Below are 141,784 nucleotides of genomic sequence, written 5' to 3'. Positions count from 1 at the left end.
TAGAGGTAGGAGCGTCCCTTTATGTCTTTATAGGTTCTCTGAAGACAGTTATATGGGACAACATGGGAAGTCTTATAGTAGCTCTGGTGTCTTGGGACTTGAGGAGTGTTGTGAATTTATAGATCCACAGAATGGTCACCAGTCTGATTGGTCCACCACAGAAACACTGGAAATCGAGATCTAGGCTTTAGAGGTATTTGACTATATGTGTGTGTTGGCTTTCCACCCCCTATACAGAAATATGAATTTGAGTATTTGAGTGTATTTCTGTACTTTGAAACATTTGTCACTCTATGTGTAAAATACAGCTAGTGGTGTCTGCATGTGTGTGTGAGATAGTTACTGCGCTTGGTGTTTCTCCTCCATTTGTCCTCCCAGAGGCAGATCAGGCGAAGGGGAAATAAATTGGAGAAAGAGAATAAATCAATGCTAAACTGAGCACCAGTGAGACCTCCCAACCCTGACACCACCTCTTACACACATAAACACACACGTACACAAATGCACAATGTGAAACGTGTCCATGGAAATTGGTGTATATGTCCATATATCAGTACTTACAAGCTAGGAAAAGAGAAATTTGCTGTTTATATGCATGCAAACCATCAGCACTGTGCAAAAATCTTGAGCTACCCCCTCATTTCTTTGTATTTTGCTAGAAAAATCGAAAATTGGCGCAGTGATTTGTTTACCTCTTAGGCAAGCTTTCTCATCATTTCATTAAGAAGTCTTCAGGAATAGTTTTCCAGGCTTCCTAAAGGATATTTAAAGCTCTTCACTGGATTTTGGCTGCCTTTTTTATTCCATCTTGCTCCAGTAATTTTGAGGTCCAAGCTCTGGGGAAGATATTGTTTGTTTTTTGATCCAGGTGTGTGTGTGTACTGCAGTGTGTTTGGGGTCATTGTCATGCTGAAAAATTAATCTGGTGCCAATCAGACAGTTTCCAGACACTCACTCTTGTACCTCTCTCTTGACCTCCATATATACTGGCAACGGCTTGTACCAAAAATTTCTAATTTGTATTCATCAACAGGTCCAAGAAACCTTTTGTCACTGATTTTCAGTCCAGTTCTTGTGTAATTTGGCATAACTCAGCCTTTTCTCCCTGTTTTCCTTCCTTAGAAGCCCGCCTTGCGTTGAGACCATTTCTGATGAGGTTTCACTGAAGATTCAATGGATCGACTGATGAGTCAGTTGCATGTCTCAGGTCTTGTGTCAGGCCTTTAATGGATTTCTTCATATTTCTTAAAGACTTGTCTTTCAGATACTGCTCATCTGCTGCAGCTAGCTTTTCATCAGCTGGGAAAAAACCGAGACCTCCTCCAAAGACAGGAAATTCTTGAGAAAGGTCCTATATGTTTGTATATGTAGCATGGAAGGACCAAACTCTAAGTTATTATAGTCTTCTTGTATGAGCTGTTGGTATGACTGTTTGCACAGCAAGCCACGCCCTAATTCACCCTCAACCAGTCATGGCAGCCTGGTCCTGCCAGAGGTTTCCTCCTTATAAAATTGAGTTTTTCCTTCCCTGTGTTGCCAAGTGCTTGCTCAGAGAGAGTCGTTTGATTGTTGGGGTTTTTTCTACATTATTGTACAATCTTTACCTTACAATATAAAGCCCCTCGAGGTGACTGTTGTTATGATTTGGCTCTATATAAAAAACTGAACTGAATTAAATGTTATTTCCTAGATGACTGCAGCAAAATGACCCAAATTAAACCAACCCTGCAAATACGGTTGAGAGGTCCGGTTCAGCAGAAGGTACCTAATCGGCATTAATCTGCAACTGAGAACTGCAATGCCTGTAATAATAAAGCAGAAGTTTAAGCTTTCATAAAATGTAAATGAGCAGGTTATCTTTACAGATTGGTACTAGGCTGTAAACATGGATAATGCTGGTATTTAGTTGAAGATTTTACAATTGATATTTAAGGCGACCAACTCACTGATATTTTGGCACTTCTGCATTGGCTTCATTTTTCAACCCTCCAGGTGACCACTTGCTACACATCAACTGACTCTACAACTATTTACGATGCACTTAAACTATCTGCGGTAGTGGTTTCAATTGCTTTCATCCTTCACACTTCATCTGGCATTTTCAGTGCCCACATGCACACCAGCAGATTAACTGTCTACAGTCCTTAACTTGACATTAAAGTTTAATAAACAGCTTTCAGCCCCTGCATGTTAACTCACTACACAACTATACTCCAACTGACATTTCTATCATTTAGTCCAAACTATCTTTGGCACTTCAACTTCAGATTAAATTTCATCTGCAGTCATCGTTTACAGATTAGCTGACATTTTAACGGCTTTCATCTGTAAATTTTTTGAACCACAAACCAACAGCCGTCGTCCTTCACAATTCAACTCGCACACCAACTGCTTTAAATGCCATGCTAAAAATGTAAATTTTTTAATTCTTGGAGCAAATGATCGTTGACTGATTTCAGCTGCTTTTGGTTCTTGCATTTAAAACTCTTTCAGAGCTTCAGCCTAAATTCCAACTTCCATTCAAAATCTCTGATGCAAGCAATAAACTCTTTCAGACATTTTTAAAGTCATTTATTGCTTTGGTACCTGCACTTTCTAGTATAAGCCATCACAGCAACGCATTTTCTTCTGCGTCTTTGCTCTCTCTATTTCAAACGCTAGCATTCACTGCAGTGCTCATCATACTGGAGGAAATCCATGTCAATCAGCTGGATGTATTCTCTGACTGCAACCCCCGAAAAACAACCGAAAATACTAAAACATCACCTCCTGACATGTAGTTTTAACAGACCGCACCGAACTGAGCCCAGGCCACATACTTCAGGCTGCAGATGGAGTCGAGCACTGGTGGTTGGGGGCGCGAGGGAGTGTGTAGATTGGGATTTTGGGGGTGCACTGAGGAATGGCTCTTCTCTGTGTTTTCTATTCAACCTAAGTCCTCTAAGACCTCCTCATCTCTTCTGAGAGGAGCAAGCTGAGATCTGATCTAATGCTGAGTGCCACATCTGAGTGAGTGTGTGTGTGAGAGTGAGTGAGAGACACGAAACTACGATAAGAGCCTGCTGGGGACAAGAGTGTGTATGGGTAATGAACGAGGCTTGAGTGTGTGTGTATGCACGCATGAGTGTTTGTGTGCTTACATTTAGGGGTAATGAATTAGTCCAGGGTTTATATATTTCTGTGTCTGTGCCCCGTGTCTGTGCACTCTCCCTCATCTCTGAAGGGTTGTTTGGGGTATTCTGTTCAGGTTTCGCTCAGGGGGGAGGTGGGTTCTCCGAGTCTTGCATTCAGATGTAATTAGCCCAGACAATGGGCTGGTTAAAGCTGGAATCCTCCGAGCCCCCTCTTCCTTTGATTGTGTGGGCCAGCTGTGGAGGAATGGCCATTATCTCCCTGTGTCCGGCAGCATAAAGGAGCCCCCCTTGCCCCAGTTACCCCTGTGTTAGAGTTCCCACAGGGGGAGGGACATGGGCTGGTCACATACTGGTCTAGAGAAAGTGAAAGCAGCCAGAGTACTGGTGTGCTTGCAAACATTCGCTCACATTAATGGCTTCACCTCACACTTGAACTGTTCGTTCTCAAAGCAGTGTGGGAGAGCGGGTGGTACTGTTTACACAGGAGCCAATAAAAAAAAGCTTTTCACATCTGGATTAAAAAAGTGCTGGCCTTTAATGTAGTACTCCTGCTGCACTGCTACACCCCAAAAAAGAAATAAACAGAGAAAGTAAAAACTATTTCAAATACTGCAAAAATGTAGGAAATGTAACAAAGGAACAGATGCCTTTCTTCTGTGGGTTTTTCCATGCGAGTGTTTGTTTTCGTTCCATCTCAATCATAATCATTCAATCATAAATATCTCATAAGGAGTTGTGCCTGCGCACAGGGACACTTTGGCCCATTAGACTTGGGAAGAAATTGAATCTTTACAGCACTGGGGCCATAATTACTGTTAATTTAACGCTCAGAATCTCCATCATTAACTTTCACTCGTGAATACAGACAGGGAAACGAAGACTGCATGTGTGTGCAAAAGCGCTGCCTGTGTTGACAGCATAGCCGGCCCTTTGACTGAATTAACAACGACCTCTTCGTCTTGTAAGAACAGGACCCGCATCGTTTATGCGTTATTAAGTCCTGTAATTGGGCAGCCAGTAGTTTGCATATTAGTCTATTAGGGTAATATGTTTTGCCTCTCTCAACACACGGCTTGCCAGAGCCCCTGGCGACACATTTGGTAATTCTCCGAATTACACCCTAATCATAAGCCAGTGTTCTTTCGATCCCTATAAATCTGAGCGCGTCAGTTTATGTCTACGCATCCTCCGCTCGATCAGTCAAAGGATTTATTGGTTAACCTATCAGTTCTTATACGAAATTTTATTGTAGGTCACCGTGGTCTTCAATAACCTCATAAATGCTATTTTCCTTGCATGCCTTAGAGTCCCTGTGGCTTTAAATTTATTTTATATATATAAAAAAAATTACACAGATGTTCCTTAATGCCCATGATGCTGCACAGCATCCCTGTTTGAAGGTGAAACATTGATGTTTTTTGGTCCTTTGAGGCTCCTTTAACCTCCTAATAGCTGTGATGTCTTACAGTCAGTGCCCCACTTTGAGCCAATAAAATCACATCTCCTAAATACCAGTAGTTGCCAAAGTAGGTCCAGGGACCCCCGAGGGGTCTAAGAGGGTTTCAGGGGGACTCAGCAGAATGAAGAATAGTTTAATTTCAATATTATTGCATTAATTTAAAGATAGGACCAGCAGATACTGCAAAAAAATTAGTGCTTTGATGAATTTTCACTAACTTAACTGATATTGTCTTCCCAACACCTTAATGATCCTGTGCTACAATGATAAACGAGGTACTGAAAGCCTTTAGTGAAAGCTTAGTTTCCATTAAAAACACTTTCATGGAGAATTTAAAGTCTGCAAAATGACCAAAATGTACACAAAGTAGTGTTTATAATATAATATACATTAAAATCGTCATTACAGCAGAGCTTTAATCAAACATCAGTGCATCAGATTATGTTTAAAAGCTCAATCTTCATAGTTACAGGTAACATTAGCTGTCAAATAAGTGTGCAAATTTCTGGATTAGTCTAAAGTTGCATTAATTATTCAGCTAAGAGATTTTAAAGTGCAATAAAGTGGATATTTTAAGTGGTATTTATGGGACTTTTGGGTATACCAAACTAACTCATGTTGGAGAGCACTAAATTCCTGAAGGAGGAAATATTTTCTACATTTTGTTCCTCGTCCGCACATTAAAGGTCGAGGCCTGCTGTCTGAAAAGCCAAGCCTCGCGTGCCACATCTCAAAGTTTACCCAACAGGCAGGTGAAGATGGGGGTGGGTGGTGGAGGGTGGAGTGGGCTCAGAGCAGGCTGAGGGATCCATTCTTGTAGCCTCCTCTTTTTTCGGCCCCGATTTGCCCTCTCCTCTGCCCCCCGCCCCCTCCTCCCTATTATTTGTCCCGTCGGCCGAGAGCGCGGCCCCAATGAGCCCTTTGGAACGGAACGAAAAGAAGGAGCGAATTGCAGCTGTGACGTGGGCGTTGTTGTTCCATTCACTGCGTTCGCCATGGTAACGGGGCAGAACCTGGAAGCACGCAGCCCCACTCTCTGGACAGCGTCCTGGGGGCAGAGAGGCAGCTGGAAGTTTCTCGTCACGATCGCTGCTTTGTCTTCGTGGCGCAAAATAACCTCGAGATATCCAACTTCACGCGCATGGAATCAGACGTGGTCGGAATGTTTGGGCATTTGAATATTTTGCTCCCTGAAAGTTGCATTTAAAAAAAAAAGATTGAAACGGGAGTGATTACTATCCTACAATAATTAATATGTAAAGTCTTCATCTCGTGTGTAACTTTTACGCAGCGTTTTGACGCACAAATCCAACACTTGTGACCCAGTGACCCAGATCAAGGTTATAAAAGTACTTTAAAACAAAGACAGAAACGTCAGACCCTCCCTCCCCCCCTTTTTTTCTTTTAGTACAACCCAGGTTCTTCTGCCTATTCTGTGTTTACACTGCCTGATTTCTCCCTCCACTTTGTAGTACTCTAGCATCCTGCAGGACTGCCTGTATTGTTGGGCAGAGTGATTGGGGTTTCTGTACAATCTCCCGTGACCAATGAGCGGGGTGCTGTCAGGGGTAACCACATCTGTCAACCGTTCTTGGCCAATAAAGAGCGGAGCGAGGCGGACCACAGGTGCGCGCCTCTGCGTCCCCTTGGCACAGCGCCCGGGAGATGCTGGAGAGAGACGCCTAGCTGCCCCGTGGCGCAAAAGAGTTACTGTCAAAGGCAGCCTCCTTTTAACTCCAGCTATCACTCTGGCTCCGATAGTTATGGCGACCGCAACGTCCAACCACTACAGCGTCCTCAGTACCCCCAGCAGCGCGCCGCCGCCGCACTCGGAGTCCGGGAGCATGCAGCAGGCGGCAGCGTACAGGGACGCGCACACCCTGCTCCAGAACGACTATAGCACGTTACCGGGCGGTGGGCATCCGCTCAGCCACGCGCACCAGTGGATAACGGCGCTGTCTCACGGTGACAGCGGGGCACCCTGGCCGTCTAGTCCCCTCGGAGAACAGGACGTGAAACCCGTATTGCATGACAGTGACCGAGAGGAGCTGCAGAACTCCAGCAGTCTGCAGCAGCAGCAGCAGCAACAGCAGCAGCAACAGCGACACCCTCACCTAGCGCACCAGCAGGCGCATCACGACGCCAGAGCATGGCGAACCAGCACAGCCACAACGCACATCTCCGGTATGGCGACATCTGAGGGCCAGAGCCTGGTGTACTCTCAGTCCGGCTTCGGTCTGATGCCGGGGGGAGAGCAAGGGGGGATGCACCACCACCCTCTGCGCGAAGAGGACCACCACAGCCACAGTCCGCACCTCAGTGAACACGGAGGCGGCCCCGGGGCCCACCAGCAGTCTCTCACACACCATCACCAGCACGGGGGCCATCAGGATCAGTCTGACGAGGACACGCCGACCTCTGACGAGTTGGAGCAGTTTGCCAAGCAGTTCAAACAGCGGCGAATCAAGCTTGGCTTCACCCAGGCGGACGTGGGACTGGCTCTCGGGACGCTGTACGGGAACGTTTTTTCTCAGACGACCATTTGCAGGTTCGAGGCGCTTCAGCTCAGCTTCAAAAACATGTGCAAACTAAAACCGTTGTTGAACAAGTGGCTGGAGGAGGCGGACTCCACCTCGGGGAGCCCCACCAGCCTGGATAAAATCGCGGCACAGGGACGGAAAAGGAAAAAGAGAACCTCCATTGAGGTGGGCGTCAAAGGGGCTCTGGAGAGCCATTTTCTCAAATGTCCAAAACCGGGAGCAGCGGAGATCAACTCCCTAGCGGACAGCCTGCAGCTGGAGAAGGAGGTGGTGAGGGTTTGGTTTTGTAACCGGCGGCAAAAGGAGAAGAGGATGACGCCCGCTGGGGGACAGATACCTGGAGGAGAGGACATGTACGGGGACACCCCTCCTCGCCACGGAGGACAAACTCCCGTGCAGTGACCTCAGTTCTCAATCCCGAGTAAAAACACGGACCCCTTAAAGGAGGTATAACGCCTCCTTATTTCTTTTATTCTCTGTGCTGGACCGCTCGGAACTGGACCTCAGCCAGTTTAGATGTTGGACCCACGGACAGACACAGTGGGGACACGCAGTGGCACGCGAGCGCTAAAAATACTCATAGCAGAGCCGTATGGAGAGGTTTCATGCCGCAGAACTGCCAAACGTATCGGGGGTGGTGTGTGCTAACCAGAAAAAAAAAGAATAAGAAAAAAACAGCGACATTTTCTTTATGCCAGACCCAGGCGCCAGTGTGCCATCATCAAATATGTTATTTAAAAAAAAGAAGAAGAAGAGATAAAAAAAAAAAAAAAAAAAGGCAGAGTGTGACACGGACGAGACGTGTCCGCGGGGAGAAAAAACATAAAAACTCGCTTCGGGCATGATGATTTAGTCGCAGTGAGTGTGGGTAAATAAACGCCATCTTTCCATCATAACAAAAGCAACAGGGGTTCTTCGCGGCTTGTGGCAAGAGAGGGCTGAAATGGCAGACACCTGCTGTACAATGTTTAAAAATTAAAGCCAATACCAGCCAGATAGATTTGTCATTATTATTATTATTATTATTATTATTATTGTAAAATTGTAGGTATTCGTCTAAATTTATTGTGACGACCTGAACTTATTCACAATAAAATTACAGTATTGGTTTAATATAATAAAATGTGAACGTATTTACATTTTTACATTCCTAATTTAGCAGCAAATAATAATAATAAAATAAACAAATAATAATAATAATAATAATAATAATAATACAATTGAGACTGAGTATTGGTGGACTTCAAGGCTTTTCCTTTTGTGCAGACATTTCTGTGCGCCTGTTTACAGTGTGTTTTTGCTGTTTGTTATTTCTGTACTTTTCCAAAATGCTGTGACGAGAAAGACCGAGACTGTCCGGCTGGAACACTGAACAATCCAGCTCATTTTGCCTTCTTTTCCTGAGAAGAAAAAAAACCCTGAATATATCCTGGTACCAGCTCTGGCCACAGTGGCTATACTTCTACTACTACTACTGTATGACTCATTCATTCACGGAGAAGGCGATCTGTGGGATGTATCTTAATTCGTTTTTGTATTGCTTCGTTTGTTCGTTTGGTTGTTTGTATGTTCAGTTTCTTTTCTGTCAGTCTGTGCCAAAGCACAAACACAGACACGTGTTCTTGTGCCACTGAAATCCTGTGATTGATAACCTGATCTGATAGCAGGAGTGTATGTGGGAGGAAAAACCCACTAAAAGGTTCTTTTACCAAATTATGAAGAATAATTATATATATATTTAACAGAAAAAAAAGAAAGAAAGAAAGCGGAAACTCAAATAAAGCTGAGGAATACTGATGACTGGAGAGGAATATTTTTAATAGACCAAAGCCTGTTAATGTAAGACAGTGTACAAAAAAAACCCTGAATGTATAAGTCTTACCTAACAACATCAAAGTAGGTCTATAACCTCTCTTTTCATCGCCAATCATAAAAAAATAACCATAGCAATATTTTTATGTAACGTTCTGCAATACGCACATGGCATTTTTTATTTATGGGTAGGTATTACATAATAATTCGCCCTCGATTAAAATAAGGCCCCATATTTCTGAATTAAAAAAAAAAAATACTGTAATCACACACCGTTTAATCTTCAGCTGAATTTGAGTTTCTGATGTGTGGAGGGGAAAAAAGAGGCAAACCAAAACAAAATAGCAGTGACCTGAAATCTGTGATCAAACGAAGAGGAAAAAGAAATCAACGATTGCACAATTTCTAAATGCTTTTTGTCATTAAAGCGTATTTGTTTTCTAAAACTCTGCAGTCCTGCACGTTCATTGCGCTTCAGGGTGGAAGAAAGAAGAGGGGAAAAAGTCGCATTTAACTGTATTTTTTATTGTGTGGGGACTCGCATTAAAATTGGGGATTTTATCAGTTCGTCTCGGTTGTTTAAAATGCTTCACCTGCTTCGTTGAAGTGTTTGCTACTGCTGATGTGCTCTGATACTGCTGTGTGATGGATGTCACAGAAGATGCTCAGCAAGTGACTTCAAATTATTATTATCAGGATAAATGCGAAAAGTGATCGACAAGCACGGCGAGATAAATTTCAGACCGTCGAAGCAAAATTTAAAAAAATGTTATTAGGCAATAAATAAATAAATAAAAATCAGGCCTGTCTGTAAAGGATGTGAAATGCAGGTATATAGGCCTCACTGCAGGTGAGGGACAGAAGCTGATGTAACAATAGTGTTATTATGTATAATTGGGCCTGCTGCCATCAGCATGCACACTAAAAATAACCATAAACCTGTCCTATTTATCATTTCCATGTACGATGAATGCGCAAATAGTTTAAATGGGAAAGGTGTGCAAATAAATTAACACTGAAATGTTGTGCAAAAAAAAGAAAAAGAAAATATCGACAGGGTTTTTCAAATAGAGATGAAAAGGTTGTGACTTCAGTCTAAATTACAAAAAAAAATTGAAGCTTAAACTGTTGTTTCAGGACCTGTGCGAGGCTTCACCAGCTGGAAATGCATTTAACAGTACATCTCTGCACTGGGTTTGTTCACCTCGTGTCTGTACTGTATGTTTTATTACACCCTGGCCTGATCCGTGGCCAAATCGGTGTCCTGACGCCACCTAGTGGTTTAAAGGAAGCCTCAAGAGCCTTAAGTTGAATGTAAGGTGGTCGATTTTTGAACGGTGAATGTTGATGTTCAAAATTATTATTTTTACTGGCCAGTGTGTCCATTATTCCACAGTCATCGATTCTCTTGAATAATCATTAGGCAATTAATTATGTGATGAGGTTACAGAACAAGAGAAGACAACAGACACACAAGCTTAAAAATGGCCTTACATTTAAAAAAGTACGTATAAAGTGAAGAACACATACAGAATTTGAGTTTCACTCATTTATGAGCGAAATTATTATCATTATTATTATTGTTATTATAATTCCTTCTATTCTATAAAGATCCACAAATTTCCTCTAATTTTTAGATCCAGTTATTATGCTATTTTAGCAGATTCCTGTATTTCTCCACCACAATCTTGATCAAATGTATTTTTTTAAAGGTTTATTGTAGTATTAATTAAATGGGAGATGGAGGCAAAGTTTTAATTACATGTGCTGAATTTCTAGGTGAATGGTGGTTAAAAAAAAACAACAACATTCGGACACTTTGCTGAATGTGGAACTATGATCTCTATATTTAAACAAACTCACAATGATTTTTGTAATTTCAGATATTCAATAATAGGTCAAGTTAAAGTAAATGAAAAAATATGTAGATATATAATTTGCTATCAACCATAAAATAACAAGGAATCTGTCTAACTGTGCGACTGTATTTTATTTTACAATTATTTGATATACTGAGGCTTTTATTTTGACACCACTTGAAACTGGTGTGTGCAGTTGAGGGGCAACAAAAGAGAGTGCCTGAAAGAGAAAGAAAGAGATAAGCGTGAATATTTGTGGCGTGTGTGTGTGTGTGTGTGTGTGTGTGTGTGTGTGTTTGTGTGTAAACCTGGTTTGAACCCAGCTCTCTGGAGGACCCCGTTGCCTGGATTCCGTCCTATCTGCAAGCGACCATCTGCCCTCCTCCCAGCCCTCACGCTCCTACAGGCATCCTCTGCATTTTTCATATTTTTACACACACACACACACACACACACATACACACACACACACACACACACACACACACACAGACACGCTTAGTTCTCACTGCACACATTGTCTCACCTCACATATCATGCATTCAGCCACGTGTTAGACACACACACACAGCTGCTCCCTCTGACACTGTGTGCCATCTTTGACTCACCAGAGATGATTTATACTCTGGTGTCATTGTCAGCCCTGAATTGTCTCCCCTATCTTGTGTGGAAGCGATCTCCCAGGGATTTTGCACAATGGTCTCAGAAACGCAACCAGCCAAAGCTATCAAATATCATTCATCTGTTCACGAGCTGTTTGTCTCTTCCCCTTTTCAAGCCCGCTTCGCACCCAAACCCACGCTCCGTCTCTACATTGGTGCTCCCGCAACTTGCCTTTTCTCTTTCTATACCCTGCTTTTTCCTCTCTGTTTCCCTTAGAGCTCAAAGAAAAGGGCAGAGAGCTAATCCTTCAGCATTGTTGGGTGGGCTTAGTATTGTCGTATGGCAGCAAGCACAGAGGGAGAGGGATTATGAGATAGATATGCCAGAGTATACCCAGTTCAACATGTTGATACTGAACAGTTCATGCAGAAATATTCTCATTTTTCATGCATGCAGCAATCCACACAATGACGGAAACAAAACCAGAGGAAAATTTGACAGTTATATTTAATGAAATATTAGAAGTAATCCATTGTCATACAGCATTTTATCTCTGATTATGATACATTCATAAGAATCTCTTTTTTTAAAACTCTTGCAGAGCATGTTCTTTTAGGTCATATTCATCTCTCTCGCTTTCTCTGTCTTTCTATATATATATATATGTATTTATAAATTATATATTTAGTTTGGCTTTTTTCTGGCTCACTTATTTACAGTCCAACAAGATATCACAAGTGTTTTTCCACACGCACAACATCAAGATAACAGCGCAATGTGGCTTCTACAAGTCTACAAGCAGGAATCGGGGTAGAATGGGAACAATGACGCACAGGGCGGGGCTTAAACCCCGACTTCTGACCTCGAAATGCAGAGGAACACTGAGACAGACAGAGTTGGCAACAGACTCTTATCAGGAGGACTTTTGCAATTTGTACTGCCAGAGGTGAAGTCGCACGAGAGAGAGGAGACACTGATGATCTGCCGATCAGCAGGATGACTCACCTCACCCTGCTTACAGAAGATCGAGTGTCAGTTTGGTATCTCGGCTTCAAGTGAACATAAATCACTGCAGGGTGAAGCTAAGTTATTGTGTTTTGTAAAGGCAAAGTTTGCAGCAAATGTCAGACATGCAGCAAACCGCATGTATGAACGGGAACATTTTCCAGGTTGTGGATATACACGCAACCACTGCTGTGACTTGCATGGACGTGTAGCTTTTATACGAGTTATATGTCAGCAGAAGCCTGAAGGAAATCTAAAGTAGCGCACTAATACACCAATGCATACATTAGTCTGACAGTGATTTTCAGACATAGAAACAAAACACGTGTAAACATAACTAAAGTGCAAAATGTTCAAAATTAGAATTGCTTATCAAATTCAAGCACATCAGCCATCTTAATAAATTAATAGAAACAGCATAAATTACATATAATATATAAATAAATGTAACATACAAAAACAGAAGTCATACACTGGCACTGGTATGAAGTAAACTGTTTAGCTTCAGCTCCCATAAGGCTGAATCTGACTACTGACGTTAAAAGGCAATAGCATGCAGGCGAGGGATTTTAAGACACCAAACCAAACTTTTCAGTTCATTAGCTTCTTAGTTTCAGTCTGTTACTCCACTGAAATTCAGCTGCTGAACACACACACTTACACACACACCCATAAAGGCTTCAGTGTCTGCTGTGTCCCCACAAAAGGCTTACATCAGACTCAGAGTTTGGACCAACAACTAATGGTATTGTTTTATCGAGCAGAATTGAACAGAGAGGCATCATCACATTCAAACTCATGGTTTTAAAATGACATCAGAATCGTAATAGTGCCTTAAGGATCAAAAAATAAATAAAAAGCCCTCTCATCCTTTGGACTCTTTCCCCATCAGTTCCCTTCGTTATGTAGGATTGTTGCTTCTTCTTTCGAATTAGAGGTAAGTTAATGCTACATCTGTTTTAAATTTTAGTCTTACCTACATGCAGCATCCCCACAAACGGAGCCACGCTTGCACATTTTGGAGGCAAATCTCAGAATTTTAAAGACTCAAACATACAAAAGCAGTTTATTATACCATAAAAGACATTTTTAATGTTATCCTATAGATGTGGTTATTAGAACTGAGAGCAGCAGGAGTTGTGAGCATATTTGAAAAAATTGCTTCCAGTGCTCTCTGGTGGACAAATGACTAACTGGAGATGCAGTTTTTAAAATTACGCCAAATATATTTTAGTGTAACTTGCTGGCTGACATCATGTATACGCCTATTAAAGGCCTCACATCAGGGTTTAAATTACAGTTTTTCGAACTGTAATTACTAACCACATCCACAGTTTGTTTACTGTGAGATCTGTAATTTCCCCTAAAGTTCCCTAACAGAACTTTTAGTTTCAGCAAGTCTGTAACTCCGTTATGGACAGAATGTAGGGTAGGACAGGTCGAATAAAATGTCTGGGACTGACTGTGATTGCTGAGTTCACCTAACTAGCTCAGGTACAGTCTTGTGAAAAAGAAAGAACACCCACACTAAGTTTTACAGTTTTGTGCATCAGGACATCTGGTCCTTACCAGATCATTAAATGAGGTAACTACAACCTGATATGAAAAATAACACATGCATTATTACACCACGTCATTATTTACTTAACTAAAACTAAGCCAAAAATACAGATGCAGTGTGTGTACACCCTCACTGCTTTCACAGAAGTAGCAACCGGATGCTGTTAATCAAATGCAATTCATTAACTGATCATTAGGAAGTGTGAGCACTTCTCTGAAAGGAAAAGGTTTTACAGCTTGCTGGTCTGCAGCGTTCAGGTGTGTGTTAACACACTGCCAAGGAGCAAAGACTTCTGCAAATTCATAGAGAAGGGTTATAATGCTATTTCCAAACAATTTGAAGTCTGTCATTCAACAGTGAGAAAGATTCATCTCAAGGGGAAAACATTTGTCAGTCTTCCCAGAGTGGACATCCTGGCAAATTCACCCCAAAGTCTGGCTGTGCCGTGTTTACAGAAACTAAAAAAAACAAAGAGCTAAATCTGAGACTCTACAGGCCTCAGTTAGCATGTCAAACATTACACTTCTTGGCAGGACAGTTAGAAAAAGACTGAACTTTCTCCTGGTAACTCATTTGCCCTTTCCTTTTAAAATATGACATGAACCTGACAGTATGGCTAACGTTTGCAAAGTTGCATATAAACATATCACAAGACATCTGGAACAATGCCGTTTGGACAGATTGGCCATAACGCACAGCACCACGTTTGGAGAAAACCAAACAAAGCAAATTAACACAAATATGTCACACCAACTGTCCAGTACAGGAGTGGAGGTGTGATGATGTTGGTCTGTGTTGCAGCCACATGAAAAGAATTTCCACAACAATGTGAGAGACTGATTTAGTCACGGAGAAAACAATTACTTCAGTTTCTGATGCTTAAAGATGGCTACTGAACCATGGGGTATACTTGGTTATTCACATCCTGCTTCTGCACTTCATCTTATTTTTTTAATAACGACACAGTGTAATACATCATGTGTTGGTATTCACCTGAGGCTGTATATACATTATTTTAGAACCTGGTAAGACCACGTGACTTTTTAATATGTCCTGATGTGTATTCTGACCTCAGAGTTGAAAGAGGGTGCGCTTTCTTTATACCAGGACTGTAAGTACAGTCAACAAACTTCTAGAGCTAAATATTTTTTAAATGATGTGAAACTAACATACACAGGAACATAAACAGTATTTCGCCCTTGCTTCCACGCATACAAAATGTTGTCGGTACGTGCGCTTGATGAACGACAAGCGCACATAGAGCCTGCACCTTACCATCATACCCCTCATATATCACAGCGTGGCATAAAGTGAACCTGTGTCTGTGTGTCTTATTGCTTTACGTAACATTTTCTGGTAGAAATGCTGAAAGAAAACAAGTGCTTTTTTTTCCATAATCCATTGGATACATGCTCGCACGGCTGATTTGGCCAGAGGCACCGACAAACAAGCTACATCATTCCATCACACTAGGCTTACTAAGAAATGTAGCTAAAGATTATCAATGTGGGGTGCTAAGAGAGACTTATGGGCCTGAATCAGCCATGCACTTTGATTCAGACTGTCTACTATCTATCGCTCTATATCTACACAATTGTTTGGCGTGCGCTCAATGCTTGAATGCATGTAAAATGTCCTAAATACAGCAGCGTACATTAAGATTTGGGGGATTTTTTTGGAGGCAAAATAATTGCCTCAGTTAGACAAAATGTTCATGGAAGATGGGAGTTTACTACCTATTATGTTTTATGATTTTTCTTTTCTCAACTGTTTAAATACTGTAATATCCCTGTAATCGGATACATACAGTACAAGAATTCACAGGGTTCCTCTAGCTGATCCTAGACCAGCAGGGCAGGAATTCATAGGAGAAACACCTAGAATATTTACACCATATGACAGACAACATAATACTATAGTTCCAGCCTATCTATATTATTTATACTCATATATAATACAGTTTTTATCTATTAAATCTGAGAATGAAGTCAGATTCGTTTATATATTTACACTGAAATGTTTTCTTTCTCATGGATTCTGTACAGTTTCTTTCATGTATTAAAGGTTCATTTGGTACACGCACACACACACATGCACTCACAAACACTCACACACACAGACACACACACAGACGCAAAACGCTGCTGGGTGGTGCGAGCTGCTACGAGGGACAACGGTGGGCACGCAACAGACAACAGGTAGAAGGTTGTGGTTGCAGTTGATGTGGAGGAGTTTCTCGGCAACTGCGTCATTTACTCCTGATTTGAATGCCTTCTATTCTCACTTTTAAACCTAAATTTCTTTTTTTTCTCTTCACTTCTTTTCCAGTTTAATCTCTGTTGTATCTTTTTTTCCTTGTTCTGCAATCTTTCCTCCACTACAGTTGGCACTTTACCCTTCTACACCCTCAACGTCCCGGCTGGCGAACGCTGAATACACCCCCCTCTTGTTTTCTGTTCTAAGAGGTAGAACATAGGTGGGATGCAGCTCCCTCCTGTGGCGTGCCTATATGTAGTGTGTACTATAAGTGTGTGTGTGTGTTTCGTCAGCACTTGGGCTGGTCTATTTCAGAGCACTCTGTGTCCATGTCAGAGTCGTACAGCGAGTGGCCCGTGGGGTCACTCTGAGACGATGGCGGGGCTTGTGGCGTGTGAGTGTGTAAAGTGTGTGTGCGCGTATCATCCTGGAAAGTGTCCGTGCAGGAGTAGAGGCCGAGGTCGGGGAGTTTCGAGGGCGAGTCGCTGCCCTCTGTGGTGTCGTTGTAGCGGAAGTCCTCCAGGTCGACGAACCACTCGGGCCAGAATCGCCGGCGGATGCGCTCGCAGTACATGGCGAGGTTGATCAGCTCACCTGGGTGGAACAAACATCTCAGTAGGTACAACACTCAGAAGGTATCTCACTGAGACACCAGCGATATAAGTGAGTATAGGATTAGATCTCACAGTCCATAAAACAGCAAATAGCAACGCCAGCTGATGGCTCAGGAAACACTTTACTGGGGATTTCTGTCCAACTGCTTTAGCCTGCCTACAAGCTGCTTTGCAACCCACCTAAACACCAGTTGTTCATTTTAATCCCACCTTGGGCTGTTGTGTATACATCATAAAAAGCACTGCCAAATGGAAACAATACCTTCTTTTGACAAAAGTGGTCCTAACAGAAATATTATTTTCCAGTAATGATTACCTACGTTTAAAAAAAAAAGTAGAAAACACATTTTTATGTATAAATAGTGATAAAATGATAATTCATCTCTTTTCCATTGGTCATTTTAGGCACTGATGAGCTTTAAAGGTTAGCAGAAAAGGTAAAAAACAGTGTCTTAGTCAAAGATCAGAGAATTTCTTCTTATTAATTTTATTCTTATTCTCTTAGATTAAAAAAAAATAACTTGATTTACAGTTTAGTGAATTTCATTTTCATTTTGATGTTGCTCATCTTGCATCAGTTGATTATGATTTTCCCTAAAGGACACTGGATTGTTTTCCTCTCATACAACAGAGTGTTCAAATGTATGAATTCTGTGTTAAATGTGTGATTACAACATTCAAAAGTTCACATTTCTGTAACTCAGAGCCATTACAGATTCAGAGGGAAAAAAATGTTTTAATTCTTAATATAGGATGTATATTAATACAATCAATATATACACTTACAATGCCAATTCCAAAAAAGATGGGACACTGTTTAAAACAGAATACAAAGCTCTTTAGATCTCATAAACCCATATTTTATTCACAATCCAACATATGGAGACAATTTATAATATTTGATTATTTTGAATTTGATGGAATCAACACATCTAAAAAAAAAAAGGAAAGTGAAGGGAACAAAATGCAGGAAAAGTGAATGGTACTAAAAATAAACAGCTGGAGGAGCATTTTGCATCTAATTTGGTTAACTAGCATCAGGTTAGTAACTCAGACGTTTCTCAGCAGAGCTTCAAAAACTGTGTCTACAAGTTGTAGAAAAATTTCAGAATAAGGTTCCTCAATGTAAAATTTAGAACACTTTGAATATCATGTCAACTTCTGTTGTTAAATAAAGAGAGGATGCTACACTGTGGTAAAAAAAAATTACCTTAGTTTTTCTTAAAATTTAACATTTTCTCTGTTAAAACATTAGATATGTTTCCTGTGTTCTATTATGAATCAAATCTGGATTTGAGAGATTTGCAAATCATTGCATTCTGCTTTGCTTTACACTTTATACACCACCCTGACTTTTTTTGAATTGGATTTGTGAATACTATACATACATCACTGAAGTGCAAGTTTGTTTGAAATTAGGTAGACCGCCTTTCTGGTGAATTCACCTTTGATTAGCTGCTCTGGCCGCGATCCCGGTAGCGTCCACATAGCAGGGGCCAGGTGACCAAACACTGCGGCGTCTACTGTTGAAAGCTTAGAGCCCATAATGTACTTCTTATCACCTTAGACAGCAGACAGAAAAAAACAAGTCAAACAGTGAAGCTTTAAATTCAATTTTCTTCTGTTTTATAATAAATAAACACATACTGGTAACAGATTAACTGACACCTTTAGTGAAAAAAATTTAACCTGAGAAGCCACCTGTCATGGCCAAACAACTGCAAATCGTCTACCATGAACTGCCAGGTTTAACAGTGATTGCAATGCTAAGTTTCTACCACAGGAGGTCAGTGTTGAGCAATCCCTTCAGTTTTTTTCCATCCACTGCTGCTAACAAACATGATGTCTCTGGTTATAGGTCTCAAGGCGCATATTGAAAAGCCACTGATCTGCCCCTGGGGTAAACTATGCAAGCAAAATGGTGACACACACTGAGATCGAGCTTCACAATACAAAGAGATTTGTAGATTTACAAAACAAAGCCAAAAAAAAGAAAAAAAAGGGGGAAAAAGTGTTTTCCCACTGAAGACTCTAATGTGACCACATCTAAATCTGGTCGATTTGCTGGATTACAAGTTTTGATTCCATTTGTCTTCTGGAAAAACATACTTCCAAACTTAATGCATACTTAAATAGATTCAGTTGCCCATAGGCTGACTCATACTGTTTTATATTGAAAAAAAACTCACCAAGCAGGGCGGCCAGGGTGCGCATGTCCTTCTCCATTAAGGCGTACACCTCCGCGGTAGAGAACCGTCCAATCCCGTGACCGTACATCTCCCTCTTAACAATCCCACCTGTCAGGTGACTCAGGATCCACTTGAGTAGGTCACTAAGTGGACCGCTCACCGACAGCATCTTCTGGGTCTCCTCCAGGTTGTCCACCCACTGACAGTAAGCTATGGTCCTGTGAGATGCATTTATTTATATATACAGAGACACAGATGCACTCCTTTAATACAAAAACAATCAGCTTGAATCTCAGCGGTCCCTCACCAGTAGAAGTGCTCCTCCACCATTTTGGTGATGGCGCGTGATAAGGCCTTCTCCTGGGGTGTCAGGCTCTTGTTGAGGCTCACGCCCAGCTTCTCCTCCAAGAAGTCGATGATGAATTCTGTGCCACACACTTGCTCCTGGTTGTACTCGATCCACGGCATCTTTCCCTGCGGCGAAAGCTTCCCATCAAAGTAGTTCTAGAGGAGGGTTGAGGAAAGGGGGTTGGGAGGATGATGAGGAAATTCTCAAAGTGGTTGGTAAATGCTGCAAAAGAAACTGAGTGACCTTTGCAGGAGAGATTTTTTTAATAAATTCATTTTATTATATAAACAGACAAAATATTGTTTTTCTTTTTTCTTTTGCAGCCACATAAACACAGTCATACCTGGTAGGGCAGGTCAACCATACGGAGGTAGGTCTCCAGCTTAAGGCAGAAAGGCGACAGGGATGGGGCGCCAGTTTTGGGCCTGGAGAACTGGTGGAGTATGATGGCATCTTTAGAGTCCAGCTCTTCCTCCTTTCTGTACGAGGCAAAAAGGGAAAGAGCTGCATGTCACACACACTCCAAGGGTTGTGAAAAAACAACAACTAAACACTAAAATGTAGAGTGTGAGGGTTGGGTGTGAGTCAACTGCATACATGGACATAGAACTCGTCTTCTATATTTCTACATAAACAGTTAGTCCTTTTCAGTTTTCAGCATTTTTCGTATGGATTGTGTTCTTCATCAGAAGTCTAGCCTTTTCTCTTGATGCTACATTTTAAATATGATGGATTAAGACCAATCTATGAGCCTCGACTACATCCCTGCTTTTCTCTTTGATGAGAAGACTGATACCATCCTCATATCCGGCTGTTAGTAGTCTACTTCATATTATAGCTGAAAACAGGGAAGCAATTAGCCTGTTCCCCCCTTTTAGGGAACAAAAAGGAAGTCGGCATGACACAAATCTTTAGATCTGAGTACATACACTTGATATAACATTAGACCATGCTTAAATTTAAGTTAGGATGAGGGTTAGCCAAGTATTTTGTATCAACTATATACAGAGTGTAGTTTTTTTCTACTATTGGATGTTATTAGCCCCTCTGATGTCAGTGAGAGAGGGCATCTAAATAGTCAGTTTTGGCACAGGCACAGGGGTTTACAAGAGGCAGCCAATGAGAAGAAATCTGGCTTGGAGGGCGGCCTTAAGATAAGATAACTTTATTAGTCCCATACAGTGGATGAACTAAGTCTGACCCAAAGCCCATTACAAGACAAAGAAGAATTATACTGCAACTGATAGCCATCATAGTTGCTCATAAAGTACTTATTTTGGTGGTTATTGTTAGAGTAATAGGGTTGGTATATGTATTTAGCCAGTTTCGGGGATCATACAAAGATAGCTTTAAAGTAGTTTAGCAGATTTGATGGTTAAAGTAAGTCTCTGAAGCAGTATTAGTTTGGACAGCACATTTTTATTTAGTTTTAGTCATATATTTTCTAATCTTTCAGTTTCAGTCTAGTTTTAGTTGACCAAATATCTAAAGATTATAGCAGACTAAATCTGAAGCTGTAAAAAATTGTTGTGTTTTTACTGTTGAGAGTTTTTCCACACAGTTGACAAAGCATCCTGTTTTCCTTGACTCTCTCCAGAATATTCTGATCTGGTTTTTATTATTTGAGGAAACTGTCTGTACATTTCCTCACAATTTTTGTCCTTCTGCTTTAGTTTTTATTAAGTTACTCTCTTGCTTTCATCAGCAAAAAAAAAAAAGGTCGTAAGCACGTGCATCACGTGGGCTGTCTGCAAGAAAACTGCAACATTATAATAACGAATCACCGACCGGGTAATGTCAAAACTGCCACAACCACAGCCAGACGAAAAGCAGCACATTCACGCGGAGAGGATGCAGAATTAGAACAAGGAGCTGTCCGCCGTGTAAAGTGCTGAAACGACAAACAAGCAGGAGGCTGAGTGCAGAGGAGCTGTCTATTTTCGGTGCGGTGCTTAAATAGCCGCTGACTCCAGAATAGAAAAGGATAACCTACAGCACGCATGACTGCTGACAGGACGGTGTAGAGAAAGGGAGGCAGGGGGGGAAACTGCAACATATCCGCTCACACAGATACAAAAAACAAACAAAAAAACCGCAGAGGAAGCTTCCGTTTCCTCTTAAAAGCACATCGTCCGGTGCCATTTGCAGTAACACTAAGTGCCCTTTAAACTGTGACATAGCACAGACCCTGGCCTGGACTGCGGGTAAATTGAAGAAATAAACTCGCTCAGTCAAAGCTTTCACCCTGAAAATGAATAATCAAGCACACAGCGCTTCCTTCTACTTTAAAGGTGCCATGTGCCCTCCCGCAACCTTCGTGATTCAAGGTGTTTACATCAGAGGTTATAAAAGACTTCCACACATCACTGCAGCGTTTAGACTGGACCCAAACACCAGCGGGAGTGTTAACCTCCATCACCTCCATCGTCCTTCTAGCAGAGACTAATGAAAGCGACCTACTGCCTCTAATGTCCTTTCATTTGGCAGCAGAGCTATGTGAAGGCCGTGGTAGCACACGGACATACAATAACACTAAACTATTATCATGTCATTAATCCGCAGAAATAAGCCAGTGAAGACGGAAATCTCCCCTAATATGTGTGTGTTTATAAGGAGGAAGCTCAAGGGGTGGAGGTTCCGTTACATCACAACACCCCCACCCCCACTCACGACTCCTTCTCCTCCGTCTCCACTCTCACCCAACCCAATCAGACGAGATTAAGTAATATCAGACCTCAGTGGAAAATACATCTTTGGAGTGAAAATATGAGCAGATCAAATCCACACGGATTGTGCTCTGGCCCGGGAGGCCTGCGTGCAGGGATCCTGAGGTCTGCCTCTCTCTGGCAGCCCCTGTGTTGTTGATGTTGTTGTTGTTGTTGTTGTTGTTGGTACCTGATGGCCAGCAGTTCGTGCAGCAGATAAGCAGCGGCAGCGAGCAGAGCCCCTCCGGTCAAATAGAGTGTTTTCCGCCACCACGAGTCCGAGCCCAAAGCTGACATGATCCCGCCGCAGTCCTGCAGTGGGTACGCGATGATGTACCCGTAAAACGAGAGCTGCTCATCGGACCCCAGCAGACCGGAGGAGAGGCTCTGGTTCGGACCGAGATCAACCACACACGACCGAGTCCAGGCGAACCCGACACGCCAGTACATGCTCTCTGTCTCCGGCCACTTTCCGCCTCACTCTGGCAGCCAAGAGCTTCATCAGCGGGGGCTTCATGGGTGCGCGCAGATGCAGGTGAGAGGCGACGGCACGAGGACCAGCCGACCGGACACAAGCATCCCGCCCGGAGCCCGTCCCCGTAGCGGGGTTGACTTTCTCTGAAGCCCGCTCGGAGATCCCAGGTTATGTCCCCCTTTTTATAATTACCGTCAAGAGTGAGTAAAACACAAAAGGGTTTCCGGTTATACCTTTCAATATAAAAGTGGATTTGCGGGTCATCTTTTTGCAAAATACTTCGAGTAATGTAAAGAGAAGTGCCGAACAAAAATAGATAAATCCAAAGCTAAATACAAACCATTATTAAACTACTACAAAAGAATTAGGCTACTTTACAGGTGGACAGCCAAATGAATGAGTGGCAACAGGACAGAATTCCCTCCCTTTTGACAATATTTTGTATCTAGCCTGATTTGGGGCCCATCCGGGTCCCATCATTAATCCATCTGGGCAAACACATTTGGGGCCACCATGGAAACTGAGGACAAAATTAGCTGGGTCCCAGGTGGGTAACCCAAGTGGGCCCCAAATATAAGACCTGCTTCTAACCATCTAGGCCCCACATATTTTTTTTGACTGGGCCTGATTTGGGGCTTATCTGGGGCTCAGCATAAACCCATCTGGGGAAACACATTTGGGGCCACCATGGAAACTGAGGACAAAATTAGCTGGACCCCAGTTGGGTTTCCCAAGTGGGCCCCAAATATTAGTCCTGCTACTCCCCGTTTAGGCCCCACATATGTGTGTTGACTGGGCTATTAAAACAGATAAAACAGATCAAATTCTTATAAATGAAGCAACAGTGCTAATAAAAATATGAGAAACAGCACAATATTTGTGGCAATAAAAGGTCAAAAATAAACTGGTGTGCCACGTAAGGGAAAGAGCAAATATGAAGATTTGTTTCAAGTTTACTGTTTAAAGCGTAGTAGCTTTAAAAGTTGAACTTCAAACAGGCCTCTGTATCTTTTGACCATGCTTAATTCTTTGGGATTACACTTATTTTAAACTTAATTCCCTGTCGGTGCGGTTGCCAACAGATGTGTCACAGACTTTACCTTATGGTTAAATACTCCTGAAGAAGCAATTAAAAATAGCTTTGCTTCCACAGTTTGTCAGTTCATATGTGATCATTTTAACTCCAATATGAACTTGACTTTAGACCTTTATTTTGAAGGAGACATCACATAGCTTGCAATACTACCTCCGCTGCCCTCAGAAACTCTTATGCAGCTACAGTGACGTCACGGGAACTGACTGTACCCTGAAGGTGTCAACCACCAGAGTTTACTGCACCTCTGTGCTTCATTTTTGTAATCATAACGCACAATTTATCCTTACTTTTAATGTCGCCACTTGGAACCCTAGGCTGTGTACATTCCGAATTTTCTACCAGTACATGTCAGATGTCACTCTTTGTAATCACCACTAGGGGTCCCACCACAGCCCCTGCTGTTGGTAAAAAGGACTTCCTATGACTTTTGTAACAAGCTGGAAGATGCCTCAGTGTGCATTACACAAAGGCCCACTTTATTAAGTAGACAATACACAATACACTTTATTACCATAACTGAGCTTCGAAATGAGCTTTAAAAATTTTTTTTTTTTTTTTTTGTTCTTTAACTAGAACTAGATATATCCATGTAGGATCACACCCTGTGGACACCAACAATAGATGAGTTGAATGGGAGGAAAAAGGCCAGAGGGCACCATGCCACATCTTTGTTTTTTGTTTTTTTAAAGAAAGAAAGGCCTGAAAGACATAATAATAATAATAATAATAATAATAATAATAATAATAATAATAATAAGCAGCAACAATAGCAGCATACTGTGCAGTTCACCTGAATGGGACAATGTGCTTTCATGAGGGGTTCTGTCTTTAACCAGCAGCTTTTATTTTGTAAGGCTTTCAAGCACCTTGTTTTAAGTACAGCCACACACACAGCTCCCGCTGTATTACATCACAAAAATATAGAGACATTTACACACACATATTGCCACAACTCAGTGATTAAATACAGGGAAGAGAGTAAATTAAAATAAGGTACAACCAAAACTTTGCAGATAAACATTTAAAAAAAAAAAAAAAAAGATGTTCCTTGACAAATTAAAAGCAAAGGTTTTACAAAACCAAAAAAGTGTTAGATAATGCACTATACAACTAAAGTAGGGTAAATGGAAAAAATAATTACTATAAAAACAAACAAACAGGGGCACTTTTATCTGAAGCACAAACCAGCTCATGATTTCCATCAAACTTTTCTTATATAAGCAAAAGCATGAAAGATAAAAGAAAAGTATCATAAGGCTATTTACAAGGAGGTGGGGGTTGCGAGGGGGGTGGTGGGGTTGTCATGATTCAAAACAGTAAATTCTTGTATTCAAAGAGCTCATTTGTGCCCTCATGAGGAGCTTCTCTTGGCATTTCTCCTGCCACAGTTTACCAATCAGCCAGCAGAGACACTTAACAGGGCAGGTGCATCCCATCACATCTGAACAGGGTGATAACCAATAAGATCCACCCTCTAAGCTCAAAATCAATTAACAGAAAAAAAAAAGTCTACTGCAATCCCTGAGGAATTAAAACCCACCCAGAGTGGCCGCTCACATGTAGTACACACAGACACACACATGCACGCACAGTGCTCGTGATCAAGTTTTGTTTTTTTTCAAATCCCACGGAGCTCGACGTGTAAACACTCGCTCCTCTGGACTGTTCAAGGATGTCAGGATCATCACAATGACGAGTGTCTACTGAACCATTACAGCTGTTCCCCCTACATTCCCTCCCACCCCCAAAATGTTCCTTAGCTTTTAAGTTCATTTCAAGTTGGAGCCTAATCGAGACAACGTCATCGCTTGTTGTCATCGATTGGCTGTTCACTGCAGGCATTTCCGTGTTTCTCGCTCAGTCCACAAACCCATAATGATCAGACAAGGAGGAAAAGGTAAAGAGACTCAGTTTGTTGGGGAGTGGGGGTTGATTGAGGATCAAATTTCTGATTATTGTGACTGCTTCCAAGTGACACTGTAATGGTTGTACTGTGACATTTATAGAAGATCCTCCACGTCGACATTATGGATTCCCACAGAAATACAGACGGCATGCTAAGACTGACTGTAGGAGTTGCTCTGGTTCCCATTGGAGCTCTGATCACTCTCACTGCAGACAGAGAGAAAAATGAAGTGCAAACAGGTCACTGAGATAGACTGTAAGGAGTCCAAGTGTACAAGAACATACTGTACTAATGAAACCAGACCCACAGCAATTAAAAACTATTAACTTGTGAAACAATTTCTAGAGAAAAACTCAAACCTCATCTTCACATGTAGAATAATTTTCTAACTACACTTTGCACAACCCTCCCCATAACCTTTACATATATCTTAATTTCTATTCCAATATCTGTCGGTAGTTAGTATATATACATTTCTGTTGTGAGGATTAATAATAATATTTAGAGATACTGTAAATACCATATATTCCATTTCTGTACCACAGTTTGGATTTGCTTTGTACCATGACACCACGACAAATCCTCGTTTGCGTACAAACTTGGCAATAAACATAATTCTGATGAGACAACCATCTAGAATAATTTTCACTTGAGACTATTTTTTTAATCATCTCCATCTTCTCAGCCACCTCTAACAGGGAAATCCCCATGTCAGTGTTACGTCAGTATGACACTAACTACAGGTGGCACTGTGTTGTTTCCATCATTTTAAAATCCTTTTTGCATAAAAAAGGAAAAACACTGTAAAACGTACGCATGAACTGAGATAAAAGTCATTTCAAAATCACTTAAACACTGAAAATATGTAGCGGCAACAAACCAAATGTTGAAACTAACAAACTGTTTTGATCAAACCACTTCATCAAAATCGCTGTTTTTGCACCAAATCCTTGCATTTTTGTTTTTATTTCACAAAGTTCAAACCTCCCGACTTCTTTTACAAATCGGTTTGTCAGAATCAGAATACTTTAATAATCCCTAAGCAAATTATGTGGGTTACAGTTGCTCCAAAACAATAACAGTAACAGACTAAACTAATTAAATAATACAATATATTACAAAGTTTACAAAATATAATAGCTAAAATATATACACAAATAGCTCAATTTATATATCGAGAATTTTACAGAGGTGAAATATATATGATTGACATTTAACTCTACTTAATCTGTCCTTAGTGTTTTAAAATATATGATTTTTTTTAAGAAAAGAGAAAGAAACGAGTACACTACATACCTGTTTGGAGGTGGTTTGGGTTTTGGCATCTTATTTAGGACAGCAGCTATCTCCTTTCTATCATCAAAATTTTTCCACTGGTCATACAGCTTCAGAATGACACGAATAATCTCCAGGATCTTTACAAAAAATAGACACAAAAACACAAGACAACTTGAGGCAACGCAAAATCAGTAATGAAAACTCACAAATGCTAAATCAAAGTAAAATGGGTCATTTTCCTGTAAGTAAAATGTACAGTAGTCATTGAACAAAATGAGCATTTTCTTATGTAAAAACATTTATATGAAGTGAATGACATGATCCGTCTGTCAGTATGTTACATGCTTAAATACACAGCAAAAATATCACTTTATGTGGTTAATATTTGAGCACAAAATATTCCTCGCACAAACACATACAGTACATAAAAGGATTGCATGGATTTTAATAACTAGGTCAATCCCATGACCTCATGCTACTTAAAGGCAGACAACTCATCAGCAGTTTGTGTTAAAATGAGAACAAAGATGTAAAACTCGATTTAAACAGGCAACATTGTGCCGTATCACAATGTGTGGAACCTCAAGTTGCTATATGTTATGAGGCTAAGGACGAATGGTTAAAATTCTACAACACTGAAACTGATATCAAACTGACTTTGTCCATGTCGACTGAGAGCTCTGCAAACCACTGTCTGGCATCTTTCTGCTGCACCACACAGGCAACATGCAGACAAGCTGTGGGAGGAAAAGAAGAACTGATCAGGTTAAAGCTTATTTAAAATCAGTAACTATATTAGAGAACAATCTGAAATGCAAGGGGACAAGTCTTACCTAGGGCGATCATGAAGGGAGGGTAGAGCAGACACAAATCTGTCCTGTACGTGTCATTCACTATTCGCCTGGTAAAGAGACATTGGCAGGGCAGGCACAGAGTGAGGACACACAAAAACAACTAAATCGAATAAACAAAAGCAACGAATGTCAAGCAGATGGTATCATACCAGGCCAGAGGCAGCAGCATGTCCTCCTGTCCCATATCCTGCACATACTGCAACAGTGGTCTGTAGGGGTGGTACACAATCAGGCAACAGTCCTGAAAAAATAGAAAAATATTACATCAATAAATCAGTAACACAACACTCAGTTAAGCCAGCAGCAAAGATACAAATCTTTCTGTACTTACCATCAGCTCCAAAAGGTAAAACTCACATTCTAATATCTGTAAAGACACAAAGCAGGACTGGGTTTAGGACACAACATGTCAGGCACCATAAGGTAGTTCAGAGAAGACTGGAAAGAAAACACATGGCAGCTTCTTACAGAGAACTTATTCACAAAACTGTAACAATTAAAAACCAAGACATCTGAGAGAAGACGATCTGGACAGTATAATATATTATACATCTTTACAGGGCTCGCAAAATTTCAAAATCCCTGGTAGCCCTTCGGGCAGGCACTCTTCAATTTTTGGTAGCCCAAAATAAATTTAAGTAGCCCGATTTAAAAAAAAAAAAAAAAAAAAAAAAAGACAATTTTTTGATTGTAATTTTTATACAGTTTTTGTAATTGTTTTAACTGTATTATACTTTAATGTATAATACTGTAAAGGAAACAAAACACCAATCAAAAATAGTTAAAACAAATTACAAAAACTGTATAAAAATTACAATCAACTCAAATATTTGGTTCTAATTGAACAGAAATTTCTATGAACTTGTAAGAACTGTGTAAAACATGAATCAGTGTGTGTCAGATCCTGAATTTGAAATTTCCACTGAAATCATGGGTAAGAGGTAAGTGGAACCAAGATCTAGGACATTTGCTTTTTGAAGTTTGCAAAGACTGCTAAATTTTGCCAATGGTAGTTCACTCTTTGCAACATAGTACGCTGTTCTAAACAGCTTTTTCAGGACTTCTTGTTGTGCTTGGTTTATTTTTGGTATGTTTTTTGCAATCTGTGTTAGTTCTGGGAAAAATACTGCAGACTGAGCAATAATGCACTTCCTGCCTTTCTCATGGGTTCTGATGGCGTCTTTCTTAAAATTACTGGTCCCAGTAACAAAGGCGCTTGTCGACTCAGAAATCAAGGGAAACTCACGACACACCCGGCAGAACATTATGTTATTTAGCTTACCATATTCCAACCACAGAAATTCTTTTGTCCATGAAACCAAACAAGCTGCACTTTCTTTTTGCCTCATAGTCTGATTTGTCATAACTTTTCCGTTTTGTGGTAGGCTTTTCTTTGGCTGTCCCTTCTTCACCCTGACCTATCTTATTTGGCTCTGCAAAACTAAAATACCTGCGTAAATCCATCTGCTTTTACACACGTACTTACATAACAGTCAGCGATTCTCTGCGCAATTAACCTCTATGACATGTTTAAGCTTGCTGCAGGAGATTTCACTTTTCATGTTTGAATAGTAAGCTAATGAGTGATAAGACGATGCCAGAGGAATTGGTGCGCAATTAATCTGTCACTCACCAATCAGTACTGCAGCTCTCTATACACAGTTCGCGCGATTGCAAAGTGAAAGTGAAAGCAAAAACAAGCAAATTCAAACGCGATTTCAAATGTCACATATTGACAGTGGCTCATCGATGCCAATGACATAATTACCCAGCTACATTTGCGAAAGAATGCAAAAGCATTGACATATATTTTTCCTTCCTATGATAGCCCGACGAGCAGGGCTAAGATGGATTTTTGTAGACTGGAAAAATAGCTAGCCCCGGGACGTCGGACTAGCGATTTTGCGAGCCCTGCTTTAAAATCCTGCAAAGCTTTTAAATACCAGTCAACATACGTGACGCAGCATGCAAAAACGCAGCTAGAGTCCAAAATAATAATTAATAAAGAAATTCCAAAACTTCTCAATTAACATGCAAAATAACAATTTTATTTATCCATCTTTGTTTATTTTCTCTGACTTTAACTTGAGGATGTGAAGCTATCCGTTATTTGAATTTTTATGGTTTAGTAAACATTCAAATAGATAAGCAGTCACTTGTAGCACATTTAGAAATGATTAACCTTCTGATAAAAACTCCACCAGTATTACAGGAAATATTAGTCTGCTCACAATCTACACCGCTTTTTGTTTAAAACTGTCTGTGTGCTACTCCATCACTCTCTTTTTCTATGTCTGCAAAAGCAGACACAAAAATTTATGTTTATGAGTAGCATCACCTTGCAAATTCCCTCCCTGCTGTGTGAACCACTCCCTCCTTTTATCACTCTGCAGTGGCCCTCTATAAATAATAATTTACACACTTTTCTGGTCAGAAGGCATGTCAGAGCAGTGCTGGTGATATCCTGGAGACCCTGCAGTGATGCTAGATAAATAATATTGTGGCAGCTCACTGCATTTGCCACCACAATGTGAGATGCTGTGCATGACAACTGTGCGTATTGTAGCACACAGCACAACGCCATCTCTCACAGTAACTGAGTTTTCATCACAAGGGTGTGAACATTAGCTGGGGAATCTCACATATTAAAGACATTAATGCTGTGACACTGTGATATAGTGTAAAAGGTTCTTGTTATGCTGTAAAGCGGCATGGTGGTTAATAAATAACTTTCCAGATAAATTGAATTTTGTCCATTTTTTTCTCGATCTCTGCTTTACTAAAATATCATTTACATAAGACAACAACTTAAATATTTTCCATGTCTAATTCCTCAACTGTAAACCACACTTTAAGTTTCTCGGCTTTGCAATTTACCATCAAAACTTGAAACAGGTACTTCTGACTGTCATAAAAAGATCACTTTACCTCTCTTTATTATGATGCTGTGCCTGTTATATTAACTGCTACAAGGATATTTTACTTACATGATTCATTCTGTAGGGAAACTCCTTTGGAAAGGCAAAGGAAAATCTTGTTTTCACTGTTTGAGAAAAATAAAACAGCATTATACGATGCCAATGAACTGCAGGAGAAAAAAAAACAAATGTTTAAATTTCGAGAATATGTTGCTGAACACAGTCACTTACACACAGATGTTGCTGCAGAGATCAGCCTAGTGTTGGATACAACTCCAAATTCCTAAAAGGACAAAAACGATTAAGATCAGATCAGTTAATAAGTGGGAAACTTAAAGACGGTAAGGAACTTCGAGACTTACTGGCAGCACAGAAACACTCATACCTCAACTTTAGAAGCCAGGAAAACACAGGTAGGAGCCATGAGAACTGGATCTATACTTTTCAGAGAATACCTAAATAGAAGAAGACATAGAAAATTATTGTTTGAGTAGTAGGTATTAAAGTAAAAACATAAATAATAATAATAAAAACAACTATTAAAAAAAAACAAACAGTAACAATAAACTAAAACATTTTATATTGGAAGAGATGGTTTTGAGCAACTACACAACATAGAAGAAAAAAAAAAAAAAAAGTATGGGGACACACTTCACTCCCACGGGAGTATAAAAATCAAGCACCCAACCATGTAGTCCACCTTCACAAACATTTGCAAGAGAAATGGTCAATCTAAGGAGCTGTAACAGGAAGTCACTGTTTCAATAAGCCAGTCTGTGAAATTTCTTCCTCGCTAGATACTCCAATATCACCTGCAAGTGGTATTATTGCAGAGTGCAAGTGTTTAGAAACCAGAGCAACTAAAACAACAAGTGTCAGAACCTTCTTGTGTACAGTTTTGGTGCACAAAATCTGTGTACCATGAACTTCATGGCACAGGTTTCCATGGCGAAGGAATTAAGATATTTATTTTAAATATAGTATAACATATAAACATAAATGTTGCAGTACCTTTATCAGTCATCATTGCTTAACTTCTGACAAAAAAATATATACAATTTAAACCTAAAGTTACCTTAGATTTTCACTTCATTAAGAATAAAAAGAAACCCTTTAAGTCTGACAAAAATGTTTTCAAAAATAATATCAATAAACTGATATGAAAAAAAATATAGTGATATGATTTTATTTTTCCATATCACCTAGACCTAATAGATAGTGTATTTGGGTGGGATCCGTTTACCTGGCATAGAAGCGTTTAAAGTAAACAGTCGCAGTAGCAATGACCTGCTGACGCAGCTTCAGGTGTTCACCTAAAGCCTGGATCACTGAAAGACACAGAATTAAATACTGAAAAGAGGTATAGCCCATTTTATTATCTTTATTGTTATACCAATATAGATTGGTTATGAACAACTGTTAAGCCTGGAGAGGCTTTTTTCTGAAGCAAACACAGCTTACACGAACAACATCAACATAACTTGGTAGGCTATCAATTACTATTAAGCAAATATAACAAATACCATTGGCAAAGAAAATCTGTAGCTTCCAGTACTCCTCTTCGGTGAGAAACTTCAGGTCCTTCTGGCGCTCTTTCATCAGGTCCTGCTTATCCAGGACCCACTGCAGACTGACAAATACATGAAACAATATTGTTTCAAACCGCTCAGACGTCAAAACGTGAGCAATGAAGCTAGCGGGCAAGACAACAATAACAACATAAAGCTAAGTTTTAGCCGCCTGCTCTGATGTCGCTGACAACATAACAGAAAGCTTGCATCATTACGTTTTATGGCATATACAATCTTACTGAGTTTTCTTTCGGTCTTCATTTATATTGACTATTTTAGACCCTAGCAACAGTTTAGGAGAAACTGTTAGCGTCGTCATACGATGCGTCCGCAAACACAGCTAGGCCTCACAACAAAGAAGGCGAATTCATAAACAAAACCGTAACATGTCGAAGTTTTTATTAAAACTTACTAATGAGAACTCTGCCAAAAATTTCCTGCCATTTCGTAGCAGCTGAGGTAGAGAAGTAAGCTTTAAACTGATATTACTCGCTTGCAAAGGAGTGAATACCAGACGGAAAGTAGTTAGGCTAAGCAGAAGCTAGAGTAACATCAAAAACCTTCCCGGAAAACGAAAGGGGATGGTTCCGGGTTGTATTTAAAATCCTTTAAAATGTCAAAAGTGGGATTTTTTTTTTTTTTTTTTTTCTCCCCCTTCAGACAATGTTGATTTGAGTTTTAAATAAATGATAATTAATTTGAATAAAGTAACATTATTCAAACGACTAAAGAAGTCTTTCCAATCAATATCATTGAGTTAATGATACAGTTACATTTTACAGTAACATAGTAACATGATGCAGTAACATTTTGATATTTTATATTTAAGCTAGCCTGATTCTGATTGCACTGTACAAGTAAAACAAAAATCACCAGACACAAGAAAACACTAAGAAACAGTGAGTAAGTAAGAAACACGTGTCAGTCGTTATAAGTCTGTGCAAGTTTTTATCCACCAAAATATTGCTGAAAATAATATGGGCTCTAAATTCAGATTTCAGTGCACTCGATACACATGTCGCTTTAAAGGAGGCTGAACTAATTTTAAAGGAGGCTTTAAAATTAGTTCAGCAGAAAACTGTCATTGTCAGGAATATTCTTTCAGCAGTCTATAGGTCTAATAAATTATTTGGCGTAAGCTTGACAGATGTTTGTAGGGACATGCACCCTTTGGTTGGGGAGGTTCTACATTCCTCTTTAGGTGCTGAGGGAAGGGCTGAGGAGAATATAAGACTCCAGCACAGACTGTGAGACAAAGCAAGCGACCAGTTTTTAGTCTTCAGCTGCATCAGTCAAGTTTGCCAGGATGAGCCGCAGTCCAGAGAGGATGTCTTCATACCGCCGTCATTTCGAGGGCACTTTGGCAGCCAGTTCTGCCTGCCAGCTGCGGGTTTCCAGTCCATCTCCCACCCGGAGGGAGACCCGCCAACGGTCAGCAAGCTTCAGCCGGAGTGGTGAGACAAGGGGGCGCATGGCCCTCAGTAACAAGGCTCGACTGACCAGGTGGGTAACGTGTAAAAATGTATTTATTGGTTATTTATGTTAGTTGTGTTCAGATTAGTCTTTTTAAAGAAGTGTGAAACAAAAAATAAACCAACATCAATCAGAAAAAAAAAAAAAAAAAAAAAAAAAAAAGCTACAGTGGATTATGTTCCGAGTGAACTACAGATCAGTAAATTATTCTAAAGTTTTCTCTTCCTCTCCTGCAGCAGTATGAGTATGGGAGCTCTGTGCTTTGGTGTGTCCAAGGATAGTGAGCTGGAACTGGACCTGGATGTGGCTGCAGAGGAGAACCGGGCCTTTATGCTGACTCGTACCCAAGAAAAACAGGAGATGGTCGTCCTCAATGACCGTCTGACACTGTATATCGAAAAGGTAATCTGCAGTCCAACCATATAAACACAGAAGCAGAATAATAAAACCTGAAACACATATACACAGGTCTGTTCTGTTGTCTGCTTCTCTTGTTCAGAAATGAACAAGAACATAAAAGGTAACATTACACATAGTGCTTCATAACCTTTTAAGATGAAATGGTGGCACATTGTACATTGTGGGGTTTTTTTTTTTTTTAAACTTTCAACCCGTTTCTCGTGCTCCTTGCTTTAGGTGAGAACACTGGAGTCAAAAAACAAGCAGCTGGAGGCTGAGATCGAAGCCCTGAGAAGCAGCTATGAGAGATCATCTGGGCTTAGGAAGCTCTACGAGTCTCAGCTGAAGGAACTGAACAGGGATGCAGAGCAAATGAGAGAGCAGAGGGTGAGAGAGACACACACACACACACACACACACACACGAGACTTTTTAAGTGGCAAACAGAGAGCTGGTGTGGGTCCTTATTGTAGTCACCACTGCATTATTTCACTACCTTATTTGCTCAGTTCTTACCCCTAAGCTGTAAAATATTGATTGGGTGTTGTTATCGTCCTGGGGGACGGGGCTATGGCTCCCCACACCCTCTAGCAGATTGTTACATGGAGAAACCTTTTGAATACAAGCATCCGCACAGGTGTACGTGCAGGTGTACACACGGGTGTTCACTGCTCACAGATACAAACTACACCTTTGTCCTTTGAGGTAGCAGTCAACATTGTGCACGGTCGGTGCTGCATGCTGCACTACAACATTCAATAGTATTTACTGTTATAGCTAGATTATTGCGATGGTGTTGTGTTTATGTTGTTGCTCTCTTTTTTGCTTGTTTTCTCTTTCTCCCCCCCCTCCTCTCTCAACAGGTGATCCAGGAGATTTTTTCTTCAAGTGCCCTTTCTTACTGTCCCTCTTCCCCTCCGTTTTTCTTTCCCTCCCTCTCTCTCTTCCTTTCCTATCCCCTAGCCATGTCTATCCCGTTTGTAACAACTGAAAATAAAAATAAAAACAACAACAACAACAACAGAGGTCGATCAAATGGACAAATATGGCAAGGCCTTCAGACAACAATTCTGATGGCTAAAGAACCAAATGAGACAGGCAAAAAAAAAAAAAAAAAAAAAAAAAAAAAAAACCCACCAACAACAAACCCTACCAGCCTCTATCAATCTTGTACTTATGGCAGCACAAGAACAAGCTCTGATTCCACAGTCTCTTTCTTTTTTTTTTTTTTTTTCCTTTTTTTCAGTTTGCAGAAACTCCAGTGTGGAAAATAGGTACCCTGTTGGGATAATAAGCTGGCCAAAGTGTTCAAATTTTATATGTGTGTTTGTAATATTTTGTTGCACATAAATGATGCGGTTCTTTTTAATGTTCTTGTTTTTTGTGTATTGTCGAATGGTTTGCAACTGTGTCCTGTTTTTCTCCTTTTCGTACATTGGATAGCACTAGCGCTGAAGGGGTAGCACTATTTTTTGATTCTACAGGAGTCTGACAGTTTTATCTGTGGCCTGTACAGGATCTGTCTTTGGCAGCCAAGGAAGCAATGTTGGGCCAGTTGGACACGCTGAAGGCAAGATATAATGAAGCCCTGGAGACCAGGAAGAAGTCAGAGTATGAGATTGAGGCTCTACGTCCGGTATGACACAATGAAAAGTCAATTTGTAACTTTGAATAAAGCCACTTAGTAGCTGCTTGTGAAAATAAATTACTTTTATATCCCTGTTGTTTCTGTTCTTCTCAGAATGTGGACGAAGCAACCTCAGCCCGGATTGCGCTGGAGAAGCAGCTGGAAAATCTGGAGGTTCAACTCTCCTTCCTGCAGAGAGTTCACAAGGAGGTAACACATAGACGCCTCGAGGTTGGCATGCCATTCATTTTCCCAGTGGTTTAACGGGCTGTAAAGTTGCTGGTTATTGTCAAATCCAGCTCGCGTTGATGGACAGAGTAAGACCATAAATATTGTAGTTATCTATATGGTGTGAAAACTTCAGAGGAAGTCAAACAGACAAGTTCTGATTACCATTCTGCCCTAGAGATTAGAGTCAACTTGCTTTAATAGCACTGAAAATGTTCCTAGCTCATTTAACAGTTCCCCCCGTGTTTGTTTTTGGTCTACTGAAAGGAAATCGAGGAGCTGATGCTGCAGATCTCTTCAGCATCCTCTGAATCTGACTTCACGCTTGGCCTCCCAGATCTTTCCTCCACCCTAAAACAGATTCAGTCTCAGTACGACAGCATTGCTGCCAAAAACCTGGAGGTAAGTGGCATCGATGAAGCTGAAGTATGCCTCTGGAGAATTTGTCTCTAGATTTCTTTGCATCTCATTCTGTGTTGTCCAGGAAATGGAGGCCTGGTATAGAACCAAGTTCCAGGACCTTAACACCTCCAGTGAACACAATCAAAGAGTCCGAAGTATGAGAGAGGAAATAGCTGCCTATAGGAAGAATGTGAGTGTTACTTTCTGTTGTTCTTTTGGTTTGTCTGCAACTTTTCTGGATACTCAGTGTACATGTGCGCAATTAGATCCTAGACAAAGAACATGAACTGGAGGTACTGAAGACAAGGAATGAGTATTTGGAGGCCCAGATCCATGACAGATTGGAGAAATATAAGAATGAAGAGAAGGACTTGAGGTAACTAACTGACTGACTTAGAGAGATATTTTTTTTGTCATCCTCTGGCCTGATCGCAACAAAAAACATACACCTCTGATGTAATTTCAACAGGAGCACATTGAGGGAATTAAAGCGCATCTGAAGGTGAGCAAGGAAAAGACTGCTCTGCTGCTGCGAGAATATCAGAACCTCCTGAATGTCAAGATGGCTCTGGAGATTGAGATCGCCACCTACAGGTGAACAAGCATTACAATAGATTTTAAGCACTCAGAACACTTAAACCTGTTAATGTGCACACACAGATGTGGGTGTATGGCTTTTACGTCAAGTAGGAAATAAATAGTACTATGCAAAAGTCTTGAGACACTCTTTTTTTCTTTACAGTTTGCTTCCAAAGAAACAGATTTCCCTTCTAATTTTCCTCAAGGCTTTCTGAAGGTTCAGTGTTTTTCTTTGGACATTGCCACCTTTTCTCACTAATTTTCAGTCCAGTTCTTGTACCTGTCCTTATTTGTTAAGCCACTTAACACCGACCTATTAATCATTCATGTACTACCGATAAATGAAGCCTCATTTAACAACAACAAAAAAAAAAAAAAAAAAAAAGGCCTTAGTGGAAGGGTGGCTGTCAAGAAGGAAAACAGGAAGAAAAGGTGGAGGTATGCAAAATTACTCAAGATGTGGAAAGAAAAATCAGGCAACAGGTCAGATGGATGTAAATCAGTAAAACTTTGGTTCAAATTGTCATCAGTTTTCCTTTCCATCTGTTTGTGTGTTAGAAAACTGATTGAGGGGGAAGACAGCCGCTTGGGCACCATGGTCCAAAACCTTTCCTTGACTGGAGGCTTGCAACTTCCTTCCAATGATAGCAAATGCACTCTCTCAGCACCTTCAAAGGCGGGTAGATCTTTGAGTGATACAAGCGGTAACAGCACTGAGAGAGCTGCAGGTGCTGGCCGAATAGCAGCAGCCTCAGACACCCAGGCTGATGGTAACTTAGAGAAGCAGGCAACAGTGATGTCTGAGAGGAAGACAGTCCTCATCAGGTAGAGGGCGACTTTGGCACGGAATGCATGACACATAAAACCTGTAACATTTTCAGTCAGATCTCTAGTGACTACACATTACAGTAATCATATTATTCTGCCTGATGTCCCCTTTTCCCAGAACAATTAAGACAGATGAGGACTTTTATGAGAGTGACACACAGGAGCGCACCATCATCATTTCCGGAGCAGCCGATGATACAGATGAAGAATAAACCCTCAGCTCTGTCATTCTTTTTGAGTACATCTGGTGTGCTGTCATCACTCCCCTGTACCTGGTCCTAACTCGCTTTCATCCTCTGCTTATTTAACCCTCCTGTGTGGCATGAGCATGTCATTGGAAGAAAAACAGCAAGCAAGAATAGTTGTGGTTGTCATTTCAATCATAAAAATTCTCAGTGTTACTTTACTGTAATAAAAAAAAAAAAAAAAAAAGGCGCAAGGGGGAAAAAACTGAGAAAAGAAAAGGAGAAATTATCCTTGGAGACAGAGCTGGCAGCAGCAAATGCAAAGCTTCGTGTCTTGGAAATAAGCTTGGTTTGTGGCTCTGGGGGTTCTGATGGAATGAACTCTTATTTTGAAAGAGGGCACATAAGCGTCTAGCTTAAACCCTTGTGCTGACACATTTGTTCCAATAGAAAGCGATTACTCTGTCTAGGTATGATGACTTGTGATTCAGATGCAGTATTTATACCAAAGTCAAAACCAACATCAGGTGGATGAGATGATGGTAAAAGTTGATGCTTCAGCTCAACTTGTACGAATAAGAGTTTTTGCATAATATTAACAAAATGACATCACTACTTTGCTTGTAAAACTAAACTTCTAATCTAATCTTCTGTCCTCCCAGCCAGAAACATCCCTGTGTTTAATGGAGACCCTTCACAGTACAGATCATTTATGAATGCCTTTGAAAATGGAGTGGAAGCCAAAACTGATAACTGGAGCAACTGTTTGCACATTTTAGAGCAGTTCACTAGGGGGCAGCCTAAATACTTTGTGCATAGTTGTCAACATTTACCTCCTGAGCAGGGCTATTCCAGAGCCAAATTTCCTCTTGAAGAACATTTTGGGAATGAAAATAAAATTGCCTCTGCATATATGGAGAGGATTGTGAGATGGGCACCTAATAAAAGCAAAGACGTGAAAGGTCTTCAGTCATTCTCTTTTCCTTCAAGGATGTTCAAATCTAACACAGCAAATTGTTTATATGAAGGAGTTGGATTTGCCATCAAACATGAGAATGATCGTTATGAAACTTCCATACAAATTGAAGTGGGGAAGAAAAAAAAAAAAAAAAAAAAAAAGAATTGTTGCATATGAGTTGCAAGAACAAAATGGTCACAGAGCAGTGTTCACTTATCTGGTTACCTTTATAATAAAACAAGTGAAAGTAACATCAGATCCAGTGTTTGGCAACATCCGAGACTCAATCTGGGAGCAGCTTTAAAGTTTCAAGTTCCACCAAGCAAAGGAAAAAGGGAAGTAGTTTCGCCACTAACGTTAGGACAGTTCCAGGTGTTAAAACTCAAACTAGAAACAGAACCAGCTCCACTGTTCTGCATAGTCATTTGTTTTGTTCATAGAGCAATCATTTACTAGTGAATTGTATGCACATCAAAGCTAAAATGCATCGGGATAAGTTTTTATCAAGCAAAGGGGAATTTGTTTTGGTTGTTTAAAAGTTGGTCACAAGCAAAGACTGTAAGGGTCATTTGGATTGCAACGTGTGTCACCAAAAGCACCCAGGGGTTCTTCATATAGAGCGAAAAGATCCAGGTTGCATCTGCAGAACAAACTCAGATGACAAGCTCTGATGTCAGCTTTTCAACTGCAACCACTCAGACATGTGGGCATATTGGGGTCGGTCATGAAGATGATGCAGTCTCCCCCCCTTGTTCCAGTTCAAGTTAAGAGCCAAAAGAGCAATAAAATTGTGCAAACCTATGCATTTCTGGGTCCTGGAAGTTCCTGGCAAAAAGACTTAATCTAAAGGGTCAAAAGACCAATATCCTTCTGAGAACAAGGAGTCAAAATGGGATTGTTAGTGCACTAGTTCTGTCTGGTCTGGAAGCAAATGATTTCATGGCGTTGCCAGATGTTTTGACTCAAAAGACCATGCCAGTTTCTATGGTGAATATTTTCCAGCAAGGGGATATTGATCATTGGCCTCATCTTAAACCTATTAAACTTCACAACATTGATGCAGGTGTCTAGCTACTGATAGGCACTGATGCTTCCAACGTTTTAGAGCCATGGAAGGTGATAAACAGTGTGGAAGGTGGACCTTATGCTGTAAAAACCAAAGTTGGCTGGGTCATAAATGGTCCCCTGCACACTGGAAGTAACAGCGGAAATAAAAATTGCACTGCTGTAACAGCCAATAGGATTTCTGTTGAGAGTCTAGAAGAAATGCTGATTAAACAGTACAACCATGACTTAGTGAAAGATCAGAGAAGCAGACTGAAATATCAAGAGGGGGATCTGTGTTTCATGGATATTGTTAGTAGCTCAATAAAACTTATTGGAAATTATTATCACATTGATTTGCCTTTCAGAAGAGAAAGTCCCAGCTTACCAAATAACCTCTGTGTGGCGAAGTAGCATCCCCAGAGTCTCAGACTGAGATTTGAAAAGGATGCTTGCTGTAAGGATGAATATACTGCATGTGTAAACAAAATGCTTAAACAAGGATATGCTGAATTTGTGCCTGCAGATGAGTTGCAGAAAAGTGATGAAAAGGTGTGGTACATTCCTCATCATGGAGTGCATCATCCCAAAGGGCAAGGAGAGTTTTATTTGACTGGAACAACTTATAAAAAGGAGCATCACTGAACAGTCAGCTTCTACAGGGACCTGATCTCAGAAACTCACTGGTTGGAGTTCTGATCAGATTTAGACCAGAGTCTGTTGCTCCGTTTCCTGTGGTGGCAATATGGTGACACTACAAGGCCTGCACAGGAATACAGGATGAAAGTACATTTGTTTGGAACAGCATCTTCACCAAGCTGTGCAAATTATGCTCTACAGAGAACTGCAGATGAGAATGCACAGCAATTTCCAGCTGAAGTGGTTGATCCAGTCAAAAGAAACTTTTATGTGGATGACTGTTTGAAATCTGTTGCTTCTGAAGAGGAGGCAGTGCACATGGTGAAGCAACCCCGAAAAACACACACACACACACACACACACACACACACACACACACACACACACACGATTTTGACTGTTTCTTATAGACTTTTACTCACTGAAACCGGAAAAAATATTTTTAAAAATTCCATCGTGTCAGGTTGTCTTGCAAAAGTCATGTTTAGTGCAATTAACTGTACAATTTCCCCTTTTAAGCTGAAATCTGGCATCCTACTTGAGTCAAAGTAGGATGATTTCTTACATGAATTTAATATTTCTAAACGCAAGACTGAAGAGAAATACAAATAGAAAATGCTCAGACGATCATGTCCGGTTTCATGTCCAGGTTTATTTTGTTCATAATGAAAGGCAAGGAATCTTAGGAAAATTATGCCTAGGTAATTGTAATAAAATATTTCTTTCATCGCTGTTGTGCTTTTTGTAAACTCCTCGTGCAAAAAAAAAAAACAAAAACACAAAAACAAATAAACTGTACATGATGGATTGAGCACCCTAAAAAAAAAAAAAAAAAAAAAACAACCACACAACACACACAGACTTTACCAAACATTATTTTGCAGGCCTGTGTAATTTGTGTGCCTTTGATGTAGAGCACCTGATTATGCTGTAAACAGTTTTAAATGGTGATGAAAAACAGCTGAGACATTGGCTGCATTTTTAGGTAAATCGTTGCATTTCAGTTTGTAGGTTTTTAAAGTTTAAATTAAAATAAACTAAAGTTATGAAAAGGAGTCGTTAAACCCGCTTGTGGTTTTTGACTGTTAAAAAATAAATAAATAAATAAATAAAAACTCAGATTAATTGTGTTAATGCATTATGTCAAAATGAAAAATAATCACTTTAAATTCAGACATGTGAGGTTGTGCCAAAAAGAATGATACCAGACAAGGCCAGATAAACGCAACACACACACGGAGGTAAAATCAAAAGTAATCCAAAACCGGCCAATTATACACTGGACCCCAGAGGGTCCAATGGTTTATCGTTTGGCAGGAAACAACGAAACATAGGGGGAGTTTCACTGTGCAGGATTTTCTGAAATGGAGCCTAAGGCGGGGACTGTGTGATATGATAGCGGAGTTTGCCTTACTTGATTCGCAGCAACGGAGAGGAGGGAGTCGGCCGTTTGCAGGCAACAGAGGAATATTCCAGAGCTGAGTAATCAATGGCAGAGAACTGGAGAGCAGGCAAGTGAGTTCCGGTTCTCTCTTTTGCAGGAGTAGAGAGAATGAAGTATGAACGTGGAGGTAGCAGTGTATGGAACACATAACCTAATGGAGACAAATCAGGTGAGTACGGAGACAGAGGAATGAACCAAGGTGCTGTTACTAGGGAGATGATAACAGAGTTACACAGGGAAATCACAGGAGAAAACAAGGTAACAAATGTGATTTACCGCCATAGATGAGCAGATGATCTGGTGAAAAATGACCATCCCCAATGCGCCTAAAAGCTGCTGCACTTTAAATATCTTTATAAACCTATTGTTATATGCGTTGTAATTTCTGCTATCGTCTTGGCCAGACTACTCTTAAAAAGACTTAAATGCCAATTACACTATTTATCTAGTTTACAAAGGATTTATAAAAGTGCCAAAAACTTTGCAGCTTCTTCCTTGCGATAGGAATGTTGTTTGTGGCTCAAGATTACTTGATATCTTGTATCGTTTTTGTTAGGACTGATGGTCACAGGCTTGCTACGGTTTGTCATTTCCCTTCATCAAGACCAGGTATTTAAGGAGCACCTGTGGCAGAAGTTCTCTGCCTGAACATTTTTCCTCTACAGCGGTAACTCAGCCAACCTTCGTGTAATTTAATCCAGCAAAAGTAACCACAGTTTCCCTGGCAGTCCTCCTTGTGTTTCCTGAAGTTCAGTCTTCGAGTTGACCCTTCCTCTGGAAAACATGGAGAACCAGCAATGGTCGGACTCACACTTCACCTAGATATCTGCTTACCTTGTAATGCTGAGGATTGGATCCGTTCGCCCTCCACGACACTAAGCCTAAGGCTGCTCATCTTTAGTCAGCCACCTCCTTTGCCCCCACTCACACAAGTCAGCTTCTACTACAGTGGGTGGGGTAACTGCAGAGTTACTGTAGTTTAGCATTCTCTTCTTTTTTAAATTTAACTTACTTTCTAATGTGACCGTTTATTTCAGCTTAGTTTTTGTTTGAATTGCTTTCATTTAGTTTCTATTAGTGTCACTGTTAGTTTACTTCAATATATGCATACTTGCATGAACAGTTCAGCAAAGCCCCAAACACCGCACAGGCTCATCTGGGATTTGAACCCAGTACCTCTCACACCCAACGTGAGAATCATGGCCCTAAACCAACAAGCCACAAAAAAAAAAAAAGAAAAAAAAAAAAGATTTTTAACAAAATTCATATTTCCCAACTGCTAGGAGAAGAAGGCATGAAAGATTGTCTTAAATGCTCAGAAATAATATCAAGTCCATTTGATAGTAGTCTATTTTTCTTCATCCCAAATTAACTGCTTTGTGTTTTGTTCTTAGACTCTAGAGTAGCTTTGAAGGACTCTTTTGGAGAGACAAAAGGCTGCCCTCAACAAAGAGACACTCATTTAAACCACTTTAAGATCAGAATTATTACAGAAAAGTTAAAGAAAATACAGATGCAAAAAAGTACAATGATGCACATAACAAATAGAAAAATAAAATGACTGAAAATAAAATTTGCAGTTGCTCTCTTTCTTAACACCGTTTTCATGAAACTAAACAGAAATGAACTCATAAGCTTCATTTTCTCAGCTCTGAGTGCACAGTGAGTGACTTCTCTCTGCTGAATTTGCAACAAATATAACTGTTAGTGTGTTTGAACCATTCAGGCATTACTATATGTGCTCTTAAAACCACTAATTCGCGCTGAATGTGGGTTTCACCGAAGTAAACAGTCTGAATCTTTGTATACATAGAGCATTGTTAGTAGATCACATCATAATAATTTGTCTCACTTAGTGAAAATGTCTCATAACACATCTTATTTTCTTAGTGCGATATAATTTCACATAAAATTGTCACAGAACTAAGAATAACAAAATAACCTGAGCATGGTGAGCAGAGGGAAGGAACAGGAAACCAGGAGGCAGGAGAAACGCGAAGGCAACATGAAGGAATGACACACAAAAACAGACCGACAAGGAACAGAAGGAAACACACACCATAAATACACACAAGTAAAGAGGGAAATACGCAACAGGAGGGAGACACAGCTGAACCTAATAAGACATGACGAGGCAGGGAGGAAGCAAAACACAGTACATTGACACTGGATACAGACTTTCAAAGTAAAACAGGAAACACACAAAGGCAGAGACAAGGATGACAAGGAAGACACAGAGAACACAGGCTGTGTCCCAATTTAGGGGCTGCATCCTTCGGAGGACCGGACCTTCGCGGTCCACGTGGGCCGGGTCCTCCGAAGACCAAGAAGGCCGGAAGTGCAAGGCTTGTGAAATGGGACGCTGCTCAGGTTGCCTAGCAACCATGATACAACCATGATAAAAACGCTTCATGCAGCATTGTTTGACAGAAATGAGGGAGACTTTTTTTTGTTCATCTCTTTGTTTTTATATGAGCTTTGTTTGATTTGATAAGTATCTGAGGCTGAGACAACGGGACTGTAAAAACATGATTGTTGGGCTTCATTTCTGTACGGAACAGTAATTTTAAGATTAGCTATTAAATAACAATTAGCTAATGTTGTTCATCAGACTAAAGTCATCTCACTTTGGTAATGTTACTATAATATGGCCAATATTAAATTTATTATTATATTAATCATTATTAGTTATTACAGCAGTGAGTTTAAACTCTGTTTCAAATACTGAGCTTCAGTAAAGATTCAATTTGTAGTTATTTATATTTATAGTATATATAATAGTATATATATATAAATATTTATATGTATATGTACAAGTATTATATATAAGAGACAAATATTGTTCTTTTAATATGTTGGCATTACTAAATTTGTCTGAATGTTTACATATATGTGTGAAAAGAAAATGTACGAGCTGTGAGAACTGTTTCTGATAAAATGAAGAGTACACTGATATATTAAATGTGCCTTCATAGGATGAGAAAATCATACCATGTCATAACTGCTTTAAGTGATACAGAATAGATATCAGAGCCTTAAACAGGCCGACTTCTGGTAAATGGGTCAAACTGGGCAGAAAGTATACAAACACATAGCATCCTCATAGAATATGATGTAACACTATAGATCAACTTACCTCAAAATATATAAAGTATATAAACAATTACAGCAATATGATGCAACTAACACAGCAGTAATACTAATCCAAAATACTCAAAGCTTCATAGAACTGAAAAAAACTGACATTTATTTTTAGGTACATTCTGCTACTGATACATACTTTAGGTTTCTGAATAGTAAACTTGTTAGTGCCTTTCATAGTGTTTAACTTGAAGGTCCTGAGTACTTACTCCCACTTTGAAAACACTTGAATGATAAAATTATTTTAACATTACCTAATAAGACTGATTCAGGACAGATAATTAGTTATTTTAAACTTTTCTGTTAGTCCTTCACACAGAGGGAACAGTCTGTCAGCTGGTGCCGACTCTTCTTCAGACACTGCTGAGTTTGTCCTGGTGGATCATCAGGGGTGCAGTCTCACAGATCATCTGCAGCAGTGGGTCCCTCAGTCTGTCCTGACTCTGGACACTTACAGTTGTCACACATGGAAATCAAATGTGTGATAACCTGCATGTATTTATAAGTTACAAGTGTAACTTATAAATACATGTTTTATTATCCAGAATGTTGCAAACATAGTTGTGGTTTTCATTTCAATCATAGAATTCTATCAGTGTTACTTCACTGTAATTAAAAAAACCCCCACTCTCCTCTTTATCCATTATTTAATTCAAATAATAGCAGCAAAGCCGATTCAACAGTCGTTATGTAAACTTACATGATTTAATGAAAATGAAGGGAATTATTTAAAATAACTGCTCACAAATATCTGGGACCAAGTGAAATGACAACCCTCTTTAAAACCAGTTGTTTGACTGTTTGAATTTTATGTATACACACACACAACTCCCCCAACCTTTATTAATTCCCCTAATGTGTACCCCATCATCAGAGTGACAGTAATACAAGGAAAATAAAGACAATATAAAATCATTTGGTATCACCTGACTTCAACAAAATAAAAATAAAAATAAAATAATGATCAGCAATTCTGTAATTCTGATTGATCAATATGGTGTGTTTGTGTGATTGTGCTTCTAATGCAATGGTTTGGGTTCATCCCCAACTCCTCCAGCAAGGCGATACACAGCAAGGCTGACTTCGTGTGCCAGGGCGTCAGCACTCTCCTGAAACAACACAGAGAGCCAGAGTATTATTCACAAAACAATTCCCTTCCAGATATTTTTTAACCTCAGTAACACTGCCATGAGAATCAATAACAGAGAAAGCTTGGAAAATAGATTTCTCACCTGCGTGTCTGCCTCTGCGTATACTCTCACCACATCCTCGGTGCCGGAGGGCCTCACGAAGGAGCGAGCCTGTCTGTACTTCTTTACTAAATTGTCGATGGCCTCCTGCAGGCCTGCTGGGGTCACCGCCCGCCTCTCTGCATCTGTTGTGTCTATCACCCTGCGGTCCGCCACCTACAGAAAAAAAGAAAAAGAAAAAAGATCACCCTCAGGAGCCACTATCTCTAACTGGCTTGAAGTAGACACAGACACTCTACTATGTGCAGGGTTACAGTACACAAATGTTTATCTAACAAAATAAAAGCCTCCTTAGTTTGGGTCGGCACTGCTGTAAATTAAATGTAAAGTGCTGTATTTCTTTCTATCACTCACACTTTATATCCTGGATATAATACATAACTATACAATATGAGCACCTTGACTTTAAGTTGCCTGTTTGGCAGGTCGGTATAGATGGTGTCCCACTGCTGGATAGTCATCCCTTTGATGGCTAGTATGGCTTCAATCAGCAGCATGTCAGAAATGGCATCTCCTACAGTCTTTAAAAGAAAATATCGACGTTAACAACAGAGCTCCGGTGTCTGCATGAGCTCAGTTCAACACGGATGTCAGTGTGAGCGTGCCTGGTTGATGACGTTGATCGTGTTTCGCAGCAGGAGAGCTGCTTTCTTCCTCTTGTCGTTGACGTTTGTGTCCTCGGCCAGCTGCTGGATTTTCTCTTCAGCTGCCTTGCTGAACAACACCTGATCCAAACACAAACAAACACAGGACGACACATTACTTCTGATTTTTGGAAAAATCGAGACAGGTAAGCCTTACAGGTGATTTTCAGTGCATTTAAAGATGTGTGCATATGTGTGTACTCACTGTTCCGTGGCCATTGGCCTCAAAGTACACACCGACATCAAACTCCTGGGCTACATGGTGAAGATGCTTCACTCCAGTCTTTGTACACCTCACTAAGACCTAAGTGGCAAATAAATCTGTGAGAACTGTCCTCTCCATATAAATACAAAATAAAACACCTGAACTCTCTGTGGAATTTTTTGTCACCTTCATTGTGTTCTCCAGATAGTGTGTTGAACTTCCATTAGCGTACGCAGTTTGCACCACTGCTATCTTCAAGTCTAGTCCAGCCTGTGCATTCCAAGGGAGAAAAAATACAAAGAACAACCATTCTTGGTAAGTGGGTGCCTGTATGTCATTTTCATGTTCGTTTGTTTGGTTTTTTTAGAGTATACCTGTGTGAGCAGCTCTTTCAGGAAAGTGCTGATGAGGGTAGCCATCTTGTCTCCATCCAGCAGGTGAAATGTTCCTTCAGAGTCCGTGTAGTAATAAACTATTCGGTCGGCATCGCCATCAAAGGAACAGCATCGCTCTCCTGGGTTAATCTTAATGCCTTCATGTGAGAATGCAAGACAGGTCTCGCATATTAAAAATATTACAGTACATTCAAGTAAATTAAATGGCCCTATGCGCACCTGTTGGGGGTTTTTGCTGCACCTTCACATAGTCGGCTCCACACTGGTGGTTCAGCCTTCCTTTGCTGCCATCATTATTAAGAGAAATCTGTAGCTCTTTCTTCAGGTGACTCTCCATCTCACGTACCTTCAGAGCCCCGATGCCATTAGCGCCATCCAGGCAGAGGTGCTTCTGGTCATCCGTACGGTTGGACGTCTAATGGTAAGAAAAACATGGAGGAGAGAAAGAAAGGAGTAGTTCTTGGATGAATGAATGTATCGTAAAACACATCGACACAAACAAACATAAAGCGACTGAATGCAAGAGCAAAACAACACACTTCTGCTTCTTACATTCTTGGTGAGCTGAATGAAAGCTTGGCAGAATTTAGTGTAGTATCCTTCCACTGTGGCCTCTCCATATTTACCCTGTGTGTTTTGACAGCAGACCATGTAGTGAAGCTGAGGGGTGGTCACCAAACCATAGTCTAAAAGGATGGATGGAAAGGATAAAAAGGCAGATAAGGAGCCAGAAGAAGTACCAACAATAAAAGAACAAAAACAAAAAAGCCAAGCAAAGCAGGGACCTAGTACATTGCAAAGCATATACTTTTAATGCAACCCAGCTGAGGGGCAGCCAATCACAGGAATATCTTTTAGGTATCCACTTCTCTTACCTTTGCTGTGACCACCAAGAGCAGAAACTCCATCCAGTACAGCTTGTGAAAGGCTGGCACTGCTGCTCCTACAGGCAGAGGACATGACTGTAAAGAAGCTATTCTACTCATACACACAGGTTTATATTTGATCAGTTTTTGATTTATTTGTTTGTAGTAAGACTTTATACCTAGTATCTTTTCCCACAAACACATTAGCCTCCTGGCTCATGTTAATAGCCTCCTTTTCTATAATGTTCTTCAGAGCAGTGAGCAAGTCTTCTTGATCTGCATTGGCCAGCTGGGTGGCATGCTCCTCCCAGTCCTGTGTCACCATTTCGCCCATCGGGTCAATGAGCTTCACCCCGTTGTCTTCCTACACAAGTGCAGACATGATGAGACAAACAGGAATGGGCTGAAGTTGTAATTTATGATGAAAATGAACCATAGCCTTTTATGCTTATGAATCCCTCCAACCTCAGGGTTGTGCGATGCAGTAACCATGACACCGATGGTTGCTTTGGTCTTTTTGGAGCGGAGTGTGGCCAGCAGACCCATCCTGAACATGATGTGGTCCAGCTGTTTGGCATTGGTCCTGAAGCCAGAAGTACCATACTGCAAAACAAGCCCTGCAGGCTTCGGGTGCAAAGCGGACTGCTTTAATACTTCCTGAAATTGGGCCATTGCTGAAACACATCAGAGAAGCATCAGTTGCAAAGAAAGTGTTAAAAGCCCTGCCATGTTAACCTTACTTGAATTATAACATACATATATAATGTACAGTTATTATTATGCAATAAAAGTGGGGGGGATTCAAGCTACCAATGCATACCATAACACTATAAATGTTTAACAGAAAATGATTATCTGTTTATCAGAGTTTGAAGTAACTAATGTACTAAGTATTATGTTAAAATGGTTGGAGCACTTGTAAAAAAAAAAAAAATAACATTATGGTTTAGTATCCTAGCATATCTTCTACAAAAAGCTGGAGGAATAACATTTTTGTTGATGTGATTTAAAGTTAGTTAAGTTTCAAGTTAGCAGATTATCACACTGTTAATTAAGTTACATGGAGAGTGTTCAATAATGGTTGTCTTAGGGGAAAAAAAGCATTTCCGGTGTTACGATATGACATGATTAAGTTTCGTGTTTCTGTAAAGAACCAGAGTGGAATTTCTGTGTGTAAACCTTTTCGTTATTGGAAAGTTTTATATTTATAAGTGTGATTTTTGTTTATTCCAAGTTTTTCTGCATTTAAAAATTATGCAATTTATGTTCAGTGTATAAAAAGATTGTAAAAGTGAAATACTTTAAAACAGAAACACTTGGAATGAGTCCCAGTAAAATGAATTAAGTTAATTTAAGGTACTTCATTTATTTGTTTATATTCTGTTTTTCTTTGCTGGTTGGAATATTTGATGAACATGTCCATGAAATAATGACAGTAATGCCTGTTTATTTACTTGAAGGCAGTTTAATAAAAGGCTAAATAAATAAATAAAATAAAATTTTGGCGCTAGCAAAGGTAATACCACCTGTATCTGTTTTTTTTAAATATATATATGTCCCATCTTTACGGTTTGAACACATTTGCAAAACAAGCCTAGCAAACCATGAAGGCCATTACTATAAATAATGGTTCGCTAATCGTAATTGGGGAAAAATGTTTAATTAGTCGTGATTTTGATTTGAGGTCACATGCCCAAGCCCTTGTCTGAAAATGCTTACTTTATTAAAATGCTGTTTATCATATTTAACCTTTTTTAATCGCCTAAAAACACGACGACTGGACTGAACACTGACAGCACTTAATGAGGGCAAAGTATAAAGCTCAATAAAATGAAGCACAACAAATGAATGGCAAACAATGTTACTTGCTTCTCCCCAGTAAAATAAGTTACATAAAATCGTCTCAAGGCCCATAAACCAAGAGACTACAATAAACGCGTTGCGTTTAAACCAAAGCTTGCGCTGTGCGGTGGATTAACTTGTTAGGTTTTAATTTACTTACTGTTGTGTTTTCTGAAGTATCTCCACTATAGTGTAGTCAGTGAAAAGCTTCCTGGATCTAGGTTCCTCCTTCTCACGGGCGACGTGGCTTCATTTCCGCGTACGTCACGTGTTGCGAGTGGACCGCGCATGCTCTGTCGAGCGTTTATTTATTTTCTTTTTTGTACTTTACTGTCGGCACATTTTGTTTTCCTACTTATTGTATTTCATTTTAACTCATTTTCACAATGAGAAAGAAAACAAAAACAAAAGCTATAATAGGAGTAAAACAAAATTAAAATACACAAGTGATACGACTGGGGGTTTTATTTACAGCTCTGCAGAGCATGGGATCGTGACGTCGACAGCGTCATGCATTATAGTGCCCTGACTGGGCACTTCCCGTACACTTCATGTCAGACATCTCTTTCATGGGTACAGGCTGCAGGGCAGCTGCAACAAGTGAAATCTTTATTCCTTTGTTTCTGGAAAACCAGCTTTTGAAATGTGACAATGAAATCTGGGTACGATTTTACACCTCAGACACACAGAAGTCACTGTGACTCCCTGTGACTGGCATCACCACAAGCCATTCCACTTGCTGCTGCACCAAAACATGAAGTGAAACACTCTACAATAATAAAATACATGAAAAACTATTTCACGTATGAATTACTTTCATTCTGAAAGATTCACTGTACAGTTTAGTGTAACTATAGAGCAGAAACGTAAGGGCATTATGACACTGCAATATTAAAATTCCAAGTAAAACCTTTTGCCTAATAAAAGTGTATGCGGTGCTATAAGATGTAAAATTATAAACTGGAAAAGAAAATAAATATGTAAACCTGCAGCATTAAATACTAAGTAAAAAGAAACTGTGCAAAGTGTCTTTGTGTTCTGCATGTATCACAGAGCCAAGACTCATTGGTTGCCTGACTCAGTCCCACAGGCACAAATGTTTTGTTGAGAAAATGTTGCATTCTGTGTTGCATTTATAGTAAAGAATGCAAATAACAAAGCTGCTGCATCTAAATCAGTGTTGTGGGAGGGTAAGCACTGTACATCTGTGTGGTTTTAAAAGCGTTTTATGAATGTTTGTGCACTTGAAATATTTTGGTCTGTAAGAAAGGGGAAAGAGTTGCTGTACTAATAAAGTTTAGCCTGTTTTAAAGCAGGAAGAAAAAATGAACTGTGTGAGTTAAAAGTTTCAAGAGTCTAGACTTTATTGTCATCATGCAAGCATAACAAAATGAAGGCAATACTTCTTCACACAGTGCAAAAAAACTTAGATAAAATAAATATACTGACATAAATATGAATATAAAATACAATATATATAAAAACACAATTTATGACATGCATTAAAATGCATAGTTTGAAGAAGTGTGTATATGTCTACTCATACCTATATAAAACCATTTCAGTGGACGACCCCATGAAGCTCATCAAGAGAATGCCAAGAGTGTGCAAAGAAGTAATCAAAGGGTGGCTACTTTGAATATCTAAAACATGTTTTGAGTTATTTCACATTTTTTTGTTTCTGCATAATTCCGTATGTATTCAGTCATAGTATTGATGCTCTAAGTGAAAATCTACATTGTAATAGTCATGAAAATAAAGAAAAAACATTAAATAATTAGGTGTGTCCAAACTTTTTACTGGTATTATATTTATATATATGTATGTGTGTAGTTTCATACCTACTGATCACTAATTTGGCAGCTTAAGTAACCGTGGCAATTTAGCCTGGCAAGAAGTGAACCCAGGGTCAACCTTGAATTTACCTGGATAAGACCAAATCTGGCTACAGGCCTCTGCTGGTGTCCATCTTTTTAATTATTATCTTGTTAATAATGAAATTAAAACACCTAGCCTAAATAACAAGAACACAAACAAGATTCGCAATATCAGATAAGCCAAGGGCTCATAATAGCAGCATAAATAATTACACATTGTCTATCTTTACTTTGGTTTTGTGTGAACAACATGGCCGGGTCTACCCAGAATGCATCGTGATTATCGAGCTCTCTGGCAGAGTTGAGCTACAAGCAAATACGATAACTCACCATATGGAATACATTCCCGATATCATCTGCTCTGAATACAAAATATGTGATGTTCCCAAATACAAAACAAAAAAATATTGTGATCAGTAGTTTTTTGTGGTTTAACATATGATTAAAAATACCTCTGCCGATCATATATTTAAAAGGAGCCTGTTTAGAGCAGGAATTGTTTCACCTTCATCATCTGTCGCTCCGCGTGATCTACGAGCAGCCCCGGTGTGATACAGCCCACATGCAGCTGCTAGTGTGCCACCATGACGCTGGTGTATTAACCCTTTGGCGCAAATTGATAGCGATTTCTGTACTGTGACCCCCCATGCCCACACCCCTTTAAGAGACGTGGTGATGCGACGTGTGTCACCCAACCCTGTCCGAGAAGCTGCCGAGAAGAGGAGAGTCTGGATGGACTTGTAGACAGGTCAAATAAATAAACAAACCACAGGGGGAAGGGGAAAAGGAAATTCCCTCCTCGCTTTTCCTGTTCCCGAGCCTCTTGCGCTGCGCAGTGTTGGCGAGGGGAAGCGGTGCGCAATTTTCTATCGCTCTGAGGAAAGGACCACAGCCTGAAACGGCATTTCCGAGCCGAGACTGACGGATCAAAGAGGGAAGAAACGCTGCAATCTGACGACCTGCTTTGCACTGCGGGTTCTTCATTTATTCAAAAGCTTTTTTTTTTTAATGCAACGACGAAGGAGGGAAAGGGAGCCAAAACCGATGTTCTCCTCCAACAGGGATATTTGACCGACCTATGCAGCGCTGATTTATATACCTTATTTTTCAGAAACACTGTTCTACGATTAGACGAGTCTATTCCTGTGCTGGCCGATTAAAAAAATAAAAATTTCACCGGGTTGAGAAAATAGCTTTCGTCGCCAGCTTGTTACATAACCGAGTGGCTTTAGCTCTCCAAGGTGCTGAACTGAACGCTCGGAGCCTATAACAGGACGAGCCGCCGGGAATTCACAACCTTGCGTAAGTCTACTCATGCCACGGCGAATATTAACAACGTGACCGCACGATTTACTGCGAAAATAACATTTATCCAGCTCATTTTCTCTGCTTTTTTCCCCACCCCCCTCCCACACATAAGGTCACAGGCCTATCATCCAGGAGAGGGACGCACTGGATCTCATCTCACTGAACCGCAGGGAAGAAGCTGGGTTGTATTCTTATTTTTCCCCCCTCCCCCCTCACCGTCCGTGGTGAAATAAATTCCTGAGGAGGTCGAAACAACTGGGAGAAAATGTCGGGGCAAACGCTCACGGATCGTATTGCCGCTGCGCAGTACCAGCTAACGGGATCGGACATGGCCCGGGCTGTCTGCAAAGCCACCACTCACGAAGTGATGGCGCCCAAGAAAAAGCACCTGGAATGTAAGTGTGGCCCTCATCCTCACTGCACTGACTGTAGCTTTATAGGTCCCAGGCCTCACTTATTACACAGCCACACACGCAGACCGCATGCCACCATTATGGGCTTGTTCGTTTACTTAAATGGGTGTGCTGCAGGATATAGTAGCCATGGTGATGACCCCCTCTGTTGACCTTTTGTGTCCAGCGAAGATGGTGGACACCCAGTGAGAAAGAAGGAGAGATTGGGGAGGAGAAACATGTAATAATTTAAGGTAGATTGACAGACCCATTTAAGTTCCCCTCCCTGTGCTGTTTCAACGCCACTTTCTTTTACTCCATGCTGAAACCGACTGTAACAGAGGTGGTGGCAGGCTACAGGAACCTGTGCACTAACTGGGTTAGAGTGGAGCCATTTAAGACCAATAAAGTCACAGCTGAATTAAATTACAAACCTCACAGCTTTATTGACACATCTACAGATGACAGCGGGAGCCACCTCCACAAATCATCATTACCACAAACACTGAGTCAGCCCAAAGCAGTGGCACTGCTCTGGATAGTTTGATTGCCTCTTTTTCTTGTATGTCTGCCTGTGTGTTTTCCAAGGGTGTGTGTGTGTGTGTGTGTGTGGTCAGGTCTAGTCTGGTCCTGTGTCTTCTGCTAGGACTTTATATCTTGTGATCCACTCCCCTGCTGAATAATTTAAAAATCAGCCAATGGCTGTCTTGCATAATTTACAAAGCCAAAGGTGACAATGCTAAAGCTAGACTACGCCAGAGAGCACTGTTTCCTCATTCTCTGCTGCTCCATGTGCTTAGTTTCAGTGTTTCTAGCTTTCAGTGGTGCAGACTTGGACATGTGCATGTGTAGACATGTTGGGAAAACATTTACCGGCACTGCTTGTAGCCTTTTTGTCCAAGGACAATAAAACTGCTGCAGATATGTAGAGATTTCTATATATATGTATTTTCATTTAGTAAGCTATAACATAAACATGTGTCTTTTATTTCCATAATCAAATAGGTTATACTGGGTCTATTTCTAGGGCAATTCAGCAGGGCAGTTCAACAGACTTTGGGTATGTAGGCCACTGTGCCTCTGCTGCAGTCTTGGGTGGAGGAAATTCCTTGTTTCAAAACAATAAAAGACATTTTCACTATGAAGATCTATAAAGAATCACACATAACAAAAAAACTCTAATAAACAACTAAAGGCACACTGGGGTCATTTTTAATGATCAAAACATATCTAATTAGCTAGCTTTCAGTGTTTTTGATTAATAATATTAGATATATTATGCAACTACAGGTTTTAGTTATTGCTTGGTGATTATTAGGGTTATTCGACCCTTGGGCTTGACATGCATGTGTAGTGGTGGTTGTGCAGTGCAGTTGCCGTGGGAACAGATTAATAGTGTCAGGGGGCAGTGTAATGACAGAAGGGGACTCTGAGAAGAAAGAGTGGAAATGACAGGCCTGTCATCACTAGACTGCAGAGGAAATCACAATGGATGTGTAGCTATTAAACTGAGACATTTGTTATGGTCTTTCAGTACAGTTAACTGTCTGACCTTTTATAGTGACACGGTCCACTTTTATGAGAACAAATGACTGATTTGATTGTCTTTAGCACCATAATAAGCAGCCTTAGAAGAAGCTAGTGTGTAAATATGGATTAGTAAGAACATACAGGTGCGTTTCCACCCATTAATAAACTACAAACTAAAAGCTCAAAAAGTTACACTTTTTATGTGCTTTTCCTTTGGAGCAAAAATTGCCTTGTCTTTTGACTTAGATGTCTGTGTTTGATTTTATTATGAAACGGGCTGGGGTTAAATGACACACTGCATTGAATTTTGTATTTCTGGCTTGTCTAGTCATGCATGGTTATGGCAAACATAGTGTAAGAGACAATGGAGGGCATATACAGAGTTAACGTATCCACCCAAGGTCAATGAAAGAGTAGAGTTTACTCATCACCACAGGCACTGATTGTCACTTTTTAAAAGGTCAAATTGGCATTTAAGTTGCTGTTATGAAGAGTGGTCCCAGTGTTCTTGCCTGATCTAGAACTATGTCACACAAGCTTTAGATTATTCATTCAGTAGTTTAGTACCTGAGTCATAGGTAGCCTGGCTCTGTCCAGATGTAGAACATGTGCCCACTGGCATCTATAAACTTCACAAACTAACATTTTACATCTCCTCGATTTAAAGATGCAATTCGTAAGTGGAAGGGGTAAAGAGCCAATACAGACTTTAATGGAATGTAAATCAGTCTAGAAGAAACCAACAGATACTGATACAAGCCTCCGAAATGAACATCTACTGGATAAATGATATGACCTCACTTCATTTATGCTGTGTGGGCCAGTCCTTGGTATTGTCTATTGTCAGTTACTCTGGGAGGGGGCATCTAAAGCATGTGTGAGGAAGTATAAATGCAGGAAGAAACCAAACTGCCAAGACGTCAGACATCAAGTTTATGTTTTTTTCATTGACTGTCTGTCATTTAGCATGGTTAAAAAGAGTAAAGAATCACAGACTGTGTAAAAAAAACCAAAAAAAAACTTTCCAGGCAACACTGCTACACCGTTACCTGGTGCTAGCTGATTAGCATGCTAACTTACGCAGACAGTACAATGCACTAACTTACATATTTTTGTACTAATTTACATATTTGACATCTTCAACGTACTGTAATGTCAAATTTTTTAACTCTTCACAGTCTGTTTAATTGGATTAATTTTCTAAACAGTGTTTTAAAGAAACACTGTACATATTGAACATGGAACATTGCTATTTTCAGATTGCAGAGTGACATGGAAGAGGCTTTATGGTGTAGTGGATTAGACATTTGCCTAACAAGTGGAAGAGCCCTGGTTTGATGCAGTCCTGAAAGGAAGAGACACAGCTTCCTTTTGGGTCTGCATCTGGCATAAAAAATCAGCCAACTCAAACATATGGAGCTACTTGCTGTAGTGACCTTTTGTGAATAAGGAAGCAGCCAAAAGTAGCTAAAGTATCATGGGAGCACTAACTTCCTAATTTCCTGATGTCAGCATGAGATAAATTTTTTAGCTTTACAGATTCTGGTTGGCTAATTTTGATGTATTTAGATAAAGCAAGGCTAGAAAGTTTTCAGCCTGTTTTAAGAACTTATGCTAACCTGTGCTAACCATCAAATAGCTTTATCCATGCACTGTATTTCACATATAAACACTAGAGTACTGGTACCTTCGGTCAGCAAGTTAGATGTTTCCCAAAATGTTAGCTGATTAAAACATTCTGCTAAGTGGTGCAGTGAGGTCCCATATGAGATACTGGTCACATTAAAAGCTCCCTATTTTACTTTTATTTACCATAGAGAGGGTAATGTTTAGCTAGCTGTATATGCTAGGTCTGAAATGAACAACCGCCTATAGTATTATTGATAGCATTATAAATCTACACATGTAGCACAGCAAGCAGATGTGTTCTGCTTACCATTATCTAGAATATTCAGGCTGGTGCACGATTTGTTGTGTAACTGTAAAACTCATTCCTCAGCCTCAGACTAAGATGTAGGGTAGAAAGCGCACACTGTGGTGCAGAGACATACACAGTGTGAGGCCTCACAGTTCATTCTTAGAACTCGTGGATTACCGTAAGAGTCTTTATTTAGCTCAGCCAATCCTCATTATGCACACACAGGCACACCACTTGTATGTCAGTGTGTGTTTGTTTCGGGCTATGATACCACAACACGGCAGCGTGGATTACAACCCGTGATATGGCTAATATGGCAACATAGCTAACATCCATAAACGGATGAGATTATGTATGTAAATTGATATTTATTATGAGCTGGACATCTGAGAAAATGGCTCTTGGTTAGCGCTGTGTTCATGCTGCTAATAGAAATCTAAACTTGTAGCTGTGCCAGTGACATGATAATGTTATATAATCAAATCTCAGCCATTGTGGATCCTGACTCTGTTTGTGTGTGTTTGAAAAAGCTTCAGGACAATCTTTAACAAAACATAGAGTATATTCAAAGACAGGAGGGGGATGATGGGTTGAAATGATAAAAAATGAGAGAAGATTTGCTTTAAAATAGACTAAATGACACTAAAGAGGGAAAATGGAGACTAAATCATATCTAAACATGTACAGTGGAAGAAGGACTGACGTCACCCCAGCCTTCATTAAAAACATCAGACATCTTTGGAGCAGCTGAAGTGTCGCTGTTACCATCTGGTGAAGCTGTACAGATGGACTGGGGTGTAATTAGTTCAACAAAGATCAAAGGAAGAGCTGTGATCATCACTGTGAACCAGCTAAAACACATTCATGGAGCACATCCACCTGCTGTTTATTTTCATTTTGTCCGGTTCGTTTTGTGCTAAGATCATCAGCTCCATCAGATCATCAGTGAGACATCCTACAACGCCATAGACAAAAAGCTGATAATGAAGACGTGTCAGGTGATAAGCAGTCTGTAGAACAAGGTGTGTGAGGTGTAGCAACCAACCACAACAGAAAAGAACAGGATCAGTGATTAGTAATAATCTGTTTACAGCACCCCAAGCATTAAAACCCCCAACCCCCCAACCAGCCTGTTGTCTGGACCCTGAGCAGCTTCATTGCTCAAACTCGTATATCGCTTCACTTATTGCACACTCATCTGACTCCCTGTTGTTCTCTTCCTTCCTGTCATCCCTTTGCTCATCACCTTGCAGACTTGTGGTCTGGTTTAATTTATAGTTTGCTCTCTACCTATTTGAAACAAGCTCAAGGTCTATTGAATACAGTGGCCTCCCACTCCCTCCATTATCAGAGATGCCTGCCAATATTTGCTGCATTTCTTTCTGTATGGATGCACTCAGTTCTGTCCTTGTTGTTCAGATGCCAATGTCAGCAGGACACAAAACAATATACACGTACACTATGCTATGTTTTAGCGAGCAAGAACATATAAAACGAAATGTTCATCTGTTCTACTGCTACAGTGAGCACAACATATACAAAATCTACCAATGGATACATTTCTGTCATGTATTTCAAATGTATTTATGGCCTATTTGCAAACATCCTGCAAAACACTTTGTAAATGCCCGTCAGTGCCCTCTCAAAGTGTGAGTTCTTCTGTTTTAACTACACTTTTTGTGCCTACTTTTCAGCCGTATGCCATATCCTTTTTTTGGTGGAAAGAAAACAAACTGATGCCAAACTCAATCAAAGCATGAACAAAGGAAAAAAGAATAAACAAAGTGTTCATTATTCATTTCAGAAAGTCATGGCTGATGCAGAACTGTTCACAGTTCATGTCATCATTATTTTAAGCTTGTGAGCAATGCTGACGTACAGTATATGGACAAAAGTATTGGCCCACACCTCTTAATCTTTGAATTTAGGGCTTTCATTCAAGTATATAAAATCAAGTACTAAGGTATATAAAATCTTATATACTTTATATACTTAGGTATATAAAATCAAAATTGCCACACATATATAAAATCAAGTACTTAGCCATGCAGTCTACCTTTCTATAAACATTTCTGAAAAAAGTCAGTTTGTGAAATTTCTTCCCACCTAGACATTTCACAATCAACTGTAAGTGGCATTAATGCAAAGTGGAAGCACAGTAACTTGGCCATGAAGTTGAGGACACATAAAGTCACACAGTGGGGTGTTTGAGTGCTGAGGTGCATAGTGTGAAAATGTCACCAGTGCCCACAGGCATTAACATCAGCACAAAAAGTGTTCACTGGGAGCTTCAGATCATGAGTGTCCATGGCTGAGCAGCAGCGTCTGTAGGTGTAATGCATGATTAATGATTATAGCTTTATTAGTTTCCAGCCATGGACCATTCATGTGTCTTTAGTGTCTTTGTCTTTATTTCTGCTTATTAGATTTTTAAATTATTTTTTTTTACATTTTCAATACAAAAACGCGGTTTTCTTTTGCCATCAGCCGTGGCATGTTAGATATAGAGAATGAAAATCTTGAGTGTTCACAAGAAGAACACGAGTCTAAAATAGATTGAGAAATCCCATGAGTCAAACCTTTTCAAAACCCGAATCTTGTGGTTTTTCTCAAAACAGAAAAACTGTGAATCAGTATCTGGGTGATGCCTGGGTTCATCTTATCTGTATCATTACTGTCAAAGTACTTTGTACCTTCTATTATATTTTTTACTGATGCAATAGTCAGGACTCTTTATTTCTGGAGACTTCTCTGTCTGTCTGAGAGTCTGAACTGGCAGCCAGGGAGAGATGACATAGCATAATTCTCTCTTTCTCTCTCTGCATTGTCAGCATGTGTGTCCCCCCCTTATGTGAGTCTGTGTTTGTGTTTATGCGTGTGTGTCTATGTGTGTGTGTGTGTGGGTGGGTGGCTGGGTTCTTGCACCAACATTTGGTATGTGCATCAGGTCTTTCTCCTGCCTCAATATTCTCATGACTGTCTGGTGCAGCTCTGCAGTGAGCACTTTGCCTCCTCACTTAATCAAAATTTAATCAGAGCAGTTAAATCAGGGCAGAAAATCTTGCAGACAAGTGTCTAAGAATAAGTTCACTTCCCTTTTAATAGCATATAATAAGCTATTTAATGAAGGGTGTAGGAAAGTTAGTGAATCAGGAAGTGCAGAGGATTAGTAAAGAGGAAGTGGGGGCAGCTATGAAGAGGATAAAGATCGGAAAGGTGTTTGGTCTTCGAGACATTGCTGCAGAAGTATGCACATGTCTAGGAGCAATGGCAGTGGACTGTTTGACCAGAATGTTTAATACAATCCTGGAGAGTGAGATGAAGCCTGAGGAAAGGAGATGAAGTCTACAGGAACCAATTTTCAAGAACGCGGGTGATGTGCAGAGCTGTAGTAACTACAGAGTAATAAAACTAATGAGCCATAACATGAGGATATGGGAAAGAGTTGTTAAAGCTAGATCAAGAAGAGAGGTGATGACCAGTGGGCAGCAGCATGGCTTCATCCTGAGAAAGAGCACTACAGACGTGATATTTGGTTTGAATGGAGAAGATCATAAGGAGTTGCAGTGTGTTTTTGTAGATCTAGAGAAAGCACATGATGGGGTGCTGTATGAGGAAGTCAGGCATGACAGAGAAGCATGTGAGGGTGGTGCAGGACATGTATGAGGACAGTGAGACAGTAGTGAGGTGTATGGTAGAAGTGACAGTGATTGATTCAAGGTGGGGTTGGTTTGCATCAAAGATCTGCTCTGAGCTCCTTGTTTGTGCTGGTGATGAACAGGCTGACAGATGAGGTCAGGCAAGCGTCTCCATGGAATATGATGTTCACAACTGACATTGTGGTCTCTAGAGAGAGTAGGAAGCAGAGAGCCTAGAGAGGTGGAGGCATGCTGTTGAATATGGAGCTGTCAGGCGGGAGGAAAAGAAGACTCATAGATGTAGTAAAGGAGAGCGTACAGATTCTTGGTGTGACAGAAGCGGATGTAAGTGATAGGGTGAGATGGAGACAAGCAATCCACTGTGGTTAAAAGAAGAAGAAGACAATAAGCTGTTTAAAGTTATCAAATGTTAAAAGCACTCTGTGAAAAAACCTTTGACAGATGAGTAGAACTCTTTGTTGCTGTGTTGCAGACCTGGTGTCAGCCACCAATACCACCAACGTGAACATCCCTCAGATGGCTGACACACTGTTTGAGCGATCCACCAATGCCAGCTGGGTGGTCGTCTTCAAGGCCCTCGTCACCACTCACCACATGTGTGTCTATGGCAATGAGGTTAGTGAACAGTAAACAGACCATTCAACATGTGAAGGAGTTTGGTTTAAGCTTGAATCTCTTCTAATCAGGATAAAAGAGAAATAGAAATGCTGAATAGTATATATTATAGTATACTTTAATATAATAACGTTTTTTCTAATTGCTGACAAAAACAGTCACCCTTTTGACATAAATAATAAATGTATGGTATGGTGTGAAGTTACCACTTTAGAGAGCTGAAATTGGTCTTTCAAGGCTTTTGCAGGAAGCTGATGTTTCACAAATAAATAGAGGCTCTGACCACAAGTTAGTGAAATGGGTCCACTGTGCATTACTTCTGTAAAAGCTATTAAATGATGGAATAAAAGCTTGAAAAGCACAACAAGGAAAGCCCTTACTAGAGATGTCAGTGCTGTGTTGTTGGCTGTAGTTTTCAGCTTTGACTTCTACAGGATGGTTCACTGGGTTTTCTTTCTCTTTCTCAGAGGTTCATTCAGTACTTGGCATCCAGGACATCCTTGTTCAACCTCAGCAACTTTATTGACAAAACTGGATCTCATGGTAAGACGACAGTCTGATCAACTGTAATATTCTCCCTTTGTATCGTTGTGTATGTGTTGTATATTTTATATTTTATATATCTTATTTTATTGTTTACTCTATTTCATTTGTAAAACATGTATATACACACTCACACACACACACACACGTAGAAAAACATATTTAGTACACACATTCAGTAATGTATATACCTTTATATATGGTACATATATTTATTACTTTTTAGATTAACCATTTTTATATTTTGCTTGTTGCACGTTATTGTATTTTGCACAACTCTGTTGCTTGTGAAGCTTGCACACAAGAATTTCACTCGCATGTACTGTACCAGTGTACCTGCACATGTGACGTGACAATAAAGGTGATTTGATTTGATTGATTTGTATCGTTGTTTGTAAATCGATAATCTGATAATAACCGCACATTACTGAACTTTCTCATCCTTTGCTCCTTAGGTTACAGATTTTAAAGAACCTATATTAAGTTAGGAAAAATAGGAACTAACAGGAAAATAACAGATATCACATGTCAGCTACAGTAGCGGCTGACCCATCAGCAGCTACTCTTCCGTATATACACATGGTACATCCCATCTGAGGCGTTGTTTAATTTGTTGCACGCTTTTCAAACCACCTCCTTTCCTGCTCCACCTTTCATACTCTTTTGGACTTAATCAGTGTCAACTAAAAAGATCCATAATTTGTTGGACAAGGACAGAATTTTTGTAGTTTCATCTCTGTTCACAACCAAACAATCTAAGTGAAGTGCAGACTTTCGGCTGTTGAAGAATTACAGCCCTTTTAATACACAGCTCCCCCATTTTCAGAGGTTTAAAATTAATTGGACAAACTAATATAATTTTAAATATAAGGACTGTTTTTAATACCTGGATGGAAATCCTTCCCAGTTTAGGCCTGCCTGAAGTTTAGAACACATGAACATCACCGAATGCTGTATTTGTTCCATTGCTTTATTGCAGGGTATTTCAAGGTACGGTTTTATTCAATAACTGAAAAGTCAGGTGACTGACTTGGCCTTTGAAGAATATCTAATTTCTTTGCCTTGAAAAACTGTTGTATTGCTTTTGTAATGTGTTTTGGGTCATTATCCAGTCCAAAAAATCCAATTCTGGCCTTTCTGTTTTTGAGTGTAATCAGTGATTTGCACCTTGTTATAAACCATCTTCCATTCATGAAGGCATGTCTTGATAATGATATGTCTACTTCCTTAAGGGTGTCCTTTTTCTTAACTATGGAAAAAATGATGTCATCATGCATTTTGTTGTCTTCTGGTGTCTTTCAGGCCTTTTAGAGTTGCTGAACTGGCCAATGCATTTTTTCCTTTTAAGAATGTACCAGATCACTGATTTGGCCCCTCCTAAAGGTGTATTTTTAGCCAAATGATGACCTCACTCACTTGCACTGACATCCCTTTGGGCCCCTAAAATTACAGTGAAAAGCTATGAACACTTATTATGTCAGATATTGTGTCTTGTGACTTCATTTGTCATGAAATAATAAGATGACAGGTCTCACCTGAATTGCCAGATTCAATTTAGCCTTTGCAAATGGGGGCTACATAAAAATGGCTAAAATTCCTGAATGCAAACCCTTTGAATGAACCCTCTCAGCTTTATAATCATTTGCATTATATTGTTTGTTTGATGTGGTACATTACCACTGTGGTAATGTACAGAGGCTACCAAAATTGTGTATTTGTTCAGCAAATTATGGACCAAACTGTATCTCAGCTACACATGGAGAAATTGTGATTTCTATTATATTGACTGCTTTACTGCAGGTTCTAAAAAATATTTTCCCACTAGGACAAAGAGCGATCAATGTATGAAGTCAGCTGTTGAGAAACAAATGACAAATAATACAAATAATCAAGAAACAAATAAGAGCAGACAGCAAGAAGCCTATTAGCTTTTTGTTTAACAATCATTTAATTTTGATTTCATTTTGTGTAGGCTATGACATGTCAACATTCATCAGGCGGTATGGACGATACCTGAATGAGAAAGCCTTTGCTTACCGCCAGATGGCATTTGACTTCACCAGAGTCAAGAAAGGGTACGGTAAACACGGTGTGCATGCAGTCGTTCATAGCAACACTTGTTTGGCCAATAGCATTTTCTTTTACATGCTGTCACTTAGCGTGTGGTTAAAACCTGTAGCTCTTCTTTTATGTAAAATACTCTCTCTGTTGTGTTACCTCAGCGCGGACGGCGTGATGAGAACCATGACTACTGAGAAGCTGCTGAAAGGCATGCCTGTTCTGCAGACACAGATTGACACACTCCTGGAGTTTGATGTGCGTCTTTTCTTTGATTTGCACACTTTTCCTTCTTCTTCTTATTTATTTATTTGGATGAACAGAACCTCAGACAGCCCTACTTGCCTCTGTCCTGTCTCCTCTCAGGTTCATCCCAAGGAGCTGAACAATGGGATCATCAATGCTGCATTCATGCTTCTCTTCAAGGACTTGGTGAAACTGTTTGCATCCTACAATGATGGGATCATCAACCTATTAGGTTAGTAGTCCACTTAAAGTGAATAGATTGCAGGGTTTTTTTTCACTTCACCGATGATAATCAAAAAAGATGGACAAGGTGTTTGTCAGTCAGCAAGCCTCTTGTTTTTGTGTGTAGAGAAATTCTTCAAAATGAAGAAGAGTGAATGCAAGGAGGCCTTGGAGATCTACAAGCGTTTCCTGACCAGGGTGACAAAGATTGGAGAATTCATGAAGCTGGCTGAGGTAGGCCTCAGTGGTCCTTTTTCTTTTGACTCACATAGTGACTGTAAAAACTGAGTCTGTGCAGTGTGATAATATTGTTTTTTAAATATATATATATATTTGTTTTCCTTAACAGACAGTTGGAGTTGACAAAAATGACATTCCTGACATCAACTATGTAAGTTACATATCACAGCTCTCAGGGTTTATTTTTAATCCCGCTTTGCAAGCAATGGGATGAAGAATATATAATGCATATGAATACCATCCATCTCGTCTCACACACACATGCATACACAGAGGCCCATGTCTCACCCACCACCATCTCCCCACCCAGTGTCTCCACCCAGGGGTAGTGGTGGATCTAGCAGACTCGGATGACGAGGACTGCCCCTTTAAACCTCTCGAGGAACCGGTAACCACAGAAACAAAGGGGTTATTTTGGCTGAGTGCCTGTTTACAGGATGAAGTGTTGGCACGTTGACCTTTCTTTAATTTGACAAACAAGTCGCACAAGACACACAAATCACTTTTGTGTTTGTGTGTGCATAGACACATGCATGCGACTATTGCAGTGGGATTTTCCAAAGCTCTCACTCTTGTTTCTGGTGATTAAACCTCGGCTGGAATGTATCTGAGGGGATGATTTAAGATTTGTGTGGAGTTGCGATTCCAGTTTGAATTTTCTTTGTCCTGCTCAGGCTCCCAGCAGTATCCTAGAATCTCTGGAAACTCACATGAATGGCCTGGAGGATACAAAAGGTGGAAAGAAGGGGTAAGACGTAACATTTCTTTGCAACTTCATAGCAAAAACATTAGGATAACTCTTTCTATTTCCCACTTTTGTTTTCACGAGCAGCCAATAGAAATATTGGTAGAAACAGGTTTTGTATTTCTACAGTTTCCTTTAACCCCTCCTCTCTTTTACTCTCCTTTACGTTGATTTGGAAACACCAGTGAAGGGTGAGCATATGTGTTATGTTTCATTTGCAGTTTACTAACTATTTAGATGTATTTACTGTCCCACCTCTCGCCCCACCCTCCCCCAGGTAATAAATGTGCACATTATTCACATGTGAATTATGAAGTGGATCAGTCGAATAGTTCACATGTGGAAATGTGTGTGTCGGTGTGATTACATGCGTGACCTCTGGGAGACACATGTTTTGGTAAACAGCAGGTCACCACATGTGTACTGTCATACGCTAATATGCAATGTGAATCGCTATATGAAGGGTTTCATTCCCAAGTGAAACTGAAAATAAAATAAAAGCTGGCAAAATCAGACTGATTTAACAAATCTCATGCGCTGGATTTTATTGTTGTTTTCATACTTGATGACATATTATGGTACTTTGGAAATTAACTCTTCATATGATCACATATGATGCGGTCTATCTTACATGTTTGAATCCCCGATATTGAGTTTGAAATGATCTGTAAAATTTAGCTTGTGTCAAGCAGTTTGTTTTAAGCACATCACTTATACCTCCTCTTGTTCTTCCACTTTCAGGTCTCCAACAAAGGTAAGATGCACATTTAAAGTAGTCTGTTTTTTTCTTTAGCCTTTTATATAGTGAATCAGCACTAAAAGGGGGCATGTCTGTCTGCTTTCCAGGGATCTCCTACAAACAATGTGTCTCCAACATCAACTCCAGCCAAATCTTCAAATGCTGTTCCCACACTGCAGCCTCCTCCTGGGGACAGTGCTGCCAGCGCTGCTGCTTCAGCTGCTCCTGAACCAGCCGAAGAGTAGGTTCTTATTTCTAGTAAATTTCCCGCCACTACAACCTTTCAAAAAACATTAGATTTTGTTAACATCTATAAAATACAATATAGTTACAGTGTATCTGTATTGTCAGCATTGCAAAAAATAATCACTACCCATCAAAATCAATCAATCCAATTCCAGCACGGTACCATGATACAATGCCGCCTGTGCAACATGTCCAGTGTGAAATTTCCTCTCTACGAAATATTCCACAGTCAGCTGTTAGTGGTATTATAACAAAGTGGAAGTGATTGGGAATGACAGAATTTTAACAGAAAGACAGAAATCACGAATTGTGATTCTTTGGTGTCTGCTTGCCCAGTTTAGTTTCTCTTTTCGTTCAGTTCACATGTATAATTTGGATGATGGGTAAATGATCTCAAAAGAAAGACACTTTCTTTAGTGCTAGTTAACAAAATGTCAGTCTAACAGTGCTATTTTAACCTCACCCAGCTGATTAAGTGCAAGTAAGCTATTGATCATGTGCAGCAGAAAAAATTTTCACTCAGAAAAGTGTGGTTAAAAATTTATCATCTTCCAGTTCATTGCTAGATCTGGATCCACTGGCTTCTACTGGCCCTTCAGCACCATCAGCTGCCCCCACATCTTGGGGAGGTAAGTGGCCCTCCTTCCTTTAGAACAGCTGCTGGCTCGTCTGATGTCATGTACAGGGTTTTCGTCACACATACTCATTATTAGAGAAAATGACAGGCAATCTAGTCATTTTAGTGTAACACATAACAGTCTATTTTCATTGGAGTTGACCAGAGAATCAAATCAAATCTCCAGAATAAGACATATCTTCTCCCTGTTTCTTTGTTTTCTGCCTCCGTAGATCTTCTTGGATCAGGTGAGTGCCACTCCCCCTCTTTTCTTCACCTGTAGGATCTGGTCCAGACTAGTCCATTCTTAAAACCTCCTCCAGGTTACCTTGATTTTACTGGTTTTCTTGCTGTAATATGAATTTGAGGCAACCTGGAGGCAATATGTTGTTTCTCTATTTAAAAAATGTAAAAATAGACAAGATTGCAGCAGTGTCACATGGTTACTTCCCTGTTTGTCTCCTCAAGCTGTTCTCTTTAGTCTGAGTACTCTCTTTGTTTCTCTCTGCCTTCTCCCTCCCCTCCCTCCACATACTCCATTGTCTGTTTTTGGTTTATAATGGGGGCTATTTTGGTTGGTTGTTTTTTAATATTTATTTCTTGGTTATGACTGGACAATGCTGAATCATTTGGCGACTTTTATTTTCTTTAAAAATACGGGTTTTTCTTCTTTTTTTGGCCAATTCTAAATGATCTTTATTGGGCTTTATTTGGATTGACCTTTCTTTTGGCTTTTTTTTTTCTTCACTCTCACAACGGTGACTCCACTGGCTATTTTGGTTACTCTTTTGTGGTTTATTTTGCCTCCTTTCTATGGGGATTTCAAACACCCCTGCTGGTACTCGAAGAAATGGGCGATTCCTTGCTATCTGAACCCACCCTCGCAGCTGAGCCCACCCCCTCCCTTGCAGCGGCATCGCCCACTCCTGCAGCAGCAGAACCCGGAGTCTCTCTAGCTCCTCCCACTAGCACAGCAGCCGCCACCTCCCCTGGCGCCGCCAATGTGGATCTGTTGGGAGGTCAGTGGGCTTCCAGAAAATTCTCTACGAAGGAATCACTCTGGGAAGCTCAACTGTAAAACCCATCACACGATATGATAACACAGACGACTGCATGCTCAAACACGTACAGTATGTAGACAGAACTTTGCTGAATTATGGCAGTTGTTGTCTGTCCACTGCAAGCAAAGTTGTATCATCAAAAACTCTCACTGCGTACTGGATTGATGCACATCCCTATCAACTGCCTTAAAATTATAATTTAGTTATATTTAAACAGACTAAATAAATTTGATCATGGATTAACCGTGTCAAAATATATACACTTAATAGCTTAAAATGCTACTCAATGTTTAGAAAAACTTATCACTTGATTTTTCACTTTTCGTTTCCTAATGCCACATTTCATGACACCGAAGTAGCTCCTGGCTCTGTTAGCACTTTTTTTGACTTTGATGCCCTAAAAACAGCAATTTTATTTAACAAGGTGCTGATCGTAATTTTGACTGGCATTGATATTACTCAGCGTTAAAGTGAAATGCTTTCGTCATCCAGAGAATTGGATTACGATATTATACATCATATTTTTGGATGAAAATAGTTGAGTGAAAAGAAAGAAATGCTTCTGTGCAGGTTGTGTAGAAAAGATGGTTTGTGAACTAGGGTTTGCCATTTTGGAGGCTACTATGTTCATTTTCATGTGACGTTGTTCATTTTCGTGTGAGGGTAGAGTTGGGGGAACTATCAGTTACCCTGCAGCAATGCTGACTCTGTAACTTATCACTGTCTATACTTCAGCAGGGTTATTAAAAGTGTGCTTAGTGAGGAGACTCAATCGGTGTGCCTCTTGCTTTGGACCCACAGAGCGTGCACGTTAGTGACAGAAACACATGCTGGGTGAAAATGAAGGGTCTAAGTACAAGGTGAAGATTGCAAAGCGATTTCTTCACCTCAGAATCCATCAATTTAACAAAACACATACACTGGAACTGATTGATAGCGAGTGGCAAGCAGAGACCATAGAAAGTGTATGATATTTGGCAATTTTAAGAAACTACCGGTGAAGTAACTACTGGCAATGCAAAGTAGGCGTGACCTGTGATAAACTTTCAGGCGAGTGACTAAAGAGGCTACCAATCAGAATGCAGAATACTGTTGATTGACCGGGAATGCTGGGAAAGCCTAGAGTGACAAATGGCAGCTTGAACGCGGTGTGCAATGAGCATATGGCTTCCAGTGTGTACACAGCTTAGGAATTAAATAAAATAGATTAATCACACAATTCCTCCCCTTCCCATCTCCCATTTTTTTTTTTACAAAACATGATATGAAATAATTTTTGTTCCGGATTCTTTTGAAGCAGATGACATGATGATAAAGTAATATTAGTAAATGCAAACTCCACACAGAAAGACCCGAGCCTGATGGTGGAATTGAACTCAGGGCCTTCTTGCTGTGAGGCAACAGTACTAACCACCATGGCACCATGCTACCCCCAAACAGACAGCGTTACCACCACAGGCCAAAGACAAAAAAGCTGGCTGACTGGTTAGGTTCCACTCCCAGGCATGCGTGGCTGTTCTGAGTGGGAGTTTTCCCATCATAGTTTAAAGGTTTGCTAGATAAAGATTTGGGGGTAAAATAGGGCATTGCTAATTTGCAGGTGATGCATCAACACCTGTTCAATAAACTATCATTCTGGCATAGTTTTGAGAGATGTTGCATGCTAGTTGTTCTTGATCACTTCATTGCTTGGCTGAATTTGTGCACAGCCAGGATTCTAGTTCTGGACCTTTGGCTTGCTTTTCCTGTGCTCTGTGACATAATAATAATCTAATGTATTACAGAGAGTGGTATAGTGGCTAACGTGTGGTATAAAAGATTTCCTGTGTCTGATCTTGTAGCAACAAACAAAAAATCAGTCTATTACTAAAAGTACTGTGCACTAAGGGGTGCACAGGGTGGTCCGAACTATCCATGAGCTGTTATTCCCACAGCACACCGCAGCTAAGTACAGTACTGCAATCGCAACTTTTGCTGCAAAATGTTACGAGTGGAATTTATCAGATTTCAAGAGGTGCATGAAATCTTGTCACCATTCAGGGTTGCTCCTTCTTGGAAGATATTTACTTGAGTAAAGTAAGTAACTATGCGGGCAGTAACTATGCTTTAGTGTCATGAAAAGTGTCATTATTTAAATTATTAAAAGTGAAATTTTGATGTGAAAAATATCTCAATATTGAATTAAAATGAATGAACAAGCTAATACAATAATAAGAATGACTAACAAGCAGTTTAGTGATGAGTTGTGTTTTAATCGTTTATCGGTGGTACGCAGTTTTATGTGATGTGCTTTTTTGGGAAAGCAATCACATTTAATCACATTATTTTAATCCATACAAAATGTACAATCACATTTAGACTTAATATTTCTACAGATATTCTCCACATACTCACCACATGTTTACTTTTGGCTTGTATATACACTGCTGCACTCATGCGTCCTGTTTGATAGGCCGTAATGCTTTTCTTTGATCTCTGAAAAGCAATTCTATCAAACCCTGTCACATGTCTACAGCTACAGATGGCAGCTGTAACACTTGTAGAGTCCTGGCTTATTCGGTTCTTTGTGCACTAGATTAATCCTTGCTGTAATGCCTCCTGTCTGTATTCCCATTTGCTCATTCACCTGTCAGTCATTGATGTCACATAACAGTTCTGTACGCTGCTGTTTCTAAAAGCTGAAAACAGCTTAAAAATGCTTCTGCAACTTAAATGCTTTAATCTTATGTTCTTTTTTCTTAAAAGTCTCATCTTCCGCTGGCTTTTTGACTCTCTCTTTTTTATCCATATATCTTCATCTGTCTCTCTCCACGTTTCCGTCCTCTCCTGGGGTTTTGCAGAAGCCTTTGCAACTCCTGCTCCTGCCGCTGAGGCCTCCGCAGGAGCAGCTGAAGGTGGGGCTGCTGCTACATCCACCCCAGCTACTAACGCTGGAACTGGTGGGTGACCAACATCTGTCTCTGTGTGAGAGAGAGTGTGTATGTGTGTCAGCCAGTGGCATACATGAGAAAGCAACAACAACAAAAGACACGCGGTTAAGCAATTCTTTCTTTCCATGTTTTCTACATGAAAACAAACAATACAGCAAAGCAAATACAGCAAAGCAAGTTAGCTAAAAACTCAAAAACCTCAACAGGAACGAAGCTGTGAGCTAATTTGTGATGCTAATATTAGTTTAATTAGCTTTAAAGATTTGCTGGTTTCAGCAGCTACCGCTATCTAAAATAAAAACCAATTGTTTCAAAGTTGTTGTTTTTTTTTTATTACACAGAGTAATAAAAAACCTACTCACAGTAGAAAAGGTACAGATGTAACTATTAAAATAATGCTAGCTTTTGTTTGTGTACTTCGAGTCACGCTATCGTGGCTTTATAGTTTCTCCTGTAACTATTCAAAATGCGCATATTTATTTAATTATGTGAGTCAGAGTTTCTCATCAATAATTACTATATTTTACTCACATGCTTTATTTTCCTAGTTAGGAAGGTATTGTTTCGACTTCTGTGCATTTCCGTAGTTTGAACTCAGAACATGGAGATAACATGGGTACAACAAAGAGTTGTTAAAATGCAGGACTTTAATGGAATATATTGTTTTGTTATGTTGTGTTTTTGTATTTCTTTTATTATGACTGTGAAAGAAAATTTTTTATAACTTTACAGAGAAAGATGTAGGTGCCTGTGGTTGCAGATGTGTAAAGGTTAATGAGGGTTTAAACTCACGTCTTTGTGCAGGTAGTATGGATTCATTCATCATTACTGCTTGGGTATGGAAGGGAAATCTTGTTATTGGCGTTCAAGAGCAAGAATATTCATGCTTGTCTTTTGTCATCACAAGAAAACTTTAGACTTTCTGTTATGGAGAAGACTGCCTGGTTTTATTTGAAGTTCCTAACCTTATGGACTGTGAAAGGATTTAATATCCGCTCCAGCTGTTTGTCATTTTCTCTCCCATCACAGATGCTATTTATAGCTGTAACTGTTACGACTGACAGCAGGAGTATGTTGGAGCTCTGCACATTTTCTCCTTCTATCATTCCCATCTGATGTTTTCCATTTCTCTGACCTCCTTCTTGTGGTTATTGCAGTACTCCTGTAACCGTTACATAAAACATACAGTATTGTGCAAAAATGTTGAAAAATAATGCAGTGAGTAGCTTCATAAGTTCACCCTCAAATCAGTAATTGTTGTGCTTGCACTTCTTCTTTGATTCAGCACCAGTTCTCAAAGGAACATTTTTCAAAGCATCCTGAAGCACTTGCTGCAGTTCTTCTGTGTCAGCCTGTCTCTCACTTTTCTCTGTCTTTTTGTGTAAAGACAGACTGACGCATTGATATTGGGATCAGGCCTCTGCGGGGGGACCAGATATCTAATGTCTAAAATTGACCTAAACTTTTGCTCAGTGCTGTATGCTTGCTCTCTTTTGTATCTAAGTCAATGTCTAATATTCCCCTTCTCTCAATGTTTTACATTTCTTTCCTACCCCCAACACCCCCCATTTCTTCCCAAAAGACCCCTTTGCTCCCTCAGATGGTAGCACCAACGCAGCGTCTTCAGGTCTAGACCTTTTCGGCATGATGTCAGTGGAGAGCAATAACCTGGCTAGTTCCCTGGATGCCTGTTTTAGCTCCGGTGTGCCCCAGCCCTCCCCTTCCCATTCCCCTTCACCGCTTTTCACCTCCTCATCCAACACCATCACCACCACTGCAACCATTTCAGCTCCCATTGCCGCCAGCACCACCAGCCCTGGGACTGACCTTTTCAGTGGTAAACATTGGAGATGTGTGTGGTCTGGCATTAGTAACTATCGCATCACACTGAGGCAGGCTGGTGTCTTCTTGATTCTGTGGTTTGAGGCTGCTTGCCATTTTGTTTTTGTTATTATTTTTATGAGGGAAAATGTGCACATGTTTGCAGCTTTGCCTCTCCAGTTGAAAGAGTTTGAGCTTTTTAATATTCCTGTCTTGGGTGCGCATGTATTTGTAGATATCTTTGACTCCATGCCAGACACGAGCTTCTCCAAAACAGACCCCGCTCCCAGTGCTGACTTGTTTTCAGCAGGTACCCTTTTGCACTCAATCTGCCATCTTGCGCGTGCTCTTACTCTCATATCCTGTCTTGCTGTGTGTGTGTTTTTCAGCTTTGTCCTTGGCTTTGATCAGGGGAGAAAAGAAGGAAATGAGATTGCTCTGTTATGGGTCAGCTGAAAGCCACTGAGCTGTCTGAAGCATTTAGTGAATGACACTTACCTCTTTTCTTATTCCGGCATGTACTGCGTGCACTGAAACTGAACTTGATAAAAGCGCACTGTGCATTATAATGAATAGTTCCTGTGTGTGTGTGTTTAGTGTGTATTTGTGCGTGTTTGGGGTCTAAAAACATAATCTCCACCTTGCCTCCTCCAGCAGATGTGTTCAGCTCCTCTGCCCCCATCCTCTCCTCAGCACCCCCATCCAAAATTGACACAGGAGCCATCATGAATCTGTTTGGTGGTGGGTAACTCACATGACCGCCTCCCCTCACTCTGCCTCTCTTGTTCACGCTGAGGAAGCGAAGGACATAAAATGAAACAAGTGATTTTGAAACCATCAGGTTTTCTCCTTTATGATCATAGCTATTGCGGCTGTATATTTTGTTCTTGTTATTCATGTGGGTGGATACATTATTGGAGATTCGCACACAGATAGCTGAGATGAGTCAAAGTATTTATCAACTGCTAATAATGACTCTGGCTCAAGATTTTCTTTCTTTTAAACCAAAAGCGGCTACACTACTTCAGCACAATTATACTTGCTCTCATGTATGCACTAGAAAAACAGGATTATGAGCACAAATCTAACAACTAAAATTCCTTGCTGTGTATATCTGAGTGTTACATGTAAAAAGGCCATTTTTATAAGCAGTATGTGTGTGTGGTGTTTTCATTTTCATTTTCTGAAATCGAAAATCCTGTGCTCCTGCTTTCAAGCCCTCTTTTCTAATTCTAAGCATTTTGTCTGACATTAATAGTGTGAAGCTGAAGGCTGATTGTTTCCCTTCTTTGCCTTAATGCTGCGATGGAAATGGCTCGACCCACTGCGACCCTGTCATGGAATGAATGGTGGACTTTGTTTATGTTTTTTGATTGACCTGCCAGAGCCCACAGGAGGAGATGCCCCAGCTGCTGCTGCTGCCCCTGCTCCTGTTGCCCCCGGTGCTGAACTGATGTCAGGTAAATCCTCAGATGTGGAAGTGCCAACCTGAACGTGATCAGTGAAGGTTATATCGTCATGTTTGTATGAAATGGTTCCCTCTCACTGCATGTACTGTGGTCATGGATGGATTTCATAACAGATATTATGAGCACAGGTCTGGAGGCTCTTGAGCTAAAGCCTCTGTATTAAGATTTATTTTTGTTGAGTTAAAAGTGTTTTGTAAAGTCTGTAAGCGCGGAATAAAAAAGAGAACATTAACCAGAGGTCCTCACAGACTCACTGGACAGGGTCATCGTACCAAACAAGCACGCTCATTTATAGAATTTCCCACTCAATAATTATTTCCACGATGGACTCATGCTCTCCAAATATGAGTCCATATTATTAACATATACTACTCACTCATCAGAACTTCACCTTTCAGGCCATGCTCTCAGCAAAGTCAGCACTGCTCAAGCTCCTTAAGTCCTCCCCTCTACTCTCCTTCCTCTTTTGAGAACCACTTTTTTTTGCTTTAGCTTGCTAAACATAATTTATAATGCTGCTGCACAGAGGAGCTACTCCGTTCTTTTCTGACACTTGCCAAAAAACAAAAACAATTGCATACTTGACATCAACAGTTTCACATGCATGTTCTGCAAATGAGAGAGCACAAAATGATTTGATTCATAATATTAATAATAATATATTGTTTGAATACAGTTAGGCTTTGGTTGATGGATTAACATGGCTTAAACACATTGTGGAACTTTTATGTGTTAATAGTTCTGTCGACCTTGCTTCTCCTGCCTTCTGGGCCCTGGATGCCCTGTCCGAAACAGAATAGGTTGGGGTTTCTACTTAGCTCAGAGGCCCTAACCTGATAATTCATCCATGGCTACAGCAGTTCATCTTGTAATAACACGCATGATGCCTTGTTGTTGTCCTGCTAATATCATAATATCACTTTACAATATTTTACTAACACTTTCTTTGATAATCTTAAAATCGGTTTGCTTGCCAGACTAGCTGTTTCGTGTCAGTGGATTTATCACTTACTGTTTCTATTAACTTTGGTAATGGTTAATGAAATAGTTTGCTGTCAGTGGCTTCTCTTTGGATTGTATTTATTAACTTTTAACAGCAACATACATCAACATTGTTTGTGCCACAAAAAATGGTGCATGTTGCTGCTGGCTTGGTTTTTGCTTTAGTTTCATGATAACAGCATCACATTTTGCTTATGACGACTTATATTCTTGGGAAAATCCTCCAATCTTTCTCACCTTTCAATACTTGACCCCTGCTCATGTGGTTCCTGGTCCTCTCCTCTTGTGCTGCTGGTCTCATATTATATAACTAATGGTCTGCAATACTTCTGCTTTAAGGCTTAATTCTTTCTCTTTTCCTTCCTTTCTATCAACCATACAGTAACCTCCTTAGAAAAAAAACACTCTATTGAAACCTCATTGCATTTTCCCCCTCTCTCTCTCTCTTTGGCATCTGTGCTTTTTTTTTTTTTACTTTCCTCTCTTTCTCTCTCCCTCGCTCTCTTTCTCCATCTGGCTCTTGGGCTGGCTCATTTCTTGCTTCCTGCCATTTGATTGGGTGAGTCCCCTTGCTCTTTAACACGCTAATTTCCCACAGTGCACTGCATTGCGGTGGTGCAAGGCAAGCTCAGCTGCACTGTCTCCTGAAACACCAGATGCTTGACGGTTATGAGGACTGTGTGAAGTAGCAGTTATTATTCAGTGCTTCTTTAGCATTTAACCCAGCTTCATTCTAGCTTCAGTGCTTCTGCCCTCATGCCAGTTTCTGCAGAAGTCACAAACTCATGGGAAAACTACATTAACGGTCACATTCTTGACACCATGTTTGATGCTATGCAGAAGCAAGTTCAGGTTTATATCTGTCCCACATATATGCATACTTTTAAAGTTCTTTTTTCTTACTGTAAATGATCATAACAGATGTCTCCTGAGTCATATATTCGATGGTTTTACGTTATATTCTATTTCACATGATTCAAATTCACTAAGATTTAGGATTTTCTATAAAGAAACCATATGTGGTATTTTAAATTAACCAACTCTTCCTCAGTAGGTTACATTTCAATGCTCTCTTTTCTCTGTTGTCATGGAGACATCTGTTGGTTGTTATGGTAATAGCCCAAGTAATAAGAAGGCCTGCTCCTGAGTTGTAGTAGAGTGTGAGAATTGCTTGTAGTGAAGGATACTAATATCTCCCTCCCTGTCCATCCTCTCCCTTCCTTGCTGCACCTCCACCCTGCTGTAGTATTTGATGGCCTAGGGGATGTAATGAAGCCCACGGTGACTCCCCAGGCTGGGGATGTTGACACCTCTATGGCTAACATGGCAAGTAGTAAGTAGAGTTTTAGATTTCTAGATTTCTGGACTATGTAATGCAGTAAATTAACATTTTGAGAAATATGCTTGCTTGTTCTCCAGCAGAGATTCTTAAATTGCAAGGTTTGCTTTATTTATTTATCATAAATAAATTGTAAAAGACTTGAGAGTCACTTCTTTACATATTAAACAAAAGAGAAAACCAGTTTTGGGAACTTTAGATGTGCTGGCAGGCACATTTTCTTTTATATTTAACAGAGCCAAACCTGTTTATGCCCTCAATATATATATATATATATATATATATATATATATATATATATATATATATATATATTATATATAAATACTAAGTAATTTGAATACTTATAATTTTGTTGCAGAAGTACAATGTAAAACATTAGGGAATTTGGTCAAGTGAAATTTTTTTGAGTGGCATACATTCATTACATTTATTCTATATTCAGATCAAATTAATTATATTTCTATAGCACCAAATCACATCAACAGTCACCTCAAGTTGCTTTATTTTATTTTATGGTAAAGACTCTATAATATTACAGAGAAAGCACCAATAATCAGATGACCACCTATGAACGAGTGGTTGGCGACAGTGGGAAGGAAAAACTCCCTTTTAACAGGAAGAAACCTCTGATAGCACCAAACTCACAGAGTGGCAGCCATCTGCCATAACTGGTGGGAGTAAAAGGATGGATACATTAATTTTATATTCAAGCATACTTTTCTTAATGATTAATTATTTGAATAAATAAACCTTTTGATTTTATACATTTCAGCTGCATTTTATTCAAAATTGTTGTAAAGTTTATGAGGGCAAAGAGTCATTTTTTGAGTGTGTGACTCCATCTAACATTTAGTTCACAAAAAAAAGTCAAGTAAAAATAGCAGCAGTAGCTCTAACTCCCCTATAAACCACAAATATGTTTTCTTACACTTAAATTATTTATGAAAGTAAATCATTCTTGTGAACTTTAAGAGTGCTTGTTTTAAAGATAAGCCAACTTATTAATCTTCCCACCTCTGTTAAAAGAAAGCAAAGAAACTCATCTACCAAAATGGCAAACATCTGCTTTAACTGGCTGTCTGTCTTGTAACTTAAAAATCACTGCAGTAAATTACAAGTTACAAATGATGCGACAGATTTTTTTTGCAGTACCTTTTTTCTCTCTTTCTTTCCTTCCAAGATCTCACAATGGGAACTCCAGCGGCCCCTCAGGTAGCTCCCCCAAGTTGGGGTGCTCCCATGGTAAATGTTGTCTGTGTCTTAAAGCATGGAGTGGAGCCGCATGCCAGCGACAGATAGGGCAAACCTGTAGCAGCCGTCACAAGTGTCACCTTCATCTCCCATATGGAAAAGAAACAGGAAAAAAACAAACAATTAATAACAAATGCTTATGTTTTGGAGATTTATCCTCTTTCTTTTCAATATGGCCCAGCTCTCCAGGTTCCAGGTGTACCATAAAGCCAGGAAACAGGGCATAAATTTAATTCAGCCTAATGTGTGTTTCTGGAATATTTACTGGAGAGTGATGAAGGGGGAAGTGATAGTACTGCATTAAGAAGCTGTTGCTTGGAAACAGCTATTAATTTTTGAGTTTTCTTTGAAACCTGATTGAGTTGAGGCAAACCTGGACATTGCAGTTTGTTTGACGCTTCCATCTGAAGGCTACATGAAACAAGCTTCACTGCTCTCTGAACCCTTGTTCATATGCAAATAGAGAACAAAAACTGAAGATGAAGTTGGGCTTTCTGTTGTGGCGTGTCCTCGTTTCTTGTGTGCCAGCTTGTTTTGTCCAGCATTCGGTGTGTCTGTCCTTTTTTTTTTTTTACCTTAAATTTTTGTTTTCTGTGTTCATTTTGCCATATTTTCATCTGAAATGTAGTACAGTAACATCCCACCTCCTCCTCTCCATCCCCTCTCCTCCACACCTTTAGACCATACCCATGGGTGTCAGTCCTTTTATGGGGATTCACCCTAGCTTCACCATGGTAAGACCTCCAGTCCAGTCCAGTAATGTCCAGGCAGGACATTACTGGATAACTAATGGACAATCACCCCCTTTGGGTGGCCCTCACACACCCATAAAATAACAGACATCTAGTTTTATTGACTCTTTTCCATTCCATCAGGCCGGAGCACCAGTTGCTGGAGCTCCCATGATGCCAATGGCGAGACCAGGCTTCCCAGCCGCTGGGGTGACCCCAGGAGCACCGGTAACACACTTTTTTTTTTACAATGGAAAATATTAATTTTTGCACTGGTTACAATGACAAAAGAAAGAATATGAGTGCTAAAATAAGGTGTTTTACAGATGTCTCCTGGAATGGCCCAGAGCCCCAGGAAGCCTCCACCACCCAGGAATGCTCTGGATGACCTCAATATTAAGGACTTCATGTAGACTGACTGATCCAGAAACCCCCAAGGTACACATCTTTACTGATAGTATGCTGAAACTGCCGATTGCTCTTATTACGGATAATATTCTGACAGTTTTTCTCTGTAGAACAGGCTGGGGTTTCAGCATAACAGTAATCTACAGCACTACTACCATCAGTTATTCTGCTTCAGATGTAGACATGCTTGTTGCTTGTTGTAAACCTGTTGTGCAATTCCTAAACTAAAATATCTCATTTGTCATGGAATAGCAAAACATAAGGAGCAGAATCTGAGCATTAAACAATAACCACATGCGAGTTCAATTTGATGCTAGAAAAGTGGTTCCCAGACCTGAAGGTAAAATTAAGGGTGGTTTCTCTGAGGGTTTTTTTTTTTTTGTAAACAGACAGAAGTCACTGGCAAATATCAAGATCTTTTCTGAAAGTAGACTTCACAGATTTTAAGTGATCAGCATTTACAAAACAAAATGTGCCTAAAAGCTGCTTTGGGTTGGGATCCACAACAGTACTGATAAGGTAAAGAAACCAAATGTGTGACGTTATCAGCAGGAAGAAGAGAAAACAGTAGGACTCCAGATAGCAGATACATAATCTGGGATGCTGCTCAGTTACAACACTGGCAAATGCTATGTGAGTAAGATGTAGCCCCTGAAATATGGCTGATATAAAGTTGCAACAACAAGATTCACCTTGAGTTGGCACCGTCAAGTGAAGTCCAAATGTGGCCAATGAAAAACTGCAGCTGTGGGCCACAGCTGGGCCAAATATTGATTCAAATATTGTTATATAATGTAAGCTAAACCACTGTGACCATGTGGGACTTGTGTTAATAGTATTATGCTGTGTCCGCTAACACATTCCTCTGACAGAAAGCTAAAACAAGACCATGTTCCTTTTTCTCTCTGTAGGTTTGTCATCGTGTCTGGAGCTCTGTGGATGTGGATGTCTGCACCCCCCCCCCCTTTTTCTCTGCCCCTTCAGCCAGCCAGCCATCAACTCTTCGATCTTTGCCCCCCCCCCCTACCAGCCGCGACCCCTGAAAGCAACCTGCCCTCTTTATCTAATGTTGTAGCACAACTGTGAATGTGAACCCTAGATACAGAAAAGAGAATTCCGTTTATGTGTGTGTGGGTGTGTGTGTTATTCAGTGTTAACATTTACTTAATATACTACAGAAAAATTAACAAAAAAATCAGTAAATGTGTATTTAGATTCATTCTGGATTTTGGCGTATCAGCTGACTTGGAATGGTGGATATATGTTGGTTTCTTTGCGCATCTCCCAGACGAAGACTGTGTTGTTCAATGTGGACTGTGTTCGGTGTAACTTCACTGGCCAACTCCCACTCCTCTATCCCTGTTGTTCAGACTAATACTGTTTATTGTCATTAAAGACTTGGTTGTACCCATATATATATCTGATGGCCATCCATCCTACCTGTCTACTTCAAGTTTTTTGGACAAAAGCTCCTTATCAAAATGTACTTAAACACCACTTGCAATGCAAATCTGGGCTTATCACTAAGGACATTAAACAGTGTTTCGTTTCATTTTCACATTATCTTTTTTTAGGGATTGTATGAAACATGCAAAAATTGACATATGCATTTTAGACTATTTTAAATGACAGATTATACATATTTTCTTTATTTTAAGTGAAAAAGTGTATCATATATTTTTAGTTACATTAAATTATATGGTTGGATAAAAATGCAAGTAGACTTAAAAGTTTCCCACTTTGTACATACCTCTGAAGCTGTAACAAAGGCAGTATTGAGTGGAAATGTTGCTCAGAGTGTGTGCTGTGTCGCCCTTTGCTGGTGTGGAGTGGTACTGCATCATGATGTGCAACACAGGTGAATCTGGGAGGCACTCTGAAAGAGCTCCATTCCTTGTTTTGTCTCTACGTACGATGAGTCCAAGTTAAGGTGGAAACAAAGACACGAGGAAGTGTTTGTGATTGGCCTCAGTTGTTTTTGGGCGATTTGTGATAGAGCAGCAGTCGGTACATTTGTTCATGTGCTGCTTAAGGATAATGGGCTCACTGTAAAGCACTCGAGTATAAGCTGGATGTTCTGTGTATTATTTCAAAAAGTGACTGTATCTTAATCCATTGTGGCATTAACAAAGTGTTGAAGGAAAAATAAAAATGGCACCCAAAAACAAGAAGAATGTGGATGAATATCAAAAATGAAGGATTCCTTTTGTTTTTTGTTACATGGATGGCATCATCCTCCCTCCCTCAACCCCACCTGCATGTGAGTCCAAATGAGATGCAATAAAAGACACATCCGTTGATCTCAGTGACCTCAGCTCATCACTTATGCCTGCTTTGGTTTCTATCAGCACTATTTATATTTAACAATAAAAAAAGTGTTTGTGACATGAGCACCACCCAAAATAATGAAAAAGGAAACTAAAAAAAATAAAAGGTGGCTATTCACAATTAACAATTGAAGCACATATTGTTAGAAAGAGGGGATTCATGAGTTTCACATGGTTGCTGGTAGGTAGCAGTAGCCTTGAAAATCTAAATGCGATATTGCACAACAACAACAACAACAGAGGCTGTAGTGACTGTAGTCATGCTTGCAAAAGCAAATATAAGTTGTGCTATCATATTATTAGATTCATATAATGAATCTAATATGATTGTTAGCTATCTGTCGCAGGGGGACATATTGAGCACTTGTGAACATTGTATGTTTTGCATATGTATACATTCCCCCCCCAAAAAATCCCTTCTTACCCATCTGGGGTACTGCCTGGTGTGATAGACCCCAGCCTCTATGGATCTTGTACTTAGAGCTTGTTCCTGTGCTGCCATGATTAGAGCCTCTTTGCTGTCTTTCACTTGATCTTTGTCCAGCCACTAGTAGGATTTCTGGATGTGAGCCACTTCCTCTATATGCTGGTACATACTGTGCAGGGGCCTGTCCTTCCATAATGGCTCCTCCTCTTCCTTCTTGGGTTTCTGCTGCATGAGGTATTCACTGAGGATGCGGTACATTGGATGTTTGTTGTGTCATCCTGGACCATGGAGATATAGAAACAGACAGAGAAGATGCCCATCAATTGTGCAAATCATTCAACATTTTAGGAGCTGCAAAAGTTAAGGCACACTCACCTCTAAGCTTACACTTAGTTTTAGGTACGCTCAGGAGCAGCTGACCTGAGAGAACAGGAGGGTGTGTAGCATTAGGTTGTGGCAGCTCAGAGAGGTAGGGTCTCAAAAGCAAATAAAAAAAGTTTTAAAATTAATCTTACAATTTACGGGCACTCAGTAGTGCATGCTCATATTTATGCGTGCCAGTTAAAATGCAACAATAGTTAATTCATTACACAAGATCCTCATTATCCACACATCATTTTAATGGCAAATGGGCATTGCACATTTGCCATTAAAATGTATTAAAATGTATTTAGCACATGTTCTGGTGTGAACATCAGTTGTAAAATAATCTCACCTTAAAGTTCATTTAGTTTCTGCCCCAATCTTTTATGATCTGAGTGCTGAGCTTTTACAGATGTAAGAGTTATGCTTCCAGGTGTTCTTGCATTGTGTTCTCACTGTGGAGGTTTCCTGTTTATTTCCCATATATTTCTATAAATAGAATATTTCCAAGAATTTTCATGGTTCATTCTGTAAACACCATACATTTTTGCATAGAAATGAATGCAAAATATTTACAGGACGAGCAATGGAAAAATCCTGAAACCATACGGGCAAATGTTTGCATCAGCATGACAGTTTCATAACTTATTCACCCAACTGCACATTAGTTGCTCTGTGTACAACATTGCCAGCAAACTTGCAGCATGGCAGAATTTAGTTCCACCATGGCTAACTGTAACATCTCTTCATCTTCTACACCTGGGACCTCTTTGGACCCCAGCGGTGTGGTTCCTGTAGCAATGCTGTCCATCTGCTTCCTGCTGGGATTTGCTGGAAATATCGCTGTCATCATTCTCAAGCCAAACTGGGAGAACATGTCTAGTCTGAGCCAGAGTTTGATGCTGAATCTGGCTGTGTCAGACCTGCTCTGCATGCTTACCATTCCACTGCTTATTACCTTTGGACTCTCTCCCTGGACTTTAGGTCTGGTTTCCTGCAAGCTGGTAACATATCTTATTTACTGCACTGCTAGAGGCAGCTGTTTCACGGTGACTGCAATGAGCATCCAGCGTTACCTTCAGGTGGTGCACTTTGAGAGGAGGTTACATGAAGTTGAAGCATGGCAGCTGTTGGTTCCACTGTGGCTGGTTTCAATGATCCTGTCCATCCCTGCTTTAGTGGTTCAAAATGTGGACGACGATAAGCACTGGATACACTGCAAACCTCACTACTCCTCTGAGGTCCAGAGGATTGCTGTGGTGTTCACAGGATTCCTGGTAGGATTTGTGGCATTTTTTGTCATAGCTTTTTCATACATCGGTCTCTACAGAAAAGTGAATCGGGCAGCCTTTTTCAACAATCCACAGACCACCAGACTGATTATCAGCATTGTTGTGACTGTTTGTGTTCTACGTATGCCATATTATGCCATGAATATTGTAGAGATAGCAGCTGTTTCCCTAAATAACAAGCCCCTGCTGAGGTTTTGTGAGGACAACTTTGGCACTTTTGCCTCTATACCATTTGTAAACAGTGCCGTGAATCCACTCCTGTATGCCTTTACTTTTAATCGTTTTTTCACTCTTTGCCAAAAAATGCTAAATGTGTAATGGAAAAGATCTGAATTCCCCCAAATTGGCAGGGGTCAGCAACCTGGGAGCTGCAAATACTTTTTGACATCTAAAATGAAGATAACACTTTTTTTAAAAAACCTTTATGCTTTGTATAAACAAAAAAAAAAAACAGAAAAAAAAGAAACACACTGAGTTGAAGGTCTTATTTACATGATTAAAAAGCTGAACTTAAATTATCCATTGTCACAGGCTGGGTCTCTGACCCAGCATTTTGTGTTTTATTTTGTAATTTTTGAAGTTTTCATGTTAGTTTGGTTATAAGTTTGTGTGTTGTTCTTATTTAGGGGTTAGTGAGGTTTAGGTTAGGGATTATTTATCATCTGTCTCGTTGGTTTCTGTGCTTGGTTCCTTGTCTAGTGTAGCTGCCGTCATAGGCAACTCTCGCATTTAAGTTCATTTTATTGGATTTGATGTTGAAACAATTAGTAGTTGAAATATTAAGAAATAATAAATAAATAGTAATTCACGTTTGTTGATTAGATTTATATGTTTAAATGTGTTATTTGTGCTAACTGTGCAATTAGATAGGAACCTTTTTTATAGTTCCGTCTGTTGTTGCTAAGAAGGTATTTTTTGGCTGTCACACTCAGCAAGCTAATTAAGAGACGAGCCACGAGGTTTGCACGTCTACAGTAAGATAAATAAAAGAGTGCCTTTTTTGGACTACCCCACGACGTAAGGATTAAAGTTTTTATTCCCTTTGAGTGAGGCCAATGAGGTAAATGTTTTCTTTTGTTTATTATCATTGTATGTAAATACGCTAGTATTGCATGATATTTCACTGCAATTACCGCCGTGTGAAGTGTAATGTGTATTTTATTGATCGTTTTGTTGGAATGTTTTGGTTTATATAATGCTTAAGGACTTTATTAAGATTATTCATTTAAGTTTGTATTTCCTTTTAGTTCTGACGGCATTGTATCGGCTGTGGTTGGACATCATTACATGTTAAGGCATGTCGAAGAATCCTCCTGTCCGAAATAAATGTCAGTTTAAAAGCAAAGAACAAGTTGAGCTTTATTAAGACTCGAGGGGAGTAACATCTAGTTTGTCATGTGTGTTAAGCTTGTGTTGTCATGTCTAAGTCTGCATGTTTCCTGTTTTATTTTGAAAAGGGTCTTCTGTTCTGTGTTCATGTGGTTAGTTTTACTCTTTCCTGTGCATCATTATGTTTATCCTAGTCAGCTGTTTCCTCATGTGTCTCCACTTCCCCTGATCACCTCATGTGTGTATTTAAGTCCTCTGTTTTCTGAATGTCATTGTCAGGGCCCTGTTTCAGAAAGCCGGTTTAGAAAACCCAGAGTTAAAAATGATACTCAGGGTTGAGTAACCCCGAACTGTCCAACTCGGAATATTCGGTTTCAGAAAGGCTGATAACAATTAGTTCAATCAACCCGGAGTTGCTTTAACCCCAAGTTAAGCGCGCGCATAAAGCCCTGATTAGTGGAGCACAGATTAAGCGAGTCACCATGGAGATGGAGGGAAAGAAGGTGCGGTCAATGTAATTTACAGCGCTTGAGGCTGAAATTCTGATGGCAGCATATGCCGATAACATGCAGATTTTGCGGAAAAAAAGTAACACAGCCTCAGCTGCAAAAGAAAGGGAGCATGCATGGCAAAACATAGCCGACAGAGTCAATGCGTGAGTGTTAATTTAAACATTGATCTAGGGATTTCCACCCATTTAACACGTTATTTTATTATATTTCATTTTATTTTTTAGTTTATACATTTTATTTTGTGATATGATGTGAGCGCAGGTGCAACCCAACAGGCCCCAAACGTTCCTGGCAGCAAGTAAAAATGAAATATAAAAATATAGTCCAAACAGGTAAGGTGTAATTGTATTATGAGCCATAGTGCTTGGTCTGTTTGTCCTATGTAAATCAATTGCAGTTAGAGGCTACATTAATTTTCTTTCTGTAAGCACTTATTGAAATTATCTGAGCACATTACAAGTACATATTTGCTTACTCTGTATGCTGAAATGTGACCCGTTATAGCCAACAGAAAAAAAGCGGAGGCCCGAAAAACAGGTGGGGGTCCTCCACCACCACCACTCACAGAGGCTGAGCAGTTGGCCCTCAGCCAAAACAGTGGGCGCCCTGTGGCTGAAGGCATCTCTGCGGGGAAATCCTCTGAGTCAATAACCCCGCAAGACACAAGTGCCTACATAAGAGGTAAATTACTATACTCCATTACTATAATGAAATAATTTGTTAGTTTGAAATGCTACAGGGAACTATGTACCTGTACATTAATGCTGTGGAAAGACTTCCTGTTCACATAGTCTCCTTCATTTACTGAAGGAGCAATGATTGGAATGTGAGTGCCATCTATACAGCCAATCACGCCTGGGAACCCTGAAAATAAATGTAAAATCTAAGTAGTAGTTCAAGTATCACCACATCATGAATTAAGTTTTGTTCATCCTGATACCTGCAATTTTGTGGAATCCCTCTTTGATAAATCGTGTGGGTCTGTGACCGGGGAACACCACAAACGAGTACAGGAGACGTTTCAGTGCAACTGTAACATTCCTGACTGCCCGACAGACGGTAGCCTTGGAAACGTGCTCAGCGTCACCAATATTATACAGAAAGCTCCCGTTTGCAAAGAAACGAAGTGCAATACAAATAATATGTACAGAACTGAGAGAATGTCCGCGATGTGTCACATGAGCAATATAAGGCCTAAGGATGTTATTCAAATAAATTATAGATTGTGCTGAAAAACAGTAACGTTCACACAGAAAATCATCAGGAAATGATAAAATGTCCAAACGCGCTCTAATCACTCTCTCCCGGCGGAGAGCTCTGCGGAGGATTTGGGCTTCAACATCTACTGGCTCTTCAAGGAAGGGGCACGCCATGTCTGACACTTCCTACAGTCAGGTTTCCGACAAAGAGGCGGAGAAGGTCAGGTTTAGTTGAAGTAAACCTGCTAGGGGGCAGGTTAGCTTCACGGAGTGTGTCGTCATAGTAACTCACTCAGAATTAATCTAAACTCGCTTTGTGAAACCGAAAACCCAGAGTTTTCGTTAACTCAGGGTATACTTACTCAGAGTTTGCACTAAACCGGCTTCCTGAAACAGGGCCCAGGTCGTCTGTTATCCCCACCATTGTCGTAGTCATTGCCATTGTTATAGTCTTAGTCATAGAGCTTCATAGTGTTTGTTTCTTGGTGTTTTTTTTTAGTTTGCTTAGGGTTCCATGTTTAACTCCTGCCATCATCCAAATAAAGGATCGCTTTTGTTTAAACCTGCAACTCCTTGTCCACATCTGCTTTTGGGTCCTGTCTTAAAAAACACACCGGCGCACCCCGTCGTGACATCAATGGAGCCAATGAGAACCCAGTGAGAATCGATAAGTAATCATCTCAATAAGTGACATTGATAATGGTATCGCTAAATTCCTATAAATTCCCATCTCACTGATGCAGTAATTTGCAACAGGTGCTATAGTGTGGGACAGACTCCATTCTACATCTGTAATGAGGAAAAGCCTGATTTTTCAAGGACATATGAGATGTATGAGTGCACATGTGTCTAATAAACTGGCACCTCTTTCTGTTTTCCGGCAATAACAATTTCTGTGTTTTATTCTTCTTCTTCTGTGAAATGAGCTTATTAGCCCAGTACTACAAACAATGCTCCAGCACAGAAATTAACTCCCTGAGAACTTCATTTATGTTAAAGCAATTCTTCAAACCTTCCACTCATGTCCATCTCACCCTCCTCGTCTTTTCCCCAATGCTCTGTCCAGCTTTCACATTCGGAACTGACTACAGCAATGATGTGTTTGGTTAACCAGGACATTCAGGGGGTCTTCCTGCATGTGAATGCAAAAATCCATCATTTGTGTGGATATTTTGGCACTCCACAGGTAGTGTGCTGATGTTAGCTTATCCTTTGGAGTTATGGGCTCCAAAGCAGCCTGTAGAGAGAGGCACCGCAGTTGAGAATGGATCGTTTTTGATAAAGCAGGAGTCTGAGATAAGATATTGTGGTGAACTCCTGCAGAGTGTCTCACTGATTCCTTGAAAACCTGCTTATCTTCCCGACTTGTTCCATCATTTGAGCTCAAGGGGGGGGGGATGCAAGGGCAGGCTGTATGCAGGTACTCATCTACATCCCAATCTGGCATATAACAACTTTAAGTATGGGGTTATCTGCTGCTTTTGCAGTTAAACTGTGAACTTCAAATTCATGTTAATTGGCCTTTTTAGGTGTGTCCAGTCATGAGCATGTTATTATTACCACACACACAAGGCCAGAGCAGATCTAACCTGTTTTGTTTTTGGTTTTTTAACTCTTGTTGCTTTATTTCACAGCCAGCCTTACTGCTACATGCAACAAGGGTTCATTCATTACACAAGCTCGTCATGATCCACACCTAATTTAAATGGCAAATGTTTGCACCAGCATCACGGTTTCTCTGTTATTAGTTCCTCTTTGATTTATCAAAGGAGAATAGCTTGCTCACCACATTTATCATCGTCACTTGTTCAGTGACAGTCAGTAAGATTGCAACATACCACAACTCGGCTCCACCATGGTTACTTATAACGACAGCTCCACTGCTGGAAATTCATCTCGAACCTCTTTGGACTCCAGAAGTCTGATTCCTGCGGTGGTGCTGTCCGTGTGCTTCCTGCTGGGATTCCTTGGAAACATCGCTGTCATCATTCTCAAGCCAAACTGGGAGAACATGTCCAGTCTGAGCCAGAGTTTGATGCTGAACCTGGCTGTGTCAGACCTGCTCTGCATGCTTACCATTCCACTGTGGACATACTCTTTTCTCGATAGTTGGACCTTCGGCGTTGAGGCTTGCAAGCTGGTAACATACCTTGGCTACTGCAGTGTTTATGGTAGCCTGCTGACTGTGACTGCAATGAGCATCCAGCGTTACTTTCAGGTGGTGCACTTTGAGAGGAGGTTACATGAAGTTGAAGCAAGGCAACTGTTGATTCCACTGTGGCTGGTTTCAATGATCCTGTCCGTCCCTGCTTTAGTGGTCCGAAAGCTGCACAAAGATCAGCACTGGATACGCTGCAAACCTCACTACTCCTCTGAGGGCCAGAGGATTGCTGTGGTGTTGACAGGGTTCCTGGTAGGATTTGTGGCATTTTTTGTCATAGCTTTTTGATACATCAGTCTCTACAGAAAGGTGAATCAGGCAGCCTTTTTCAACAATCCACAGACCACCAGACTGATTACCAGCATCGTTGTGACTGTTTTTGTCCTGTGGGTGCCATATCGTGCCATGAATATTGTGGAGATAGCAGCTGTTTCCCTACATAACAATCTCGTGATGAAGTTTTGTGAGGACACCTGGAATGCTTTCGCCTCTGTAACATTTGTAAACAGTGCTGTGAATCCACTCCTGTATGCCTTTACTTCTAATCATTTGTTCACTCTTTGCCAAAAAAGTGCTAAATATTTAATGGAGAAGTTCAGAATTCCCCAAAAATCTGCCTGAGTTATCAGATATCACTGCAGAAACTGCTCAGTGATGAAGGTGCTGTGGTACTCTGTGTTTGACACAGCAAACTGTAGGTAATAGAAGGTTTCATGATGACATCTTTTCTCACATCAGCTGTGTGCTGATTACAGCTGGTCCTCACCCAGAGCTGCAAAACAACATGTTTGTATAGAATGCAATGTTTGTTGACATGGAATCAGGTGAACATTCAAAACAAAGTACCTAGTATTAAGTGACATACGTATAATTTTACCATAAGTTATAGTATAATCTCCATAGTTTTTAATCTTGCTTAAATCATCATTATAATCATCTTTAACTGTTATCATCCCCTATTGCATCCCATACTTCAGACATCTAACGCATACAAGTAGATCTTAAATTTCCAAAACCAAATCAATTAGCTTTGCAGAATAAACCTAGCCAACCACTGACCCTGCCAATGCTGACAGCAGCCTGTCCAAAAATCACGAGTTAACTAAGAAGGAATAAGTAGTTTATTTTCATAATACTAATACTAATACTAATACTAATGATGATAATATAGTTTGTAGTTATAATTCACAAAGAAAATGTAAGTTAAAAGATGTTTAGTTATCTTTTCTTTCTTCACTTCTTTTTTACATTTACATATTATTACGTTTATTAGTCTTTACAAATGCGCCAGTTGTTACACAATTGCCCAGAAAAAGATCCTGTGAGTGCTCTGAGGTTACTTCCCCCATCCTTTCCTTCCTGAGTTCCCCGTGTGTTTCTGGAATTTTTTAACTAATCAGCATTAAATGATCGCGTTGAGTTTACTCCAGCCTCCTGTGTTTTTTCATCTGGGTCAACAATAAGCAGCTTCCAAGCAAAATCAAAGCCAACAACAACACAAAAATCATTCCAACTTATTTAATTTTCTTCTTCCTGTATAAAAGATAAAATCTTTTATTAAATAAAGATGTATTGTGTTGTTTAGAGAGAGACTTGACATGGGTTTATCTTGTGCTTTTGCAGTTCAAAATGTCGGCTGACAGCAATATCAATGTATCATTTGTGAACATATTTAGAGGAATATTTTGGTTTTTAGTTATTTAGAATTGAATGCTGCTTCCTATAAGTAAATGAATAATACACACACACACACACACACACACACACACACACACACACACACACACACTTGTTTTTATTTCTTAGTGAGCACATCTAGCAATCAAAAATGAATGCCTAACCCTAACCCTTAGGCTAAACCTAACCACAACCTAATTGTAACCCTGATACTAAAACCACATTGGGGACGGGCATTTTATCGCTCTAAGTGACTGTTGGTTCAGATCAGTATATGTAAAGCTGCTCAAAAGATAACATTTTTTCTTTCATGTTTTTTTTTGTTTGGTTTGGATGTTTATATTTAGTCATGGTAATGGTTTAGGTAAAAGTATACCCCTTAAACATAAAAGCACATTTTTTCTATGTGCCAAGCTTGTGATTACATGGTGTAATGACTGAAACACCTTACATGTGATCCAATTCTGGGAGGAGATACAAACCCAGCTTCAGGATGGTCACAAATGTACTCCTAGTGCCTGTCTCAAGCCTGGATTAATGGGAGGGTGGCGTCCGGAAGGACATCTGGTGAAAAATTGTTACTGAATCAAAAAACATGTACGAAACTACTTATCTTTTCTCTCATCACTTGTTAAATCTGTCACTGCCTTCCCTGTTCCAGCAAACCTTTGAACCAATTTGACCTACGGGCACATAGGGGATGCATGTGTGTGTTGTCTTAGTCTCCAGTTATTCTTTTGTTTTGTCATTTTTTGGAGCTTTGTGACATAACCCTGACATTGTGTATTTCCTGGTGATTTCCTGTTTTTTTTTGTGGGGGTTTTGTGGATTCTCTTCCGGAATTCTCTGTGTTTCTGGAGCTTTAAATTAATTAGCAATAAATACTCACTTAATGAGTGTACTCCTCCCTACAGTGATTTGCATTTGGGTCCACAATAAACAGCTCACACAGGTGACATACAAAAAATAGCCATGCAAATACCCGTGATCAGGAAAAATGCAAAAACCAAAGAGCTCTTGGCTGCAAAGAAAACCAACACATTCAAAACTCTCCCTGTTACACAGAACAATAAAGCTTTTCTGTGAAAATAAGAGTTCAAAGAGAGGAACATGGGTATGGGTTTACCTTGCACTTTTACAGTTAAATATCAGGTAAGATTATGAAGTGTCAGCAGTTTGGGAAAAAAAAGTCTCACCTCAATGTTCATTTAGTTCTGCTCCAGAGATTTTGATCTTTTTTGATGATTGAACCATCGTTGTGTTAGCCTGAGTCAACCTTTCTTCCGTCATAGGGTAACATGATGGTAAACTGATCAAATTACTAAAGGAAAGGGTTAACCCCCCCCCCCCCACACACACACACACACACACACACACACACACACACACACACACACACACACACACACACACACACACAAAACCCCTTTCAGCTATCTCAGTGAGGACCTTCATTGACATAATGGTTTCCCTAGCCCCTTACCCTAACCATTAAAAATGAATGCCTAACCCTAACCCTAAATCTAACCATAACCCAATTGTAACCCTGACACTAAAACCACATTTTGAGCCTCAAAAATGGCTTTAAATGCCTTCAAATTTGTGAGGATCAGGTTGTGTGTCCTCACAAGTGACTGTTGGTTCTCACAAGTATAGTAGAATGCAGAAAGATAGCTAACAAAGATAGCTAGACAGGAACACACACACACACAAAAAGGTCAATATCCAATTCTATGACATAAACTTTAATGTGTGAAAAATAGTGTTCAACATTTTAGGTGTAATAAAAGTGTGTTCTATTTTTCTCACTAGTTGGAGGTTCAACATGCAACCTGCATTTTGGTGACATACCTTGGTTACTGCATTGTTTATGGCAAGCTACTCACTGTGACTGCAATGAGGATCCACCATTACGTTCACGTGGGATACCTCTTAATTTACTTTAACAAACATAATTCTAAAAGTTCTGAAATCCAATCTAAGTAACAACTATACTTGTTGCAAAGTAACTGTGTGTGCTTCATGGGAGGACATTTAGACCATAGGCATCCCACATAGAAACTAACTGAGAACTTAATTTCTATTTTCTTTTTTGCTTTGTTTCTTTTACAGTCTCTATGGTTATATTCCCTGGAAATTCTCAATAAAGCTCTGCATTGTTCTTAAACTGACTGGAAATTACTTCAGCACTGGTGTGTTTGATAAACCAGGACACTGACACATTTTTTTGTCCCATCCTCTTGTGTCAATTCCCCTTTGTTAATTTCATAATGGTACATAATGTGCAAGCTGTTGAGCTGTGCATTACTAAAACCACCCAATGAAGTGCTGCATTGTTATGGAAATGTATACATGCTGTATTTTAATCTGTTGCAGAGTCTCTTACGCTACAAGAACTGAAGCTGCTGACAAACTAAAGTGATTTCCATGTCTTCTTCATTAGGCTCGGGGACTGAAATACTTAATGTTTAAATGGATCCAGGTTAAAGTTTCAGAGCTCTAATGTGAAGCTATCATCTCAGAAATAAGCAGCAAGTTGTTTTTAGCAGTATATACATCTCTATCAGCCTAAAAACATTATCATCCTCTTCACCCCAAGCCTCATCTCCTATAATGAAGTCAATTAAGCTAATTTACTGTGGCAGTAAAGTGTTAAAGGAAAAATTAAATAATGATTGTATGGCATGCAGATAAGCTGGCACTGCAGAGACTAAGAGGCTGGGTTATAATTCAGGCAAGAGCCTGAATATTTTGTGCAGTGGAGAGTTTTGTACCATACCAATATTGGCCGTTTTTAATCGAAATGGCCACTAACAATGATAAGATATAAACTTAGGTTGAAATATTAATTGAGATGGAAGGAAAGAATGAAATGGTTCCAATTAAAACCCTGTTGAATCAACAAAGAGAATTCTTGGGCTCAGCAAGAAAAATCAAAACCACCTTTGGCTAGCAACTGTCTATAACACTGTCTATAACACAAGAATTGGTATCGTCAACCTTCTGGTCTTTGAAAAAACAATGTAAATTAGCCACGGCGTGCGATGAAAGGAGCTCTCTGGTTAGAAGGACTTATACTGGCTGCCTAGCTTTGTTAATGTGCTGATAGCGTTGCACTGCTAAGAAGTGTGCGTGCTTATACAAAGGTCATTCAGCCTCAGTATTTACACTCTGTCCAACACGGATATATGAAGAATGGTAAGGAACTCTGCGGTGATGGACAGTATGGTGATGGTTCCTGCACGGATGATGGTCCCCTGTTTTCGGCAAACACCACCATATACAAATGTTCTCAGGTACATCTGTGATCACTTTCATGTTGTATGGTTGTAGAAATGTGAAATTATCTTCCAAAATCACAATATCATTGTGGGTCAACAATGTATTTTTACATGTTTGGATTTTTTTTTTTATATCAGCTGACTTTTGGGATAAAAACAGCTAATATGATGACATGATTTACGAGTTATGATTTTAGCACTAATTTACAAAAACACAGCATCAAAAAGAAAAACAAAGTGATTACAGATATGTTATTCCCAACAAAGGAAAATTAACCCAGAAAAGTCTTTTAAACAACCTAATCCCATACTTAATCCCAAAGTACATCCCTTTGCTAATATAATAGCTAATTCGTGAACTAACGTCATTTGAAAATGACGAGTGAAGTTGCCATTTTAAATGTCAGAAATAAATATTTTAAATTTATAATCCGTCTACTCCCCCCCCCCCCCTTTTTAAAATTGCATTTTAAAAAGATCTTAAAAATCTGTTTCGTTTCGCTGTTGTTCAACAGCACAAAAACTTTAGGCTTTAGGGTAATATGTTAGAATTGCAATAAAGACTGAAGATCTGACGATATTCCAGAGTTACAAAGCTAAAAAAGGACAAGAAACTGTGTCCTTTTCCGATAGTCCAAGACAGAAGATATATGTCTGCTTTTATTTTCCACTCCATCTCAAACTAAAAGAAATTTTCCATTTCACCAAAGACATACAAATGTCCTACTAAATGCAAAAACCAAAAAGGAAAATCCAAAAGATTCCTACTAGCAAAATAAATGAATAAAGAGATTCAAAACTCCCATTAATCCGTGTCCATATTTCCTTTTGTGAAAAGAGTTATGCAAAATTCTGAAAACATGGTGGCAGGTGTCTTTGGGATTTTGCATAGCTCACAGTTTCCTTGTTATCAGTTCCTCTTTGACTACATCAAAAAACAACAGCTTGTTTACCTGACTGCACATTTATCTTCATCATCACTTGCTCAGTACACAACCGAGCAAGCAAGCCGGCAGCATGGCACAACTCAACTCCACCAATGTTACCTATAACATCTCCTCCTGTCCTGGATATTCACCTAGTTTCTTCTTGGAACCCAGGAGTCTACTTCCTGTGGTGGTGATGTCCATCTGCTTCCTGCTGGGATTCGCTGGAAACATCGCTGTCATCATTCTCAAGCCAAACTGGGAGAACATGTCCAGTCTGACCCAGAGTTTGATGCTGAACCTGGCTTTGTCAGACCTACTGTGCTTGGCTACCCTCCCAATATGGATTTACTATTTTGTCTGTAGCTGGACCTTAAGCCTGGCAGGCTGCAAGCTCATATCATACCTCATGTACTGCAGCGTTTATGGCAGCCTGCTGACTGTGACTGTGATGAGTATCCAGCGTTACCTTCAGGTCGTTCACCTGCAGAGGAGTTTACCTCAGGTAGGAACAAGTAAGCTGCTGGTTCCGCTCTGGGTGTCTGCAATGATCCTGTCCATTCCTGCTTTAGTGGTTCGACAGCTGGTAGAACAACAACATTGGATTTATTGCAAACATCAATACTTTTCAGAGGGCCAGTCACTGGCTGTGTTGTTGACAGAGATACTGGTTGGTTTTGTTTTATTTTCTATCATAGTTTTTTCATACATCAGTCTCTACAGACAAGTGAATCGGACAGCTTTCTTCAACAATCAACAGACCACGAGGCTGATTACCAGCATCATTGTGACCTTTTTTGGCCTATGGATGCCATATTTAGCCATAAATGTGCTGGCAGTGGCAGCTATTTCCCTAAAAAATGAGAGCCTGCTGAAGTTTTGTGAAGACACCTGGAATGCTGTTGGAGCACTAACATTTCTAAGTAGTACTATGAATCCACTCCTGTACACATTTACTTCTATTCATTTGTCCACTCTGGGCCAAAGAATTGGTGACCAGTTAAGAAGGACGTTCAGAAATCGGTCTCGGTCAAGAAATGTCACTGCAGGAGCAGTACCTCATTGATATTACGACACCCTGTCTGTCTGTTACAGACAGGGTGTGGTAATCTCTATTTGTCACAGCAAGCTGTTGCGATTGGTCAGATAATGGACTTACTCGTTGAGCTGGTTCTCAACCAGAGAATTCAAACAGCATTCGAAAAAATCAAGGTACCTATTAAATGACATCTGATTACATAGAATTTTTCCTTAACTCATATCACCTCCTATGAAGGCTAGAAGCCCATTAACTGACTCTTATCGACTGTCATAACTCTTATGATCATACTTCAGATTGGGCTTTAGATTAGTTGTTAGCCAGAGGACCTATGTAGCATGTCTGCAGCTACATGAATTCCCCAACACAGGCTCTGTGGACACAGCTTGTCCTTGGTTCAATGCACATTTCTTTATTTACACTACTTTTTGCACTTTCCACTGCTGGCACAGCAACATCTGGTTAACTGTGCTGTCAGCATCGTCCCCTCTCTCTGCATAACTCCATCTTAGTGTCCTATTGTGTAAATAGCAAGAGACTGGATTAGCTGATGGCTGCCAGTTGTACCAACCGGCCTCCCCTGGCAATGCCCCCTGAACCCGCTGTACCACCCCTCCCCTGCAGATGAGACGCAAACTACATCCAGCTACCCCAAAGAAGCCTGCTGAGACAACTAAGCAACTAAGGGCCGCTACTACTATTGGTGTGTGGATTGATACTGAAATATCAATTCTAATACCAGAGATTTATGAAATAATCTAGATCCACTCTAGAAATCCCCATAGTAAATTGGGGCAAATTTGTAGTTTATGATTAACAGGAACACAGTGGAAAGTATCTATATTATCTGCATCTATATTATCTGCATTGTCTAAATGATTGGTAGGAACTACTTCTTCTTCCGCCTGTCATAATGATATCCTAATTTTGACTGTATAAATGCATCACTGCTCATGTGTGCTCACTCAAAATGTGGAGCTGCTGGCAATATGTAGCACTGTTGTTGAATTTTGGAAATTGACTTGCGTCTAGGTTTAGGTTTTTGTGTCTGTGTTTAAATGATGGGAATTTCCCGCATCCTTAAAACCACAGATTTCCTTTTTTTTTTTTTTTTTTAAATTGTAGAGCATTAAAAGTGGATTTTATATAGTCTAGGTATCTTTAAAATATACAGGACACTCTCAGTAAAACAACTGCTGTAGGCTTGAAATATCCCAAAATACAACGCAAAATATTTTGTAGATAAGATAGCTTTAAAATAACATGGATCTATAAAATCTAAAAAAATGTTTCTCAGCTGTATTATTATTTTCATTCAGTCACATTTGCTTTTGATTGGTAATTGAATATTTTAAAATTTATTTTTTTAAGTTTTTCTATGATAATTAAATAAGAAGAACAAGAATTCCCATGTCTTGTATTCATTAGAAAAGTTATAGTTTGAAATACACTACTTTTGCTTTTCCAAACACAAGTTGTTGTACTTCATGTACTGGTATCAGATCAGTATCATCCATACAGCCTGAATTTGACTTGCTATCAGATCGGAATGGAAATCAGTTGCATCGTACATCACTAATACATATCTATGACAGTGACAACAGCTGATACTCACCATTCAGTGAGCTCATGACAATCAAAGCAGCTTCTGCATATTTTTAATTTTCTTCTTTCTCAATTTTAGAGGCTTGTGTAGACTCTGAGTTAATGTCATTTTTTTCACCGCAAACCAGTTATAAAGTGTAGTATACAGTATAAAGTGCTTTGGGTAAACTGTTCCTGTGATTTGGTGACATATAAATAAAACTGCATTGAAACTTAACAGAGGAGGAAACAACAATTAATGAAAAAAATGAATAAATGTTTGTTCTGGAGCTCCTCCATCACCAGAATTGACCATCTTTCTCCATTCTTAACAACAGAAAGACTTAGAAATTAACAAGAAGAAGGGCAGAGAGGGTACTGCACTGACACTACAAGTCTATAAATCATGCCATCAGTTCAGTTCAGTTTTATTTACATACCTCACCTCAAGGCACTTTATATTGTAAAATCCTACAATAATACAGAGAAAACATCAACAGACAACCAGTATTAGCAAGTGCTTGGTGACAGTAGGAAAGAAAAACTCCCTTTTAACAGGAAGAAACTTCTGTAAAGATGCTGCATCATAAAGGAGGTGCTATTATTATATTCATACAAGATACTGAAGCTAAAGTTTAAAATATGGTGAAACACAATATTGAAACATTCAAAATAATATGAAAATAACTAAACTAAAGGTATGTTACAGGCTTTGATTTTAATGATTAGTTGGTTGAACAGCCACATTTATCAGAAACAACTTTACAATTGTATAGCACAACATTCATTTATTTAAAGGGAGACATTTAGCAACATCATAATATATATTATATTATTAAAACACCTACCTTTATGTGTGACAAAACATGGAAGTGTCCCAAAGCATAGGATTGTTTTCTTCCATTCATGTTCTCCATCATTACACTTCTCTTTCAGTTTAAAGTCCCATCACAGAGACTTCACAGAAACCTCTGCTTTAAATTCTCCTTTAATAAAGTGAAACAGGCTTCAGACCCTCAGTGTCACACATCCCATCTCTAATCTTCTCATTTTACCTTTGCCTTTACATCCTGCATTTGGGCACAACTTCACACACGCCATTACATGACACAAAGTCAAGTAACTTAGCTACAACATAATATACTAGTATATGATTAATATAATATTTCCCACATATGCAAATGAAACAGATGATTAACAGATAGAAATCAGTTAGAATTACTTTAATCATTTTTATTGATGTAAATATTAATAATTTCATTTCCTTCCTGGGTTCAGGTGGTTGTAATGCTTCACTGGTTTATATACTATTGGATAGTTTTACTTTTGCAACATCTCCTGCTATGTAAACGTCTCAAGTATGAACTGTACCTGTTACAAAGTAACTGTGTGTGCTTCAAATTATTTTATACAGGCTAAAGTCTTTCAGCATGGAGCCTCCCTGAGAAGTACATTTGTAATCTTTTAAAAGTTTACTTTCAGCTTTTACTTTTTTATTTATTATTTTTTTGATTTCATCACTCTGATTATATTTGCTAGAACTCCTGAATAAAGATCACCATTGTTCTTCCACTTCCACTGATATTTGGTTCATCCATCTGTGAATCCTTTCTTTTTTCAGGCCATCCAGGGGCCCTTTGTGTGTGGGTGTATGGTTAAGTAAAAGGGGCCTTTCCTAGAGTAACTCTGTTAGTCTTGCGCTTAGAAGCAGAAGAAATGCAATCTTGTATGCTCCCTCAGGCTTTCTGAACAGCTGTCTGGATTCATTTATAACCTTTTATTGTTGTCTAGACACAAATGGTCCACCCAAAGAGTCAGACTACTGCAGGAGAACTTTTTGTCAGCAATCATCCTTCCAATGCCAAGATGACTTATTTTATGTACCTCTAAAATCATTCCTGTATCAATGCACTAGAAGAATACTGATGAAAGGTTGCAGTGTTACAGTAATTCATGCTAAAGAAATTTTGTATGTCAAACTTATAGTAATTAGATTTATTGTTGTTGGCAAAAATAGGATTTGTCAGGTAAATGTATATACAGTAATGCAAATCTTATTCCTAATAGGTGTCTTGTTAATCAATAATAGGACATTTTAGGAATATGTATTTTATATATATACATGTAAGTATTTGTTTTCTAGGTGAGTCTAGCTAGCCTTTGGTAAATGATAACTGAGTTTCCTTCTTGGCAAGAAGGGAGAAAACTGGTAAATTAAAAAAAAACAAAAAAACAAACTAGCCTATTTCAGTCTATCCATCCATTCATTCGCTTCCACTTATCCTTTTCAGGGTCGCAGGGGGCGCTGGAGCTTATCCCAGCTGTCATAGGGCGAGAGGCGGGGTACACCCTGGACAGGTCGCCAGTCTGTCGCAGGGCTAACACACAGGGACAGACAACCATTCACACTAACTAGCCTATTTCAGTCTAAAATGAGGAAAATCCCATAGACATATAAGTTATTATAAAACACCTCATCCCTTCTTGGACTTCAGCGGTGTGGTTCACACAGCAGTGCTGTCCATCTGCTTCCTGCTGGGATTTCCTGGAAACACCAGTCTCATCATTCTCAAGCCAAACTGGGAGAACATGTCCCGTCTGACCCAGAGTTTGATGCTGAGTCTGGCTGTGTCAGACCAGCTCTGCTTGGGTATCATTCCAGTGCTGATTTACTCTGTCCTCAATTGCTGGCCCTTAAGCCTGGCGGGCTGCAAGATCATAATATACATTGTGCACTGCAGCATTTATGGCAGCCTGCTGACTGTGACTGTGATGAGTGTTCACCGCTACGTTCAGGTGGTGTACCCAGAAAGGAATTTAGATCAGGTAGAAACAATGGTTGCAATGATCCTGTCCATTCCAGAATTAATCAATCGACAGCTGGTAAAAAAATCGCACTGGACAAAATGCCAAACTCAATACATTTCCCAGGAGCAAATGGATGAAGTGACTATGTTGATGGAGATTCTTGTAGGATTTGTGTCACTTTCTGTCATTGTTTTTTCATACATCAGTCTCTACATAAAGGTCAATCGGGGAGCCTTTTTTCAGCAATCCACAGACCACCAGACTGATTACCAGCATCACTGTGACCTTTTTTTTCTTGTGGATTCCATATCTTGTCATAAATGCACTGAGTGTGGCAGCTATTTTCTTGAAAGATAACAGGCTACTGGAGCTTTGCAAGCACACCTGGACCACTGGCAAAGGGATGCAAATTCCTGAAACCACGACAGCAGGTGTTTATGTCAACACGACAGTTTCTTTCTTATTAGTTCCCCTTTGACAGCATCAAATGAGAACAACTTGATCACCTGATGGTACATCTATTATAATCACTTGCTTGGTGCACAATATTGTCAGCAAGCTTGAAGCATGGCACAACTCACCACCACGGTGAATACCCTTAACTTTTCCTCCACTCCTGGATATTCACCCAAAATCTCCTGGTCCACTGGTGTGGCTCCTACGGTGGTGATGTCCATCTGCTTCCTGCTGGGATTCCCTGGAAACATCGCTGTCATCATTCTCAAGCCAGACTGGGAGACCATGTCCAGTCTGAGCCAGAGTTTGATGCTTAGTCTGGCTGTGTCAGACCTGCTCTGCATGCTTACCATTCCAGTGTGGATTTACTCTTTACTCAATAACTGGATGATAGGTCTGGTGTCCTGCAAACTCATAATGTACTTTGTGTATTGCACCATTTATGGCAGCCTGCTGACTGTGACTCTGCTGAGCGTCCAGCGTTACCTTCAGGTTGTTCACCTGCAGAGGAGTTTCAATCGGGTTGAAGCATGGAAGCTGCTGGTTCCGCTCTGGCTGGCTGCAATGATCCTGTCCACTCCTGAGTTGGTAGTTCGAAAGCTGGTAGAACAACAACACTGGACAAAATGCAAAAATAAACACTCTTCTGATGGCCAGAGGTTGGCTGTAGTGTTGACAGAGACTCTTGTAGGATTTGTGTCACTTTCTGTCATGTTGTTTACATACATCAGTCTCTACAGAAAGGTGAATCAGGCAGCATTTTTCAACAATCCACAGACCACCAGTCTAATTACCAGGATCACTGTGACCTCTGTTGTCCTGTGGATGCCATATCTTTCCATAAATGTTTTGGGTGTGGCAGCTATTTCCTTGAAAAATGGGGGACTGCTGAAGTTTTGTGAAGACAGCTGGAGCATTGTTGGAGCAGTAACATTTATAAATAGTGCAGTGAATCCACTCCTGTACGCCTTTACTTCTATTCATTTCTCCACTCTGTGCCAAAACATTGCTGAACAGTTAAGACAGAAGTTCAGAATTCCATAAAATATGTCTAAGTCAGCAGATGTCACTGCAGAAGCAGCACCCCAATGATGAAAGGTCTTTGGGAAATTGTTTTTTGGTCTGCTGAGACTGGAAATATACGCACAGGATGTTGTAATCCCTTTTTGTCACAGCGAGCTGTTGGTGATTAATGGTTTAATGATGAACTTTGAGTTTAAGCAACAGCTCCTCTCAAATCAGCTGTGTGTGGAAAGAGTTAAATGACCTGCAGATGTCGCCTTTTAGTTGCATTTGAAATTTCATTCTAAATTAACATGTGTACATTTTAATAATTACTCTAGCTCAAAGTGAAATTTCTTTAATGATGAATATATGCAACGTCATACTCATCCTCCAACAACACAAATGTTAATGAAGTGTTATATTTATCATTGTAATACAGATATAAGCTATTCAGAGGTTTTGCAGCTCAAAACAACTGGAAATGGTGTGAAAGCTATTTAAATAAATGTTCATTATCTGTATGTAAAACATTCTTTGCAAATATTCTAAGGATGTATTCAGGTAAATAAGACTAATGTGATATTTTGTTGTCAAAGAAATTCAAGAAATACAAAACTATCAGCAAAAATAAATCAATAAACAAATAAATCAATAAATAAAACAAAAAATTATTTTTGTTCAAATTATTTTCATGTTGCATTGAAACAAAATACCTCCCTCTGCTGTTACTGGAGCTTACAGCAAATTACTGAAACTTCTACATATATGTATGTTTCATGCTTTGGAGAGGCAAAGTATGAAATAAACAGGGTAGACCAGTATTTCTAGTTTGCTGTGATACTGGGTTGCATCTCCCTTCAAATCAGCTTTGTGACAACTGGTCCTCAACTGTGAAAATATTGTAGATGTTTGTTGAAAAGGAGACATCTCAAAAGACTCGAACTATCTAATGAATTGGATACAATCTTACCTTAAGTTAGAGTATAATATCAATTAGATTTTTTGTCACCTGTGAAGGTTTTAAGCACATAAACAGAATCTTATTGATCGTAATCACTTTCCTGATCCTATGTCTGTGTAGGATGTCAGTCATCCAGGTCATAATAATCTAAGGAGCTTGGAAAGAAAAGCGTCTGGACTTCTTAAGTTGCTTGAAGATGTTTCACCTCTCATCTGAGAAGCTGCTTCAGTTCTAAGACCAAATGGTCTTAAAGAAGTCCAGTCACCTGTCTTTCTAAGTTCCTTAGATTTTCATGATCATACTTTTTTGGGCAAATTTCATACAAGTTTTAAGCCTGAGGACATTTTGTCATTTTGTCAATTCTAGTGAATAACAAACAGAAAACAACTGAGAGTGCATACAGTAAGCAAATGTAACTCCAACTACAATGTTTTCATAACCAAATCAATTAACTTTACTGCCTAACCATAACCAAACACCTGCCACCACCTATCAGTGACTGTAATAATAGATTCTACACATTTTTTTATTTTATTATTTCTCAACTTTAGATGTTTGTGTTTACTCTGAGTTGATGCAGGTTTTTTTTTAAGCGAAAGCCTAATTTCTTTTCGTTCACCCCAACCAATCCAGTACATGGCCTCAGTTTGCCAGAGGCTTCTTCTGGTTGAAACGCAGTGTTTTGTTTCTCACTGTCACCTAATGATCGCTCATAGAGTATCTTTTGATTGTAAGGTTGTTTTTTTCTATATTACTGTAGGGTCTTTATCTTACAGTATATGTGTTGTAACGTAAAGAAATGGCGTTGTGTTTTAGTGCTATATAAAAACAATTTAACTCCCATAGAGCTTAAATCTGGGACTCTCCACCATTAGACCCTAGTCCTGAAGAAACTTCTCGGATGAGAGGTGAAACATCTTCAAGCAACTTAATGAAGTCCAGATGCTTTTCTTTCCAAGCTCCTTAGACTGTGATGACCTGCATGACTGAGAACCTTTACAGACAACATTTTCCCTTAGATGATCCTCCCATTTTTTGCTGTATGTTGAATAGAAATACTAGAGACTGATATTTACTGTAATGCACTGATGACTGCCACATATGGATTTCAGACAGATTATTCCTTGTCACTTCACTTGTTCCTTTAGGCTAATATAGCCTGATTATAGTTGTTATAGGCTAAAAAGCAATAATGTATGGGTGGAAAAAATTAGTTCTTTTTTTTCCTTTCAATTTGTAAATAAAACTAATATGACAGTTATGCAAACGCATGCAAATGTGTTTAGGTAGAAAAATGCAAAATCCCCACATGCAGACAAAATAAAAAATTCTCATGTTTTACTGACAAATGATGTGTATTACAGACATAAAGCATTTTCAGTATTTGCAGAATTTGGGTTGAGTCTTATTCAGCACATTTTTCTGTGAACAGCAGCAAACTTTGGTATATGGTTATAACCTGTAATAAATTCAAAAATTTATAAAGAAAGCCATGCAAAATCCTGACACCATGAGTGTAAATGTTTACATTGAAACGACTGTTTCCTTGTTGTTAGTTCCTCTTTGACAGTTCATGTGACTGGACATTTATTATCATCATTGCTCAGAGCACAATACTACCTGGAAGCTTGCAGCATGGCACAGCTCACCAACGCTGTGGTTAATTCTAACATCTCCTCCTCTCCTGGATATTCACCCCATTTTTCATGGGACTACAGTGGTATAGCTGCTACAGTAGTGATGTCCATCTGCTTCCTGCTGGGATTCCCTGGAAACATCGCTGTCATCATTCTCAAGCCAAACTGGGAGAACATGTCCAGTCTGACCCAGAGTTTGATGCTGAACCTGGCTGTGTCAGGCCTACTTTGCATGTTTACCGTTCCATTTTGGATTTACTCTTTACTCAGCAGCTGGACCCTGGGCCTGGTGGGCTGCAAGGTCATAACATATTTTGGGTACTGCAGCGTTTATGCCAGCCTGCTGACTGTGACTGTGATGAGTGTCCAGCGTTACTTTCAGGTGGTATACCTGCAAAGGAATTTAAATCAGGTACAAGCATGGAAGCTGTTGGTTCCGCTCTGGCTGGTTGCAATGATCCTGTCCATTCCTGCTTTAGTGGTTCGACAGCTGGTAGAACAGTCGGACTGGACATATTGCAAACATCAATACTGTTCTGTGAGCCAGTCAATGGCCGTGTTGTTGACAGAGATAGTGGTGGGTTTTGTTTCTGTTTCTCTCAATGTTTTTTCATACATCCGCCTCTACAGAGAGGTGAGTCAGGCAGCCTTTTTCAACAATCCACAGACCACCAGACTGATTACCAGCATCATTGTGACCTTTTTTGTCGTGTGGGTACCATGTCTTGCCATAAATGTCCTGGGTGTGGCAGCTATTTCCCTAAACAATAAGGACTTGCTGAAGTTTTGCGAAGAAGCATGGGGCACTGTTACAGCACTAACGTTTGCAAACGGTGCAGTGAATCCACTCCTGTATGCCTTTACTTCTAATCGTTTGTCCACTCTGTGCCAACAAAGTGCTGAACATTTAATGCAGAAGCTCAGAATTCCCCATAATCTGTCTAATTTAGCAAATATCGTTTCAGAAGTAACATGATTTTTTTCAAATTATTTTCCCCCTGTGATCCTGGATCTTCTCTGTCCTGCACTGTAAAACAACGACAACAGAAATATGCAGTAAAGTAATTGTGTGTAAACAATGAAATTACCTAATAATATCGCCGATCGCTGTTCTAATACAATTAATCAGACCTAACATTACAGAAAAGTGCTGTTATTAGTTGGATTTTATTATGTATCTTATATGTAATCTTATACTTGTACTTTTATTCCATAATTTATGTCATAATGATATAACACCCATTATATAAAAGTCAAAATACTTTTATTAAACTAGTAACTGGGTTTAAAAATACAGCAATCCTCTGTTTGTTTTTTATTAAACTAACTGTCTAATGGGGTTTTGTGTGTATTTTAATATAAAGTGGTAGCACTTTATAATAATGTAACACTATTAAGCATTAGTATGGTTGTAGTGAGTGCTTTTATATATCATTACTCCTCCTTGATATTCCATTTATTAATACAGACATGTTTATCCATCTATTACTATTACCATGTCCCATGTACACCATCACTGCTGTACATGGTTTAACTATGTACAGTTACTGCTAGTAAAAACCATAGTCGTAATCATAGTCATAAAAAATATGGGTATTTATAAATAGGATACTAAGGAGGAGTAATGCTATTTAAATGATGAATTAATCGCTTGATAATATCCTAATAATGCTTAATAGTGTGACATCATTATAAAGCGCTACCCATAAAGTAAATAGATTTTCCATTTTAAAAATATCCATAACATGTGATTGTAATTACAGTAGGCTGTTAATTACAGATCTTATCACATACTTACTGATGGACGTCAATACTGAAAGACTTTAGCGCTTTATGTAAGTGAAAAGAAAATCTATTGCTGGTGTAAAACCACTTTATTGCTCTATTAAATTTTTCATTTAAACTATAGTGAGGTTGAATGGCTCCAGTGTCTCCATATACAGTCTCCAGAGTATGGTAGAGATATTAGGGGATAGGCTATTATATGAGGAAAGCAGAACAGGACACGACTATAGGAAGGCATCAACTGAGCCTCAGGGCCAATGTCTTCAGGCAAGGACGAACAGAACAAACACTGCCAGTCCTATAGTGGGACTTACTCATAGTCCAGCACCATGCAAATCATCTGACATTCCCCAGAGAACAACAGAACTTCCTGGTCTGCCACTGGTATCTCGTTCTCTTTACAGATAATAGCATGTTGACATAATTTCAGGAAAGATGACCGCCAGCCGCCTGCTTAAAATGTTCTTCCCTTTATTATCTTTTGCTAGGATTTACTCCATGACAGGTAAGTTTGCACCAAAAGCATTTTAAGGATGTTCAGAAATTACACATGTCAATGCTAAAAGATCATATATATATATATATATATATATATATATATATATATATATATATATATATACATGCCATTAAGTGGGTATGTTGTAAAGCAGGTTTCAAGTTTCACTTCAAAAATTAAGGTGCTTTCAAATGTCTTGTTTACTGCCACCATCAGCCTTTATCTTCTGTCACAATGTGAAACTTTGCAGGCACCCTACATAGATAAATATGAAAAGTACTGCATTAATGAAGTCTTGATTAGAGTTTAAGTGTATATCTCAATATTCAATATGTTTGGTCCTTCAGTGTTATTTTTTATCATCATTCTTATGTTATTAAAATCTCTATTTGTCATATGTTGTGTGTGGCAGGCAGGATTGGAAGGCCCAAAATACAGGTTTGACAGTCAAAGCTAAACTCAAACCTCAGTTTTATTGCTGGAATCCAGGATAACAAAACAAACTGGAAAACACATGAACTAAACAGGCAGGCAGACATGGTGGAAAATGAGAGAGAACGTGACACAGATCAGAGGGAGATGCAGACACTAATTACAACAGGGAAATGGGGCAAACAGGAAACACCTGAGAAACACGACTGGCAACTAATCAGACAGATGAGATGGGGGAGAAGCAAAACAGAACATGACGCACACCAACCTGAGACTCTCAAAGTCAAACAGGAAGTACAGGGAACACACACACAGACGCAGACTGACTAGATACAGACAACAGTGGGAGTGACAGAGACGCGGCTGGGAACAAGGGAATAAACAGAGACAAGACTATACGTGGGGCATAGAACAGCAGGGATGCAAGACAACAGAAACCTAAAGACTAGATAAGAAAACTAAGATGACCTAACAACAAAAACAAAGGGATAAGAGAAAGCAGGCAGACACACAGAGACATGACTAGGGAAACAGACCACCAAGACAAATATGAAGACAAGACAGACTTTTAGTATTTGTCTCCTGTGTCTTGTATTTAGTTCTGCGTGTATAATTTCCGTTGTAATTTTTTAGGTAATTTTTTAACTTGTGTAATCCTTGTTCTTCAGAGACATTTGGATTTTGCCATTTTACCTTTCGCTCTGTGGATATTCAGCAGAAGTCCTGCTCAAAGGTTTGTTTTCAGTTTAACTGCTGGTTTCTAAGCCCTGCATTTTCATGCTTCTCATTCCACACTTCATGACAGATTACAAGCGCATATGCAAATACAAAAAGCTTTTGTACAATAAAATGCACAATCAATTAAGTTACCACTTAACCTAACTACCACTCTGGTGTAGGAATAACATGCAAACTATTTTGCTATTTTTTAAATGGTAATATATAAATATATATATATATATATATATATATTAATGTTTTTCCTACACTAAAGTAGTAGTTAGGTGTAACCAGGTGTAGCCAAAGTAGTGGTGACTCTAAATTATTACATTTTTAGGGTTTTCACTAAAACACCACAGCATTGAGATGTGTAATTTCTGAACATCCTTAAAATGCTTATGGTTCAAACTTACCCTTTTGGTAAGTAAGATAAGTTTGACTTGACACCAACAAGCCATAATGAATCTGCTGAGAGAAAGAATAACAAGTCTGTGTGAGTGCAGGGGACATTAGAATAGATACATCTGTCTTAATTTAAAGAGGCTCGTGTACTGAATCCTAACTATTGGGTACAAGCAGCTAAAAAATTGAAACTGCTAACATTACCTCAGTCATTAGCTTTGCAAGCAAGCCCACTCTCCTCTTAATATTATGAAAGCAAAGGGTTGGTTCAGTAGTTTAAAAATAGTTAGCTGACACCTCTGTTAATTAGAGTAAAGGTAGTGTGTTATATTATATGTACTTATATTCTTATATTTACCTTGCAGATGCAACATGTACAGTTGTGCCTGGTGCACATTGTGAATGATCCCTTTTCCTCCCCTAAAATTAGTTATTGATGTTTTTACAACAATTTTAGAATGTTCCTGTGTCCACACACAACAGTTTAATAATTACTGAAAATCTTGTGAAATATGCTTAATTCATATAAAATTATACTGATGTGGGATCATAAAGATAATTGCTTTGTTTGGTTATGAAAACCATTAAATAAATATGGTCTATTACACCCCATGCCCCCCATTAGACTCGCCCCTGTTTGCTGATACTAATGCTTCCATGCAAAATAGCACGGTTATAATAAATGTATATTTAAACATGGTATCAGATAGTGATGGCCTCGTGATGACTTGTAGCTTTCCATTTGAATGACTAAAAAACGGTTAGTTTTTTAAGGCTTCATGTGCAAACATACCCCCCTGCTGGTCAAAACCTTTATTGCCATTTCAATTATTTGTGACTGCATTTTGGCTATCATGCAACAGTGTCAACATGGGTGTAATCACTGCCTAGAATTTAAAAAACACCCTAATTTGATTGTATGTGGCCATATCCATGACATGAGATATTTATGTTAAAATTGCAGTGTTTTCAAATGATGGGACAGTGATCGTGCTAATGAATACTGGGCGGATGTTAACTTTTATCATTTTTATCAAGATAATATATTTTTTCCACTGTGCTTAGACTCAGTTTCTCCTTTTGCTAATAACGACTCTGGCTTTAGAGAAACCATTTCACATTGTGCTGAAAGGCAGGAGTGCACAACTATCCCACAGTGTCAGGTTTCCTGGGTCGTTGACCCAGTGTTTTCAGTTTTGTCATGTTCAGTTTATTTTGCCACATCCATGTTCCTCACTCCCTGTCTCCTGTTTCAGCCTGTGTACCTGTGTGTTGTGTTCCAGCTCATTCCATGTATCGTTAGTTCAATTATGTTCAGCTGCTCACTCACCTGTCATCTATCAGTCATTATTCATCCAGCGGGTGTGTAAGTCCTCAGTTTCCATCAGTTCATTGTCGGGTCATTGATGTCGTTCTTGTCGCGTGTTCAGTTCAGTCAGCCAGTTAGTTTGCCTGTCCATTCAGTTCAGCCAGCCATCCTGTCATCTGTTGTCTCCGTTTCCAATAAACCTCCTCATTCTGCACCAAGAGTCCTGCGTGTGGGTCATCTCTTCCTCGCCTCCGCACACGACCCCTGACACACAGCAAGCCTGCCTAGATGATACCCATAGATGCAGTGTTGTTGCCATTGACACACAATAAACACTTCCCAATGGAATGAAAAAAAAGACTTGTGAATATTATAGTAGTAACACATTTCATTATTTACAGGCATATTATGTGTAATACTTTATTGGTAGAGATCACCTTGTGGATGGAGCAGCTCTTCAACTCTTCAATCTTTCTTCTTTTAGCAGACTCCATGGAAACAAGCTCCTCTATGTCACAGGAAAACTGGCGAGATTCCAATACGAACACTGACACAAGAATGTTGAGGGAATCCCTTTATATATGTTGATAAATATCGACAGTGATCAAACTAATTCCTGAATCATTGAGGCGCCAGACGTCATCGATCATTTGCGAGCGAGCCTCAATACACGCTTGATAAGGGACTTCCTGAATTTCTTGACACATACTTCAAAGCCTCGGAATACTGTGGCCCGTAACTATCAGACGGGGATTTTATTGTTTGTCTCGTGTTGTCAGCCTTTATTTTTATTTATTATATGATATTATTATTTCTCCTCTTTTTTTAAATTTCTACTGTGGTGTCAGTGTTGGAAAAAATTGGCAAAATCTCCAATTGTATAGCATGAACTCCTAAATATGAAAATGTATGCTCAATTTTAAGAGATAATTGGTTCATGAATCAAGTTTGGGTGTTGACAGAATGCATACAGAAGGCATGTAACATCCTGAAACCATAAGAGCAGGTGTTTATGTCAACACGACAGTTTCTTTCTTATTAGTTCCCCTTTGACAGCATCAAATGAGAACAACTTGATCACCTGATGGTACATCTATTATAATAACTTGCTCAGTGCACAATATTGTCAGCAAGTTTGAAGCATGGCACAACTCACCACCACGGTGAATACCCTTAACTTTTCCTCCACTCCTGGATATTCACCCAAAATCTCCTGGTCCGCTGGTGTGGCTCCTACGGTGGTGATGTCCATCTGCTTCCTGCTGGGATTCCCTGGAAACATTGCTGTCATCATTCTCAAGCCAGACTGGGAGACCATGTCCAGTCTGAGCCAGAGTTTGATGCTTAGTCTGGCTGTGTCAGACCTGCTCTGCATGCTTACCATTCCAGTGTGGATTTACTCTTTTCTCAATAACTGGATGATAAGTCTGGTGTCCTGCAAACTCATAACATACTTTGTGTATTGCACCATTTATGGCAGCCTGCTGACTGTGACTCTGCTGAGCGTCCAGCGTTACCTTCAGGTTGTTCACCTGCAGAGAAGTTTAAATCGGGTTGAAGCACGGAAGCTGCTGGTTCCACTCTGGCTGGCTGCAATGATCCTGTCCACTCCTGAGTTGGTAGTTCGAAAGCTGGTAGAACAACAACACTGGACAAAATGCAAAAATAAACACTCTTCTGATGGCCAGAGGTTGGCTGTAGTGTTGACAGAGACTCTTGTAGTATTTCTTTCACTTTCTGTCATAATGTTTACATATATCGGTCTCTACAGAAAGGTGAATCGGGCAGCGTTTTTCAACAATCCACAGACCACCAGACTAATTACCAGGATCATTGTGACCTCTGTTGTCCTGTGGATGCCATATCTTTCTGTAAATGTGTTGGGTGTGGCAGCTATTTCCTTGAAAAACGGGGGACTGCTGAAGTTTTGTGAAGACAGCTGGAGCATTGTTGGAGCACTAACATTTATAAATAGTGCCCTGAATCCACTCCTGTACGCCTTTACTTCAATTCGTTTGACAACTCTGCGCCAAAAACTTGCTGAACAGTTAATACAGAAGTTCAAAAATTCCCAAAATCTGACTCTGTCAACAGATATCAGTGCGGAAGCAACATCTCAATGTTAAAAGCTCTCAGGGGAATTATTTTTCCCCTTGTGACATTGGAAAAGGCATCTTTTGGTCAAAGGATTTTTCTCCTGCTGTTACATATAGGTTGTGGTGCTCTCTATTTGTCACAATGAATTGATGAATTTTGGTTTAAGCTTGAGATGTGAAAATAGATGTTTGTTGACAAGGAAGCAGGCAAATGTTGAAAGAATTAAAAGACCAATTAAAATTAGAGGAAGTAGAGGAAGTACCTGTATGTTCTTCCTGGTAAGAGTAGGAACACAATGAAAAATGACTTCACCATAGCTGAAAATGTTCTGTAATAGTTTTAATATTTCTTAGAGAAATGTTTGTCAGTTCTAATGATGTGTTTGTACGTATCTATGTTCCCGAGGATTTGATGAGATCAGCTGGCTAACTAGAGAATGGCCTTACTCAACAATAAAGTAAATTTCCCAAATACTATATGTAAGTAATATCATATGTAAATGTAGAAACAACACAAAAATGTACTTAAATTGTCTGCTGTAACTCTGTATGTCATGGTATTATTAATACTGATGCAGTAAATGAGACTAACCTCACTTGTTGTAATTGGTTAGTGTTGGTGTAAGTGGAACTAATTTTGCATTTTTTTTTACATACTGTTGCGCAGTTTTGTTTTGTTTTTTTTTTTTTACAGTGCATCATATTATACACATGTCTTAACTTTTTAACTAAAACCTGTAAAGGTACAACTATATCTGGCACAGTTACAAAGTACCTGTGTGTGTTCTGTTCTTCCTTCAGAAAAGTTTTCAGAGAAATTTATTTGTATTTTTGAAAGCTTCTCTTACTTCCATTCTTCCACCGCCTCTGTGATTGTATTCACTGGAAAATCTCACCAAAGCTCTGCATTGTTCTTCCACTGAAATGCCTCATGATATGTTGAAGAATTGTTATTTTATTAGCTTATTTACTCTTCAGCTTAAAATATCATCTGCATCGCTTTAAGTGGGCCTCTTGTATAGTGATATTATGCTTTACCACTAGATCGCAGTAGAGGCTTTGATACTTCATGGCAGTATGAGCCAAAACAAAACAGAAAAAAAACCAACTGACTGGTTATGTCTTACCTAAGAAAACAACATTGCAGCCGAAATGAATTCTCCTTATCTTTTTTTGAAAAGCTACTTCTGTGTCCATTAATGACTTTGTTGTTACAGGCCTTCATTTGGGCTTTTATTTTTATTTTATTTTATTTTTTAAACACAAAAGTAGAGACAGGAGATCCGTTCAGTCTGCAGGCTCTTCCTCATCTTGTTTTTAAACAGAATTTTACACCATTTTTTCTTTCTTTCAGCCATGTTCTTTTTGCTTCCACACATTCTTTTAACAAAAAACATTACATTCAATCATGTTCACATTTTAAAACAACTTGATTACCTTTTTTTGTTGCGTTTTATGTATAAATCTACAAAGTAATTACAGTCAATCAGTCTCCTTATTTACAGTAAATCTGTAAATAAATTCTGCTGTTGCCATGGACTGTGTGCGGCAGACAGGAACGGAGGACCCAAAATGCAGACTCCAGGAGGCAAACGTGAACTCAGCTTTTATTGCGCAAGAGCAAAATAAACAGAAACTAACTTAAAGTGGAAATACGACCGAGGCTTTAAAAAGGTAGAACACACACCATGGAACGAGGGAGGTCGGAAAACACGGGGCTTAAATACGCAGAGGGATAACGAGGGAACGAGACACAGAAGTAGAACACAGCTGGGAGTAATCAAACATGACAAGACCAAGGGGAAGCAAAACTGAAAACATTAACATAGGATGCAGACATTCAAAGTAAAACAGGAAACATAACACAGAGGCGCGGACTTGACGAGGGGATACGGCTTACAGGGAAGACAAAGAGAGAAACCAAAAGACTAAGAACTCTAAATAACACTAAAGCAAACACTATTAATAATAAACAACACAAAACACTGGGTCACAGACCCAGGACCGTGACAGCTGTTGTCCAGCTTCAAAAATCTTTCTGTGCAGTAGTATTAACACTGCAACTAACCTGCTTATCATTACCATCGTATATGGGGAGTCGCTTTTCCAACCATACGTTGAAAAGCGACTCTAACGATGTACGGGAGCTTTGCAGCAGCCAGCAAAGCTATGCAGAGCTATGCAATGCTACTTCCCCTTTGTGTTGATGCAATCTCCATAACCCCAACAAAAAATCTATGACATATTGCAATGACATAAAGCCTTTTACATGAATAACTTCTTAAAACAAAATAAAACTTTGTAGGTGTCACATTTTCCAAAATGGTAGTTAAAACAACACAAAAAGCCTGGCATTCATATAGATCATGTCTTTCACAATCAGAATTCACTTAATTGACTAAAAGAGCATCAGGAGCTGTTTTTAATGCCAATTGCAAAAAGTACAAGCATTTCCAGCTTGGGAAGGTCTGCATTGCTGAGCTCGATTTCCCAGCTGACCAACTGGATGGAGCAATATGGCCAGAATGGTGTTTTTGGGTCCAGCTGGATGAGTGACTTGTTTTGGACAGACATTTGAATTATTTGGCTTCCAATACAACATTTCTACTAAAATGTTGCTTTGAGTTTTATATAAAGCTTTTAGGCTCAAGAATTTAATGATCAGCACCAATATTATGACAGTTGTTTTTAAACACACAACACTTAAATTTGAGCTTCTTGCAAAGTCACACCAGGTCTTTGCCTCCCATAAACCCACTGCTTTAGACTTCATGGATCCAGTAGCAGATCTCAGGATATTTAATAGGTGTGAATCTCACTGCATCATTTAAGTCCCTCTGCTCACACTTCTTAACTTCCACCTACGCCTTGAAAATACCCCAGCCACCCTCCTCTGCCACTTCCCTTTGCTGCCTGCATGTCCTGCTTCCTGTCTGACTCAGATGTAAACACCTGGTACACCGGCACTGCAGTTCTGATACACCAAAGCATCAGATGTGTTTGCCACTGAGCAAAGTTGATAAACCACCATCTCACCTCCTGGGTCTTGGTTAACCTCACCCTATGAAGAGGGACCAGTTTAAGGACAGAATAGACCCCAATTGATCTCACCTTGAGAATTGCAGAGACAAGTTGGGTATCGGATAGCCTCACCCTAGGAACTAGGAAAGGTTCAGGGACTGGCTGGAACCTGGTCCGCCTCACCCGAGGAACAGGTATGGGTGCAGAGGTCAGCTGGGCCCTGCCCGCTCTCACCCTGAGGATGAGATTAGTGGAGGGATTAGCTCAGGAGAAATAACATTCTTTGGAGGTTCAGATAATCAAGAGGGTGATTATAGATATGGTCTTTGTCTCTAGTAAACACTCAGACAAACTCTGAGTGTTTATGCTAAGACACACAAACTGGCATAGACAAAAAATAAACAAGCATGGAGACATGACAGACTACATATAGGTGATGGTAGGAAGAACAGACAGAGACAAGGCTAAGATGAACAGGATACGAGAGGGAATGAGCTAATAATGAGCTCGTAGCTCATTATTGAGTAATGGTGGCACTTCAATTATTATGCGGTTATTATGCAAATGTTCATAATCAGCTGAGTCTGAAGAAGACACTTGGATGAGGAATCAAACATTTCTCCCACTGAAAATATGGCACTGAGATGAAAGGAATCAACTTTCAGGTATTTCTTAATCTGGTTTATTAAGTGCGCATCAAGATATTGAATTGTCATTCATTTCTGGTTGTAGGTTAATATAGCCAGATTGTATTATAAATTATAGAACTTATTTCTCCAGAGTTATGAGCTGAAAAATAGCCTCAAAGAGTGTGAAATCCATGAGAAGTAAATTTTCATTACCAGTTTAAAAAAAAAAACCTATTGAATTTGATGTGGTTTCATTTTCCACTGTATGTCTAAAAAAAGCTAATGTGAAAGTTAGCGAAAGACATGCAAATATGCTTAGATACAAAAATGCAAAATTCCAGAAATCCCCAACTGTAAATAAAATAAACACATCCACAGTTCCCACTAAATGCTGTCCTTGTTGTAAAACAACAACAACAACAACAAAAAAACATAGCTGTCCACCCACATTTCTAGGCTACTATAATGTTAAATGGCAAAGGTTAATTTATGTTTCTAGATGTTTTTACGCTGGTGCTCTCTGAATAAATGGAAATAAATGCAAAGATTTATAGAAAGAGTCATGCAAAAATCCTGAAACCATGAATGCAAATGTTTGGATCAGCATCACAGTATCTTTGTTATTAGTTCCTCTTTGACTTCATCAAAAGTAACAACTTGTTCATGTGGCTGCGCATTTATCATCATCATCACTTGTGTAGTGCACAACAGTCAGCAAGTTTGCAGCATGGCGCAACTCAACTCCACCATGGTTACTTCTAACATCTCCTCCTCTCCTGGGGATTCACCTCATCCATCCTTGGACTCCAGCGGTCTGGTTCCTGCAGTAGTGATGTCCATCTGCTTCCTGCTGGGATTCCCTGGAAATATCGCTGTCATCATTGTCAAGCCAAACTGGGAGAACATGTCCAGTCTGAGCCAGAGTTTGATGCTGAGTCTGGCTGTGTCAGACCTGCTCTGCTTGGTTACCCTTCCACTGTGGATTTACTCATTCCTCTATGGCTGGACCTTTAGTCTGGTGGGCTGCAAACTCATAACATACTTTGTGTATTGCAGTCTTTATGCCAGTCTGCTGACTGTGACTGTGCTGAGTGTCCAGCGATACCTTCAGGTCGTTCACCTGCAGAGGAGTTTAAATCGGGTAAAAGCAAGGATGCTGCTGGTTCCGCTCTGGCTGGCTGCAATGATCCTGTCCACTCCTGCTTTAGTCTTTCGACAGTTATCTGAAGATCAGCGATGGACAAGATGCAGTAATCAATACTCCACCGAGGGCCAGAGGATGGCTGTAGTGTTGACAGAGACTCTTGTAGGATTTGTGTCACTTTCTGTCATTGTTTTTTCATATATCAATCTGTACAGAAAAGTGAATCAGGCAGCATTTTTCAACAATCCACAGACCACCAGACTGATTACCAGCATCACTGTGACCTTGGTTGTCCTGTGGATGCCATATCTTGTCATTAATCTAATTAGTGTGGCAGCGATTTCCCTAAAGAACGAGGGGCTGGTGAAGTTTTCTCATGACATTAGGAACACTGTTGCAGCAATAGTATTTGTAAACAGTGCCCTGAATCCACTTCTGTATGCCTTTACTTCTAATCGTTTGTCCAGCCTGTGCCACAGAACTGCTCAACTTTTCATACAGAAATTCAGAATTTCCCAAACTATGTCCACAGCTCCCACTGCAGAAGAAGCAACCCAGTAACATATGCTGACTGGGAAATTAAGTCAAAAAACCTCTTCTATCCCACTGATACACACGTTGTGCCGTCCGCTCTATTTATCACAGAAAGCTCTTGGTGATTGATAGGTTTGTAGCTTGAACCTATTCGCTGGAACGTTGAAGACAATGTAATTACACAGCAAAGCAAGACACGAGTAGGTAACGTCCTTTATGTTTTACGTGCACGGGAGAGAACTGGACAGGCGCCGTTCCTTCGCTTGACCCCAGTTGCTCTCGTCCGCTCTCCCGTAACACTGCTCTTTTATTGTGGTTACATGAATATGCATAGGTTCATTAACATATGACATCTTACATAGGTATACATGTGAACAAAGAATACCTTGTGTGTGTGTCTATGTGTGTATATGTGTGGGGTCAAGATGTGATCCCTTGAAGACTCCCCAAAGCTGGTGCCAGGAGTCTAGCGGTCCATCTAAACAAAAGGGTCTTATGCTTAACCAGATACAGAGAAGGTGTCCTCCTATACCATAAAACAATAAGACAAGGCACGGCCTCTCCCATGCTCCCAGAGTGCTCTGGAATGCACACAACGTGTCTCTGCAGACTACTAAGGATCAAACCTCCTATCACTACACAATCGATTATATACTTCTAAGCATAAATGACAATCAACAATACAAAACCCTAACAGTGATTGCTGGTGTAACAATAAACTTTGAGGTTAAGCAACACCTTCCCTCAAATCAGCTGTGTGCTGATTACAGCTGGTCCTCAGACAGAGGAAATACATGTTTGTAGAAAAGAAATAAGGAAAAGCATTAAAAGGAATCAATGTACACATTAAATTGAATTGAACATGCAAATACATTTACTCTATATAGTATAATCTCCTTTTTTTCTATTTTGTCATGACAGTTTTCTTTTCTTTTCTTGTTTTGTTTTTCTTTTCTTTCTGAATTCTTGTTTGTTTTCAAAACATCCTATATTCAAGGATTGTTTTGTTTTTTTTAAAAAACTCTTAGTTATAACGTTGTCATTGATATCAGGAGAGAGAGCTTTGTACTTACTGGGATGCTGAGCTGAATGTGGTTTTGGAATACAGGGAGTGCAGAATTATTAGGCAAATGAGTATTTTGTCCACATCATCCTCTTCATGCATGTTGTCTTACTCCAAGCTGTATAGGCTCGAAAGCCCACTACCAATTAAGCATATTAGGTGATGTGCATCTCTGTAATGAGAAGGAGTGTGGTCTAATGACATCAACACCCTATATCAGGTGTGCATAATTATTAGGCAACTTCCTTTCCTTTGGCAAAATGGGTCAAAAGAAGGACTTGACAGGCTCAGAAAAGTCAAAAATAGTGAGATATCTTGCAGAGGGATGCAGCAGTCTTAAAATTGCAAAGCTTCTGAAGCGTGATCATCGAACAATCAAGCGTTTCGTTCAAAATAGTCAACAGGGTCGCAAGAAGCGTGTGGAAAAACCAAGGCGCAAAATAACTGCCCATGAACTGAGAAAAGTCAAGCGTGCAGCTGCCAAGATGCCACTTGCCACCAGTTTGGCCATATTTCAGAGCTGCAACATCACTGGAGTGCCCAAAAGCACAAGGTGTGCAATACTCAGAGACATGGCCAAGGTAAGAAAGGCTGAAAGACGACCACCACTGAACAAGACACACAAGCTGAAATGTCAAGACTGGGCCAAGAAATATCTCAAGACTGATTTTTCTAAGGTTTTATGGACTGATGAAATGAGAGTGAGTCTTGATGGGCCAGATGGATGGGCCCGTGGCTGGATTGGTAAAGGGCAGAGAGCTCCAGTCCCACTCAGACGCCAGCAAGGTGGAGGTGGAGTACTGGTTTGGGCTGGTATCATCAAAGATGAGCTTGTGGGGCCTTTTCGGGTTGAGGATGGAGTCAAGCTCAACTCCCAGTCCTACTGCCAGTTTCTGGAAGACACCTTCTTCAAGCAGTGGTACAGGAAGAAGTCTGCATCCTTCAAGAAAAACATGATTTTCATGCAGGACAATGCTCCATCACATGCGTCCAAGTACTCCACAGCGTGGCTGGCAAGAAAGGGTATAAAAGAAGAAAAACTAATGACATGGCCTCCTTGTTCACCTGATCTGAACCCCATTGAGAACCTGTGGTCCATCATCAAATGTGAGATTTACAAGGAGGGAAAACAGTACACCTCTCTGAACAGTGTCTGGGAGGCTGTGGTTGCTGCTGCACGCAATGTTGATGGTGAACAGATCAAAACACTGACAGAATCCATGGATGGCAGGCTTTTGAGTGTCCTTGCAAAGAAAGGTGGCTATATTGGTCGCTGATTTGTTTTTGTTTTGTTTTTGAATGTCAGAAATGTATATTTGTGAATGTGGAGATGTTATATTGGTTTCACTGGTAAAAATAAATAATTGAAATGGGTATATATTTGTTTTTTGTTAAGTTGCCTAATAATTATTTACAGTAATAGTCACCTGCACACACAGATATCCCCCTAAAATAGCTAAAACTAAAAACAAACTAAAAACTACTTCCAAAAACATTCAGCTTTGATATTAATGAGTTTTTTGGGTTCATTGAGAACATGGTTGTTGTTCAATAATAAAATTATTCCTCAAAAATACAACTTGCCTAATAATTCTGCACTCCCTGTAAGTGGGGAATACAGGGCTTATACAGACTTTTACCTTGATAAAAACCCACTAACATTACAATATGGGTTTTTTTCTTTTTTGTTAGCACTGAAAAACATTCAAATATCTTGTGTTACAAAATTCAAAAAGTTCTCACATGCAAAAGAATAAACATATTATAGTCACATAAAATGTTGTCTGCCTTGTCAATAAAATAAATAAATAAATGAAAAACTACTACATTCATTCCATCACAGACTCAAAGCAAAAAGATGGAGTGCAAGAACAGGCTTCGTGCAGGTCCTCAGAAATCTGCAACCCACTCTGATCGATAACAAAAAAAAAATCTATAGACATGCAGATGGTTGAACCAGTCCAACAGAATGAATGTAGGTTTGAATTTAATGACAGCATCATGTTTGAGGTCAAAATCTGAGCCATATGGACACAGATCTGGGTGGGTTCAACAAATATATACACATGAAATGTGCATAGAACAGCAAAGCTTTTGTTGAAGTAGGAAATTAAAGCAATTTACAAAACTGGATGTTAATTTATTGTCAGTGTTGTCAATTTATTACACAAGCTCCTACCCTCTCCTTGAATAGTCCACATAGTTGTAATGGTAAATGATGTGTATACACATGAATGCTTAAAACATTTACATGAATAGCAGGATGTAATGGTAGCTGACACAAGTCCTCAGCAAGGAACAAGTGCCTTTTAATGAACGCAACACGTAAACTTACATAATGCAGGAGGATATTTCATGTGTGTTGATCAGTTCGCCATCTTAACTGTATCTCTCAACAACATTTTGATTCCACTTTTTACAACATCACCCTCTAGTGGTGGAGTTTGGTTTCTAACATTACAGGAAACAAAACAGGATTTAATGCAGTTTTATTAAGCACATTTTGTGTAAACAGAAGTTGGCAATAAAAAAAGTCCCACATTGAGGCTCATTTAGTTTCTGTTCTGGAGGTTTTTTATATGATCCAGTATGATTCCAGTTTTGGTAGTTCTTCTGGTAAAAGAAAAGTAATAACATGCTGCAAATCTCACTATTGGTCCAAGGCCAGAGTATGTGTAGCCGCTAAAACTGGTGGATATAAATCTTCACCTCCAAGTCCGTTCACATACAAGAGGAAGGGGAGTGAGTGGCAGGGCACAGAGACTAAGTTGGCCTTAAACACAGCATTATTTCCATGGAAACAAACACAGCCAGAATTTCAAATACAAATTCTTTTAATCCACAGTGGATTAAAAGAATATTGTGCAACAACACTAAAATACACAATATAAATATGAAGATAAAACCATGCAATATAAATATCAATGACTAAACATGCCATATAAATATCACAATAAAATCATGCAAATAAAATCAACACTATGTACCAATACACACTGTGATCCCCCCCCCAAAAAATATAAGAACACAATTTTCCACTGTGTGACATATGCTTTGCTGTTGAAAGAGTTCCTGATAGGATTTCGGTCATTTTATGTCATTGTTTTTTTATACCGGTACCTCGGTTTCTACAGAAACGTGTTGAGTATATTGATTGCTATGATATATTCATTGCAAATTGATGGGGAGAGATGCCACTGTCTGCATTTTACAGTGAGGCTAAGAGTTAAGTGACCAGCAGATGGTGCACTATTTTCATGTGGTCAGAAATTTCAATCAAATTAAAATGATGTGTGTTCCTTTTAACATCTCATCCTACTTGAATTATCTTCCAACAACACAACCTTTTTTTCTAGCTTTGGTCAAATTTTATATTTATGGTTGTAATTTAATTTGTAAATCTGGCAATAATCCAAAGTTTCACAAAAATATACAACATTAAAACCAGCAAAAAAAAATTAAAAAAACAAAAGATACAGAACACGCTCTGTTCTCAGAGCGTGTTCTGGGGAGCTTGCAGGAGTCCTGACAGACATATTCAACCTGTCCTTGGCCCACGCTGTGGTACCGGCCTGCTTCAAATCCACCTCCATCGTCCCGATACCCAAAAACTCCAACCCATCTTGCCTCAATGACTACCGCCCAGTAGCACTCACCCCCATCATCACTAAGTGCTTAGAGCAGCTGGTCTTAGCACACTTCAAATCCTGTCTTCCCCCCACCCTGGACCCCCACCAATTCGCATACCGCCAGAACAGGAGCACAGAGGATGCAGTCTCCATCGCACTGCACTCTGTCCTCTCACACCTGGACAACAACAACACCTACGCCAGAATGCTGTTTATAGACTTCAGTTCAGCGTTCAATACAATCCACCCCTCACAACTCATCAGGAAACTGACAGACCTGGGCATCAGTTCCCTCATCTGCAAATGGTTACTGGACTTCCTGACCAACCGCCCCCAACATGTCCGACTGGATAACCACTGCTCATCTACCATCACAATGAACACCGGTGTACCACAAGGCTGTGTGATGAGCCCTTTCCTCTACTCCCTCTTCACCCACGACTGCAGACCTGCTGATGGTTCCAACACCATCATTAAGTTTGCAGATGACACCACGGTGATTGGCCTCATCAGTGACAACGATGAGGCCGCCTACAGGGAGGAGGTGGATCGTCTGGCTGAGTGGTGCGACACAAACAACCTGCTGCTTAACACCGAGAAGACCAAGGAGCTCATCGTGGACTACAGGAGGAATGCTGACCCACATCCACCCATCCACATTAAGGGGACGGCTGTGGAGCGTGTGAACAGCTTCAAGTTCCTGGGAGTCCACATCTCCGAGGATCTCACCTGGACGACCAACTGCTCCAAGCTGGTCAAGAAGGCTCACCAGCGCCTCTTCTTCTTGAGGACTCTGAGGAAGAACCACCTTTCCTCAGACATCCTGGTGAACTTCTATCGCTGCACCATCGAGAGCGTCCTGACCAACTGTATAACAGTCTGGTACGGGAACTGCTCTGCCTCGGACCGGAAGGCATTGCAGAGGGTCGTGAAAACTGCCCAGCGCATCGCCGGAGCACCACTTCCTGCCATAAAAGACATCTACAGGAAGTGGTGTCTGAAAAGGGCTGGGAAAATCATCACCCATCACATGGACTCTTCACCCTCCTGCCCTCTGGGAGGCGCTACAGGAGCCTCCGGACTAAGACCACCAGGTACCGGAACAGCTTCTTCCCCACAGCTGTCAGACTCCTGAACTCTGCCTCCTGACATCTGACAGCCTCTGTAGAAATTATCCACACCCTCACTTATCTTAACTGCACTACTGTATAGCTCTGTATAAATAATCATTCTGTACATACAATAATTTTTAACCTTACAACTGTTTACAACTTGCATAGTTCGCATTTCTGTATAACTGTATATCTCATATTTCTGTAAAGTTATTTATTTCATATTCTGTATAGTTTTTCATATTTATATCCTGTTCATATCCTGTACATAGCTTGTACTCACTACAGCCTGTACATACCTATAGTTATAGAATATTCACAACATACTTCATACCGTGTACATTATAAAATACCACAATAGACCCATTTCTGTAATATACTTGCATATCTATATTATTGCTAATATATATTGTAATATATCTATATCACTAAAGCACTTCTGGATGGATGCAAACTGCATTTCGTTGCCCTGTACCTGTGCATGTGCAATGACAATAAAGTTAAATTCTATTCTATTCTATTCTAAATTTAATGTTGTTATTACTGTGGGTTTTTTTTTTTTTTTTTAAATCCAGTTCAGATGACTGGTTCCATCACCTTTTGGGCTCAGTGGACTCATTGGTACAGGCGCTGCATTTAGGGTGCTCATAGACATCCACAACCCACACAAAAAAAGTCTAACGGGGTGAGTTACTCAGTTTCCCTCTGGAATGAATAAAGTTTCTCTGATTCTGAATCAGCACCATAAATGTAGTTTTAGTGACCCCACTGCTTGAGATTGCAATTCAAACCATGTGGACACAGATCCTAAACCTTAAAACAATACAGCCATCAGTCCAAATCAGATCTTAGTCAACTGGTCTCCTGCCACACCAAGGTGTAGTTAAATGAATACACAGGCTCTTCGCCTTTCATTCATCTGATAGATGTGTCATTTCAAGAAGGATCACTTGGAAGAATTGAACATGATTTATAGTGAAAGAGCAACTAATGTACTAGGCAATTAGACTCTGATGACACATCATGGAAGAACAGAATCCATGCAGTAATAGGATTTAGGACAGGACCCCCACAGACGCTGGTGGTGGTGAAGATGACTGAGGCTGGGTGGCGCTCTGGCTGAGGTGTCTAAGATGGAGATGGGAAGGAGGTTGGTAAATGGAAAGGGATTCTGAAAAGGAGAATGACTGACAGCAACAACTGAAACCAGATGATTGGACTAGAGTAATGATTTCAGTATTGAGACTGAACGTGAAAAAGTGGTAATCATTAAAAGAACAGAAAAGCAGCCGAACATCCAGGAAAGCAGCAAGATGAGTGATTACAGATCTTCCTTATTGAACTTGTGCATAAATTTCATTTGAATAGTAAATGATGTGTATTACATGCATTAATACCTAGAGTTGGATGTCTCGAGACCGGTCTCGAGACCACTTTTACGTGGTCTTGGTCTTGTCTTGGTCTCGACGGACTTTGGTCTTAGTCTTGTCCTGGTCTCGGATCCCTCGGTCTTGTCTTGGTCTCACTGTCTCGGTCTTGCTGTCTCAGATCGAGATAGTAGTCGGGAGATTTGGAGTCAACAGTATCCATGACACACAACATAACGTTCGATTAATGTGTTGTGTCAGCGTCAGCTCTAAGAGCCGTGCTTAGAGAGTGCTTTGTAGTGAATCAGAAGAGTCGACTCCCATTGAGTGAGAGCCGGCTCCTCACTTAGTTTCCTTTCGCTGCTCAGCTCTCACACAGTGACTCAGCTATGCTCCAATCCCTCCATATTGTGGCCAATCACATGCGAGGACATAGGATAATATCATTATGTGAAAAACAGAGAGGGTTAGCAAACCTGCAGCATGGCACAACTCCACTCCACTGTGATAACCTTGAACATTTCCTCCACTCCTGGATATTTACCTAATTCTTTCTGGTCCAGTGGTGCAATTGGTGCAGTGGTGCTGTCAATCTGCTTCCTGCTGGGATTCCCTGCAAACATCGCTGTCATGTTTCCTGGTTTCTTACAAACTCATAATGTACTTTGTGTATTGCAGCATTTACAGCAGCCTGCTGACTGTGACTGCACTGAGTGTCCAGCGATACCTTCAGGCAGTGTACCTTGAGAGGGGGTTACATAAAGTTAAAGCGTGGAAGCTGCTGGTTCCACTCTGGCTGGTTGTGATCATCCTGTCCACTCCTGCTTTAGTCTTTCAACAGCCGGTGGAAAGACTGCACTTTTTAACATGCAGTAGTCAATACGCCTCCAAGGGGCAGAGGATGGCTGTGGTGTTGACAGAGACTCTTGTAGGAACTGTGTCACTGTGTGCCATTGTTTTTTCATACATCAGTCTCTACAGAAAAGTAAATCAGGCACCCTTGTTCAACAATCCACGGACCACCAGACTGATTACCAGCATTATTGTGACTTCTGTTGTCTTGTGGATCCCATATCGTACCGTAACTGTGCTGGGTGTGGCAGCCATTTACTCAAATGATGAGAACCTGCAGAAGACTTTTGAAGACAGCTGGCGCATTCTTGGATCAGTAACATTTGTAAATAGTGCCGTGAATCCACTTCTGTATGCCTTTACTTCTAAGCGTTTGGGCACCTGGTGCCAAAAAATTGCTCAACAGTTAATACAGAAGTTCAGAATTCCTCAAACTCTGTATTTGTCAAGAGATGTCAGTGCAGAAGTAATATTTCAAAGCTCTTTGGTGATGTGTTTTTCCCCATGTCATGCTAGAAATGTATTTTTGAAGATCTCCTCTTTCCTACTGTTACACACAGGGCATGGTGCTCTCTATCTGTGGTATTCTCCATTTTAAAGCTGTTGGTGATTGGTGGTGTAATGATAAATTTTTAAGGTTAAGCAACATCTCAGCTGTGTGCTGGTTACAGCTGATCATCAGACAGACGTTTGAAAATATATGTTTGTTGAAAAAGAAACATTCATTCAGCACTCAACATTGTTTAAGTTATTGTATAATATACTGTACATACATATATTTTGTTCTGATGTCTTTAACTGTTATCAGCCCCATTTCATGCTATGATTCAGACTTAAATTTCCCTGCCTTTGACTTTCCCTCGAGAGGTCTAAGCATAATAATCAAGTGGATCCAAAGGACTTTTGTATCGATGGCCGTGCGCCCAGCACGTACGCTGGTGTTTGTAACAGATAGGTTGGAGCGCATCTCAACTGTAACAGATTAGACTAGACGGTAATTTCATTTATACCATGCCCAGCCTAAGAACATTTAAGCTAGACTCCAGCTTTGCAAAACATGTTTCAGTGTTACATTTTGTAGGCAAAGAAATGGATACTGGAAATGGAAACTCAATCATTGTATGTGAAACTGCTCAAAGGCTTGTTCTTTTATCTGTTTCATTTTGCTCACATTTTTACATTTATCAGAAGCTACAGTTCTCAGTACCCACACTCGTATTGTATACAATTAAATGTTTAAATTACTTTGAGTCTTCCTAAATGTTTTATTTCCCTTATTTATCTAAATCATAGAAAACACAACAATTACTGCTAAACCAATAATTACAATGTAGAAGAAATTGCAAATTAAAGTGACAAAAAAACCCCAAACAAACCTCACTGATTTTTCATGTCAGAGTGGCTCTTTTTGGAAACAAAGAATGGCTGTACAAAGCCATTTATTGTTATGGAGGGAAGCTCCTGCTCCTGTATTGAAGCTTGTGTCCTGGTGGCAGGGGGTCAGACATGGGGCTTAACACTTATATGACTGAGTAGCATTCGTATTTTCGGTTTTTAACAAATGTTTAAGGAAATACATCAGTTTCTCTTGCATTTTGATTATAGCGTTGATTTAAGATTGGGTGGCCACAGCACTTTTTGGTTTGGAAATAGATGGGATGGAAATTTTATAAACAGTGACCCTGATTCTTGAGTCTCTTCAAAAATGGCATCAACTCTTTGTTTCCTCATTTACGTCTGTGAAGGTTCTCAGTCATCCAGGTCATCGTAGTCAAAGGAGTTTGCAAAGGAAGGAAAAGAAAGACAACGCAGGAAATTTCACACCTTGCTTTCTAAAACCCACACTCCTCAGTCTGAACCCACACAACTCAGAGAAGAAAACACACCTGAAGACAGTCGGGAGAAATGGGTAAAGAACTTTTCAGACCGGAATCTCACTGAACCTGAAAAGAGGGTTTTAGCCAAAGGACTCAATTTCGCCATTTCTCCGCAACAGTTGCCCATAGTGGACCTCATCACAGCCACAGAAACCGCCATACGGATTAATAAATTATCACAGACAGAAGCAGAGCAAATCAGGATGAAAGTCTCAGCCACCCTCTCCAGTGTGAAAGTCCCTCCATCTAACCTTACAGTACAAGAAAAGAAGGCCGTCGCTTCCCTGAGCAAAGACCACAACATCACTATATTACCAGCAGATAAGGGAAGGTGCACCGTGGTCCTAAACACCACAGATTACCACACAAAGATCACTACTCTCCTCAGTGACAACAACACCTACGAAGCTTTAAAGCGAGACCCCACAAGCAGCTACAAAAAGAAAGTTATAGCTTACCTTCAAGACCTTGAAAAGGACAAAATCATTGACCGCATTACATATCACCGTCTTTATCCAGGCGATGCCATACCCTGCATTTATGGACTTCCTAAAATCCACAAGGAAGGGGTCCCACTCAGACCCATAGTCAGTAGCATAAACTCAGCCACTTATAACATTGCGAAACACCTTGCTACCATCCTTGCACCTCTCGTGGGGAACACCCCACACCACATCAAGAACTCCACCGACTTCACCGACAAGGTCCAGAAACTTACCCTGGATCCAGATGAAACCATGGTGTCCTTTGATGTAGTCTCTCTCTTCACTTGCATACCCACCACGGAAGCAGTGGAGACTGTCAGAAAACGACTACAAGAAGACAGCTCCTTGGAAGACAGGACCAACTTCACACCCGATCAGATCTGCACACTGTTAGACCTCTGCCTTACCACAACATACTTCAAATACAACGAAGGCTTCTACAGACAAAAACATGGCTGTGCCATGGGCTCCCCCCGTGTCACCTATTGTAGCCAACCTTTACATGGAGGAGCAAACTCTCGGTACCTCAGCAGAGCTGGCAATATCATCAAGGACCATTCTCACCCCAGCAATCAACTGTTTGAACTATTACCGTCAGGCAGACGGTACAGGTCACATAAAACCAGAACAAACAGATTCAGGGATAGCTTCTTTCCCAGAGCTATCACCATTGCAAATAAGCACAAAAACAATTGAACCTGCTTAGCCATACCATACTGTCACTGTCATTATATTATGCTGCTATTCATACTGTCATACTGTCATTATATTAATGCTGCAATCCTGTAAATATCATACTTACTTTTGTTTGAGTACTTATGTTTGTTTTATTGTACCTTTTATATCTTACTATTTTTTATTTATTATATTTATTATTGCATTTTGCACCAAGGGAGTAGCACTCCAATTTCGTTGTACCCTGTACAATGACAATAAAGGCTATTCTATTCTATTCTATTCTTCTAAGTGGAAAGGAAGGCTCTTGGCTCTTTCAAAGGAAGATTACCCAGCCACTGGTACAGATATGTAGATGACACCTGGGTCAAAATCAAGACACAAGAAGTGGAATCCTTCACTGCGCACATTAACGCTGTGGATAAAAACATCAAGTTCACCAGGGAAGACACAAAGGACAACTGTCTGCCTTTCCTGGACTGCGCCGTGCACATCGAAGAGAATGGCAACCTCAACATTGAAGTTTACCGGAAGCCCACACACACGGACCAGTACCTCCTCTTTGACTCCCATCACCCTCTGGAACACAAACTTGGAGTAATCAGGACCCTACACCACCGGGCAGAACATGTTCCCTCTAAGCCTGAGGGAAAAAAGAAGGAACACACACATGTAAAGGAAGCACTGAAAACATGCGGTTATCCTAACTGGGCGTTCATAAAGTCAGCAAAGAGGCACAGAAAAGAAGATCAGACACCAGCGAGGGAGGATAAGAAAGACAGACGCAACAACGTTGTCATCCCCTATGTAGCCGGTGTATCAGAGAAACTCAGGAGAGTTTTCTCCAAGCACGACATCCCAGTGTACTTCAGACCCAGCAACACACTCAGACACAAACTGGTTCACCCGAAAGACAAAACTCCTAAACACAAACTGAACAACGTGGTGTATGCTGTACAGTGCAGCGAGGAATGCCCAGACCTCTACATTGGAGAGACCAAACAGCCACTTCACAAGCGCATGGCACAACATAGAAGAGCCACCTCCACAGGACAAGACTCAGCAGTCCATCTGCATCTTAAGGATAAAGGTCACTCTTTCGAGGATGCCAATGTTCGCATTTTGGACAGAGAGGACAGATGGTTTGAAAGAGGAGTGAAAGAGGCCATCTATGTCCACTGTGAGTGACCATCTTTGAACAGAGGCGGTGGTTTACGACACCAACTGTCTGCCATCTATAATCCAGTTTTGAGTTCCCTCCCCAGACGCCTTAACGCCCACTCACATCCTGGGCCATCTGACCTCAGGAATTCACATGACAAGGTGGGGCCAGGTTTCACAATGAGCTCACCCGAAACCCTGGCTGATTAGGTCCCACACCCGCTTTCACACCTTGGCGCATGTGATTAGAGGATCACCAGGGGGTCCTTTGTCCCTCTTTGGGGGGATACTCCCACTGGGTTTAAATCTGGGACTCTCGGCCATTTGACCTTAGAACTGAAGAAGCTTCTCGGATGAGAGGTGAAACGTCTTCAAGCAACTTTCCTCATTTACCTGCTACTCTAGATGTTCAGACCTCTTTACATAGACTTAGATTTCCATGGATCATTATCTGAGATGTCACAAAGGAGGGGCATCAGTCCCGCTGATCACCCTCGTAGCTTTAGAGGATTCAGCGAGAAAAAGCCACGTCTTTCATGTCATATTTGTCTTTGTGTTTTTACAGGTATCTGGTATTTACATGTTTTTTCTTTTATTTTGGTTTCCCCATGGAAGATATATTCAGGCTAAAAGTTGATATGTACAAATTTGTGTAAAAAATGGTTAAAAGTATATGTATATGTTTAAACTGCATCTATTCACATACTGCTGTACAGTACGATGTGTCTTAAAATGTCTTCAATATTTGAGTAAAAAGGGCATTTGTGTTCCTATTATAGCTACTGTCAGTCTGGGATATTGAATTTGTTTGCTTGAGATGCGTTTTGTATCAAATTGATAATATGTTTTGGTCATGCTTGTGTTTTGTTTATCCTGAAAGATGTCTAGAGAGACAACATATATACAGCAAGGTGATGCTGGATAAATGTTGAGAGTGAATTGGTTAATAAAAGACAGCTGAGGAGGATTCAACCTTTTTTGTCACGTTTGTGGGTTTTTTTCAGGCATGTGGTACATGGTACATTTTACACAACTGTTCACAGGCATTGCAACCCGGTACCTCTTACATATGAAACAGGCAAAAATTAATATATGAAGTATAATAAAACCAACCAACCAAAGCATCTGAGAGATAACTGAACAGAATATATAGCTAAAGTCAGAGACAAGTGCAGCAGTCTTGAAGTCATGACTGTCCTGACGGACTCTCAAAAAGAGGCAAACTGGTGTCAGTTCAGCGTATGTAAAGCTGACTAAAATTTTCAAAGTTCACTCATGTTATTTTATTTCGACAACAACACAGAGGTTACAGCTCTTAATGCTCCAAAAGCAACTGGGTGCCATTTTGAACATTTTTCTTCTTTAGTTTTCGTATTCTTTCCTGATGTTGCTATTCATTGGAATTGCCACACTGCTCACAACTGAGCACTTCTAGTACATAGCCCTGGTCCTCTCAACCTCCTTTGGTGGTGTATCCCATCAGGACTCAAGACTCAAGGCAAGCAATAGCAAATTTTTCCACAGTTTTGAAGCCGTAACTGCAAAAGCTCTATCAGCTCTGAGTTTACATTTCATCTTTGGAATATGCAAAAGCATCTGGTCTGCTGACATGAGAGAACAAGGTGGGACATAAGAGTGCAGCAGCTCAGACAGATTAAATCAGGCAGAGCCATTACTTAAACACAAAGAAAATGATTTTAAAATTAAATTAACTGAAACCCAGTTTACAGCTGGTCCTCAGACAGAGGAATTACATGTTTGTGGAAAAGAAATAAGGAAAAGCACTAAAAAGAATCAACGTACACATTAAATTGAATTCAGCATGCAAACGATTTTTACTTTACATATATACTTCATATAGTATAATCTCCATTTTCTTTTCTTTTTTGTCATGAATGATTTCTTGTTTTGTTTTTCTTGTCTTCCTGAATTCTTGTTTATTTTTAAAGCATTCTATATTCAAGGATATTCAAGGATTGAGAGGCCGATTCCCTCTCCCGCTCGCAACCTCAGTCGGCCTATGGAGGTATGTGGCGGAGCGTGGTCTGCGCTGCCATGCAGGGAAGGCGGATGCACTTACACGGCATCTGCAATCATGCTCTGCCGACTTACATATTGTACTGGGTCCTGAGAGGTTGTTGTTGGTGTGTGGCTGGCAGCTGGGAGGCTGCAGCCAAATATTTGTAAGAGCAACCGTGAAAGTCTTAATAAAGGATGCTGCAAGGCATGTTCATGTCTTCGGGTCTGCTGTGGTCATGACCAACGCTAAACACTAACTTTAAAATAAGCAGCAAGGAGGGCACATCCCAGGCAGCTGACATAAACAAACCTACTGTTGAGGTTTACTTTTTCTTGACCTCACCGATCCGTTTGATATCCCAGCTGGTGAAGAAGCGTCAGATGAGGCTGGAATTTTTTTAATCAAAGATTTATTACCAATGCGTATTGGGAGATCGCACTACATGCAGTCAAAGCAAGCATCAAGTGGATCTGAGGATCTTTCCTTTTACACACACCTATATAGAGTAAGTGGGGGGGGCTGCCCTGTGTCACCTCTCTTCAGTAGTTTTCCACTAATTCTATTGTTAAGTCTGGGGGGTGTAAATGACCTCATTAATATTTTGTAAATTGGTTTATGAGTGGCTATTATTTTGTTGCAGCTTGGACCCAGCTGATGTTTTTACTTTGAAAGTTATAGAGCCACAAGGTGCGATAAATCAAGTGGCGTAAACTATACAGTAGAAGCGTGAGTTTTTTAATGCACAGAGAGAAGGTTAAGGAACGGGAACGAGAAAAAACAGCTATTAAGGTGCAATTCTGAGTTGCAAGTGGTTCCTTAGCACCTGGTTGATGAGGAAACAAGGTTGGTGTCAAAGTTTGTCGTGTAAATGTGTACTTTGTTATTTTACGGAGCATATAGCTGCTGACCACTACTAAGGTTAAAGGCTAAGTTTTTACCCACTAGAAGGTGCTAACGTAGCTGGTCATGTTTAGGCAGCGATGCAACGATTTACAAATTTCACTGTTATATGTTATGTAAGGTAAAGATCATTAATTTGTGATTAATGAAGAAGGAAAAGGTTAAAGGTAACAGAGTGTTTGATTTACAAATGGTCCTGTATGCTGTAGCTCTTACAGTGTGTTCACATACACGGCTGTTTAATAACAGGATTGTGAACCATCAGTTTGAGAGACCATCTTTTCAACCGGGGATGCTACAGGGGCACTGTCCTCACCTGGCTTGTAACTGCGGCTTACTGTTTATCTTACTGAGGCAACTTTTACTCCTCATTTTATGACAGGCAAACCTCCACTGTCAATAAATTCCTTACTTTACACAGTTGCACACCAGGACTTATCCAACTCATTTGGCATTCAGAGGTTGAGAGCTTTAAGGTCACATTAAATGCTTTGAGAATAAAAGTCCATAATTGTCCTTTAAACAAGGGTTGACCAAGTCATCCTTACAAAACAAACTTATGAATCATTTTCTGTTCTTCTGATCTGAACCCGCCCCTATTATCTAAGGAAACCTGAGCACATTGTATTCTAATCTTTGGTTTATTGTACTCACAATATGTGACACATAGTAGTACCCCAAACAGTCCCTTAGAACTTCTGAATAAGTTTGAAAGGAACATTAATACCGATAATAATGTTATGGACTTTTATTTTCAAGCTGCCAAAAAGTGATTGCCGCCTATAACTTGTCACTGAAACAATATTTCTGCTTCAAACTTGCTGGATATCTTTCAGAAGGGTCATATGTGACACATTATACTGCAAACTTAAAGCTAGCCTTTATTGGACAGAACAAAGAAACTCAAATGTCCAAAACCTTGTAATTCACAAAATAACACAAAAATGGAGTAATGGCCTAATGTAAACAGGTGGGAGGAGATCCTCTTAAACAAATCAGGGACAGTAAGTAATAGTAAAGAAAAAACACGAGGGAAAAACAAATGTCATGCCAATAAAGCACCTTTGAATTGAAACAAAAACAAATAAACCCCAACAATTACATCAAAGTAAATAAGAAAACGCCAATAGGACTATACTAACAGAGCAGAAACAGGGGGTATAGTGGAGGCTAAACACCAGGAAACCAAGGAACTACATATATATATAAATTCCTTGCCCCCAGTAACTACAATTCTAACATGTTAAAAAACACAAAATACTGGAATAATTAAACAAACCAATTGAAAGCAAAGCTGAACTCAAAAGTTGGGAACAATAATGAAATTCATCCAGAATCAAACACATAAATGAATGAATGAATAAATAAACGAATAAATGAATAATTTGTGATACAAGGATACACAAAGCAACTGTGTTTTGTTTTGTTCTTACATAAGCTATGCTCACGGCCACTTTAAGAGGTACCTCTTCCTAGTAACATGCTGGACTACCGTGTTCCTTCTGAACTGCCTCAGTTCTTGGTGAGAGATGCTCTTTTGCATACCCTGAGGTGAGTCCGACTACCATGGCGCCATCAGCAAACTTCATGATGATGATGTAGATATAAAGCACCAACAACTGATTTCCAACAACTTTGAAGTAGTAACAATATTTCAGTGACAAGTTATAGGCGGTAATCACTTTTTAGCAGCTTGAAAATGGCATATTATCGGTATTATCGATTCCTTTCAAAGTCATTCAGAAGTTCTAAGGGACTGTATGTGTGTGTGACACTTCCGGTCACTATGGCACAACTCTTTCAGTCTTTCAGTCGCTCCATTTATGGCGTGACCCTTTAACGAACAAAGATGTACAAAGCATGTAAAAAGCAGAAGTGAGCAGTCCTGCTAAACTTAAAAAAACAGGAACTTGCAGCTGGCTATGCTTCCAGTGTAAAATTACGAAAGCTGAAAATAAATCTTCTAATCGTCTAGCTCCTTCTACACAATGACAATCATATTAGGACACAATTCTCTGACAGTATCTTTGTTATTAGTTCCTCTTTCACGGCACAATTCAACTCCACCATGGTTACTTCTAACATCTCCTCCTCTCCTGGGGATTCACCTCATCCTTCCTTGGACTCCAGCGGTCTGGTTCCTGCAGTAGTGATGTCCATCTGCTTCCTGCTGGGATTTCCTGGAAACATCGCTGTCATCATTCTCAAACCAAACTGGGAGAACATGTCCAGTCTGAGCCAGAGTTTGATGCTGAGTCTGGCTGTGTCAGATCTGCTCTCCTTGGTTACCCTTCCACTGTGGATTTACTATTTCCTCTATAGCTGGACCTTTAAGCTGGTGGGCTGCAAACTCATAACATACTTTGTGTATTGCAGTCTTTATGCCAGTCTGCTGACTGTGACTGTGCTGAGTGTCCAGCGATACCTTCAGGTCGTTCACCTGCAGAGGAGTTTAAATCGGGTAAGAGCGAGGATGCTGCTGGTTCCGCTCTGGCTGGCTGCAATGATCCTGTCCACTCCTGCTTTAGTCTTTGGACAGTTATCTGAAGATCACCAATGGACAACATGCAGTAATCAATACTCCTACAAGGGCCAGAGGATGGCTGTGGTGTTGACAGAGACTCTTGTAGGATTTGTGTCGCTTTCTGTCATTGTTTTTTCATACATCAATCTGTACAGAAAAGTGAATCAGGCAGCCTTTTTCAACAATCCACAGACCACCAGACTAATTACCAGCATCACTGTGACCTTGGTTGTCCTGTGGATGCCATATCTTGTCATTAATCTAATTAGTGTGGCAGCGATTTCCCTAAAGAAAGAAGACCTGCTGAAGTTTTCTCATGACATTAGGGACACTGTTGCAGCAACAGTATTTGTAAACAGTGCCCTCAATCCACTTCTGTATGCCTTTACTTTACGTTTGTCCAGCCTGTGCCACAAAACTGCTCAACTTTTCATACAGAAATTCAGAATTTCCCAAACTATGTCCACAGCTCCCACTACAGAAGAAGCAACCCAATGACAAAAGCTGATTGGGAAATTAAGCCAAAAACCTCCTCTATTCCACTGATACACACGGTGTGCTGTCCGCTCTATTTATCACAGAAAGCTGTTGGTGATTGCTGGTGTAACAATAAACTTTGGTGTTAAGCAACATCTCCCTTCAAATCAGCTGTGTGCTGATTACAGCTGGTCCTCAGACAGAGGAATTGCATGTTTGTGGAAAAGAAATAAGGAAAAGCATTAAAAAGAATCGATGTACAGATTAAACTGAATTGAACATTAACAATTTTTACTTTATATATTTACTTCATATAGTAAAATCTCCATTTTCTTTTCTTTTTTGTCATGATGGATTTCTTTCCTTGTTTTGCTGAATTCTTGTTTATTTTTAAAGCATTCTATATTCAAGGATTGCTGTTTTGTTTTTTTTTACTTTTAGTTATAGCATTGTCATTGATATCAGAAGAGAGCGCTTTGTACTTACTGGGGTGCTGAGCTGAATGTGGTTTTGGAACAAGTGAGGAATACAAGGCTTGTGTATAAGGTACAGCCAGAGAGAGGTGGCAGATTACCTTTCATAGAAAAGCGTCTGAAGGGATGTCGTGCAGGGGAATGATGGTTTGTTTTTATTTGGTGTCTAGTTTTGCATGACTTGTGATTTTAATATTTTACACTTGTCTTTAATTTTTGGTTAAAGGCTAACGTTTTGTATGAGCTTGTATGGTGTGATGGTTAAAACAGTTGAACTGTAGAGAAATGTAAAATGTTAATCTACATATCAGGGAGTCCAGGATATATGTATGCAGACTTCTACATTTATAAAAAACTACTAACATTATAATATGGGTTCTTTTCTTTTAGCAACATAACTGAGGTGAGATGCTTGCTGGACATGGTAAATCACCTAGGGAAATTTTTTTTCTCACCTGGTGGAAATAACAGACCCTTTAAGAGATCTACTGAGGAAGTCTAACCTGTGGTCATGGTGGCCACGCCAGCAGTAGGGTTCTGATGGCATCAAAAAAGAACTGACAACACCCCCAGGGCTTGCTCTGTATGACCCAAATGCTGAAATGTGCATATCAGCTGATTCTTCCTTGTATGGCATAGGAGTGGTGCTTCACCAGCAGCAAGATGATTTAGGGTGGAAACCAGTAGCACACGCTTCAAGCTGTCTCAGCATGACAGAGCAGCAATATGCTCAGATCGAAAAAGGCACTTGCTTCAACATGGGCCTGTCAGAGGTTTGCCGAGTTCTTAATTGGGAAAACATTCCACACTGAAACACACCACAAACATCTAGTCTCCTTGGTTGGCTGTCCACTCCTGCTTTAGTCTTTCAACAGCTGGTGGCAAAACTGCACCATTTAACATGCAGCCGTCAATACGCCTCCAAGGGGCAGAGGATGGCTGTGGTGTTGACAGTGACTCTTGTAGGAACTGTGTCACTGTGTGCCATTGTTTTTTCATACATCAGTCTCTACAGAAAAGTAAATCAGGCACCCTTTTTCAACAATCCACGGACCACCAGACTGATTACCAGCATCACTGTGACCTTTGTTGTCTTGTGGATCCCATATCGTACCATAACTGTGCTGGGTGTGGCAGCTATTTACTCAAACGATGAGAACCTGCGGAAGCTTTTTGAAGACAGCTGGCGCATTGTTGGATCAGTAACATTTGTAAATAGTGCTGTGAATCCACTCCTGTATGCCTTTACTTCTAATCATTTGGCCACAATGCACCAAAAAAATTGCTCAAAGTTAATACAGAAGTTCAGAATTACTCAAAATCTGTATTTGTCAAGAGATGTCGGTAGAGAAGTAATATCTCAACGCTGAAAGCTCTTTGGAGATGTATTTTTCCCCTTCTGATGAAAGAAATGTTACACCACTGAAATGATGGGCCAACTCATCTCCGGTGCAACATATTTACTTTTACAGAAAACTGTAAAGAGAGAAAAATATGACAATCAGTTCTCTTTGGCGCACGGGCCGTACGCTGCCTCTTCACCACTGACACTACTTCTTCTAGTGTAGCTAACATTACTTTATACAAGTAACTTATACAGTTTCATATTCACATGCACCACTTTTATAAACTACTTAAATCACAAAAAAATACATTTTACTGTATGCACAAGCACCATAGTAAACTCTCATTACAGTTTTATCCTGTTTTTACTACTGTTTTAATCTATTTATGAACCTGTCTTATTAACTATATTTATTAAACTAGATCTCTTCCAAATAAACGTTTTTCTTAACATATTTCCACAGCATTCACTCTTCATGAACTAAACATACAGCAATTGACATTTTCTCTTATTGTGCAAAACATATTAAGTGTGACTTTAACCCAAAAAATACCTGTATGGAAATCACAGACTTTGGGTACAGTCTAACAACTGAATGAGCACAGGCTAACAACTGGACCAACTTGGAAATTAGCTCTCTAGCTTAACATTCGCCACAAACAAGACATTTATCATTAATCGCCACTGCTGTCTGTCACTTTTAGAACCTCTTTTTTATATTATCAACCACCCAGCTTACCTGTAAAAACAGAAAAATATGACAATCAGGGGCGATTCTAGGATCAGAGCTTTGGGGGTGCTGAGCACCCAGAGAGCTGCCCAGCCAGGCAAGATAAACTTTACACGTCACGATGAGACTTCTTCCCTGTCTCTGTGAATCCATGCATCCTTAAATGTCTCCAGTTGTCCCGAGTTCCCTCTGACTGTCTCCTTGGTGCATTTAAACCCCTGTTCCTCCCTGTCCTCATCGTCTGTTGTCTTCATCTCCGCTATCAGTCATCATAATTTTACCATCTTTGTGCAAGTCTGCAAATTTCTTTATTAAATCATAAGATTCTTAAATTCATGAAGTCTCTCTCTGCCTGGGTCCTCGTCACAAAAAAATGACATCACTGTTTTGTACATTTTAACACAACCCCCACATTTGTGAAAGAAAAGCAAAACACTATTTTGAGAAGTCTGTAACAAAACCATCAAATCTGATAAAGGTTATTTAAATGATGCTCATAGTGAGTAAGAAGTAAACTGAGTGCATGTTTTGGACAGAGATTCACTTTTAATGTGTATGTATAATATAATACAGATACATAAAAAACACTCCCAAAACAGAATAAATTATTACAAAATATTAATAAAAAACTATAAAAATGGAGGCAACTTTGCCTGTGGTAGAATGTATACAATGTATGAAAAAATCTTTACTGCAGATACTAATTTAACTAATTTAATAATACTAATTTTGTGCTGTAAGATTTATGAGTTTCATGCTTTCATAGTGGTACTTGGGAGAGCTTGACATTTTTCTCAGGTGGTACACACTGTAAAAAGTTTGAGAAACACTGATAAGTGTTTCTCTGCCGCATAGGTCTGTATGCGGCAGTCATACAGACAACTGGACAGTCCAAAAGTTGGCCTACCTATTACTGGCTGAGGTTTTAGTAAAGTTGTGGCTGAACCACATAAAAATATATCATTAATTTTAATCTCCCCAATCAATGATAATGTTATGTTGGAATGTTGTTAAAGAGGGTCAAAAATGTTTCAACACAGTTTGTTTTGCAGATTCTGTATAGCAGCTTTAATATAGGGAGAACGCAACTTCCTGATTGTGTGAGTAAAATCAGGTTTTTTCTCTTCGTCAGTTTAATAGTTTCTGTTTTGCCTGTCACTGTTCCCTGTCTGTTTTCTTACCTGGTTCTTCCTGACCTTGTACTTTCTCCTCACGTTCCCCTCTTTCCTCTCTCCCTCTTTGGACTGACAATCATACACAAATAGATTGTATTCAATTAGATGAAAAAATTACATTAATATGAAAAAAAAAATTATTAAGATCACTAACGAAAAGTCCTCTCTCAGTGTACTTTCAACCAAAAGGCAAATAACCAAACCACATAAACATCTAATAAAAGATATAAAATATTGAAACACTGATCCAACATTATCCTTTATTGATGGATCATTTGTTCTTACACTTTTACCTGAATGTGGCTCCTGTTTTTGAAAAAACTTCCTTATATCCATTATGAACCTGGCTGTCTCTCTCTACACACACACACACACACACACACACACACACACAACAGGAGTTATAAGGTTAATGGGCATTCAGTCAGTTAGCTAGTTAGTATCCATTTCAAACAGGACAGTGGTAACAACAGCAGGCTACGGACAATTTTAAGTTTTAGATTTTAAATAGGCTGTATACATTTCAGTGGGAGCAACAGGACGGTCAAATGTCGCTGAATTTACTACAGAGTAGGACGGATTGTTGGGTAGCAAACATCATTGGAAAACAAGTGTTCAACACTGCAGGTTACCTGGGTGTAATGTTTTTCAGCTAAAAAGAAACATGACTCCTATCTAACTACATAAAGAGTAACTGAAGGTTAAATGCTGCTAATATGTCCTGTTTTAATCCAGGCACTCCACCTCCGCTCCACTGCGTCTCAGCCACCATCGCTCTGGCAGCAACGACCCTAGAGCCAGAGTGGGGGCGAGCTGGAACAAACCATTTTGGGAGGGGGGAGGGGTTATCTATACTTTTGTTGTTAAAATGTTCCGTCTCAACCAAGTACTGTATGCTTTTTATATTTTTAGTAGTGTGTCACACAAACAGCAAATATTGTCAAAAAAAAGTAAGAAATCTTTGGGGGTGCTTTGATTCATTTTGGGGGTGCTGAAGCACCCCAACTTGAGCCATAGTCACTGTACAGTTCCTCTTAACCAAAGTTGGCTGACCTAAAGTGTCATAGCTCAGTACAGTCAGTTGCTGTCTTTGTCTTTGAGGTCGCTGCCTCACAGACTCAGTCTCACCACCAGTTGCAGCTAGAATGTCAGTCATAGCATCACCACTCAGTGGCCTGTCAATGTCAGGGTCAGGGCCTTCGATCTGCCCAGGCACAGTCTCTTCACTTTGTAGTGGCAAATCCTCTTCGCTCTGTAGTAGCAAATCCTCTTTGCTCTGTAGTGGCAAATCCTCTTCGCTCTGTAGTGGCAAATCCTCTTCTTGACAGTGGAGACTCAGATGAGGCTGGAAGGACTCTGCCAAAGGGTTAAGCGGAGTCTGCCTCTGTCGTCTCCCTGGAACCGGCCTGAGGTACCACTGGTAGGTGCCACTGTCGTCATCATCCGATGTGTCGCCATTCCCTGGCTGCAGCTGTCTACGCGGAGGTCTGAACTTTTTCCTTGTCACAGTTGGAGAGTCTTTTTGGGGCTGAACAGTCTGTGTTGATGGCTTCTCAAATGGTAGGAAGTCACGGGGCAGTAGGAGATTTCTGTGCACCACTTTATCTCTGCCTTCACCATTTTCAGGGCTGATCAGATACACTGGACTGTCATCTGCTTTCCTCTCCTTCACTTTGTAGACTTGGTTCTCCCAGAAGGACTGGATCTTTGCGGGTCCACCTCGAGGAGTGAGATTTCGGAGGAGCACTCTATCCCCAGGCTGAAGATCTCTCCCTTTAACTTTCTTGTCGAAGTATGCTTTGCCTCGAGCAGTTTCCTTGATAGCAGTTTGAGAAGCCACTGTGTACGCCTCCTGCATTCTCTTTTTCCAGCAGCTAACATAGTCATCATAGTCCACATGAGCTTCATCCCTTTTCAGGTCAAAGAGCAAGTCGATGGGCAGGCGTGGGGAACGTCCAAAGATGAGGTAATATGGGGCGTAGCCTGTTGCCTCATTCTTCGTACAGTTGTACGCGTGGACGACTTTAGCTAGCGACTCTTTCCAATCATCCTTCTCCTTGTCCTCCAGGGTCCGCAACATGGACAGCAGGGTGCGGTTGAATCTCTCCACCTGTCCATTACCCTGTGGGTGGTAGGGTGTCGTGTGGGAGCCCTGGATACCAGAGAGTTCTTTCAATCTTGCCATGAGTTTGTTTTCAAACTCCTTGCCCATGTCGTGGTGTAGTCTGGTCGGGAAGCCGAACTTGAGTGCAAAGTCATTGAAGAGCTTGTCAGCAACTGTTTTAGCTGCTTTGTTCTTTGTTGCATAGGCTTGGGCAAACCTCATGAAGTGATCCATGACAACAAGTATATACTCTAGCCCTGCTTACACTTTTCCAGGTGAAGGAAGTCTGTGGACACCAGCTGGAATGGGTAAGTGGACTGGATCGAGGACAGAGGTGCACGGGTCTGCTTACTCGGTTTCTTCTTCTTAAGACACTCACATTCTTCTGCAACAAAGTGTTCAACCTCTTTCGCCATCTGCGGCCAGTAGAACCTGTCTCGAATCAGGTCGAGTGTCCTTTCCACCCCTAAGTGGCCCATGTCTTGGTCGAGTTGTTTAAAAATCAGGGGATGATAGGCTTTAGGGACCAGTAGCTGCTCTCGGCGTGATGTTTGGCAACGCAGGACACCATTCTGGTCGATGTGAAGCTTCAACCACTGCTTGAGTAGTGCAGCTACAGCAGGATGCTCTGACTTCACCTCAGTTCTACTCGGTCTTCTACCCAGCGACTTATACTAGAGCACTCTTGCCAGAACTTCATCCGCTTCCTGGGCTCTGCGAATCTGGTCTGGTGTAAAAGACTGGGTAGTGTCAGAATCTTTGATTAACTTCAGAGCACTCTCCTGGATAACTCTAACGCCTTGGCAAGGGTCTCTCTCCTCCACCGTTACAGACTCCATTGATGCGCTTATGGCTTTCTGTCCAACTTCAGCTGTACAGCTCTTCATGTAGCTGTCAATGTCCAGCGGCATTCGCGACAGCCCATCAGCATCTGCGTTGGTCTTGCCCGGACGGTAGC

At 40.0% G+C, this 141,784-nt stretch overlaps 13 protein-coding genes across 41 annotated transcripts; 10 read left to right on the top strand and 3 right to left on the bottom strand.

The window, feature by feature from the left end:
• Positions 1 to 5,458: 5,458 nt before the first annotated feature.
• On the top strand, positions 5,459 to 9,391 carry pou3f2a (POU class 3 homeobox 2a). The gene has a single exon (XM_005449613.4). The coding sequence runs from the start codon at positions 6,141 to 6,143 to the stop codon at positions 7,533 to 7,535; it is 1,395 nt and encodes a 464-aa protein (XP_005449670.1). The 5' UTR covers positions 5,459 to 6,140; the 3' UTR covers positions 7,536 to 9,391.
• A 2,505-nt stretch (positions 9,392 to 11,896) lies between these two features.
• faxca (failed axon connections homolog, metaxin like GST domain containing a) lies at positions 11,897 to 23,056 on the bottom strand. Of its 2 annotated transcripts, none has more exons than XM_003440744.4 (6): positions 22,277 to 23,056; positions 19,725 to 19,860; positions 19,340 to 19,536; positions 19,033 to 19,250; positions 18,289 to 18,405; positions 11,897 to 16,823 (listed from the first exon to the last, which is right to left on the bottom strand). In XM_003440744.4, the coding sequence occupies exons 1-6, from the start codon at positions 22,534 to 22,536 to the stop codon at positions 16,519 to 16,521; spliced, it is 1,233 nt and encodes a 410-aa protein (XP_003440792.1). In that variant the 5' UTR covers positions 22,537 to 23,056; the 3' UTR covers positions 11,897 to 16,518. The 2 variants fall into 2 exon arrangements, with proteins under 2 accessions (XP_003440792.1, XP_005449671.1); XM_005449614.3 differs by lacking the exon at positions 22,277 to 23,056 and adding an exon at positions 22,116 to 22,270.
• Positions 23,057 to 24,477: 1,421 nt separating this feature from the next.
• Positions 24,478 to 44,077, bottom strand: ccnc (cyclin C). Of its 3 annotated transcripts, none has more exons than XM_005449616.4 (13): positions 43,933 to 44,077; positions 41,961 to 42,141; positions 32,137 to 32,243; positions 31,857 to 31,941; positions 30,999 to 31,068; positions 30,845 to 30,896; positions 30,683 to 30,738; positions 28,027 to 28,062; positions 27,845 to 27,936; positions 27,675 to 27,742; positions 27,499 to 27,578; positions 26,860 to 26,978; positions 24,478 to 25,769 (listed from the first exon to the last, which is right to left on the bottom strand). In XM_005449616.4, exons 3-13 carry the CDS (start codon positions 32,210 to 32,212, stop codon positions 25,715 to 25,717), a joined length of 789 nt encoding a protein of 262 aa, XP_005449673.1. In that variant the 5' UTR covers positions 32,213 to 32,243; positions 41,961 to 42,141; positions 43,933 to 44,077; the 3' UTR covers positions 24,478 to 25,714. The 3 variants fall into 3 exon arrangements, with proteins under 3 accessions (XP_005449673.1, XP_025754724.1, XP_003440898.1); XM_025898939.1 differs by lacking the exon at positions 43,933 to 44,077 and adding an exon at positions 42,825 to 43,109; XM_003440850.5 differs by lacking the exons at positions 41,961 to 42,141; positions 43,933 to 44,077 and adding an exon at positions 32,597 to 32,762.
• ngs (notochord granular surface) lies at positions 31,865 to 38,152 on the top strand. 3 transcript variants are annotated; one of them, XR_003214169.1, is made up of 11 exons: positions 31,865 to 31,973; positions 33,324 to 33,687; positions 33,894 to 34,059; positions 34,294 to 34,443; positions 35,573 to 35,692; positions 35,798 to 35,893; positions 36,179 to 36,313; positions 36,396 to 36,503; positions 36,580 to 36,689; positions 36,783 to 36,907; positions 37,451 to 37,587. XR_003214169.1 is itself a non-coding variant. In XM_019346225.2 (11 exons), exons 1-11 carry the CDS (start codon positions 33,491 to 33,493, stop codon positions 37,930 to 37,932), a joined length of 1,569 nt encoding a protein of 522 aa, XP_019201770.1. In that variant the 5' UTR covers positions 32,852 to 33,490; the 3' UTR covers positions 37,933 to 38,152. The 3 variants fall into 3 exon arrangements, 1 of the variants encoding a protein (XP_019201770.1); XR_002056639.2 differs by having other exon boundaries at positions 31,898 to 31,973; positions 33,367 to 33,687; XM_019346225.2 differs by lacking the exon at positions 31,865 to 31,973 and adding an exon at positions 37,839 to 38,152 and having other exon boundaries at positions 32,852 to 33,687; positions 36,580 to 36,686; positions 36,779 to 36,907; positions 37,451 to 37,717.
• A 1,684-nt stretch (positions 44,078 to 45,761) lies between the features above and the next one.
• pgm3 (phosphoglucomutase 3) lies at positions 45,762 to 50,644 on the bottom strand. The gene is made up of 13 exons (XM_003440619.5): positions 50,494 to 50,644; positions 48,957 to 49,165; positions 48,671 to 48,855; positions 48,501 to 48,568; positions 48,178 to 48,311; positions 47,845 to 48,040; positions 47,605 to 47,762; positions 47,417 to 47,500; positions 47,231 to 47,329; positions 46,987 to 47,106; positions 46,780 to 46,902; positions 46,364 to 46,537; positions 45,762 to 46,240 (listed from the first exon to the last, which is right to left on the bottom strand). Exons 2-13 carry the CDS (start codon positions 49,161 to 49,163, stop codon positions 46,151 to 46,153), a joined length of 1,638 nt encoding a protein of 545 aa, XP_003440667.1. The 5' UTR covers positions 49,164 to 49,165; positions 50,494 to 50,644; the 3' UTR covers positions 45,762 to 46,150.
• A 2,128-nt stretch (positions 50,645 to 52,772) lies between these two features.
• On the top strand, positions 52,773 to 81,607 carry snap91b (synaptosome associated protein 91b). Of its 21 annotated transcripts, XM_025898847.1 has the most exons (26): positions 52,779 to 53,512; positions 53,631 to 53,913; positions 61,490 to 61,632; positions 62,100 to 62,175; positions 64,148 to 64,250; positions 64,398 to 64,491; positions 64,600 to 64,711; positions 64,829 to 64,935; positions 65,051 to 65,092; positions 65,616 to 65,689; positions 65,872 to 65,877; positions 66,428 to 66,440; positions 66,533 to 66,666; positions 67,227 to 67,300; positions 67,521 to 67,535; positions 68,136 to 68,306; positions 71,189 to 71,287; positions 72,861 to 73,115; positions 73,335 to 73,409; positions 73,754 to 73,840; positions 74,485 to 74,559; positions 76,817 to 76,903; positions 78,093 to 78,154; positions 79,039 to 79,122; positions 79,221 to 79,332; positions 80,214 to 81,607. In XM_025898847.1, the coding sequence occupies exons 2-25, from the start codon at positions 53,784 to 53,786 to the stop codon at positions 79,305 to 79,307; spliced, it is 2,205 nt and encodes a 734-aa protein (XP_025754632.1). In that variant the 5' UTR covers positions 52,779 to 53,512; positions 53,631 to 53,783; the 3' UTR covers positions 79,308 to 79,332; positions 80,214 to 81,607. The 21 variants fall into 21 exon arrangements, with proteins under 21 accessions (XP_025754628.1, XP_025754626.1, XP_025754627.1 ...); XM_025898841.1 differs by having other exon boundaries at positions 52,775 to 53,512; positions 53,638 to 53,913; positions 72,861 to 73,409; XM_025898842.1 differs by having other exon boundaries at positions 52,775 to 53,512; positions 72,861 to 73,409; positions 73,757 to 73,840.
• Positions 81,608 to 82,031: 424 nt separating this feature from the next.
• Positions 82,032 to 88,378, top strand: LOC102076004 (leukotriene B4 receptor 1). Of its 4 annotated transcripts, XM_025898860.1 has the most exons (4): positions 82,032 to 84,771; positions 84,959 to 85,695; positions 85,814 to 85,884; positions 86,057 to 86,670. In XM_025898860.1, exon 1 carries the CDS (start codon positions 83,124 to 83,126, stop codon positions 84,027 to 84,029), a length of 906 nt encoding a protein of 301 aa, XP_025754645.1. In that variant the 5' UTR covers positions 82,032 to 83,123; the 3' UTR covers positions 84,030 to 84,771; positions 84,959 to 85,695; positions 85,814 to 85,884; positions 86,057 to 86,670. The 4 variants fall into 4 exon arrangements, with proteins under 4 accessions (XP_025754645.1, XP_025754648.1, XP_025754646.1 ...); XM_025898863.1 differs by lacking the exons at positions 85,814 to 85,884; positions 86,057 to 86,670 and adding an exon at positions 87,251 to 88,378 and having other exon boundaries at positions 84,959 to 85,039; XM_025898861.1 differs by lacking the exon at positions 85,814 to 85,884 and having other exon boundaries at positions 84,959 to 85,039.
• A 6,082-nt stretch (positions 88,379 to 94,460) lies between these two features.
• On the top strand, positions 94,461 to 97,127 carry LOC109194783 (leukotriene B4 receptor 1-like). The gene has a single exon (XM_019345596.2). It carries the CDS (start codon positions 94,888 to 94,890, stop codon positions 95,860 to 95,862), a length of 975 nt encoding a protein of 324 aa, XP_019201141.1. The 5' UTR covers positions 94,461 to 94,887; the 3' UTR covers positions 95,863 to 97,127.
• A 2,667-nt stretch (positions 97,128 to 99,794) lies between these two features.
• LOC109194770 (C-C chemokine receptor type 4-like) lies at positions 99,795 to 102,020 on the top strand. Its single transcript, XM_019345550.2, has one exon. It carries the CDS (start codon positions 100,795 to 100,797, stop codon positions 101,725 to 101,727), a length of 933 nt encoding a protein of 310 aa, XP_019201095.1. The 5' UTR covers positions 99,795 to 100,794; the 3' UTR covers positions 101,728 to 102,020.
• Positions 102,021 to 103,851: 1,831 nt separating this feature from the next.
• Positions 103,852 to 105,580, top strand: LOC100707875 (leukotriene B4 receptor 1-like). Its single transcript, XM_005449624.4, has one exon. It carries the CDS (start codon positions 104,285 to 104,287, stop codon positions 105,260 to 105,262), a length of 978 nt encoding a protein of 325 aa, XP_005449681.1. The 5' UTR covers positions 103,852 to 104,284; the 3' UTR covers positions 105,263 to 105,580.
• Positions 105,581 to 109,876: 4,296 nt separating this feature from the next.
• Positions 109,877 to 112,193, top strand: LOC100708146 (C-C chemokine receptor type 8-like). The gene has a single exon (XM_005449625.3). The coding sequence runs from the start codon at positions 110,576 to 110,578 to the stop codon at positions 111,557 to 111,559; it is 984 nt and encodes a 327-aa protein (XP_005449682.2). The 5' UTR covers positions 109,877 to 110,575; the 3' UTR covers positions 111,560 to 112,193.
• A 3,734-nt stretch (positions 112,194 to 115,927) lies between these two features.
• Positions 115,928 to 124,314, top strand: LOC112842445 (leukotriene B4 receptor 1-like). The gene is made up of 2 exons (XM_025899044.1): positions 115,928 to 116,485; positions 124,210 to 124,314. The coding sequence occupies exons 1-2, from the start codon at positions 115,928 to 115,930 to the stop codon at positions 124,312 to 124,314; spliced, it is 663 nt and encodes a 220-aa protein (XP_025754829.1).
• A 9,703-nt stretch (positions 124,315 to 134,017) lies between these two features.
• LOC109194782 (leukotriene B4 receptor 1-like) lies at positions 134,018 to 135,842 on the top strand. The gene has a single exon (XM_025898656.1). The coding sequence runs from the start codon at positions 134,067 to 134,069 to the stop codon at positions 135,018 to 135,020; it is 954 nt and encodes a 317-aa protein (XP_025754441.1). The 5' UTR covers positions 134,018 to 134,066; the 3' UTR covers positions 135,021 to 135,842.
• Positions 135,843 to 141,784: the final 5,942 nt, after the last annotated feature.

Source organism: Oreochromis niloticus, linkage group LG15, assembly GCF_001858045.2.
Source record: "Oreochromis niloticus isolate F11D_XX linkage group LG15, O_niloticus_UMD_NMBU, whole genome shotgun sequence".
NCBI lineage: Eukaryota > Metazoa > Chordata > Actinopteri > Cichliformes > Cichlidae > Oreochromis > Oreochromis niloticus.
The sequence above is the reverse complement of the archived record's forward strand: the minus strand, read 5'-3'. Positions and strand labels throughout refer to the sequence as shown.

Excerpts from the sequence above, each read along its gene's own strand:
- pou3f2a (XM_005449613.4), top strand. The coding sequence starts at position 6,141 with ATGAGCGGGGTGCTGTCAGGGGTAACCACATCTGTCAACCGTTCTTGG.
- LOC109194770 (XM_019345550.2), top strand. The coding sequence starts at position 100,795 with ATGGCACAACTCACCACCACGGTGAATACCCTTAACTTTTCCTCCACT.
- LOC100708146 (XM_005449625.3), top strand. The coding sequence starts at position 110,576 with ATGGCACAACTCACCACCACGGTGAATACCCTTAACTTTTCCTCCACT.
- LOC102076004 (XM_025898863.1), top strand. The coding sequence starts at position 83,124 with ATGGCAGAATTTAGTTCCACCATGGCTAACTGTAACATCTCTTCATCT.
- ngs (XM_019346225.2), top strand. The coding sequence starts at position 33,491 with ATGAGCCGCAGTCCAGAGAGGATGTCTTCATACCGCCGTCATTTCGAG. Across the intron at positions 33,688-33,893 it reads AACAAGGCTCGACTGACCAG|CAGTATGAGTATGGGAGCTC; the intron begins GTGGGTAACGTG and ends CCTCTCCTGCAG. Across the intron at positions 37,718-37,838 it reads AGGAAGACAGTCCTCATCAG|AACAATTAAGACAGATGAGG; the intron begins GTAGAGGGCGAC and ends CCCTTTTCCCAG.
- pgm3 (XM_003440619.5), bottom strand. The coding sequence starts at position 49,163 with ATGGCCCAATTTCAGGAAGTATTAAAGCAGTCCGCTTTGCACCCGAAG. Across the intron at positions 48,856-48,956 it reads CTGCATCGCACAACCCTGAG|GAAGACAACGGGGTGAAGCT; the intron begins GTTGGAGGGATT and ends GCACTTGTGTAG. Across the intron at positions 46,538-46,779 it reads ACAGGCAACTTAAAGTCAAG|GTGGCGGACCGCAGGGTGAT; the intron begins GTGCTCATATTG and ends TTTTTTCTGTAG.
- LOC112842445 (XM_025899044.1), top strand. The coding sequence starts at position 115,928 with ATGGTTACTTCTAACATCTCCTCCTCTCCTGGGGATTCACCTCATCCA. Across the intron at positions 116,486-124,209 it reads TAGTGTTGACAGAGACTCTT|ATCGAGATAGTAGTCGGGAG; the intron begins GTAGGATTTGTG and ends TTGCTGTCTCAG.
- snap91b (XM_025898841.1), top strand. The coding sequence starts at position 53,784 with ATGTCGGGGCAAACGCTCACGGATCGTATTGCCGCTGCGCAGTACCAG. Across the intron at positions 73,410-73,753 it reads TGCTGACTTGTTTTCAGCAG|CAGATGTGTTCAGCTCCTCT; the intron begins GTACCCTTTTGC and ends TGCCTCCTCCAG. Across the intron at positions 73,841-74,484 it reads CATCATGAATCTGTTTGGTG|AGCCCACAGGAGGAGATGCC; the intron begins GTGGGTAACTCA and ends TTGACCTGCCAG.
- LOC100707875 (XM_005449624.4), top strand. The coding sequence starts at position 104,285 with ATGGCACAGCTCACCAACGCTGTGGTTAATTCTAACATCTCCTCCTCT.
- faxca (XM_003440744.4), bottom strand. The coding sequence starts at position 22,536 with ATGTACTGGCGTGTCGGGTTCGCCTGGACTCGGTCGTGTGTGGTTGAT. Across the intron at positions 19,537-19,724 it reads TGGTTGACCTGCCCTACCAG|AACTACTTTGATGGGAAGCT; the intron begins GTATGACTGTGT and ends ACCCTCCTCTAG. Across the intron at positions 19,251-19,339 it reads GTGGAGGAGCACTTCTACTG|GACCATAGCTTACTGTCAGT; the intron begins GTGAGGGACCGC and ends TGCATCTCACAG.
- LOC109194782 (XM_025898656.1), top strand. The coding sequence starts at position 134,067 with ATGGTTACTTCTAACATCTCCTCCTCTCCTGGGGATTCACCTCATCCT.
- LOC109194783 (XM_019345596.2), top strand. The coding sequence starts at position 94,888 with ATGGCACAACTCAACTCCACCAATGTTACCTATAACATCTCCTCCTGT.
- ccnc (XM_025898939.1), bottom strand. The coding sequence starts at position 42,885 with ATGAGCAGCCTTAGGCTTAGTGTCGTGGAGGGCGAACGGATCCAATCC. Across the intron at positions 31,069-31,856 it reads TTTAAACGCTTCTATGCCAG|GTATTCTCTGAAAAGTATAG; the intron begins GTAAACGGATCC and ends TCTTCTATTTAG. Across the intron at positions 27,743-27,844 it reads ATGCTGCTGCCTCTGGCCTG|GCGAATAGTGAATGACACGT; the intron begins GTATGATACCAT and ends TCTCTTTACCAG.